The sequence below is a fragment of the Stegodyphus dumicola genome, chromosome 1, assembly GCF_044657685.1.
Source record: "Stegodyphus dumicola isolate Sdum_Otavi_A_Nest chromosome 1, ASM4465768v1".
Classification (NCBI taxonomy): Eukaryota; Metazoa; Arthropoda; class Arachnida; order Araneae; family Eresidae; genus Stegodyphus; species Stegodyphus dumicola.
The window spans coordinates 266,504,492-266,608,635 of NC_140768.1; the positions used below are offsets into that span (position 1 = coordinate 266,504,492).

Here is a 104,144-nt window from a genome sequence, read left to right on the forward strand (position 1 = left end):
TGCCAGTTGTTGTAGAAACAATCAAGCTAAATTAAAAATTAATTGCACGAAAGAATTCTCTAAGACAAAACTATAGCTTCTTTAATTTAGAAATGCCATAAACTTTATACAAAATTGGAAAAATTGGAAAAAGAAAAAAATTTTACACAAAATTGTTTTTATTCGTCATAGATAATATGAGTAAAAACAGATGTTCTTGAATTTTATAAAGCTGATGAGATAAAAATTAAAGGCTACTGATAAATATGAGTTTGTAAATATTTGTTCTAGAGATAAATATGCTTATTTCAAACTGTGAGTGTTAGACTAAAGAAAATTCTACATTAAACCAACCAGGTGAGTTTTTTAAGCTATTTCTGTTATCATAAGATTTCAGCGAAATTTATAAAATTATGTATAAATGCAATTGGATTTTGACTTCTAATATAATGTAATATTTTGTTTCATTATTAAAAGTCAAAACTACAAATTTTAAATTAATGTATGAAAAGATGTTAACTTCATCATTTAGTCAAAAATTATGAAACAATTAAAGCATATTACCATGATTCAGTTACTTCATCTCATTTGGAATTACATTTGTGTCAATAAATTTAATTTAGCAACTGTTATCACAATTCTTGGAAAGGAAGCATTTTTGCTAGCTGCTAACTAAAAGATATGGAATATGCTGTTATGTTTGTTCCCAATGAAATTCAATTCATTTTCCATGTTTCATAAATTATGCTTAGTACCTCCTTTAAAACTTCTATATTTTGTTCTTGACTTGTCATAGTTTTCCATCAGTATTTTCAAATAAAACTGTAGTCTCTCTTTAGATTATGAGAATAAGAACGTATAGTTTTGTAAAGCCACAAAATACAGCAAACAGAGTCCCATTTAGGAGGAGTCTTTATGTTTCTTGTAATAATTATCTTTGATATAGAAATAATATCCACTATAATTGAAGTTACTGTGGATAGAGAAATTAAAATCTCTTTAAAATTTTTAATCACGAACATATATTTGAGAAATTTGATTTTCAATCACGCACGAGGTATGTTAATATTTGCTCATTGTTATTAAAACATGCTATTTAATTAATTATAAAATATTTTAAAATAGGGTGCTTAAACAGTTCTGTAAGAATTTATTCTTAACTCAACGGCGTAAGGAGCAACAACATGACGCGTCGAGAAAATTCATTGGTAAAACAAAATCCAGATATATTTATTTATAATAAACAAACCAATTATATTTAAAAAAATGCGTAACTTTTATACGAATTATCCGAACCAAACCGTTTTTCCAAATCGTATAAGATCGCTTTTATACGCGTTTGAAGATAATAAAATCTTTCATGTGATTTTTATCTTTTTTCTTCTCCTCTCCCCAACCTTTTCATCAGACAAACATTATAGTCATCTTATTGCAAATTGATAGATTTTAAACAAGTTTAATTTTACTAATTCTTTTAAAAATAATTTTAGTAGTTATCTTGTATAATAGGAATACAATTGCACGCTCTGATCATTCAGTCTATTTTCATGAAAATTGTAAACAACAGATTCTGGCCACACAGAAATTGTTTTGCCTCCAATTAACATAAAACTGGATCTCCCAAAACAGTTTCTGAAGATGTTATGAAATGTGGCAACTGCTCCAAATATCTCTAGGAATTTTACTTTTCCTATCATAAACTCAACTAAAAAAAATAATAGATATTGAAAAATTAACTTTGACGGAACATTTGCCTGAAATAAAGCTAACAAGGTAACAAGGTATATGGGATGTCTTTAAAAAATGTCACTACTAAGTGTTTGATTATCGAAAAGCAAACTGGCTCTGTGTTAATAATTATACTTCAATAATTAAAATTTTCAGACTTCTCAAGGATTATGATGGCGCGCACTACTGACCTGAAAACAGAAAGGTGTAAGTAAAGGTTTTATTCAGACTACCAAGGTATTAAATATAGTGAAAAAAGTGTAATGCTGAAGTATTTATGTATTATTATTGAATGTTTCACCTCCAAATTCCAAAGGCAGCAACAGTTGTGGATAAAAATCTGATGTAGACACTGAGTGACGTCTTTGTACGACCCATTAAATTATACACATATTTTGCTGCACTTCATTTAAACTTATTTCATCAACTTACTCTAACTTAATTAGCTGATCCCTCATGGCAAGTTGAAAATGATATAGAAACTTGCAAATTTTGAAATTTACTATCCAGGTCAGTTTTACGGGAGTCAAATTTCTTACAGGAAGGCTTGGAAAAAATGGGTGTAGTTAACAGTTATCTCAAAATATAGAGTAAAAATAAAAACAACCAGTTAATCTGCTTAAATGATAGTTAAATTTAAACTTGAATTTTCTAGTTTAATCTTGCTAATAGCTTGTATAATAGAGTTTCATTTTGAAATTAAGCTAATTTTTTTTAATATGAGTGAGCTTGGTAGATGAGCGAGGAAAAAATATTTGAATGATGAAGAAATAAGAGAAATATGGGACAACGTGCCATATGGCAGTAAATATGATTTTGAACTTCTAGAAAGAGATGATGGTAGTGATCCATCTCTACAGAATGGAGCCAATCCCAAGGATTTGCTAAACCTGGCCGCCTTTCGGGTTGAGCTATCTGTTGGACTGTGCAAAATGGGTGAAAGAGTTCCTAAGCGTGGAAGATCGAGCTGTCTTTTACAAAATAATTACAATGTGAAACGACATAGTGGCCCTGTATCAAACATTCCTCCAAACATGTTTCCATATGAAACAAAATCGCACTCGTTGTAAAATGCCAAACTGCAAATTCCAAAAATGTGATGGATTGGAGGTGAAAAATGTGCTGTAGCGTTATGTCCAAAGAAAAATAGAAATTGTTTCAAAATTTTCCATACAACGTAAATTGCACAATAAATGTACATGTACAAACATTTGATATGTAATTTCTATTTAAATTTCATCACAAGGTTAAATTTTATGAAGTCTGAACATAGGATAATTAATAAGAATAAAGTTTCAATAAAATTTTAATTAAAGTCAGTATCTTCTGAAAACAATAAATAATTAAGTATTTTATGCCAATATTTATTAGTTATATTATTCTAAATAATTTTTTTCATGTGGTTTACATTCTAGTGCGAAATGCATGACGATGGATCTATTCATCAAACCTAAAAATTCAAAAATAACCAATAAAAAATTTTAAATAATTTTTCAAATATTTTTCCGTACTTATTTAAGCCACGGCAATGAAGAATAAAAATGTTAGGTAAAAGTATAAAAAGTAATGCATTGAAGGGTTAAAATACAAAATTTTACAATACTTGTGTACATTAAATTCGATTTTTAATCATACTCTCATGTATATTTTTTAAATGAAATTTAACTTCCAGTGCTGCTGACTATCTGTCATTAATCATTGAAAATCATTATGCGACTTCTTGCTGGACAATTGCTAGTCTGCTTCCTAACAACGTTATTTTCTTGTCAACATGCTGTTTTGGATAAAACATTCTTCCTTCAAAGGCCGTCTGCAGAAGATGAAGACACTTTGTTAGCGGTCGCATGGTCTGAAGAAGATGAGCCAGAACTATCAAATTGTGAAATATTTACTGAAAAGTAAGTCTTTAATTGAAATTCGCAATCAAAGTGCCGAGAAGTTTAGTAAGAAAACAATGCATATGAGATTTAAAATGTCACTGTTTTCACGTTTCGCAGAGAAATAAAATTAATGTGCTATTTTTGTGACATTCAAGTTCTAAATAACGGATATTTTGAGGAAAATGCTATCAGTATTTGAAATAATATCATCTTATCGTCTGATATTCTATTTAACTAATTAATCATTTAACATCATTTAACTAAATCGTTTAAACTAAATTATTGCACTAATTAAGCCTCAGGGAAGCAAAATAATATCATCTTATCGTCTGATATTCTATTTAACATTTATTAATTTGCAAATAATCTATCAGCAAAGTTAGAAAGATATTAATGCGAAAATGTTTCACAAACTATTTTATACGAGGGAAACATTCTCTATTAAGGAAAATTGCGTCTTCTTTTGAGTTCCTTTATTCAATATTTCATTTAATACATGCTTGAAGTTTTCTAGAAATGGTACTGCATACGAGTGGATAAAACATCATCTATAACGTAGAAGTGAATTTTAGTTAGTTTGGTAAACAAGATAGAGAAGCTTTATTAAGCTAATTAGGTTCTTAAAACAGGTCCAGAGAATTTACAGTAAATATGTGAATCGGCCAAAAATATTCTGCCTTCAGAGGAAAACATTTTTATTTCTTTTTTTAGTTTCATTGAATGTTTGGAATATAAAATATTTTAAAGTTAAAATAAGCCAGTCTTTGTTTAGAACTAATTTATGCAAATATAGTTTATCATGAAAATATTTGTGCATTTAGTTTTTGAAACTAAACATTTCTTCACAATTACTTAAAAGTAACTATATAATTGATATTAAGATAATGTTCGTTTAGCTTTGGTTTGGAAACAACTTTGACTCAAATTTATTATTATACAATCAATAGTAAATATTAAAGATGTAACATTAAAGATGTAACATGTAACAATCGATAGTAAATATTAAAGAAACATAAAATAACAAAAAAAATCAGTAAAAATACCCACGTTTTCTTACTTTAATTTTACTATTCAGTATTCAGAAGATGTATAACATTTAACCCTTTGAAGGGCACCGGTATATAATATATACCGGTTGTTTGTCAATTTTTTACAATTTTCTTACAACTTTGTGAATTTTTCAAACAAGACAAGTCAAAACTGTAAATTTTATTTATTAAGAAAATCATAACACTTGACGAGAACAGTTTTACATACATGTATTTAGAGTTACAGGTTCTTTCGTTCAGAGAAATTTAAACAAAACGTAAACAAAGGTTAGAATTTCATTGCATTTATTCTTTCCCTTAACACTCCAGAAATTTTGTAGTTCTTACAATTTGTCCTCATTTTACTTTATGTTCTGAAAACATTCGTCATGAGTTTCGTGTTCTGTAAACAAGTTAAATTTAACTATCATTTTTCATTAAGCTTTATAATTTAAAACAATTATGCGCTTGGATGATAAATGGAGAATCACTTGCTTCTTCATTCTACAGCTAAGTGAAGCAACAAAACCATGGTTAGAGTGTAACAAATGAGACGCTTCATAGAAGTAAAATTCAGAGGGGAATAAAAGTAAATTATAATAAACTAAATATTAATGCAAAAGTAATAAAAATGTATTCAAAAGACGCAAAAGCAGGATTTGCGACAGAGTTTTATATTAAAGCACATGTAGTAGTAGTAAACACTTAAAGTAGATTTTTAAGTTAAAGGCACATAGTACCTTGTCAAAGCATTAGTGGAAAACGAATGATTTTAAGACCTTCATTGTATTTCCTATAAAACTATCTGCATACAATTTTATTGTATAATAATATGAAATTAGTTAAGAAATAGTTCCAGAAAGTAAATAAATATATACTATGTATAGCTGTTTTAACACGATTGGGGACCAATTGTATTAATCAAGAGCTTACTGCCTTATGTAGTTCTTGTTGATGAAACGTTTGGTTCTTATGATTATTAGATAAACAATAGTCATGCTTTGATCATTCCATTTTAACAATTGTAATTAAATACAACTCTGGTATGAAATGTGAGATCCGAAAATTGTAATTCTTGTGAAATTTCATACATGTATGTAACAGTTCATGTTTTTACTCAGAGAACATATCCAAGAAATTCTAAAGAAGTCTAGAAACCAGGCGATTAGAAAATTAAGCTCAGAGCAAATGAAAAGCCTTATAGAAGATTGCAGAGATTTTAATATTTTAAAAATATCCAAACAAAATGAGAAATCCAGTGAAAGAAGCATCAATGCCCATGAATCTCTAGATCAAGACGATAAACGAGCCATATATGGTGATGATGATTGCGAAATCAAATCTAATATTTCACCTACCAAATTAAAAAGTTCTCAGGAAACACAATTTAAAGCAGACGAACAGGCAACACTACCTCTCATCTTTCCAGGTATGCAGCTTTTAATCACTAGTCCTTGTTATATTAAAAGTACTTAATTTCTTCAAATATTATTTTACAGGACAATTTAAAGAAACACATTATTAATAAATACACCTAAATATTTCGTGGCGAGTATTTGCCTTAAATAATAGCATCTGAAAGTGGCCATTATTTAAGGCATTCTCGGAAATGGTCATTAGAATAGCCATTTCGAAGAACATAAATAAATATTGTTTCTATATATCGGAGACGGTTACATTCTCAAATGTCGACACCCAAAGATCATAATTACATGAAACTGTGACTGGTTGGAATTAAGCAGACTTCCCTTTATCTATTGTAGGAATTTAATTAATTTTGGTATAAATTTTAGAAATTACCTAAATAAAATACGTAGTTTCACTAACCGGAAATATGTGGGGGGAAGGTTTTCTTGTTTCCCTTATCCGTAACAAAAGAAGGGTATTAGTCTGAATGCCAAAGTAGCTGTACTTTTGATATTATTCAGTACTTTATGATGGCATCAGTAGTAAAAAATTTGCCATTAATAGTAAGTAAATAATATTTTAGTTCTCATTTGCTGCCATCAAATAACTTTGAAGCACAGAAAGCTTCATCTAGTTGCAGAGCGTACTGTCTGTAAGAATGGTTTCGTTGTTTTCATATATGTAATCCTTCGAAGTCAAAAGTATTGGTTTCATTCTGAAACCCCTCTCCTTACGGAAGTATTACTTTATAAACAGAAATCGTACTTCAGAACACAAGTATAAAGACATATTTCAAAATCATAATCATAATGGTCCTTTTTCACAGATAATTAGTAGAATTATGTGAACTCTAAACATTATGTTAAAGGTAAATTACACTTATTTATAAGTCACTTAACTTCGATGTCCAACTTAAAAAAATTGCGTTCATCTATAAGGTATTTCTCCCGCCTTCGTAGTGTAGCGGCGAGGGCATTGCTCATTTATGTCTTCTGCTTCGAAATAATCTAATGTCTTTACAGTGGCACTCGAACTAAAAGGTTGTGAATGATGATTCTTCACCACCAGGATAAAGGAGTGTATGTCAGGTATTTCTCCCACCTTCTTAGCATGCCTTCATGGTGTTTGGTCAGCACGCTCGAAGCGTATTCGAGAGGTCCGTGTTTTGAGTCCCGGCGAGGGCATTGCTCATTTTTGATGTCTTCTGCTTCCAAATAACTTAATGTCTCTACACATCAACTGTTAAAAGTCATATCGACTAACAACTAGTCAAAATTAATAATTTTGTTTTGTGAGAATAGAAGTAGCATAGGTATGTTTTGTTTGTTTGTAAGGCATTTTCTTCTACCTGCCGAGTGCTTTTGGGGTGTAAATGGAAGCACGTCCGGCTAGCAGTCTTGCGATACGGAGTTCGAATCTAGACGAGGGCGGGACTGATTTTTCCTATTTCTGCTCCGATACGTATTTAATTGATTCTACATGTATAGTTTTACGAAGTAGCAAAAGTAAACAGAATTTCTCTTAAACAGCAATGACGCGGCCACTCTGAAACCGGTTACGAGTTTTTTTACGAATAACTGAATATGTATTTCATGTACTATCTACTCATATTTTGTGATGCCAAACGTTTTGAAAAACGTTAGTCGTGTTTTTCAAATTATCGCCCATAGTTCAATAAATAATACCGAAAATCATATGGATTATATTTAAGATTCGAAATTATACATTTGATTTTATGTTTCACAAAAATAAAATTAAACAACATTTTAAAATTTCTTTATATAAAATATTATCACAGCAAACTTAAGAATTTCTTAGTGACATATAACTTCAAACGTCTGCCTAGTTACAAGAGTATTGCAGAAATTTAAAAAAATCCTTGTGCTTGCAATGAAGTTACCTAACATACACTGCTGTAATACAGTGTGTATGACACAGAGGAACAGTGCATCCAAATCTTATACAAGTCTGCAGCCTTTCCTCAGCTTCCTTCACCTTAATATTTTTGCTCTGCATATCAATTTGAAAATCACCTTTCTTCCTCTTCTTTATCATTCTCCTTTCTCAGTACATGTTCGACTATTTCGTAATAATCTTGAGAGAAACTAATGCGAAAGAAATATCTAAATCCATCCATGCCTGCATTTTGTTTTTAGTCATTGCTGTTCTTCTTCTCATTCTTGTTCTCCAAGCACATAACGAAAATACGAAACAACAATTCAGAAAAAGTTTAAAACGCTTGTTTGTATTCTATGTAAAGTTATGTCTGAGATTACATATACAAAAATTTTAAAAGGATATATTCAATCTATTAAGTTTTTGTACAGAAAAATATTTTGAAAGATATCATCAAACCTGGTATTTCAAAATTAACAGCTGATATCAAATTCTCAGCAAAGTACTTCCCTTTTCTTGCATATTGAGGAGACAAGCAGATAATTTAGATACAGCTCAGGTTTAGTTAGATTTCCATTTGAAAACAAAATGTAAAATTTTTAACAGTTTCAGGAAAACCATTGTAGATAACATATTTAACTATGCTTCACAATTTTTTCTATTAAAAAAAGTAAAGGTTTAATTAACAAAAATCACAAAATTGATAAATGCTTAGAAGGTATTTCTCTCACTTCCCTAGCGTGCCTTTGTGGTGTAACGGTAGCACGCTGGGACGGTATTTAAGAGGTCCGTGGTTCGATTCCCGGCGAAGGCGGTTGCGTATTTTTCATCTTTTCTGCTTCCAAAAGAATTCTAATGACTTTACAAGTGGCGCCCGAACTAAAAGGGTTGTGGATGATGATTCTCCGCACCCAGGATTTGGCGACTAGGTCCCCTAAAACCCTAGTCGCCCTTTAAAAAGGGCAGTATATAAGGTATTTCTCCCACTTCCATAGCGCGCCTTCGTGGTGTAACGGTAGCAAGCTGGGCCGGTATTCCAGAGGTCCGTGGTTCGATTCCCGGCGAAGGCGGTTGCATATTTTTCATCTTTTCTGCTTCCAATTAACCTAATGACTCTACATGCTTTCAAATCAAAGTCACCTTTTATGTTTATTAATTTCAAGCAGTTAATTTGAAAGGCCTTCATTTAAAATGTCAGATCTTATTCTATAAAATAATTTGAAAAGATTCAGTAAAAGTTAAATGTTAAAAAGAATATGGAATTCGGAAAAAAAAATATTTTCCTTCATTATTGGATAAACCTCAAACGAGCAACGTTTCTTAATTATTTTCTAAAATCCAAATCAAGTACGGCTTATCTTTTGCATTGGTATTTGACTTATCTTTGGCATTGGTATTGATCAGAATTAGAGCTTAAAAGTCAAGATACAAGTGTGAATGAACTTTCAGAGTCCGTTACGAGTTTTAAAAAATGAAATCTTCATTTATGATGTTTCAGTAAAATTACCTTCCTTTTTCCCACATATTTAAGTAACCTATTGAACGGAAGTTACGTTTAATGAAGATTGAGTAAAAAGGGTAATGACAGACTACACAGGTGTTATTCTTTATCTATGAATATTTTATACTATTACATTATTCATATAAAAGATAATTAGGAAACTTTTACTGAGAAGTAGTAATTTGTAGCATCATATTCACAAGAATAATATTGTAAAGTAAACAATAAAACTTAAAAGACTGTGTTCCTAAAGAGCAGCAGATTATGAAAAATGAAAATTTAGAATGTAAATAAGTATTTTAAGGGTGAAAGAGCAAAATAAAAACAAAATAATAAATAAATTCTGAAAGCATTTAGATTTTACTTTACGCCCAAAAGGGCTTTTTTTAACGTTTTCTGGGTTACTTTTATTTATTAAATATCATATTCTTCGCATAAAATTCAGCAATATCGCAAAATAACAGCTATATTGCGAAATAATTCTTAAATGAGCATATGTTTAGAAGTTCCGATACATAGTCTCGCGCACTGGAGATAATTTTTTTTTTTCGTACAGTGTTGTCATTGTTCACTTTTAAATCGTTGAGTTTGTTAATCAAAAATTCGTTAAAGTTTTACAAAATATGAAATAGGCAATAAAACAAATTATAAGTTTCAAATTTGGACTTCCAGATGCCTATATTCAGATTGAAACGTACGCTATTCAAATTTGATGCCTCTAGGTACCGTTGTTTTATCACAATGCGACAAACATACGTGCATTTGTGCAGATTCTTTATTATTTAATTTCTTTAAATATAATGCAATGCTCTAATATTTGGTGGCAACAAGCTGAAAAGGGAACTGACATTTATCGTGAATCATCAAAAAATGCCAGAACGAAATTTATAGTCCTTCTGGACAAATGGCCCCTTTGGGCTAAAAATTAAAGAATGTTATAGATAATTTATTTTACGTTGCACATCTAATACATTCATTCGGTGTCTTTACTGAAACAACTACTGTTTCAAACATTTAAAATTGAAATTTTATCACTGCATTTGTTTTTTTCAACTTGATGTGCTTACATCAGCCTCTTGCTGTGAAAACATAATATCTTCTTACATATAAATGAACTTATGTTACATCTAGCAATCAATTGTATTGGATATTTAAATTTCATTTTGAAAAAGATTGGTATTTCACTAAACATTTGTTTATAAATTATTTCTAGAAATGTATTGTTTGCTTGTCATTTCAATATTTTTACTGCTTATACTGCTTTGAAGTGTTCGAATTTATGTTTGTTTTAGGTACGAAGTGGTGTGGAGCGGGAGATATAGCAAAGGATTACAATGATCTAGGCATCCATCAAGACACTGACAGATGTTGTAGGGCTCATGATCTCTGCAATGACACATTGGCACCAGGAGAGACAAGGAACGGTTTAACTAATAAATCACCTTTTACAGCGTAAGAAAAACACATTTGATTATCCCTAATCTTTCTCTTTAAGCTTAATAAACCCTTTATTAATTTTAATAAACCCTTTATTAAGCTTAAAGAGAAAAAAGAGGCAGCTTTTTTTTTCTTTCGGTACAGACGAGCGATTAAGTATGCCAACATTTATGAAATCTCCTGTCCACAATAAAGCGGGACATCTGTCATCCGGTTGCCGTGCTTTTCTACTGATCAATGTTGTCGGCTGTCTGGCTTCGATCTCCTTTTGCCTGCAGGAGAATGTATAGGTTATCAGTCAGTCGGTGTCCTTTGCCGACCTTTGTACAAATGTACCAATCCTTTGGAATGCTTTCCAAATTCGTGAAACAGCACTTTCATCAGTTCCAAATTGGACAGCAGGCTTTGCACTACACCCCTTCTTGCCAATCATTCTACCACTTGTAAAAGGCGTCCTGATGTTTTCTTGTAGCCATACTGCACATATGACCTCATATTCACTTGCAGAAGAATATCTGGAAATGCGCCTTCCTTCTTTTTAATTTGCCTTACACTGCACTCGCCGACTCCTCGCGTTTTGCGTGCCCTGACGTACCTTCTGAAGTTATATTGCTGATATCTATTCGCACACACATCTTCATTCTGATGAGTCGGCTTTTCTTTGTACTGATCGTAAAAGCCTTTTTAAATGCTTTCATGGTTGTATGTTGAAAAATAAATTTTTTGCTTTTGTACACTAGTGTAGTTATTGCAAGAAAGAAAAGTATGTCACAATTTTACTAGACACAGAGAATATTTTGAAGTGTCCAACTAGTATAATTTCGTAAGAAATTTAACAGTTTTAAATATAATAGAAAAATAATGCTTCTTTTATTCCATTCATTTAGTCAATCTTTCATTGCAATGTTGTTAGGTTTTAGATGCTACAAAAAATTAAACAACAACTCGTAGTACAATTTCTTTCATAAGCTAACTACTTTTAATGATGCTTAGAAAAGGTCTGTAATGAAGGAAAATGTTTTATAGCATTCTAATTTCCAGTGCACGAAAATATCTTAAAATACGGAACAATGAAACGCGGATTCTGAAATAAGGATCAGTTTATTTCTTTCTTTCAGACCTTCCCAATTATTATTTGTATATTTTTTGCTTATGATATTGTTATTTTTAGTAGATGTTTCTAGTACTGCTAATAGTTGAAATATCAATCGCTTCCTTTTATTTTGCTGTTGTTTTGTTGAAAAATAGTGATCGTTCTGTCGCAATCATTATATATAATATTTTTTTCTTTCTACTTTGGCAACGAAACGTGGTAAAATGTTCTCAAAAAACCACGAAAAAAATTAGGAAAGGAGCTTAAAGCGATGTTAACACAAGATATATAACAAGATATATAACGAATAAAAAAAATCAAAGGTACGTTTTTATTAATAATTGCCCCTTTTTGTGAACTCCAAGTTGGTGTCAGAATGATCGACAAGTTCAGTTTACCTCATATACATTTTGTAGCTAGCATATTCCGCAACTGCTTTCAAAATCTTGTATATGAGCCGTTGTTTCTGAAAAAATTTTGTTTGTTTCAGACAAAACTGAGTAAGGGAAATTAACTTGTCAATTTCGATACGTGAGAAATGAAATTCCTGAAGTCTGATTTTTAGACATTTAAGCGTATCGTCCACTGGACACTGGTGAATAATTTTTACATCAAAAGAAATCATAAAGAAATTTCCCAGAGAAATAATTTTTAATTTACCAATAAATTTTATTTATGTATAATGTGTGAAGGTTATTTATTTATAATTTTTACAAAGTGTATGTCATTTAATTTATTTATAAATTATACATATTTTGGTTTTCAAAATAGTTATTAAAACCAGACTGAAGAGTTAGCTAACGGATGCCCTCTTAGACTTATCCTTGCTAATATCTAAATGCATAATTAATGCATAATTATGAAGCCAAATTATTTGAAACTTTAAACTTCTCTGTATGGTTCCGCTATGTTGAAGATAGCTTTCGTCTGCTTGATGGTAGTAAAGATGTTTTAAATAAAGTTCTTTCAAAAATGAATTCTATCGATGCTGCTATTCAATTCACTTTTGAGCTTGAGACATCCAGTTCCTTTCCGTTCCTCGACATAGTGGTCACACGCTACATATCCAACTTCAGTACTACTGTATACAGCAAATCTTCATCTGTCTACCTTCTACCACATTTCAAATCATGCCATTCGCTTAAACATAAGTTAGCTTCATTTTATTCCTTCGTTTTCCGAGCACATCAAGTTTGCTCATCCAGATCGGCTCTTGATCAAGAACTAAACTACTTAAAAGTGGTTGCTGTTGACAAAGACTTCTCACTTAAAATTATTGATCAATCTGAACGCGTCAAAACTTTTTCTCATTTTAGAATATTCTAAGAATTCTTTTGTCGTTGCTTTCTATTCATCGATTAAATTCCTCGCATTTTACAGAAACTCAACTTTCAGGGAATTTTGTCTTCTATCAGTAAAATTCCCAATTCCATGCTTAAAACCACATTCCAGATATCAGCTACTGTTGTGTACACATGATCTTTCACCACTGTGGTATAATTTACGTTGGTCAAACTAAGACAGATAAAACTTTCGCGCCAAGGAACGTGAAACATATGCTAGGAAAAAAGAAACACATAAATCCATTGTTGCCAACTTTGTTGATCAAAAAATAAATTTTTTGCAGCCGAAATTATTGAAAAAGCATCTTCCGTTGGCGAATTAGGTTTTCTAGAGGCGTTTCACATTCATAAAAATCTTTCTATTCTAGTTCACGATCCTTATTCCAATCCCACTTTCTTCTCAGCTTTTAAGGTAATTATTTCATAGTTGTTTTCCGTTTTTACTATTAGATGGCGCCAGTAGCTTGAATCCCTTCCTCTCACTGTTATTGCCTAAGCACAAGCTTCTCTTTCATTATTTGCACCTCTAGCAGCTGAAGAAGCCTGTTCTATATTTAAATCTTCGAGTCTAGCCCTGTAAATTTACGAATATTACGTTGCTTCTTCTTACCTTAACGCCTCCAATAATCGTTATTCGGCGTGTTATTTTTTAACTCAGATATTAACATCTGTATGAAAATACGAAATCACGTGGTTTGCTCGGAGTTCTTTTTCTTACAAGCAAACAATTAATAAGGTTATTAAGACCTGCATTCCATGATAGTCTGGGTTATCGATTCGATTCATCGATAATCATGGCACTGTTTACAGAAAGGGGCCGTAATAATAAGAAAATACTATAAAAAAATAAAATTAAAAATTCGACATTTGAGAGCCACATATTCGAGTTGGAGGACTATATGGGTTGAAAATCTAGTGGTTCTAGTGCTGCCGTTTTTTCCACAGTACGAAGAAAACAAATAAATATACTGAGAATTTATTCATTATATAATAACAGAGAATACTTCTAAGGTAATTTCGATTTTGTTAAGTATGTATATTTTCAATTCCTATTTATTTATTATGAAATTTATATAAAATTTTCCTTTAAGCGATCTTTCACACAATGATACTATGTGACAAAATTTCCGAAATTCTAAAGGTTTGACAAAAAATCTGAAGTTAACTAGAAAGAAGTGAAATAGAAAAGCTTTCAGAAACTTAAAAACATTATTTTAATATTAAGTGGAAGAATCCTAGAAATTTTATAGGTTGTAATATGCATTGTTCAATATTTGACATTCTACAAATGTTATTAAAATCTAAATTTCTCTTTTTTTCAGGTAACTTTCTGTCTGTCTTTAGATTCTTCTTTTCTTCTAATACAGTTATTATTTCAGGTTAAGCTGCAAGTGTGATGATGATTTCTACAAGTGCCTGAAGCGTGTCAATAGCGTAATTTCCAATACAATAGGTTTAAAATACTTCAATATACTCAAGAGGCAGTGTTACGAGTATAATTATCCGTTCAGTAAAAAGTGCAAGAAATACAAGACGTAAGTATTACTGGAAACTGCAAATCAATTAAATATCCTGTAATCATGCTTATCTCTTCTTTCCATAGCATCAAATGAAATTTTCGAGATTTCAAGACTAACAAAAATGTAACTTACTAATACTAAAAAGAAAAATAACCTTGTTTTGTCTATAGTAACGAAATGAAGAGTTTGAAAGCAAAAATAATTACAAAATACGCGAAAAGGTATACAATTATCCCTGATAGCTATTTCGTTACAGTTCCAACAGAATTATAATTCAGCAACAATTTTTAAAATATCTTACCTTATAAGGTATTTCTCTCGCCTTCCTAGCGTGCCTTCGTGGTGTAGTGATTCTACACGCTGCGCCGGTATTCCAGAGAGATGTGGTTCGATTCCCGTCGGAGGCGACTGTTTATTTTTCATCTTGCCTGATCCCAAAAATTACCTAATGTCTCTACAGTGGCAGCCGAACTAAAAGGGTGTTGGATGATGATTCTCATCGCCCAGGATTTGGCGACTGATTTCCTAAAACCCCAGTCGCCCTAAAAAGGAGGAGTATATAAGGTATTTTTCCCGCCTTCCTAACGTGCCTTTGTGGTATAGTGGTTTTGCACGCTGGACCGGTATTCCAGAGGTCCGTGGTTCGATTCCAGGCGAAGGCGATTGCTCATTTTTCATCTTGCCTGCTTCCAAAAAATCCTAATGTCTTTACAGCTTGTTTGTGTAAATCATTTTGTTACATCTCTTCTTTTCTTTTTCTCCTCTTTTGATGCCTGCAAAAATTGTAAATTATTTAAAAGAAAGAAGGTATGCGTATTGTAACTTTGAATGGGAACCACTTATCCTACACGACCACCTAATAGCTCATAGAACATAAATAAATTCAGTATTTTAAAATCCTCCGTCTTGAGTCGAACCCTTGCACTGAGGATCACCTCGTCTGAAATTATCACTGGTTGCTTTTCACGGTACATATATTGTCGCATGTAAAAGTTTTATAAAGTCTCTAGAATGAATAGTTTAGCTGAAAAACAAAACGCCTTTATATACCAAGAATTTTTTTGTAAATTTGAAATAAAAGGAAATAGTTAAAAGTACTTCAGTTATAAGGAGGAAATATTCTGTTTTAATTTAGCGCACGAAATAACATTGTAGATACGATCCTAAAAATTTAGTTTTGTTGGTGGTTGTCAGTTCACAAATTCAGAGTTATAAATAAGCAAGAGAATGACAAAATCGCTCACGCAGCAAATACTAAATTCTAGAGACTGCAATTGGGCTAGACTAACTCTTCAGTTTTAAATCACAGTGGAAAATTTAAATTTCTGATCCAAGTTCAAAATGAGGATTTAAAACTTTGCCTCTTTATAACCACCTACGGAACATAGCAAAAGCGTTTCGTGTTTACTGCCCATCTTATGGCATAAAATTGTAATTATTCTTGCTTTTAAAGCTCGGCGTTTAATAAAATTAACATTTTCCACAGATTGATTCAAAACGATTTTTAGGTCTTCGCATATTGTTTTGAATACTATAGTTTCAGGCCCTACTTTCTTTATTTGACAAATAACGCCCGAATCTAAAGGCCTCTTAAAACCCCGAGCTTCGTCACTGCACACAGCAACACACCTAACCAGAGAAGGAGGTTCGAATCCCGCGAACGGGCTGGCTGCATGGGCGTTTTCCACATGTGTAACGTGTATACGAGCCAGTTTCTCTTAGAAAGTCCTCCAAGAAGGCATCCCTCCCCTTAGGCAGATAGCCCTCGAAGCTTTGCCGTAATTAAATAACCTAGCCTAATCCCGAGAATATCATTCTCAGGCAAAAAATGGTGGTTTACTTTGAAAAAATATTTGCAGTTGTTCTGTCATGAAGAGATTCACAAAAGAAATAATCTTGGGCAATTCGTTTATCTTCTTCAAAATGTATGTAAACTATTAATTGAACCAAGTTCGTAATATCAGTACTTTCATTCAATTGCAATGCGAAATACTCACTGTGTTTTATTTTGTAATAAGTGTTTCTTTTATGGAATTTGCGATTTCATGAATCTATCGCCTTACTGCATCATTTGATAACGGAATATTATTTAGTTCATTAGCCGCTTTTTCATTGAATAATCTTAAAATGATATCTTTAGCTGCTTGTAATGTAAGGTTTTTTTATCTCTAATGGTGTGATCCTGCCCAGTCTTGATAATTCTTAGCCTTATTAAGTAACTAGCTTTCAAAGCTTTTCCACTTGAAGTAACCAAACTTTTCATTACATAGTTTTCCATTTTTGAACTCCGATAATTTCCTCTTAAAATATTTTTCAGATTTATTCTTTAAATTGTCATGCTGATTGTTCAAGATGCTTTTTAAGAAACGATGATTTCCTACTTTGACTGGAAAGCAGTTCACGCAAACAACACATTGAGTTTAAAGGTCCATTTCATCTCCATTCTCAAGTAAACCCAAATGATAAATAACTTTCATTATACTTATTTTCTAGAAACAATGTTTCTTTTCTTTTCGATATTCTTAGTGCTAGTAGCTTGTTCTGGATCCATTAACCTGTGAATCATCACTTTTCCGCATAGTCAATCCTAGCCAATTTTCCATTTTGAAAAATCTAGATTTGTTTTATTATTTTTTCACAAATATTTAAATGCACAATATATTACTACTTCTTCAAAAATAAAAGACGATATTCTCAAATCATGCACGAAGATAAAGAATACAAAGCAACAAGAAGATAAAATACCTGCTGTTAGAGACAGCAAATGGGGATAACAAAATGATTCGAATTGAAAATTGTTCGGAAATGGTGGCGACATAAAATGTAGACGTGCTAATAAATAGATCAACTCTAAACGAATTAATGAGATATTATTATTTTTTATAGGAACTTACTTTTTCCTATTTAATGCAACATTCATTTCTATCAATCCTTTTAAAAACATCATTGGTGAAAAATTATATTATGTCTACGGATAAAAGAATATTTGTGAAAATAAAAAAGAATTATTTTACTAAAGTCTATGAGCGTACCACCTATTTTTCTCTTCCGTACCATCAGTGATAAGCGTACCACCGCCTAAGGATCGTTGATTTAGAAAATTCTCAGCCTAGATATATCAAATTATAAATCATATACCAGTTAAAGATACGGAAATATAAAAAACTAGTATCAGTAAACTGAAAATTTATACAACCATTCAAAGCAAATAAGTATAGAGTTATGTTAAAATAATAAATATTAATGCGTAAAAAGTAGCTAAATATACCGTAAGGTGCAAATTCAACTAAAACCACTATGCAGTAAAACGCAAAGATAAAACTAAAATATTCAAAGAAAATAAATTATAAAAGTTTTGAGAATTATAGTAATGAACTCATAATTTTATCTGCGTTGTTAATTTTCGTTTTGCTCAGCTCCCACTAGTAGGAAAATTGGTTAGCGAGTACAGTGTATAAGAAAAATACCTTGAAGTTAGAGCTTTTGGGTAGCGACGTAGACCTTCGTGGATATTTCATACTCAGCTGTTGAATTACTTAATTTGATTTTAAACTTTTGCCAACCAGGTTTTTTCCGCATTTAAAATCCTGAACTGAAGCGTAATAGAAATTTTCCTTCTGAATTTCAAGCTTTAAACTCAAATGTATGTACAATTGGCATTTAGCTGATTGAACTTTAAACAATATTGCGGGATATTACTTAATGGCGTTGGTAATTAATTAGATTTTAAGCGTACATGCTTGCCGACGAAAGGAAAAAAAAATGGTAATGAAGGTTATTCTTTCCGGTGCCATTTTCGCTGCTGTTCAGATAGTGATGTAGTCATCAGCGCTTATTCTCTCTCCTCTTAACAAATTTATGAGTATATCTGCTGCTTTTAAAAATAAGTTCAGAATATCCGCCGGTAACTTGATTTTTTTAGCCCTTCTAACAGGAAGATGATTTCTTTCATAATAATGGTAAAATTCATGATTGGCTATGTTTTAATAGCTTGTGTTACTTTTGACGTACCGTTTTCCGAACATCTAACTCAGAGGCGTAGCTAGGGTTTTTAACTGAAGATTTTGCGCCCCTTTCTTTGTGCCAAGAACGGAAAACATTTCATTAAAATTTCACAGCATCAAATTTGGTGCCCTCTGAATGCTGCTCGCGCCCGGGGACAGATGTCCCCCCTTGCCCCACCCTAGCTACGCCACTGATGTAACTATATTTCCTTCGGGTGTATCTGGTTGGAAGTTTTTCTTCAGAATTCTTGTTCAGCGGTGTCCGCCGATAACATCGCGGCAAAAACATCGTGGACGAAAACGTCGCGGAGAAAACAACGCAAGGCGAAAACGTCGTGCTACAAAACATCGTGGGAGAAAACATCGCAGTTCTAAAACATCGTGGTACAAAACATCGTCGTCGAAAATAAAGCGGTTCAAAAACTTCGCAGTTTAAAAACATCGTCATCGAAAATATCGTGGTAAAAAATAAAGTACCTACAAATCATCGCATGACTATAACTTCGCAGACATGCTTTTTTCAGGTTTTAATTATTGTAAATGGATATTCCCATGATTTGTGAGCGCAGTATGTAAAGAAGGATAATTTTTATTTTCACATATTTTATTAACCAATAAATGTTTGCTGAAAACGTAAGAAGGAAACTTAAGCATAAAAAATTAAATGCAAATTATAGATTATACTTTTCATGAAAAATTACCAGTAAAAACATTATAAAAATGATTTATTAATGGCCTTTGTTAGTTAACTATGTCGGTTTAAAATTCTATTGAGTGCTATAAGTTGCATTAATTTTCTATGCTTAAGTTTCATTCTTATTTTCTCAGCAAAAATTTATTAGTTAATAAAAAGTATGAAAGTAAAAAGTATCCTTCTTTCCATCTTGCGATCACAAATCAATATGGGAATATCCATTTACAGTTATTAAAGCCTGAAAGAAGCATGTCTGCGATGTTATCGTCATGCGATGCTTTGTAGATACTTTATTTTTTACCACGATATTTTCGACGACGATGTTTTTAAACTGCGAAGTTTTTGAACCGCTTTATTTTCGACGACGATGTTTTGTACCACGATGTTTTAGAACTGCGATGTTTTCTCGTTGCGATGTTTTCTCCCGCGATGTTTTGTAGCACGACGTTTTTGCCTTGCGTTGTTTTCTCCGCGACGTTTTCGTCCGCGATGTTTTTGCCGCGATGTTTTCGGCTGTAACCTGTTCAGCAAGGGAAAATTTTCATTTCTCATTCCAGTAAACTTTTTCTGTTTGTTTTTCCTGTTTTCGAAATTTTGGAAATTTCTTGATGTATTCTGGACGTTCTGTATATAGTGTCCTCGGTAGTAAAGACAAGTAGAATTTTTTCCCTTTCTTTAGAGGCATTAAGCACGTGGTAGCACATTTCACAAATCTGGTACCATTGAAGCGCGGATGCTGCGTGTGGCTAAGCACCATTTGCAGCATTGGATTGGTCAACGTTTTCTTCGGCTTGAATTCTTCTATCCCTGCATTAGTGCCTAGAATGTTATTCACGTTATAGATGGCTTTCCGGCTTCATTTTTCACAAATTCAAGTAAATATATCGTAGTAGTTTAGTAGAATCTCCATTTTTATTCGAAATTTGGTTTACCTGGATGATGGGGAAAAAGACTCTTTCATTACATTTATAAAGTATTTCTCCCGCCTTCTTGGCATGCCTTCGTGGTGAGGTGGTTTGCACGCTGTGCGCGTATTACAGAGGTCCGCGGCTCGATTCCCGGCGAAGGCGTTGCTTATTTTTCACTTCTCCTGCTTTCCAAAAAAATATCCTAATGTCTCTACACATCTAATTCATCATTTGCTTTCTTTCCTCTCGGCACATCACTTAGACGGAAATATTTTTCGTAGTAGAACTGAATTTCGATTATCTCTGCAGGAAGTTTTGCCACTTTCTTTGGGAATTTCCAGATTTTTTTTAACCGTTGGTCTAAATTTCTTACTTCAATTTGTTTTGAGTCTCCGGGTCAGTAATATTATTTTCTTTATTCTCTATATTTTCTATAATGTAAGCCCAGTTTGCATGGAAGTCATTTCTGCTGTCTTTCCGGATTTTCACATCTCCAAGTCTTATGCAAGCTAATGTACGTTAGTCTTAAGCTCTTCCTCTGTTCGGTTACTTGGAAAAATCTTCAATTTTTGAAATTTCCTGAGGTTTTTGATACAGCAGAATTGTCTTCAGAATCTTCAGAGAGTTCTTCATTATCTATGAGATAAGTTCACTGAAAAGGGCAATGGTTCGAAAGAGTTAAGAATTTATCACAAAAATCCAGAACCATCTCACAAACCAGATAAAAAGAAATCATACTTTAAATATTTAAATGTTAGTCTGATACTTTTATATTAGCTTAAACATTGTAAAGCATAGGAAATTGATTTTGAAACCAGGAACTGCGCAGCTGTTCAGTTTACGCTTTAATGGAAAGATTTGTTTAAGCCACCTTTTAAATATGTTTTTGAAAAGCACGATAAGACGCCTTTCAATCTCATTTGGAATTTAGTTTAGTAAGTCTTCGGTTTCCTACTAAATGAATAAAAACTGTATAAAAGTAAACATGCTAATTACAAGAAATTTTAATAGCAGAATATTTTTCATTACTATATAAATGCTTGTTTCTGAAATGACGTATATAATTCATAAACTTTTGATTTTCAGGTAATGTTGCAGTTTAATGAAATAAAAGTAAATTATTTGTATTTTAATGCATTCTTTGTAGGTTTTTGAAACTAAAATGCCTGGAATATGAAAGAGACACAAAGTCTGAAAAGGCCTATCAATGGGTTCCAGCTAAAAGATACAAAAAACTACCATTTCCAGGACCTCTGGACATAACTTTACCATTTTAGATCAAACCAGCATAAGAAAACAGATGATCTATAAATATATTTGTAACTTGTATTAAATGAACATGAATGTAATAGGTCCGAGAAAGAAGTTAAAAGGTGAATGCAAGAGTTCTGTCATATTATTCGTTCAGTTCATTGTATAATATTTATGTATTTTAGATTAAATTAAATTTCTTTAAAGGATATTCCGCAAATTAAATGCGTATCAAATTTCTTTCATTAAGTATAACTATTGATAATCATGTTCATCTGATAAAATCATGACACTAGAAAGTGTAAAGTCGTTTCAAAAATTAGAAAATATCTGATTTGATTATGCAATATAAATATTTTCTTGTAAGTGTCCTAGCCATAGTTTATTGCAACATGTACATACATTTGCAATTAAAATTTACCTGTAATTACGATTAAAAAGGATTGTCTTTTGAAATTTTTATATTGCTAAAAATGCCCGTATCACTATAAGATATGCTGTAAAACTGAGAAGTTTAGAATAAACATTTATTTTCCTCTTCTTGGTTTCGCTGTATTTGCAATTAAATATTGAAAATTCATTCGGCATTTTTAAAATCACGATTAAAACAATTCTGATTATTAAAAATCGCTTTTATTTTTTCAATGTAAAATTACCTAATTTCAGAGATTTTTAACACATATTAACACTTATTCTGCAAATGTCAGTTAAGCAAAACTAATATTCTGCTACTGAATTTGGATTTCGGCGACCTCAGTTTTCAAGCTACACAATAATGTCAAATATAATTTGCTTTACATGAAAATGTATTTTAGTTCAATATTACTGTTAAGTTCTCCATGGATCATCCATATTTTAAGTTCTTCATGAGTGGAATAATAAACGAAACGTCATGTAGGAAGGGTACTCAAATGTCATATTACAATTTTATTGAGTAGATAAACAGAGATTTACGATTATTAATAAACATTTTCTTCGCAAAATATTTTAATAGTTAGGACTGCTGTTCTATCACAAAGAATTATGAGAAAATCAAGTATGTTCGTTTAAACAGGGTTGCAATTAATTTGTACAAATCACATTTACAGTACATAATTTTAACATCGATTTAAACATCTATATTTAAAAACATTTTAATAGATTTCAATTTTAACAAGGATATTTATATCGATTTAAATTATGACAGAACATAACTTAAATCGAGCCCTTTGATCGAGCGTTTCAATTTTCATAAAAGAAATAGATCATGTAAATGCATATTTATATAGTATCTTAGTTTAACAGCTAAATGTTTACAAATAAAGAAATTTGAATTTTTATGTTTAACAGATGTCTCTAAAGTAATACTTGTCACAGAATAACATCATTCGTCGTTAATGAATCTTAGAAGAACTGTAAAATTCATACAATTTAAGCATCAACACGTTTCGAAAACCCGCAAAAGAGGGATTGTGGTTAGTGAATCGGACTACCATACCGAAGGATTCGAGTTCGAATCTCGGAGAAGGCATGGATGCTTGTAAAATCATAGTGTCTGTGCGGCATGGGGGCACGCAAAATATGCGGCGAGTCAAAAATTCTCTCGAGAGGTTGGTGGTAGGGAAATAGGGGTGGAAGTCCCGTCGGGGACTCTTCTTCAAAATCGGGGGCGGAACTGGGCTATGTCATACTGTCATCTTTGTGGTGTCCAAGGTTCTCGCTAACGACAGGCGCAATCTTGACTTTTTGCCACTATGAATTTCGTGAACATTTTTCTGATTTCAGACGAGCGAATGAGTTTGATGATTATCGGAGAACACAATAACGGTGATTTCATTATTCACATTTATTATAATTATGCATTGTCATACGATAGAAGTCGCTCATTTCAAAATAATTATTGATTATATTTTTATTCCCTGAAGGCAACGTAATTAACATACATTAGCAACTGAATTCAATAAACAAAATTTCCTTTAAGATTATCAATTTAAAAATTTATGTAATTAATTTAAGTATTGAATTCTATGATAGAAAGTAACTTATTGTTAAACATTAATAAAAACTTTCAAAATGATACGTTATAGTATCAGTCATCTGTTTCATTTACATACAATAGTTCTGTCTTTCACCAGGTTCAAATAAAATTCTCCAAATGTTGTATATGTAACTTTCTACTCTTATTGTTAAGATATGTCAAGTTGAAACCTTTTATACATTTCTTGACGTGTCAGCCATTTAAAACATCCAGATGTGAATATAAAAAGGAATTTTCTAGCATACATTGAAAATCTTAATCATTTCGGGCAGTCAACATATTAAATGCCACCTGTCTGATGTCGTGAAAGATTTTTTTGATAAGAAATTTCTTTATCGCCTTTCTAACTGAAAAAAATACAGATTCTTCATAAATCTGCATAAAGCATGGCGTCTTTTTAACATTTTATATTTTGGTCTCCAGCATTAAACGGACTCAGGATCAAAATTATCCCTGACGTTTTCAATCTGTTTGATTATACTTGTTTTATATTTTAGATATGAAAACTTCTTTTGCACGTAGAGGATTTTGCATTTTTTTTTCCCTTTCTATGAGAGTAACTAAACCTTAGCTTAATTTTCACTTGGCTGATACTTCCTTTGTTTAACAAGGATTTATTTTGCCTACGGTATAACACTCAAAAACGTTGCGAACTCCTACGAATATTTAATATCATCTCATTGCTGATGTTGCAAAATATTAGTACATTGTTGTAGGTATTTACACTTTTTACGCTATGTTGATCACGCTGTTTACATAGGTTTGATTCTCACTTAAAATGGAAAATATTAATGTGATCATTTGTAAACCAATTAAAAGTAAGTGCTCAATAAACCATATTCAGTTCTCAACTCAAAGGAAGATATCTTTCTTATAATAAATTTAATTCAGCAGGTTTTTCTTCTATTTTGGTAAAGTCGCTAAACATTGGTAGTTCGGTCCCAGGTTCGAATCTCGCGAACGGGCTGGCTGCATGGGTGTTTTCGTGGTTTTCCCCATGTGTAACGTGTATATGAGCCAGTTTCCCTTATAAAGTCCTCCACGAAGGCATCCCTCCCCTTAGGCAGATAGCCCTCGAGGCTTTGCCATAATCACACACACACTTCTATTTTGGTTTAATTTGATCTATCCTAAAATCAGCATTTTCCAGTTAAATTTAGTCGAAATGTTCTTTTATGTTACGTGCAACGTAACGAAGATAAATGTGTTTTGTATAAACACATTAAAAAAAATCTGATGTGAACACCACATGATTTCCTCGTACAATCTGTTAAATTACACACATTTTTTGCTGAATTTAATTTAAACTTATTTCCTTGAATTCCACTTGAGATATATTTCTCATTCAATTAATTCAATTCTCACTTCGCAACAAGTTAAAAATACATGAAACTCAAAACAACATCATTAAAAATAGCAGGATACAGAAAAACAAAAAAGACCAAATATAGTTAAAAACAGTTGGGAAAACAATTTTTACAATAAAAATTTATGTCTAAGCAAAAACAAGCAATCAGCCAGAGGGCAGGAAGGCTGATTTTTTGGTGCACAAAACTGAAAGTTTACTTTCGGTCCTGCTCGGCAAAAAGACATTGAAGGTGCAGAAACTGACTTAAATCACTATTATACTTAGTTTCATTTGTAAACAAATGGCTGTTTCGTTAGGCTTAGTAACACTTAAACAATTTTTAAATTGTTTATAATTCTACAGCTGTCGCATGCAGATTAACTAAAGACATAAAACCTGAACCGAAACATAAGAACAATATAATTCAACCGCTTTTAAAGAAGAAAAACGCACAATTTACTAACATACAAGAATAAAAGCGCCTGATTGCTACCAAAATCGGCTGATTTTTTTTTTCTTCTTTTTTTACCTAGCGCCGTAAATATTTATATGTATATTACAGGTCAGTTTTGTTATGTTTCATCAGAAACGGGGATTATTTGTGATAAAAGCAGGAAGAAGAGATATAATGAAAGTGATTATGTTCCTGACAGTAGCATTATTGATAACCGTGCTGAAACAAATATTACGCTTTAAAATTAAAATACTTACAAATTAATTTAAAATGTAATTTATAGACGAGAGCAAATGGCTAAAAGAAGAGAACAAATCATGTTTGCTACTGAGCGCTTTTAAATAAAATAAATGTTGCTTTTTGAAGCATGAATTAAACGACAAATTAATATTATTAATATTAATTATATTTGTTCTAGAAAATATATTATATAACCAATCCTTTAACATAAATTGTTGGACTAACTGTGGCAACAAGGCTGCCCTCTGGTGAGTAGCCAGAGAAGGACTTAGTAAAAGCCAAGTGTCTAACCTGATAGGTTGTATAAGACTTTTGCTCTGTAATTTTCTTAAAGTTAAATGTGTCCATATGTAACTTAAACCTGTTAATAAATATATGTTATACTATACAGGACTCTTCTATGACCCTATCTAAAACGATCCCTCACAAAGTGACACCCCACTTTGGGTCCAACTATAACCAAAATTACCAAAAACAAAAGGCTCACTTGGCCTTTTTAAATAGTTTCAATTAACAAAACCCAGTTAAGATAAAACATTACAATTAAGGGCGTTATAATTACACATTTAAGTTACAAAGTAAATCTCGGGGAAAAGCATCTCGGAGAAACAACATGCTTAGTTCTTGACTCCAGTATATCGACTAAACGCTATAGTCTTTTTTTGGCTGGTGTTTCTTCCGACGGCCGCTAGGTAGCGCTTGTTGCGCCGTGGAGTTACAGCTATAATTAATTCATGTATTAAAATTGTTTTGGACAAAATAATTTTAATACATGAATTAATACACGAATTTATTTACAAAACTAAAACAGACAAAGAAAAATTCTTCTTGCATTTGATGATTTTTTCTTGCAATATTTTCTCAGATATTATGTTTCAAATAAAAGCATGTAATTTATACTTATATTTTGTAAATTGAATAATAAGAGAATTTATGTTAGATATATAAGTACTGACATTCAATAATAAAAATATTTAAAGAATTTGAAATGATTTAAGGACTATTTAAAGAGTTTAAATTCTTTGAACTACTTTTCTCAGTTTTCCGATAAATCTTTTTACTTCAAGCCCTAAAGCTTACACAGAAATGGACTAAATCATTTAACATTTTTACTTTTTCTTTAGAACCTGTATGGTTTATATTACTCACTTGACAGTAACAGCTGATCAGGTCCATGAGCTCGTGAACTTCAAAACCCCGAATAACAACTCCAGAACAGAAGAGCAGTTGATTCCTCTGGCAAACAAGGCAAAAAGGATTTTGGGTAGGAGTGGCTTGGGTCATTTGCATTTGGTTTGGTCAAGTTGCATTTGGGCCATAAGAAATAGACTTTAACGCGCTACACAAAACGTAGACTGCGCAGATGCGCAGTGCGCAGCCTAGTTAGAGTCGTTTGTTCAAATCGATTGTTTGTCTCAGGTAGAGCAGCTGTAGGGCAGTTACCAATATACCACTCATATCTGGCGGCCTTCTCTAAGAGGAGTTGATTTCTAAGTTGACCCGCGACACGAATTACGGGGAAGAAAAACGGCTATTATTAGGAGAATTCTTAAGGCTGCCCTCTCTGGCCAGTCCGTCTTTGCTACTAGGGGTTTTATGAAAGCGTCTAAGTTCTATTGAGGATTAGTGAGTGATAGCTCCCTATCGAATTCAGTCCAGCTGCAACCTGAGAAAATTTTTGGCCTTGTAAACACGAGATCCAAGGCCTCACGAATCTCGTAAGTATAAGAACAATATGTTATTTGCAATAATGGCAAAATGTATAAAGCTTTGTTATCCACAAGGTTTGAAAGGTTATTGACCGTTATTGACGGAAGAGCTACCCCGCACCAAGATTATAGAGATTTCCTACAACAATGGCATCGAAGTGCCAATGAAAGGGCCACTATTGTTAGGAGGCTGGTAGGCATTAGAGATGTTTAGACTTGGTTTTCCGCCACTCAACCGGCATAATGGTTAGCACCACTGACTGCCGTGCCGAAGGGCTAGGGTTCGAATCCCGGCGAAAGCATGGATGTTTGTAAACGCATAGTGTCGGTGCAGCATGGCAGCACTCTAAATATGCGTCGAGTTGAAAGTCCTCTCGTGTGATTTGGTGAAGAGGAGAGGGTTGGGAGACCATCGGAGACGGCCTCGGTGTGCTCTCCGTCAAAATTGGGGGCGGAACTGAGCTAAATAGCACTGACATCTGAATGGTGTTCAAGGCTCTTGCCAACGGCAGCTGTATTACAGCGCTCCTTGCCACAAGGAATTTCGTGGACTTGGGCTGACTACATTACACAAGTGAGCATAAACAACAACAACAGACTTGGTTTTTCATTTAACTTCTGATGGCTTGCACTTCAAGCTCTGAGTCTCGAGAAGGATCCATAATTAGAACTAATAAGGAACATTAAACCACCACCTATTTTAATAATCCTATCTCAAGTAGATTATTATAATCACTCAATTCATAAGCAGATTTCAGTTTGTCTCCTGAATTGCTATTGTTTGCACCTGATGTTGATTAGTCAAATCCAACAGTTGGTCAAGTTAAACTCTCGAAGAAGACATACAGAATCCATTGATATTCGTTGCAAAATTCTTAAACGGTACCTGTTAGACCCACGAGAAATAAATGTAGACTGTAGCTTATTTTTGGAACGGAGTTCTCTACTAACACTCCGAAGGCTCCTCTTTTTACTCTCCTGCTTGACAGCCGTGGCTGTAACTTCAATATCTGTAAATCGAACGGGTAATGGAAATGAGTATTAAAGGGCAGCTTCAAAAGGTTAAAAACCACGAGGCACCAAACGTTTGAAATCTGACTTTGTCCCTGTCTGCAGTGCTTTAGCTGAGCACAATGGAATGGCCTTCAAGCCTTAGGTGGTCCTACCAGGAGTATAACATCCCGACGTATTCCACCCATTCCGCCCAGGAACACTCTCCGCCAAGATGAGGCAGCAGAGCAGGACTTTGGGATAGATTATATAATTAATAGGAACAAGGACGAGTATGCAAAATATTGAAAAGAAATATTTCTAGAAGTTAAAATATAAATGAAACTACAGCAGTCTTAATCTTTCAGCTAAATACACGCGAGTTAATTTGCATTCTGGCTGGAAAACGACAGAACGATTCTGGCAGGAAAGAGAGAAGCGACAGTACAGATTCGGAACATAAAGAACCTGATTAATCATGATAAATAATCCTAAATTACTTAGTTTACCTAAATCTAAAAAAAAACTACTAAATAACTTAGTTTTAACATAAACTAAGCAAATTATGAAAAAATTTAACCACATTTTCAGAATACATTTCCCCGGGGGAAGAAAACTCAGAAATAAATTAGGGCAACTTTTTCTGTTTCTTTTATGTATTAAAGTTTGAATCACACATCAATAAAAAAGTGCATATGACTGTATGTAAATAATTACACATTTCTATATTTTTAACTGCAGCTTGACACTTGATGGCGTACCGAGTTTGATAACTTTTGTAGCCTCGGAGAAAAATTGCTGGAAACGACCACCACCACGGATTACAAATGCTCATCGCTCAATCAGGTCCTTTTGAATAAAACGACAAATTAATATTTTAAAGTACCTAAAAAATTGTTCACACATATCTAATTTTCAACTACCGAAAAAAATTTTTCACACATATCTAATTTTCAACTACCGAAAGCATTGACCACACATATCTGTACTCCCAAACAAAGCGATTATTCTTATTGCAAGAATTCGTGATTGAGGATATTTAGCTTTTAAGGAGTACGAATAAAAGTTAATCAGATCTGTATCTCCAAATCTTTGAATTAGATTTACAATACACTGTAAATGAATTAAAACCCTTTAAGCGGCAAGATATATTTTGTGATATCTGTAAGAACGTATATATACGTGCATATTAAAATATGCCAAAGAAATTAAGACAATATATCAAAAGAAAACAAATTCAGGTATGAAATACCAGGAGACTTTTACATTAAAATAAAAATAATTAATTTGTTCTCATAGTAATTTTGGGAAATTTTGCTTTCTTAGCGAAACCTCTGACCGCTCAAAGGGTTTGTAGATTTTCTGGTACATTATTCACTTTCTCGTTAATAGTAATGAAAATACTTTAAAGTCGGATTTCAAATTTTTAAATTTCTTAAACCTATCTTCAAATTCTTGTCGTAATAAATTTTTCGTCCGTATTCTTGAGCTGTTTCTTTTGGAAATTACATTAGAAATTCAGAATGCGTTTTGTTTAAATAATTTGTTTTCACTCCATCCGATGGTATACACAAGCAATTCCACTGGTTTTAAGTTTGCTTCACTAAGCAAAGATACAAAAGAAAAGATAACAAACAATATCTGAAAACTTAAGTTAAAAACTATAAACCGAATCTTTTAAACCTCGTTCCGAGGTGAACCTTTCCACGAACTGGGCAATGTGTGCTCCAAATATTTATAGTACTAGACCTATTCATCTTTGCCCCATGTGACACAACATATAAAGGCACACACGCGCACATAACGTACACAAACTCTTGTTTTTATTATCATTGATGAATTAAAATTAAAAGAAAGCTTTCAGAATAGTTTCATCTCTGAGGATGCTATAAAAGCTACACATCTTGAAGGAAAAGAAGTGTTATTCTTAATGCTTCATAAAAAAAAAATAAAAAAAAAAAAAAACCTTTTGGTAAATTATCTGTAATGTTTCTATGGACGAGTCACACAAAAGTCATCCTATGACTCCTATGTACATGAAGTTACTAACAGAGGAGTTTAGAATTTCTTAATTTTATACGCTATGGATACGACGTATGAGCATAGACGGATTTTCCTATTCCCTTTCTCTCATTTTTATTTTTTTTATAAATGAACCAGATAATAAATGTTGAAGACACTGTTAAATTCTCATGAAATCATTATGTCAAAATCTTGAAATCGGAAGCAGATGTTCTTGAAATACAATAGTTGATAGAGTTGGAATTTCATAAAGTTTAAGGCCTTACATGTACGTCAGAAATGCAGGTATATAAATACAGCTGAAATTTAAGGTACTCTGCTATTACGCTGGTTACATTGATAAATTTCTTCTTTAATTTACATAACCAGGTAGGATTTAGTGATATACTCTTTCTACTTCTTAGCATGTGGTTAGATTTAGTGAAAAGATGACTTGTAGAAGAATCTGGAAATAGTTATTACATTGTTAAAGCAGAACTAAAATTTATTTTTAGCCGCTATTCTTTTACAGTGCTTATAGTATGACAGATATGAACAAATGTTAAAAATACTTTCATTCAGTTATAAATGAATTCAGAAAATCTTGATTGGTAATTCATTTATTAGATTATCAATTTTATTCCTTATGAAGGTAAAATGATTTCTTCCGCCTCATTAGCAAGCCTTCGTGGTGTAGTGGTCTGCACGCTCACCGCTTAATTGAGAGGTCCATGTTTCGATTCCCGGCGAAGGCGTTGCATATTTTTCATCTTGCCTGCTTCCAAATTATCAATGTTACTACAGTGTCGCCCGAACTAAAATGGTGGTGGATGATGATTCTCCCCACCCAGGATTTGGTGATTGTGTCCCCTAAAAACCCCAGTCGCTCTTTAAAAGGGGGAGTATATAAAGTATTTCTCCCGCCTTCTTAGCGAGCCTTCGTGGTGTATTGGTCTGCACCCTCAGTGAGTAGTTGAGAGGTCCGCGGTTTTATTCCCAGCGAAGGGTTTGCATATTATTCATCTTGCCTGCTTCCAAAAAATACCTTATATCTCTACAAAGGATTTCTTCATGATTAGTCTGTCAGTTTAATATTTTTTAAATGATATTCGTAAGTTTTTAACTAAAATTATTTTAATGCATATTTCCTTTTGAGCAGCTTGTATAAAAAAATATGAACTTCCAAATGCAAAATTAATACAACAGATCAGCTAATCTCCTTCTTTTAAATCTACTAATTATGAAGCTATTCAACAAAACCACTTTCATTTGCTTTATAGTGTCCATCTATACACGAGAATAAAATTTTATTTACTACTTTCTGATGCTTTATGATGCAAAAATAAATTTAATTCATTTCTGGAGCAATTAGACTAAAAACTGATAATCAATATCCAATTCGGTCTCATTTATACTTCGAAAATTAAAAAGTGGGCAAACACTAACATAGGTTTTACTGATAATTTAGATTTTTTTTACGAATATTATTCAACATTTTTATTCTAACTGATGTATACTGTAATCTAGATATCGATGAATGATTCTTCTGAGCTGAAAGAATCTAGAATTTTGCTTAATTTTCACTAACTTCTAACAAAGAGAAAGATTTGTGTTAGACATATCTTATATACTAGTGAGATGATAAGTGATTCTAGACATGCCAATACATATAAACTTTCTAGGAGAGCAAAGGAAATTAGCAAAACTCATTAATTAATATTGCGTAATAATGTCATTTCTTTGGAGAATATAATTTTAGTTATTTTTAGCTATCAAATGTAATCATGTAATACCATAATTAGCCGACTTTTAGAAGCAAGCTTTTGATTCTGATTTGACTGATTATATTGATGACCAGACTATGTCTTACTTTCTGATTTTTATCAGCGATGAATACGTTATATATTTTATATCTGAGAGTGCCTTTATGGTGAAATGTTTTATATATTTCTATGCATTTTAGAAATTTAATAAATGTGTAATCTTACTATAACAATGATTAATTCCACAACATCTATTCAATGATTTTATTTGATGTGGTATTGATTTTACTAAGCTCGTATTTCATTACAAAATTAATAGTAAACATGCATTAAATGTACACTTACATATTGTAAAAGACATAATTTAAATATAATACTTGCAAAAATTTTTTATAATTAAGATAACATTGAAACTAAAAATGTAATAAATACCTTTGTTTTCAATTAATTGCTAATTTATAAAGTAGTTAGTTATTAAATTATTAAAAAAATTTTAAGGATTGGAAAATTAATATTGAACAATTTATTGAACTAAGACTGTTTTCCTTGTATATAATAAACTTCTTTTGGTTGTTTTAAAATTCATTATTTATTTCATTCCTAACTCATATATTTTAATGATTTCTTTCTGAGACACAAAATAAAGCTCCTTTGAAACATTAACGAATTTGTCACAGTTTTTACAAGGATGGAAATAGTGATAAGCTTGTTGCTTATTGTTAGTTACTGAAACCTTTAGTTCTTATGCGTGCTTATATTCCAAGAGTATATTGAGAAAGCAGGGACTAAAACAAGATCATTAACAACAGCATAGCAGGCACTAAAACAAGATTTCAGATATTGGTATCTCTTGAACATGATATTATTCTTTAAAAATTTTTGGGAACCTTTTTTTTCTGTAGTTGCAGTAAAATATTCAAATTAATGCAAATTTTCGGTAAATAAGTTTTACCATAAACTGGAATGACATCGATAGTAGTTTTTAACAAATTTATTATTTACTTTGAACTAAATGTTTATGTCTTAAAACTCTTTATGAAAAGTAACAGCCAGAATAAAATGTCATATAGTATATAAGTAGATTTTGGAAAACTTAAACACCATCATGCTCTTCTAACGTTTTCTTTGGTTTTTGTTTTTTCTCATTTTATCCCACCCTTCTGATGGGAAAGGGCAACAATATTTTTTAGTACTAGACCTATTCATTCATTTAGTCAGAATTCTATTTGTACTTTTTTAATACAGGGTGGGGCAAAAACATCTGACAAATTTTAAGGTGAACTAGTAGAGTAAATGCAAAGAATTAATTTTATCCATATTGTAATTTTTCAGTTTAATATACACCATTCTGAGAAAAAATGCATAAAATTTATGCTTTTAAAAGTTCACTTACTCATTAATAGCTGACTAACATTGAATGTCGGCATTTCGTTTAGATAAGAAATGTGATTTGTCGACGTACGTTCTCAGTTTTAAATAACCCCAAAGAGAGAAAATCACAAGCTGAAAGATCTACTGATGACATCGGCCACACTCTATCTTCCCGTTCAAAAATTTAACTTTTCAGAAATATGCTCGTCAAAGTTTCTATCAAATCTTTCACCTAGTGGGCATTTGCCTCATTCTGTTGAAACCAAAAATTGGTTCCGGTGTACATCAGAGACGTTCTCAAGCATTGCAGTGCATTGATTTGCATTCACCGCTACTATCTCATCATCTCACTCAAGAATTATGGCTCAGTTACTCTAAACTTAGACACTCCATAGGGATGAAGGGAAATCTAGCTGATCAGCTTTAGCGTTTATGAACTAAAATAGATAATATTTGGAAGAGTTTTTTTTTCAGAATTTCATATTGGCGTAACTTTCATCATTATTTTTTATCATTAACGGTGTACATTAAACCGTAAAGCTTCAACATGAATAAAAATGAGTTCTTTGTATTCGATATATTATTTCATTTCAGAAACCATTATGTTTATATACCCGTACCTCTGATGTACTATTCGTTATTCGTTCAAATTATTGAACTTTTAATTCTACATTTATTTATAGCATTTTAATTTATTTTATGTCAAGATTTTATGTTTATTATTTAGCACTGCTAATTCAATGCACCTGTATAAAGGGAAAAAGCGAGAGTTGCTTCGAATTTGAATTTGAATTAAGTGATTACTTTTACAGTTGAACCTTATTTAATTATCTATGCAAAAAATAACTATAAGCAATGTAGTTTGCAACAAAAAACGCAGATAAAAATTTATCGAATTAATCATAAGATCTTCATTATTACGGATCAAAGATAAAATGTTGTTAATGACACTAATTGCTGTGCCGATGGGCACAAGTTCAAATCCCGGAGAAGACATGGGTGTTTGTACGCATATAGTCACCGTGCGGCATGGGGGCACTCAAAATGCGCGGCGGGACGAAACTCCTCTCTAGAGGTTGGTGATACGGAAAGAAGACTTGGAGACCCTCAGACCGCCTCGCTGAAGTGTTCTCCCTCAACAATGGGGCGGAAGCTTAACAGTTAGCTAAGTTTAGCTATACCTCAAGTAGCTGTGTACTACAGAGATGCTGTTCTAGCTTCTACCTGTATCTGTAGAAATGCTTAATTTTGTTAGGATATTTATAAGCAAGTGTTAAGTATTTTGGTACTGAAACTAAGTACTCTATAGATTTAATGAAGGTCTAACGCTGCATAATTTAAATGCAAATGTAAAACTTGTTTTTTGACTAACAAACTAACTAACTATATCACGGTGATTCGTCGTACCCCATAGCTAGTTTTAATTTAATGCACCGAAAATATTAATGAAATATATTTAATATGCTTATTTTCTTTGTTAACAGGAAAGTAAATTCCTAAAATAAATTCTTTACGGATTTGTTACAAATAACAGCATGCAGCTGTGATCGCTTGTTTTCGCTACATAATATACACATTCATCTGAACAACAAATAGTGAAAAAAAGAGTTATTTAAAATTGTATAGTGGGTTGGGTTTTTGAACTCACGGTGTCACTGTTATTTTACTTTTATATGAGATTAGGCTTAACCAAAATTTGGGTTTTATGCCACGTATTTAGAGATATACCCTAAAATCTTAAATTTCATCTAATATTTTGATCAAAAGTAGACTTTTCTGCAACCAAAAGGAAATTTATATTTTTTAAAAAATAAGCACATAATTGCTTTTTTTATTTTATGAAAATATTGCGCAAATAATTCACGAAACATTTCTTCAAGGATGATGAAAAGGTGTGCAGTATTACAATGCGAAAAATTTATTACAATGTTTGCAATTTAATTTTTAAAGTAAAACATGCTTCTTATTCTATAATATGTAATCTATCAATCAAAAAATTATTCTTTAATATAACATAAATTGTTTTTAATGATCCTCCCTCTATCTCGATATGTTTTTGCTTATAATTAAATTGAGTTGCTTCCTTTTAATAGCTTATCTGAACAATGATGCGTTTTCTCATTCTGCTATGCTCAGTGGTAGCGTTCATATACGCTCAGGATCTTGAGACCAAGATGCTTTTCCTTCAGAAACCATCTGATGATGCCGACGAAGTTCTTTTGATAGTCACATGGACTAAAGATCCTCAAAAGGAGATGCCGCAAGTAACAAACTGTGAAATATATTCAGATGAGTATGTATTCCTTTTCTAACGCACAATTTACGTTATTAATAGCAGATTTTTACACCGTAATTCAAACATAGTAATGTTTATAATTATCGAGGTGTAAGAAATTAATAATATGATAATGTCTCTATACAGAAAAACACTGCTTTCCTTTATTTTGTTTTATTTATAAGGCTTACAATACATAAAGGATTTTTAAGGAAATTTTACTCAGAATTGGTGGTTTTCAGATCATTATATTGATAATTGATCAGAAACACGTCTCTCCTCAGCATAGTTGTAACCAAAGTCAGCTTTTTCATCACTTGGTCTGTGTATTTATGATTACTGTGTAGAGTAACTAGGTTATATTGATGCTTGGACGTGAAAAATGTATACTGCCCTCACCAAGAAGACATCTGGAAAAGAGGAAGAAAATATCTTATATACTACCTTTTAAAGAGCAAATGAGATTTGGGAACCTCGTCAAATCCTATTGGTGACGAACTATCATTCACCACCTTTTAATTCGGGCCCCAATAAAACCTCAAAACAGCTCTGCTGCAGGAGAGATCCGGTGGCATCAGGGACTCATAAACAGGACAAACAGCCTTACAAACTGCCTGATTTCCAGTATGAAGTCACATTTAGGAGACTATGTCTGAAAATCGTCTCATTTGGCTCAGGTCTATGGAAAATAAGTACTAGGCGACTGTAACCAAATGTTTGCTCAAAAGTTTCAATTCATTTTCGGAATATTTTGAAATAAAATGGACCTACGGTACTGTCTAAAGAGACAGTCATAAGGCTATAACGAAAAGTACATGTTTCTATCTCGCATAAAATTTCGCGCTCTTTTTTAAAGAATAATAAGCGCAAATAATAATAAGGTCAGTTCGTCAATTAATTTCTAATTTCATTGGAAACTGCATAACTATATATCACTATTATTAGAGTTTAAAATGATTCCTATGTAAATGGACAGTTCCTAGGGTTTCATTTGATCTGTAATGCTATTTAAGTCTTATAACGCAAACAGAGGTGAAGCGAGTTATTGTCTGCAAACAACGGCTTGGGAAACCAGTATTTTAATAGCATTTACTAGCTAAATTTATATAATTACTTAATTTAGTTTTGTTTTTATAAACTTTCATTCATTAAGATGATATTTGCATCATTAAAGAAAAAAATGCATATGTATACACATATATTAATTAAATATATGCCAAGTGACCAAAAAAATTCTCATGACCAGATAAAAGCGTTCATACCACTCAGAGTGTTAAGACTGTTGTAATAACCGTTTTTAAAACAGAACTTGGATCACAAATGCAGGTTCTTGTGCTACAACAACCACATATCGGGGCAATTCAAATAAATGGATCAAAGACTGGGAAAAGAGGACGGAGCACCAGAACTTCACTTATGAATGTCAAGGTAAAAAATAAATAGAACAGTCAAATTTAAATTATACTTTGAACAGTAATAGAAGGCTACTCACTTAAATACTAAACCAGAAGCTGGCTAAGTAAGTCTACTAGAGAGTCAGAATTAAATTGTACGCCCGTAATAGCTAATCAGGCAAGCTTGAAGATATGCTCCAAGGAAGAGCCTAGTCTGTCTTCTGATGATCATTAACGGGGTCAGCTCGCATTCCAGTTATACACTGCAGTAGGCACAAACGCATTTACAGATTTACGATAGACAGATACCCCGCGTATTTGCGCGGAAAGAAATGCTTAGTCTCGCAACCGATGAATTGTTAAATGCAAAGTTATGCATGGTCATCTCAGACAGATCGTAGTTCAACTGATTATTTTCTGATAAATGTATTTGATTTCTAAAGAATGGAGCTTTGCTACAAGTAGCAAGTCTGAAGTTCCAACCTCAGGTAGATTCAATAAAATAGCTTTTTTTTAATATTCAGGGAAATTTTACGTTGCTCGCAATTCGAATTTTATACGTTTAACCACACTGGACGAGAACCTACTGTTCTACTTTAAGTTATGCATTTCTTTATATCTAGAAATTAATTACATTTTCTTCTTTTGCGCTGTATATTTCTTACGAAGTATATTTTTTTATTTTTAAGTATACCTTTTACGAAGCACATAAAAGCAGGCAGAATTCACCGACGGCATATTATGTTCCCAACAGTCCAGTCAAAGACAGCGCAGCGCCCAAATTTCAGCACTGCAAATTTCTTTTTGGCTTCCCCAGAAATATTTAATACACCAATTCCTGTTACTGATTGTGAAGGTATTGATTAATTCAATTTTGTGATCCTCTACAATTACTGCGTATCCTCATTAAGTACCTTCGATTCTACCGACTTCACTCATTTAAAACTCAAAAATTCTGATTTTAGTGAGAATCCAATTCCTGCCCTAATGATGAGGGGGATGATTTGTGACATGAGTGGCCATAATTTAACTTCTACCTTTGATTATGCTATATACGTAGATGAAGTTTAATTTCTATAAAAATATAGAATATTGTTACAGATTGTAATGATCATTCAAGTACGAACATGCATACAAGACAGAACATAAATCTAATAATGTATTTTTTGAAAACTCAGCTTTTTTATTTTACTGTAACACCGTTTTAACATTTATAATTTATTAGTTTCATTTTAGGAAAACTTTGATTCATTTAAAGATAAATCGGATAATTTTAATAATTTAAATATAAATAGTGAAAGGTTTCATCATGGCCTTTGATCAGCTGCCTTCTGGTTTAATAAACAAAGAAGTAGGTGCTTCTAAAAAGGCTCTTCGAAATTTCTTGGCATTATATTTAAAAAATATGGCTTGATTTGAAATTCTCCGATGATATCAGTTTTAAATTAATTTCTCTATGAAGCCGCTGTATATTAATTGTTCTGTTAAATTTGTGACAATTATTTCTAAGTTTTCTAACAGGTAGATTCAGAATTAAACTTTTTCCTAATATTTCGTGGTTCTTGCCGGAATACTTCAGACCAGAATGTTTATGTAAATTTAATGGATAGCAGCATAATTTAAAACTAGGAGGTAAATATTAACCATAATCTTATTAAACTTTCATTACGTCGCTGAAGGTTAAATGTTGGGTTTGAGTAAAATGGTATGCTATTTTGCATGCTATTAAAGTTAATCTTGACCAGTGGCTTAGTCCTTAGTATTCGAATTTAGATATGTATTCCGTTAGTTTCAAGAATGGGAGATTGTAGATCAAATGAAACTCATCAAATACGTAAGTTACTAATCTATAACCAGAAGAAATCGTTTAAGTTTGCATTACCAGTTTAAGTTTGTAAAAATCACCAGGGCCTTATATGATCAACAACATTATTCAGTGTCTCTTTGATTGTTAATTGGGAATTGTGTGTTGCATTAGCAGTTAAATATCAGTGCTCGGTGATAATTTTCCACACCATTTGGGTGAACTCAATGGTAAACGGCTAGATTGAAAGATCACTTTTTAAATTAAGCCATACCACATAAATGACAATTATACAGTTTTCAAACAGCTTACGTTTTCTTGATTATAATAAAAGGAATCTTTTGCTCTAGTATTTATATTCTTTAATCAATACGTTACCAGTATTTCAATGTCATTGTGTACTTCATTTTCATGACAAGTCTTCTTAACTGCAGCTTAAATTAATCCTGAAAATTGCTTTCTTTATGCAAATAATTTTGTTTGCTCTAGTTACTGATACTTAATAAATATTATTTGAAAACGATATGGAAACAAAAAAACTGCAGAACTTTTATAATTTCCTCTTGTATCTTAAGATAATGTTTTTCAAATAGGGAGATTGTCAAACGCATTGTGAAGGAGGCAGGGGAAAATACAGTCAGCAAACCGAATATGCAGGAAATGTTAGATCTCATAGAAGACTGCACCGAACTTCTGCGTCGTAAAGGAAAAGGAACTGCTCGAACTGAATTTTATGGACTTGAGTATTTTAGTGAGAGTAGTAGAAGGAGACGTTCTAATGAGGAGGGTAGAGTATCTGAAGAGACTTTGGAACGATGGAAATCCGAGCCCCATGATTCCAATTTAGTTTTTCCAGGTATTTAACTATAAATATATGAACTATTTTGCGATATCCGTCATGTTTTGAAAAATGTTTTATTATTTCTAATATTCATAACAATGGAATATCAATCAGTGTAATACAATACTTCAGTAAAGAGACAAACAGTGTTATAAACGTTTATAGCAATTCAGTTTAACTTTTATTCAGTTTATTTATGTAATTATTTAAATGGAGATGCTGGTCCTAATAGTGCTTCAAGGTAAAACCTCGCTGATTGATTTAGCAGCTTTTATAATGAACAATCATTTATTTGAATTTGAAGCATTGTTAATCTTGAATAAATAATTTGTTGTTTTAGTCGAATTATGCTTTCGTTATTATTTATTGAGTCTGGACTCTTAAATATGTTTGGTTAGGCTGTTGAATGCACATTTATACGCTTGAACTATGCAGCAAATGTTTTTAAGAATTAGGTGATTTTGAATTCATAATTGTTTACTATTATTGTTATTTTTATATTGGCTTCTATCATATGAATGAACGTGTTTCGAAAGGGAGTAAAATAACATAGATAATGACATGTGATTAAAATACAAGAAATCAATGCACTTACGACATTTCTTTACTATAAATACACAGGTACAATAAGTTGTAATAAAAATTTATACACAGATGCTTAATGCTATGAGACAGGCAATAGTAACATAGGCAAACAGAGAGGTAAATATTTTGTGATATGCAAATGACGCAAAAAAACAACAGAAACCCTATTCATCATATTACCAGAATGGTCTTGCTAATAAAGATTATGGTCGTCCATCACAGCTTTACAAGCCTCATAAAGGGTGCTCATACTGTAAAGTTTTGAGGTTATTTTGAAACAAAAGGCATGAAAAATGAGCAATGCCCTCGAACCTGGACCTCTTGAATACGCCCCGAGTGTGCTACCGTTGCACCCCGAAGGCATGCAGAAAGGAATGAGAAAATACCTTATAATACTTTAAATTATATTTTTGATCATAACTAGCACCAACAAATCGAATTGTTTTCAAAAACACCTGAATTTCATTCTCTAGAATGTCCTAGGAAAGTTTGCACACCGTACAAAAACCTAAGATTTACTTCCGTGGTCTTTATCCACACCATACAAAGAATATCCTGCTCCTCTGGAAAATCATCGATCAGTTGAGCTCTGTATGTCCTTGTAATATTATATATAAAATTGTCCTTGGCAACAGCTTACCAAAAAAACAAAAAAAAAAAAAAAAAAAAAAAAAAAAGCCTCATATAAGGTTTAAGGAATTCTCCTTATGAAGATGTGTGGTCACAGTGCTCGCACCGAACACATGCAGTGGAGTGTAGCAGTCCAGCATGATACCCTAACCCACAAGGACGCCAGTTCCAGCAAAATTATCTAAAATTTCTCCACGTGAAGGCTTGTTGAGAAGCACACGATAGACTGAATCTCGACTATGTACTCATTGACCCAGTCTTTCTGTACCCAAGAAGGGTGTGCCTGGTTCCTCAAAAGACGGGCTGCTATCCATAATCTGTCGGGTTGCCGTATGTCATTGGCATAAACGATCAACAGTTGTGCCCTGGAATTTGTTGGAAATGCAGCAATATCATCATGAATATAATTGCAAACGTGCGTTTCATGCCAACTTCTTCCCTGCACGAATTTCGCAGCTTTTAGATGATCTCGGCTGAGCTTCCTAATGAAGTTAACTTTATTTTGAAATTGGTGTATAACCCATTTTAAGTTCTCCCCCCCCCCAGCATTTGAGACACATGAACCTTAAAGCAACCTCTGCTTGAGAATGGCACGTATTAATCCTACCAATAGCTTTATGTGAGCCATTCGAATCAAAATACTTCTGTAACGCTATTTTCACATTTTCAACAACATCAGATGTTGGAAGAGCCAAAGATGCTTTAACAATCGTCCAACAATCTTTAACAATTGTAGTCCGAAAATCAAAAACTAGGTCACAAGCTGGTTAGTGTAAACTTTCGTAAGAAAGGCGATTGGATGTGGGACACTGGATATGGCTTAACCCAGGATCTTCTCCAAAACCACTGAGGAACGTCCGCGTAACATGTTAGGTCGGCAATAACCCGAGAAACCTCATACAGCGAACAATGTATGATATGCTCTTCAGTGTTACAGATCTTGCAATTTTTCGCAAATTTCCTACTTTTGACTAACTTTTGATGGTAAATTTTATTTCTATGCGATTTTGAAAATTTACTGCTGCTCCATCATTCCTTTATGCTATTTTTTGCTGCTTTGAACTTTAAATATCCTACAATGCACATGCGTAAAAATAATGAACCTATTAAATTAATTTTATTATAAAACGTAATATTATACTTAGGCTTGAGTGAAGTTTAGCGTTTCTGAGAATTTTTTATCCGATGGCAGGCACTTACTTATTCAGCATTGGCCATTGCTAAGGCAATAAGTGTTGGCTATTTTATTGGGGAGGCACTTAATAGACGGCCACCGTTACCTGCTATGAAGGGACGGATAATTACAAGCATGCCTTCTCCAGGATTCAGTTCCTTCATTCTAAACACAAGTTTTAATTTTTCGTACACTCTCTGCAAAATAAAACAACCAGTTATTGAATCCTCATGTGTCTTTCAACGCAAACATTTCCTTATTTTTACGATCCAAATTTTCTGAGATATTAGCTTCACAAAGTCTGCTATGAAGCTAATAACAGAGCTGTTTATAAATATAGAAAAGGCACCTGCAAAAGGAAAAAATATTTCTTTCCTAGTGTCTCCCTAAATCTGATAAAAAATATTAAAAATATATTAGTAATAGCCGTTGCAAATGTCTGGGTTAATATATTTATGTTCGAAACTGCGAATTTTGAGAGTAGAATAAAAAAGTGCACGGAAGAAGACCCTCCAAAATGCAGCCTAGTGAAGACAAAAGATTTTAAATCCGTATTCAATGAACAAATAATGCAGACTATGAGGGTGAAATTCTTAAAGTTACAGCCCTTTTCCACTTGCAGAACATATAGTTGCAATGGTTGGCAGTAACTTCTACGACACATCTCAGCACTGAAAGAAAGAGGCTTTGAATACGTGCATGGAATATTTCAGTCTGTATTATTTTCACATGTTGCCAAAGTATACCTGACGTACCTTTCAGGACTTGTATACTGGCCCCTCATCTCCCAATCATCGACAAATCATCATGATGGGCACACATAGAGTGAAAGTGTTAGGAAAGGCAGTAGTATGACATGGTGGGAAAAGAAGAATGTTTCAACATTCTCTGCAACCTGCGCTTGTTTTCATGCGTGCCGTATTTTCAGGAAGGCAAACTGAAGCGGAATCGAACCTCAAGAAAACACAGAATTCTAGTATTCAAAACAACATGATTTTCTAGCTGGTATACACAGGATTTGCATATGAGTTTCAATGCTCATCCTTTGCATGTCCTCTCGAGATTAAAATTTAGACCCAAAGTAATTGTAGGCTTCTTTCAAGGTGTCTCATTTTGGATATTCAGCAGGGTAATACGTATTTAATTATTAAACGCAACTACGAAGGCAAATCGTTCTTTTCTCAACTCTATAATAGGCGATATAAATATCTCGAAAACTTGAGACATTAAGGATTCAATGAATGTTTTTGACCGACACTTGCCAGCCTCACCCGATTTTGCAAAGGCGGATCTCGTCAAATTCCTAAGGCTAAAATGAGGAATGGTCGAACCTCGGTCCTATGTGGCGCTGATTTTTCCCCTAAAAGCCGAAGCTTCCTGAACGCAATATCATCGATCACAACAAATGGTTCTTGGAAAAAATAAAAATATGAAATATTTTATAATTCATTTATTATATCATAATGACCATTTCACTAACTAGATGTTTTTATATCTAGAGGTACAAAAATACTATTTCCCTCCTTTCGGCATGCCTTCATGGTGTAACAGGAAGCGCCATCAAGACTTATTCGAATTTTCTATGTTCGAATCCTGGTCACGGCAATGTGGATTCTTCAGTTTCCTGACATCGATATAATCCAATTACTGCACTGTGGAACTGCATAAAAATTCGGTTTTATAATTAAAGCATTCTCCTATCTCTCAATATTAAATCCTCTGTCGCAAAATGTATAATTATATTTTTAAATTGTTTCTAAAAATTGTTTTATTGAAAGTACAGGAGCAGGAGCTAGTTGTTATAATTTGATGGAAGTTGTTTATATTTCTAAATGTATTTACGATTCCTTGATTATAACTGCTGTTTTGTAGCATAATTATTCATTCTTAATATGCGCAAAAGAAGTATTCGGCCCTTTTGTTGATTTTGGCACAAGCAGTTATTTTATCAAAACCTATTGTCTGTTGCAATTTGCGCGGATATGGGGCAAACTTTAACATAACTGGGGCAAATAATGACAGCAAAAACTATAATATTGAAAAAATTTTCGTGGTTGTTATTGCTTGGTATAGTGACAATGAATGATATAAATGGGTTTATAGTAAAACAAACATAAAACGTTTGAACCAATCAACACAAAAGGCAGTCTTAAAGCAAACAAATGATAGATTGTTTCAACTCACAAATTTAAAATGTGCCCATATTTTACTAATTAAGCGCCCATTTTTTTCATCCGAATCGCTTTAGTCCTCGACGCAAGTTAAGCAAAAACATTTTTCTTTTTTAGTATCTGTACTGGAGTTAAAAACCCTCTTCTATGCTTATTATCTCTTTATTTTCTTTTCGGTTTTTTTTATCCTAGCTCTTTCCTTTACCCTTCTTTTCTTTTTTTCTTCATTTTTTCTTAATTATCTTTTTATATTCTTTTTTCAATGCTTCCTTTGCGTATGTGTCAATTAGAATAGCAAATTTCCTTATGCCGCTGGCTTTTTAGACTATTTTCGAGGTGAAAGGTTAAGGAGCGGTCTAATCTTGAAGAATGAAAAATCGTCTATTTTGTAAAATATAACTAGACAGAGAAAAGTAGTTTGAATACTAAGATTTTAAAGAAGAAAGTCTAACTACATGAATCAAAGTCTTAGGCAAGTTACATGCTACATCTTGCCCCGAAATTTTGTTACAACCTGCGCCAATGCATGATTTCAGACACTTTTGCTGATTTATAAAAAATATTGCTATTAATAACAAAGTTAGCAGCACTTTAAAACTTAATATATAAATAAAATAAATAGACAAAACCATTAAAAACATAAATCAAAATTTACGAAATATCCCCCTTCCCCCATTCCTAGAAAAGACGGAGAGCAGCACACAATCTTTCATTCGCCGTTTCGACTGTGCTTATGCCATAGGACCCGTAGTTTTAGAATCACTAGGATATTTTGAAGCAGGAGATAGGAAAAATGAGCAATGCCTTTACCGGGACTCGAACCTGGACTCTCGAACATGCGGCGGGATTGTGCTACCGTTACAACACAAAGAGGGAGAAAATACCTTATAAGAATCATGTTTAGTATATGTATAAAATCAATGATTAAAGATATAATGTTTGTAGCTATGTTTGTTGTTTTTGAACAACTTGATATTTTTAACACAACTATTCGCTACTCCGTTTTTTATGCTTCTTTTTCATATAAATGAGCGATCTTTCTTTCACAACCACTCTTATACATTTTTATCGTCTGTTTCCTTATTGTACATCCAGTCTGAAAACAAACCGTAATCATCTAAACACTGCAATTTAGAATTGAAATGAAATTAATAAATACGGATGAACAACTGACAGCCAAATGTATGTATTAGTGTGCTGCCAGATCTATAGTCCCAAAGAAGCATAAACGTTATTCGCTTCAGTTCTTCTCCTACCCCAAAACAAAATGCATGCGAGACATAGAACGTAATCAACACATGATTAATGTAGTAAACTGATAGTTTGGTATCCTTACAGGAATAAACAATAATATTTACGTAGTATTTAACTCGATCTCAAAAATGATGAAAGACACATGCCTGAAAACAATGTGGATACAAAGGATAGATCACGATTCTACTACATACTATAAATATAGATATGTTATATACCCAGAAGTTTTGATTTGATTTCCCTTTATATTAATTATGTTTGTTGTTTTGTAAGGTATACTGGTGTACAGTGCTACAGTTTATTCTGCTCTTACCAATCCCACATGATATCCATACAGGCTCTCATGCTTGAAAGTTCTTTTAAGCGTTTACGGGGATGAGAGTGAGTGGAGAAAAAAAATTCGAAGCACCTAAATATTCCATTGGGGCAGGTGAGAGTATGACGAATTTTAAATATATTTTCTCTAAAGAAGATTTATATATATATTTTTTTCGTTTAAGGAACAAAGTGGTGTGGAGCGGGAGATAAAGCACAAAGCTACGATGATCTCGGTGAAGAAGAAGGAGTTGATAAATGTTGCAGAGCTCATGACCTTTGCGATGATATGCTGAGAGCAGGAGAGAAGAAAGACGATCTAATCAATGATTCATCCTTCACCAAGTAAGACTTAACTAATTTTTACTACATTTATCATGTTGATGCTTTTTCTACATTAAATATTTTTTGGCACTGCAGTAAGTTTTATTAAAATTAACTTTAAAGTTTAGTAGGTTTATATAGGCTATACTGTATAGAAAATTTTAAGCTTTTTAATGCTGTATATCAAAACTAGAGAAGGATAAGTCCTAAGTGGCAGACTTTAAAGAAATCTCAATAATGAAAAATTTCAGATTAAGGTTTGAAATTCTCTATTACGTTCATAATAAATGTTTTGGTGTCAAGTTTATGATAAATGTTTTGGTCTACAATAGTATGATCAATAAAGAGATGAAATCTATTTACCATTTGCTCAGTTTGTAACTGTTTGCGTCACTTTCATGTTCTCACCCTTTACGATTTTATTTCTAATACTGATTTTAAATATTGCAATAAAGCAAGATTCTTGCTTATTATCAGTGCAAAAGAGATACCGCAAGAGTTATTTAAAAATAATCCGATCGCAAATTCCTTCTTTAAATAGCGAAATCATAGTGAAGTTGTGAGGTTTACCACTGTGTAATTGCAGTCAAATGTAAGTCCCTTTAAGGACTAGTTAGCGAATAATCGTTTAAGCTCGTGTAACAAGAAACAACAAGATGGAAGGGTAATTAACCCTTTATTATTACAATAAGATTTAACAAAACTCCATCTTAGAGTGTACAATAAAAGCCGACACTTGGGCTTGAACTTAAAAGACTAAGAAATAAACTAAAACTAAGATTAACTAAAAGAGATATAGTCGAAGCTATCAAGATTCTAATCAAGTTGGTCTCTTAACTCTATCTGACTACGAAGCTTATCAAGGGCCTAAGCACGGCCGAGCGTAATAACAGCTTTGAGAGAGAGTAGCCAAAAGGCAGACGCGCGCAGATCAGAAACTCTGATTCTCTCTAACTTAGCAAGTAGAACTTAGGGGTTTAAATACCTCTCCTCCTCATTAAGTATTCAGAGTGATTCCTAAACTACGTTCTGGCCGGAAGTAGCAAGTTGAAGTTGACAGGAAGTTGACAGAAGAATTTGACAGGAAAGTAACTTAAAATTTAACTGTTAATAAAATTAACATAATCTTTACAAAGTAAATGATTATATTTTCCTCCTATGCATGAGCATTTGCTTAACCTTTATATCACATTTCTTTGATTTCATTTTACTGACAACCACTTAAGTCAAAAATGCTTGAGGCAGTCTTATTTCGACTTGAAATACCTAACTTTATCCTGCCCAACATATTACATGTCAACGAATTACAAGCCCTTGTTCTCATATTTTGTTCATAATTGTAGAATTATAGAACTCGTCAATAAAAAAATGTAAGGATTATGTTAATTTTATTAACAGTTAAAGTTTGAGTTAAAGTTCCTTTCCTATCAATTCTTAACTTCAACTTACTACTTCCGGCCAGAGCGTAGTTTTAGAATCCTGTCTGAATGCATAATGAGGAAGAACGGTATTTAGAGAACCGAACTTCTTCGGTCTTAGAAAGAGAGATACCAGGTATTCAGTCTGCACGCGTCCGCCGTTTTTAGGCTACTCGTAAGCTATTGTCACGCTCGGCCGTACTTTAAGCCCTTGATAGCTTCGAAGTCTATTAACGTTAAGGGGGCAACTCTGTTAGAATTTTTGATAGCTTTCTCACTCGCAAATTTCATCAAAAGATACCTAATATCATAAAGAGTGTAACCACAATGTAAAGTTAGGGCGTTTAGAAAAATTGCTAGCGCTCACGATTAATTCATTCTGCGGCTGTTAAAGGAGTATTTTTACTTTGACATTTTTTCAGTACCTCATTATCCCCTTCCTCGTGATTCAAAACTTATATATATATGCTTTCATATTTTCGTTTGCATTTAGTGAGTGATAACCGAGATGAGGGTTAATCTGATATCTCGAATATTACACCACCGAAAATGAGAAAAGCATTCTAAGCTTTTCTCCAATTTAATAAATTAATACTGAGTTTCCCGTTTAAAAAAATCGTAGCTAAATCGAAAATTTTCTAAATTTTTATTACTGGCAAATATTCTTACGTATCATTGACGGATTCTATACTCTCAAAAGCAGCAAATAAAGACTTTTTTAATAGGTCTGCTCTCGTTTTCAGTGACTGTTTGGACTTTCATGCAGTAGACTATCTGCATTTCTGATTACAAGATTGAACCTCTTCTTTCTCTAACTCAAGATGTATAAATACGTGATTATTTTATGGTTGTGATTGTTTCAAAGACGATAGTTGTTAATGCACATTTCAAAACAATTCACTGCGCTCTTCAAATTCTTTTTTCTAAGTGAGTCTTAACACTTTAGAATATAACATTTTTTTTTAAATAAATTTTCCAACCGTTCATTTTGATAATAAATTTAATTTAAAATTCTGCTAAAACATAGCCTAATGCCCCTCAGACAAGAAGGTTATTACTACTGCGCCATCGAGGGTATGTCTTTTAAGGCCATAAATAATTAATAACATCAGTCATTTAAGTACATAAATGAGTATCGAACAGATGAATTCATAAGTCTTCTTTCAGAGATTAACCAAAATCCCTGGAACCTTTGACAATTTTACATCGTATGCCCTATTTAAAAGTTTTTACTACACAAAACGTGAAGGAAAGTAACAATTTAATCCAAAAACTAAAAGGAAAATTCCCATTGTCTTCTTCGGAATCATGTTAGTCTTGTTACAGTTTTCACTTTACCCTGCGATATTTATCTAGACGAACAAACGGTCTCCAGTATCTATGAAAAAAATCTCTTCGTTATATTCAACAATCAGAACGTGCTGAATCGAAGAGAGTTTCAGCCTCTCTTGATGTTCCATGGAAAAGAAGCGACTCCATAAGAAAACGTTAAGGGACTGACGAGCATGATAGTCTGTTACTTTAACCTTTTGATGGTCTTCAAAGAGCTTAGCTAGTATTTCAGTTATTTCAAAGGTTTATTGAATTCAGTAGGACCGTGATTCTGAGAAAAATTCGTAGTAAATTTGTATTGATTCCAATGTCAGGTTAAAAAAAAGGGCGAGTCACCTTTTCCAAGAATTTGTTTCACTAACTTTTATTTTATTTTAAAACATCGATGTCCTCTCTTATTTTCCATTTCCTGCCAGAGCGCGAGTACGATTTATATTTTAATTAATGAGTTTGCAAACTTCGTAGGTATTTAAGAAGTGGTTTCTAGCCAAGAGAAGAGCCTTCTTGCTGCCCTGCCACGTGCGCGCTTTTTCAGTCAGTTCCTGTCTGCCTTTAAGGCCAGAACTTAGCTCCTGCTGATATACGAGACTTATTGTAATATTTGCATTTCGCTGATTGCATACGTAGAACCAAAAAGTCAATCTTCGCGTTAAGAGTTTCTGTACATAATTTAAGTTTCATTCTTATTCAGTAAAGTTAGTTTTAAGTGCCTATTTTTTATTTTCTACGTTTTAAACCAAAAGTGCTGATCTCTTTATCCCAAAGTGAGGGAGCGGCTGTACGCTGTGAGAAATAAAGGTTAAAGTTAACCCTTCTTACTTGTGTTGTCTGTTTCACGCACACACGAACATAGCTTGAGTAAGCTCCCTGTTCCCATTCAGGATTATTAGATGTTTATCAAGGCAATTAGAAGTAATAGCAGTTCTGACAACCCGAAGAACTGCTATGCGCGTGATTGGCGGAGTATGGGGAATTCTGAAAATTTGATGATTGCTGTTATGGTAGTTCAGATAATCTGTAAAAAGCTTTTGTAAATATTTTAGGGAAATTTATCTTAACAACGTTAGATTATGTAATCAGGTACAGAAAAGTATCTGTACCTGAAATTACGACCTATCCCAGATCAGATACACTTACAATTTTACATCCAAGATCAGAAAAGGATGGCAGTAATTGGATATTGCACAAAAATGTCAAATTGGTCACTCATGAGCAAACATAATTTAAAAGAAACTAAATTAACATTACCACACAAATAGTTGTAAAAATATTAAAAAATGCCGAAATCTATAATAATTCGAATTATAATGAAGTTTTAAAAAATTACCCAATTTTAGAAGCATATACACTAAATGTAGGAAAATTGCCAAAATGATTATCTAGAAAAAATGCATAATGATAGGATAGAATACTAAAATTATCGAAGAAAACGTATATAGCCACACATTTACGGAGAGCATAAAAATATCAGTAGGAGGGTCTTCATATTAAAAAAAAAAAGAAAAAAAAAAAACTCGTGCTATATTATGTGGCCATTGTCTAAGTGATCCTCGGATATGAAACCCTGTTATTTTAATACCTTCCGAGAATACGCTTACCCAACCCATGTGTCCTATACATAATCAACAAAAATGCTTTAATGTTACATTCTCAAACATTTAAACGGCATTTAAGAATAAATATTAGCTGACTAAAAGCATAAGGTAAAACAAACTTTTGCCTACAAGGAGGTTATGCCTTTCATTATATGTCACTACCGAAATTTACAATTCCCTTCACAACTTTTCATTGTGTGAATAACTATATGAATAAGAACATGGTAATTTTAGTGTCCCATGTTATTGCTTTTAGAAAATTGTCATTTTTATGTATTATATGGGAAGGTTTTATTAAGTCATCGGAAAGCATATGTTTTGGAGTGACACATGTTGTCCGTTTTGGATATTGCTGTCGCAGATTTCTGTTCAGAATGTATTAAGGCATTTTATGTTCAGTAAGCAATTATTACGGTTTAAGTCTTAACTATAATTTTGCTTTCCGTTATTCTCAACAGAATCCAAATTATGTTTTTTATTATTTTACAAATTATGTTTAGACTATGAGGGTTTTGAATGTTGATTATAGAACCTGTGGTAGCCGCGTCTTGCTGTTACTTATTATTGCCAGCTCAGTCTTTTCCGCCGTTAGCCAAAATTTAAAATAGGAGTCGTTAAATATCTTGAGCCAGCTTAAGCAGCCCATTTTATGTGTAACCTCAGACTACGTTACCTACATTTAACTTTATTAATTAACTTAAGTTAGTTAAAATATCCTCAAGTAGCGGAAGTTCGTCTGTCGTACATGTAGTGCCTTTCTGTTCCTTTAAGTTAAGAGTTAAATTAAAAACGGTCATTTCAGCCTTTTCAGAGCTTTATGGTTTGTTTCAGTCTAAGCACTAACTAGCCGCCAGTCTATTAGGGTCTGAACAAATCAGCAAAAGCTTCTAGATACAGTAGAATCTCACAGTGTGCTATTTTGAGACCATAGTACATTATTCAAGTGTTTGTTTAAAGAGCGTTCTTTCTTTTATAAAATATACTGTCCTTCCATTCTCCTGCATGATACAATTTATATCTTCTACTTTTATTTATAAAAGCTTATCACGCATGATTCGTATTAGAAAGAAATATTAAGCTTTTGTATTTTTTGAGGTATAATTTAAGAATCATTCAAATCAATAAATTTTCTTTTCATATTTAAGTTATAGCTTGCGGAATATTATTATAAAAAGGAGCACACCATAAAGAATTGTAATTAAGATGAAGTAACTGGTGCATGCCAAATTTGTGAACTTCTTTATTAGATAATGATTTTCATGAGAAAATCTTCATGAAAGGTACTCAAAACCAAGGCCAATGCCGAGATTGTCTACATAGGGAGAGCAACAGTAATATATCATATATTATAATTTATATAATGGTTAATGCATCATAAATACCCCTATTTAATAATTAAACTTTGTACATTAAATTGTGTCTTCTTTTGATATATTGATAATGTATACCAATATGGAATAGTTTGGCGATAAAGTTTAGAAAAACATCAAAACCGCCAACATGCGACTAACGGGAAGAATTTATATATACATATATTTATATAGAGAAGGCAGCATTGCCACAGGTCTGTTTCTTTAATAGTTCTTTAAAAAAAATTTTTTCTTGGTCTTAGCAAGGACTCACGCTGTTGGTTGTTTTATTTTTTCCTTATTCCTTTAAATTTGATTTCAGATTCCTTTATAAAGTTTAATTCTCTAAGCTTGCAGGTCCAGCCCGTACGTTATTGCATATTTTGACTAATAGCATACCGTTCTTTATTTTTATTTTTATTTTTATTATTGCTGTACATCGGAATTGCATTTCCATGTTTTACACCTTAATGTGTCAATTTATGCGGATGCGTCGGGAAATTGGAACAGAGAATATAGACTAAAAAAATTTTTTTACTAGATGGTATTAGGCATAGGACAGTTTATTTAATTAATTAAAAAATTTTGTAACGCAAAACTTCAATTGTCTGTTTCGGCGAAACGCGTAATGGAGTTAGCTTGGTTCGATGTTCACTCAGAAAATTTCCCTTGAAAAGCCAGAGTGGACCTCGAATTAAGCTAATTTACCCCTTTCCGCTTTTTAATTTTTAATTTTTAATATATTTTTTACTTGTTCCATCGATTAGTATTTTACTGTGTTTTATAATTTACATTTTATTTCACCTGTACCCTAATATGTCACTTCATTCAATTTAATTAGTTTTTAAAACTCTGTTAAAATTACCTAAAATATTTCACATGTAGTTTTTATTCGAACTTGTAAAAACTACTGAATATGCATATGTTGGATTTTTCTTGGAGCCACAGCTTTTGGTAACTTTTTGGCGAGCTAACTACAATTTCTCTTCTCATTTCCTTAATTTTGCAGTTTGTTCTTTTTTTTGTACTGTTCTTACAACTTTGCTTATAATTATATATATTTAATTTATATATACTGTATATTTCGCAGGTTTTTTTTTTTATTTCATATGTTAAAGAATTAGGAGTCAACTCCAACATATGAAAAATACTAATTAAACTGCCCGTCTATCTATCCCTTATCTGATAATTACAAAGTAGAAATCGTTTTGATTTTTGGCAGATGGCGCTAGCTTTGCGCGCTAAACACGATGTGCGTTTTTCCGTTTCCCACACTCCCCATCGAATTTCCTCTTTTTTTTTTTTTTTTTTCTCTACAATTAGATCTGACTTTGGATTATAGTTGAAGAGGAACAATAGAGTTCCTTTTTATTGATTTAATGCTTTGATTGCCATGATGTTTCGATTTTGTTAAATTAGTTTTTAGGTTAAAAGAACCGCCGATTAATGTAATTAAGATATTTGTAAAAATTTGTAAATATTAAGCTTCTTTAAACTGTTCGATGTCGATCTTCATAATTTTGAATTTTGAATGATAATTATTTCAGGTTGAACTGCACCTGTGATAACGAATTTTACGACTGTTTGTTGAAGGATGATTCTAAAACTGCTATAACAATTGGCAACACATATTTCAATATTCTCCGCAGAGAGTGTTACATGCTAAACTACCCACTCACTGGCAAATGTCTGAAATATAAAACGTAAGTAATTCATCAATATTATATTAAATTAATTTCACAAATGTTACATAATTCTGATATTTGTTCCCTTCAGTTACATTTATAGTTACTTTTAGATTAGTTTACTTAACATAATTATCATCTATAGTGGAACAGCTTTCAGAAATCAACACTGTGCAAAGTGCTTCAAAACTAATGGATTAATCTTTGATCAATGATAGAATATATGAATCCAAATAATAAAAAAAAGTTTCGTAACACCAAGGAAAATCATAACTGCAGACATTAAATAAATGAATAATAATTTTATTATGTTTAGGCTCATTACGTTTTATAAATGCATGAATGTAAAAAACAGGAAGTGCCCTCGAAGGGGTTCTAACTCCGGAAGTTCCGTCGTCGAGCGGGCTTTCAGTTACACCACAAAGATATGCTGAAAGAAAAGAGAAAATATCTTACATACTACCCCTTTTAAAGGGAGAGTGGAGATTAGTTGACCCAATCACTAAATCCTGGTGGTGACGAATTATCGTCCACCACCTTTTAGTTCTCGCGCCACTTGTGGAGTCATTAGAATTTTTCTATGCCGGAAAACTGAAGAAATCCACAATGCTTTCGGCGGGAGTTGGGCTCCGGATATCCCAGATGTGCGTCGAAGATACTTTCACAGCTACACAACGAAAGTATTCGAAACTTAGAGAGAGAATAACTTATAAAATAATCAGGAGCATCACTTAGAGGAGAAACAGGAAGCGAGAAAGATCCATATGAAATTTCGCTGAGTTACCAGAAGAGACGAACCACTTCCTAAGCCAACAGAAGTGGATAATATCATACATTTTCTGGCATCCCAAAAAAGCTCCAGCTCCAGATAGTATTGACAAAATTATTATTAGAGAGATTCACTGGTAATTAAAAGAGTTAATCTTCGCGTTCATTTCAGCTTGCTAGAAACATGAGCACTTTCCTAAAGAGAAAGTTGGGAGAGGTGGCGTTATTTCTCAAATCTAGCAAAACTCCATCAGTTCCTTTATCTTAAAGCCGGTTGTGAGATTAGGTGACGGAATCACAGTTCCAGAATCCCGGGCATCGTCCTACCCTGTGTGTAGCTGTAATAGAATAGCTTTGTGCATATCTTTTGCTTGCTAGCACAATTAATGAGAAAAATTGAATGCGAAGCATTCCTGAACATCGTGGAAGAAATCAAGGCAATTATATATAGATGAAGATGTTGTGAGTAGAAATTATAGGAAAAGGCATATCTTACTGTCGGGTTGTCTACTGCCAGAGTTCGGTAAGTTACTGGAAAGTGTAATTCTATCAAGAGACAACTTCTTTCTGCAAATGATCAAGGACCTGTATCCCAAACTCGATTTGCACCTTAAGCACGATAATAGCGTGCTCCCCTACAATATACGTTTCAACCGAATAATAAAAAAAACCCACAAAATAAAAATTAATGCTCATTTTTTAAAAGAAGAACGGCACTAGCTACTAAAATATTCTATATACGTAAGCTGATGAAAACAAACTTTCAAATTAAAAAAATTGCAATTTTATTTGGAATTCAAAGTATTAAACTGAATAAAGTCAATTCACATCTAAATAAAATGATAAGAAATAATTACAATTGGAAGTAATATATTATCAAAAATATAATTTTTTGAACAAAGGGGGGGGGAACGCCCATTAGATACCAGAAACCTCATAAAGGGTAAAGAGGAATATTCAGGCGGTTTGCTAACAGCGAATTTGCATCTTGTCGTACAGTACAAACTTGATTAAAAAACCGTATCTTTAAATGGCAACAAATTATTACTTTCGGGCTAAAGTATAGGAAATGAAAAAAGTAAGAATTTATTAATAAAGGAAACAATCTTTACTCTAAATCGGTTGACGAGAGCGACTTTAGAAATAAATGGCCCACCTGTTCGGCAAAGAAAGAACTAGAAATATTAACACAAATTTACAGAAACAATTACAAAGCTTACATTTATACAGCATGAACTTTTTCACGCCTTCGTCTCCTTCTTTCCATTAGATTTAAGAATGAACTTCAATACTGTTAGAAAATCTTCATAGGACATAGACTACTCCAGATTTTAACACAAATTAGCGAAAGTTAATAAAATTTATTATCTTTTAAAGTTTGTATAATTATTATTACTTGTTTGAAGAGGTTAGTAATCTAGTTAGTAAGTTAAATAATAATAAAGTTGAAATATCTTCTTTTGTCATGAAGTCTTAATGCCTTGAGATAGACAAAACTTAGATGAAGCTAATTCACAGTTAATTGATCTTGCTTAACTGTAGACATTCAGCGAGACTTTTGTTCGGTGGGAATAAAACTGTGAACTATTATATCATCAATATAGCTCAAGATCAAGGCAATGTTTTGCAAATAATTAAATAGAAGCGAAGGAAGATATTCGTATTCTTTAGAAAATAAATACAGATCACGAAGCTGAGTGGAGTAATTTACTCCCATTGGAATACGTTTAATTTGTAAATTCGGTAAATTTGTACATTTCGAAAGATTAAGGGATTAAATGTCATAATATTCTAGCGTTCGTCAAATTTATCATGTGCTTTTATCGAATATGTTATTTTGAGAAATATTTTATTGATTTTAAATTCTTTTCAGGTTTCTTAACATAATATGTGAGGAATGGGAAAGGGACATGAATGCTCCGATGGTTTACGAATGGGTAAATGCTAGATGGTTCCCATTGTTTGGAAATTAATGAACACATTACGGTTAAATACTTTTAATATTGCAATTCTGTATGTTTAATAATATTATGCTTATATAAGAAATATGTATTATATTGCGTAAGTTGCATACGAGATGTGATGCTAATGTATTATTAAACATAAATTCAAATATGATTCCCTTGTTCAGTATAGCCACTGACACACCTTTATCCATACATTTTTCAAACACTTTCAGAAAATGTTCATGACAGAAGGCAAATTCTTTATTAACACACAGCATGAATCCCGTAACTTTTAGGATTCTACAATTACTTTTCACAATTTCACATTCCATCCCTACAATGCTATTAAAAATAAGACATTCCAAGCTGGCAAAACTGAAATATTGAAAAACTCTCTATTAATTGTAAAAGAAATTTTTTCTCCATTAGAAAATATCTGCTTAGCTGTTGAATACCTTGTTGAACCCCTATCGCAGATATCGAAATTATAATAGTGAAATCGAACTACATGCAAGAGAATTTCAGTAAGTTTAATAAATCATTAATCATTTTTACTAACTTGTCTTGCTTCTTATGACATTTCCTCTCTCAGGCTGGATGATTTCGCCATTTATTAATATTTTCAGTGATAGGTGAATATCGTATTTACTATGGTAAAGAAAATGTTTTTATAAACACAAATAGAATTGGAAAGTACTTAGAATGGCCTTTACAATTTAATTTCATAACTGTATTACCATATCTACAATTGACATATGCACTAATTACTACAAACTACGAAAAAGTCACGAAGCATATCTACAATTGACATATGCACTAATTACTACAAACTAAGAAAAAGTCACGAAGCTTTAATCATTCAATTTTAATTTCATTTGGGACAAAATTCAGTGAAAACTTTAATTATCATAAATTAAACGAAATTTCCAAATTTGTAAGCTTAATTATTTTAATTAGCTGTATTTTGTTTAACCTCCCTGCGATTCAGATAGATCCTTATCTTCGCACTTACCTAGGAATCTAAATTTCAAGAACGCAAAAAAAAAAAAAAAAAAAAAAAAAAAAAGCTAAAGATTAAATAAAAGATTTATTAAAACTTGGGCTTTTAATTCTTATTTATTCTTTGTTTGATACAGTGTATCCACCGCTATATGATAAAAATATAACTACTTAAATATGTATAACAACACAAACAGTTTCAAAGTCTAAATAACTTGGCTCCAGTACCCTGTTACATATGGACTCAAGAATCAATGCCAAACACCGTTCGGTAAGTAAGTGGATGACCAACGGATCCACTAACTTCGCTACTTCTAAGCTCATGCATCAGCAAATCTACCACGAGGTTCGGCAAGCAAGTGAATGGCCAGTACCCTATGTCTCTATGTCTAGCCTCGAACATCAATCAGCCAGTATACGAAATAGCTCACCAAACCCAGTTCATTAAGCACATAGATGGCAAACGAAAAGAACGGCTTTCTCGTGTGTTATCAAAGCTGTCCTCTTAAGTGACACATTCGCTCTTCGTTATTCAAATTTAATCTTATTTGCGTTCTATTTTGGCTGACGGGAGGCATACATTTCTTGGAAAAATTGCCATAAAAATAACGTATTATCTAAAATACTTACAAACTTCAATCTCAAATTTCTAATTGCTGTAGATATTAAATCTCATCATAAATTTGAATGAATTGTCAAATTTGAATGAAATTCCTGGTACAACCTACCTTTTTTAAGCCTTAACAGGTAGAATGGAAAGTCTGAAATAAATTATAGTGCATTCAGTCAAGTAGATAATCCAAGATTTTGCTAGTCGCTGTAATTATAATTAAAATATTTTATTTTCTGTGAGTATTTCGGAGAATTGACAATTTTAGAAATTAGATCTAACGTTCTCAGAGATCTCTTTCTTGTAAACTCTTTACTTTCTGTTTGCATCATTAGATGTTGCTCCGACTAACGTACTTTTTTCTATGTTTATCAATTACAAGATTTTGTTCCCTTAAAATTATTGTCCTGCAATCCAGATACGAAATAAGAGCACAATTTTGTAAGATAATGTTAATGTTTTGATAATAACATTTCCTTTTACATTTATTATAATGTACAGTATAATGTTTACATACCGATAATGGCGAAAAGAGCATTTAGTAACAAAATGGCGTCGCTGAAAGAAATATTCAGCTTGTTTTGTGGTATCATGAAACAAAATCACCTATTAAAGACGGTTTAGAAGTTTGTAAGAATGCAGTTATCCATATATTAAAAGCTTCAGGATTTAGTATATAAAGATTTAGAGAAACTAATAGCGTTGGTGAACTTTCAAGAGATAGCAGATCTATCCTGAGTGATGATACTGTTGAGTGTTGTTGAATCGGACAGAAGAAATATCTAGGATCACGTTCTTGCCACATCAGCTCATAATATTGAACTCTGGAGCCAAAATAGTAGACGCTGTACCAATTGTTAAAGAGCAAGTGTTAAAGAACATGTGAAAAGAAATGGAATACCGACCTGACATTTTCCAAGCTACAAAGGCCACGTCTTACTAACTTAATACAGCACATAAAAAACTTAATTACTGCAATTACTTATTCATATACGTCTAATAATAAAAGTTTTCACGCAATACATTTTTTTCTTTTGTATGCATGGAAAGATTTTATGTTCAACCTTTATTTCACAATTAAAAATGCTCTTCTTAGAGCGATGAATACAAAATAATATCTAAACGGTCTCATGATCATTTGGAATTTCTACTGAACTACACGATTGCTCTTTTTTTTAACTGAGAAAATTTTTTTAAAATTAATTGTTAGTGTCGTATTGTCCAAAGCTTAGTGCCAAAAGTTCAGATAAGCCCTAAGCGATGTCGAAGATCCTGGAAGAATATAGGAACTGGCACTCTGAGGGGAAAAATCAATCCTGAAGAACCTGGTCAGTATGAGAGGACAGTCAAAGATGTGTACCAGCATAGTGAGGGCAGAAATTATAATTTCGCCGAACATCAGTGGATTATTTTCCTCTTTTTAAAGTGTTTTTTTTTTCTCAAACTTGCAACGGCAGATGAAATAATTCGGTTGCAGTTGAGCTCAAGAATAGAATTTTTTTAAGGTTTTGGGAGGTGAGTCTTCGGATGGCTATTGCATCTGCATCGGAAAGGGTTAAACTGTTGGAAATTTGAGTATCAAAATTAATTTTACCTGGCGAATAAACAACAGAATTTGTTAACATAGGAGTTTGTGCATTTTAGGGTAAAACCCTTTGCGAAACATTGATGAGAATTGATGAGAAAACAAAAATGAGAATTGATTTTGATCAGCAATTAAAATCAACATCCTTCTTTAGAATGGAGGTTGTGCTGATCATGTATGCTCAAACTTTCTCTAGACGTTATACCTTACTCTAACGACTCTTAATGCTGCTCAATATTTAATTTTATGTAAGAAAAAAATAGAATCGGTGAGTGTACATCTATGAAAATTCACGAGAATGTATTTGGGACAACAATTGAAATGAATCAAGCAGTTCTATAAATCGCAATGAACATTTTAGAGACATGTTGTCCATCGATCTATTCTTTAAAAAAAAGGACTATTTTTACATAACTAAAAATAACTTTGTAGTGTCATTAGGTTTTATCGACGCAGGAAAGTCAAATATGAGCAATATCCTCACCGGAATTCGAATACGAAACCTACCGAATATTATTACTATCGTCCAATTACACTACGAAGGCATGGAAAAGGAGGGAGAAAATACCTTATTAGTTTGTGAGAGTTCACAAGCAAAAAGTAAATAATTTTAATCTTGTAAACAAATTTCAATTGCTATTATTGAAAAGTGTTTTAAAAGAAACTAACTATGAGATCAAAAATATCACCCAAATTTAAGTTACTTAATATTATTACAGAATAATTTTGTAATTTAAATGTAAGTTGCAATAGAAATATAATAATTACTAAGAAATAATTAGTTTCTTAATGGGACGCCCGAGAGAATTAGCTACAGGTTTACTTCCTTAAACACTGCACTTTGATGCATTGTTGACCATTTAAAATGATTATTTTTAATTAAATTAATTTTTTATGCCATTATGTTAAATCTTGTGTAAGTAAATTAACTTATATCAGTCAGTCTGTAGAGACATTAGGTTTTTTTGTGCTGAGAGACGTGAAAAATAAGCAGTGCCCTCGCCGGGACTCAAACCACGGTGCTCTCGAATGCGCCTTGAGTGTTCTGACCACTACACCACGAAGGCATGCTAAAAAGGCGGGAGAAAATCTTATAAGTCTTCTAATTCTATTGTGGGAAAATCTTAGCACACCGGAACTGTGGATTATCGTACCGCTCGGCTGCTGCGAGATTAAATGACTGTTATGAGACTTTGCATTCGATGGTTTAGAAAGCCACACAGAGCGATGCTAGCCGCTTACCAATGCTCGTGACGATAGACATCTTATCCGCATCGCTGGTAAGGAATGCGAAGCTACATCGTATGCGCTAGGTCAAAAAAATAGATATATTGCTCAACACTAAATATATACCCTGCATTTGAACATGACACGACTACCGTGACACGGATTGTCAGAAAGGCGACCAACTCTTTGGCTTCTTTTGATGCTAGTGCGCAAGAACAGCGTCTACGAAGATGCGTTGAATGAAGTAGTATCTAGATACATCAATTGCATGGTGTCATTTTATGACGAATCAGGCTTTGTTTTTAGAGTAATAATGGTCTTCTCCTTGAGTAAAGGTTTATGCCTGAGAACTGCAATAACAATTAAAATATATTAGCTTAAATATACAAACAATTTATGCTCTGTTTTCACACTAATCGATTATTTATTTTCTTCGGAAATATTTAACTTGAATGAAAAGGGACGCTATTTTAGTTGTAGCGTTATTTACTTACAGGATGGTCGTCCTAAAACTTGACAAAAATTAATTATCTTTGGACATCTGCCAAGAACTGAACAATTTTAGTAATCTTATACATTTTCTCGTCAGTATTCAGAATGCTTCAATTTAGCATACTACAAACAGCCTAGTAATTAGAATAAATATTAAACTGTGAATAATAAAAAACTAAACAGTTTTTTGTAGCTGCATATATATTTCTTAACATTGTAAAAATACACGCACTTGCTATATCTAGAAGCATCCCAGCGATTAATATAAATATCGAATGGTAAATGAACAAACTGCACAACCCCTGCATGTTTGTCTATGTCGCAAGCAAAAATGGAACAGGTAACTATATAACTGAATGAACACACTTCTCATCTCATGAAAAGATTTCCTCCCCTATCGCGGGAATGGGACTAGTATTTAATTGGTAATAAAATATTCTAATAATAATAATAGTAATAATAATAATGATAATAATAATAGTAATAAATAGAATGCAATAACATAAATGAACAATGTAGTAATAAATATACTGCAATAATAACATAAATGAACAATGTAGTAATAAATAAATAATGTAAAAATAAATATCCACCACTGGTAATAAAATGCTTCTCAAAAATTGGTTTCAATTCTTTATGAACATGAGATATGAACGAACTACTTATTAACGTGTACAGGAATGAATACAGATCTGATAAGACAACACATAAGTAAGAAACTTGTAAGTAAACACATAAGTAATAAATGGTACTTCACTGCATTTCCTTATCAAAGTATCTATCCAATGAAATCTGCCAATTTGAAATTTCTTTCTTTTTTTTTTTTTTTTTTTTTTTTGGTGAATCCTTTTTTTTAAAGAATTTGAACTCTAAAGAAACAAATTAATTATCTCAGTGCTATTAGACATTTATTGTCTTTGCTCAACTCTCTTCGAGAGAGTTAGACCATCAGCAAAATTTTAATAAATTGTAATCACATTCTAAAATGCAGCATTTGTTCCTCTCCTGAGCACAAAATTTAAGATACTTGTTATCTCCAAAACTTATAACTACAACACAATGTTACCACTTAAGAATTATTTCAATATCCCGCAATATTCAAATTAGCATATTCCGGAAGTATATTTGAATCTGAGTTGCTAAAAATCGCCGCGGCAATATGCAAATTTTGTATGTTTCAGCCATTCACAATTGAATGCCCGAATATATGCTAATTAGGCAGTCGTTGAACGCCTTTTGAAGGGTTCGAGAAGATTCATTTAAATGGTGATATGAAGTATTTATAAACTTCGTATGCTAAGTTTTGATGATATTCGCATTTATATGTCTGAAAGAAGAAGAATAGCAGATAGTGAAAGCTGGCTTGCTTTCTCACAGATGAGAGGATTTTGCATTGAAGCAGAAAAGTCAGTCAAAGATGTCGTTCTTTTCTCGGCGTTGACCATTCGGTAATTTTACGAGTATGGAAACAGTTCGACAAATGTCAAACAGTTGCCCGGAGACTGGGCTCTTTCTACCGAGGATTACCACTCCTTTTGATTATCGGTATGTTACTAAAAAAGTCAAACTTTATCGATGTGCGAATGTTTACAATTATTACATCCATATCATTTGAAGAGACTGTACGCCAGAGTACCAAATGTTTATATTTCATTAACCGCACAGTCCAGAAGGGCAATATTAAAATGGTACCGTCAGCATTTCATTTCAACAGTATCAGATTGGTGCAGCTTCCTGTTCATAGAAGGGTCCAGGTTTTCTCTAGAATAAGATGATAAACCTGTAGAGAACGAAACACGTAATATCAGTCATAGAACATCATGAATTCATATGGCAGCATAAAGGTTTTGGGCTGGAATTTCAATGGGATAACGCAACCTTAGTTCTGTGAATAATGAATAGTATTGAGATATAGTCTTGTACCCCATGGGGATGCTTTGCACTGCAGCATTTGGTCCTGTTTTTTTTAATTTTTTTATTGTGGATGATAATGCCCGTCCTCATCGAGTTAACATTGTTAACAAACGGCTGAAGAATGAGGGCGTGTTTTTGTGTGAAGTTCTCTTTACTTTCTCCAGATCTTAATACCATTGCAAAACGGTGAGATATACACAGGCGAAGTGTCTCTGTGAATTTACTTCTTCCCATAGTCTCAGATAGTTAAAATAGCCTTAATAGAGGAGCGGCCATTACTAATATCTGTGATGTTCGATCACCTCACTGAATGCATGGGCAGTCGCTGTAAAGATTATATGAAAGCCCATATTTGTTAATGAAGCACTGTGACATCATTATATAAATTACGAAAATTAAATATTGTTTTCAACGCTCTACATATTTTTTCTCTCATATGTGAACACCTTTGTTACCATGATATACAATTGAGTGTTAATCAGACTGTTACTTTTCCATTTCTGATTTTATTGTCGTGTGCTAACTTTTGGAAACCACTCTAGAAATTAGAATAATGTTTTGAGAAACAAAAAGCTATTTTCCACCAAATAGGTGTTTCTGTTCAAAGTTTTTTTTATTTGTGTGGTACTTGAAGTACTGAAACATGATAATCTAATTAGGTATTTTAAAATTGCCTTAGTGAATTTATTTGACTGTCTATTGTGATGACGATGACGATTATCGTATTAGAAGAGATTGTGAACAAAAGTATCACTACTGATATTCATGTTTTCAAGTAATGCTGGTCGGCTTTAGAAATAATCTTTCACAGAGTGAGATTCCATTGTATTTAACATAGTCCCATCTACGTCAACTATATATTTACGGAAAGAAAAAAAGAATGGAAAAATAATGTATGTAATACTTCAAATCCTTCTACAAAATTTTATTTTTATAAATAAGCTTACTGAAAATTACTTTCAAATCCTAAAATAATGTTTGAAAATATATCCTAAAAGGAATAAAATGTAACAGAACACGAAACTGATTATGAAGCTGTACAATGAAAAGCAATGTAATATTAAATTAACAATGTAAATTACAGTCCTTGAAAAAGTCAAACTTTCAAGTGGAGTTATCATTTAACAGTATTGTGGATTCTCAAGCATTGCATTAGAGACACTAAATCATGAAACTTATAAATAAAGCTTCCTTAATCAAAGGTGTAATTATCTCTCAATACAGCGTTCATCACGCAAGAAATATAAAATAGCATGCTCATGCATTTTATTTATTTCTTGGCGTGAAATGGTCAATAAACTAAAATTCCATTGTATTATGTACTCGCTCGTTGGCAGTGGTTGAGTAAGAGGCTTTGTAGAATGCTTATTATAAATGCCACAATGTTGTGGTATTGAACGGACATCTCTTTTACCAAAATTCATTTCTCATTTGCAAAAGAATTCGTTAGTATGTATGATATTCTTATATATCCATATTTCTTTCGCTTTTTCATAATTAAAGTGTAAGGTTTATCTTAATTTTTAACAGTTAATTTTGAGTTATTTTCCTGTCTTGCCTTAATTTCAGCTTTCAACTTCCGGCCAAAACGTATTTTCAGAATCGCGTTTGAATGCAAATGAGGAAAAGAAGTATTTAACTGTGAAGTTCTACTGACTTCGTTAGAGAGCCTAAGATTCTGATCAGTGAACCCTTTGGCGAAACCTCTCATAAGCTATTATTATGTTCGGCCGTACTTTAGACCCTTGATAGCTTCGCCGTTAGTTAGCTTTAAGGGGCCAACTCTGTTAGAATCTTGATAGCTTTGGCTATATCTTTTTAGTTAAGTTTAGTTAAGTTTTATTGATTATTATTCCTGAGTTCAAGCCCAAGTGGAGTCTTCATTGTAACTCCAAGAAGGAGTCGTCTGTTAAATTATTTTGAATAATAAAGGGTAATTAACCCTTCGTACGTTTACGTTTCTATCCCTCTGAACTAAGCGATTATTCGCTTATCAGTTCTCAACGTTTCAGACACATTGCAGTACATTCAAAGTTTGGAACCTTACAATTTTTTTTTTTAATTTGGGCTTTCATGCAGTAATATTACAAGGTTCACATTTTCAAATAGATTTAGTTCATAAATGTTCATTAAATTTGGAAACTCTTAATATTATAGTTCGAAATGATTCCAGTTGTATTAATTGAACTAGAGTATTTTCTGCAAAATGAAATTCATAGCTCTAACATTTTATTCTATTTATTTTTGAACAACACACATTACTGTCTTCCTTAAGTGTAAAATCGAATTCCAACCAAATCATTTTCCAACCATTTCGAAACCAAACATTTTAGTAAGTATTAAAGACAAAACATTTTCACTTTCCTTTTCATTAGTTACTTCTAATTTAGGTATAATAAACTCTATATTAAGTCTTTCAGATTTCTCTGAAAGGCAACTAAGAGTATATCGTATTATCTTAATTTGGAGAGTTGCCGTACTAAGGATTCTTTTCTAGGAACGTCAGCACATTCTAAATAATTAAAAATATATGTCCAGTACTCCTTAGATATCATAACCTTTCTTCCCTACACTGGATTTTATACATATGTCTTCTTTAATTCTTCTCGTCTTGTTGAGCTTACTGTATAAAACCAACAATCGTGTCACTTCTGAGGTGTTGAACTAACTGGCATCTGCTTATTCTCAACCAAAAAGCTGATCTTAAGCCATGCCTAATGGTTGGTGAATATGGCTTCTGTTAACCCTGAATGTACAAAATAGAACTTAAAGTAAAATATAATACACAGGTTTATTAGCCATTACATGTAGCAATACATTGAAAGTAAAAATGATGCGAGTTTCTGTTGACTATCATCTATAATGCTGATACGCTGAAGTTACGATGCAATTAACCTCTTCGTCGTCCGTAACGCGTCTAGCGCGTTCAGTGAAACTTCTTGCAGGGTGAACGTAACACGCTTCAAGCGTTCTTCTACATTTTAAAATTTTTAAACGTTTAAAACGCTTTCTAAATTATTTGTTTGAGTTTATATTTTTGTTTGTTCAAATACCTCCTAGAGGGCAGTACTAATCAGGCATTCTATTTCTAATTGAATTTCCCGTCCGGGTTTTATGAATATTAGCGCTATTTTACATAAGATACAAGACAGTGAGAGATCTTCAACGTCTACTCAGCAGAAAAAGAGAAAAAATGAGATTGTGAATTGGAAAGACAAGAAGGATATACGTTTGATGAGTACAGTCCATAATAACTCTATGATTGATGTTGAAACACGGACAAGAACTGTAAAAAAACAATAATTGTAAAAGATTACAACAACAAAATGGGAGGAGTGGACAGCCTGGATCAGATGTTATCAAATTAATCCTGCTATTAGAAATAAGCAGAGATATTATTATTTTCCATTATGCTTTATTTCCTTATAATTTTACTTACTATTCATTTATATTCATCCACTACGAAAGTTATGTATCTACAGAGGAAACAGCATTACACGCTGCGAAAAACAAAGGGCCGCTGGGAAGAAATTTTTGCGGACAGGAGAGGACGACGAAAGGGTTAAATTAACAAAAATCTATTCGGATTTACAAGACCCTTTTTTTTGGTCGGCCGGAAAACAAGCTAACATTCTAACTCTTAGTGAACTCCGTCAATCTTGTGATTTTCTGCTCCTGTAAGCGGAGAGCAAGAGCACACCAGAGTGAATTCCATTAAAATCTCGGCTGAAGTAATATTGTAATTTAAAATTTTCTTGTAATTTGTAGTTTTGATAGTAATTTGTCTGCAGTACAATTTATATAATCCTCTGATATGAAAGTGTAACATGTCGAGCCGAGGCGTATAGGAAAGAAATTAATGTAAAGTTAAGGGTTAGCAAAACTTACCTATAAAATATTTTTCCAATTTTAAATAGTTTCGTAATTTCGTAACAAGATAAAAAATTAACTTTAGTCGTTTCTACTTTACCAAAAAAAGAATTCTAAATGTTACTTAATAAAACGGCAAACTCTTTCTCCACTTTAAAGAAATGGCATATGGTATATTATTCAGATTTAGAGAGTGTTAGGTTTACTATAAGTTCTTTCATGTTTTCTCTGCTGTTATAATTTTAACTCCCGAAGAAGAGATTAGAAAACAGGCATACAGGGAGCCTGTTCGTTGTAACAGGTAATAACAGAATCAACTATTGTTGTGCTTTTCTTCTTCAGGGCCACTGATACCAGTTTAAGCTAAGATTTCATATGAGAAATGATCGTATCTCAACTCATATAGTTTTATTTCAGTCAGATGTAGAATAGGTCCGGTTGATTATTTATTTACAATAATTTCATGTGTGACGTTGATTAGTTATGTTAGAACTTGGTTTAATTAACACGTTTGATCAACTAGAAACAACTTCTGTTACTGCCCCTTCAAGTTACATTTTAAAGAACTAGAAATATGGACCTTTGTTTTACTTTTGTCAATTCGAATTTCCCATATATGTTACGACCAGCATACTTTGTGCATCATAGTCTGATAAAACTTTTCTTGGATGCTCCTGGAAAGCCTTGCTTGCCCACTTCCTCCTTCCTCAACTTCCCAGATCCCTCAGGGGGCTCACTTTTGTGAGTACGGGTGTGGCAATCCCGAGGTACCCTAGCCCTTCAGGGGATCATCTTCTTGATGAGACGGGTGTCACGATCCTGGAGCCCCAGTGATCTATCCTCTTTTCCGTTTTCCTCTCCTCTTCTCTGCTACCTCTTCCCTTTCCTTCTCCCTTGTGGTTTTTCTCTTCGGAGTTTGGGGCTCGTCATGAGAAACTGGAACACCCCTTGTCTCTAGTTTTCAATTGCCGAGAAAACTGCCCACGTGTTTGCCGTGCGTGGAGACCCATGTCGCTGGAAAGGAGGGTCCTGGTAGTTGAGGGGCGAGGTACTGTCCCCAACACACTGCTTTGGCCTCTGCTTCAGCTAAACGGGAGGCACCTTAGTCGTCCTCACGGGTGTCAATCGGCTGGTCACTAGTCCTTGTGTCAGTGGCTTGGGGTCAAGCTCTCGGGAGTACCTGCTTTCGGGAAAGCCGACTGTGGGGCTTCAGTTTGCGTATAGGTCCGGCTAGCCCTAACACAGGAATCTGTGTTCCCTTGTTGGGCTCCGTGGTGGGCGGGGCCGTCGGACCCGAATCTTTTTTCTTTCAAATATGGCGAATTCTCAAATATTTTTAATTAAAGACTTTGAAGTCAGTCAAGTAGCTCCAAAGACTAATTCTTCTGAACAGTCAACTGCTAAAAAAATACGTACTGATCCCGATGTCAACAATCCTAAAAATAGTCCACGTTTCCTTGTAGTATCAAGCCCTTCTGGCGAAATGCAAAAGTTATCTCCATTCGTAATTAGCAAGCATATTCAATCTTCTATAGGAGAACCAAGAAATATAAAACGTCTTCGGTCTGGAGATTTGCTGAGTGACACAGCTACGGCCATACAGTCTGCCTCCCTCCTTCGACTAACCAAGCTCGGGGAAGTAAATGTCACTGTATCTGAACATAAAACACTAAACTATTGTAGAGGTGTAATTTCGGAATTTGACCTTTTGTCTGTTTCCGAAGAAGAGTTAGTTTCCGAGCTTGCCAATCAGAAGGTGTGTGCTGCCAGGTGGATCAAGATGCGTAAGGAAGGTCAGTTGATAGACACAAAACACGTGATCCTGACCTTCAAGTCGCCTGATCTGCCTAAGAATATTAAGGCTGGCTATCTCGATTGTCCTGTACGCCCGTATATCCCAAACCCGATGCGATGCTTTCAGTGCCAGCGTTTTGGCCACACTAAGATCTCCTGATGTGGCAAACTCACGTGTGCACGTTGCTCCGTGGCTGGCCACAACAGTGACGCGTGTACTGCTGCCCCACTGTGCATAAACTGTAAGGGTGAACATGCAGCTTTCTCACGCTCATGTCCCAAATGGAAAGCAGAGAGGGAAATCCAGGCTGTTAAACATAAGAGAAATATATCATATGCAGAAGCCAGAAGGATAGTCGAAGGCACTCAACCACGAACAGGGATGTCTTTCGCTAGTGCTGCAAAATGAAAGCGATCTGTTGGTACCCAAACTTCAGTAAGCACACAAAGACCAGCACCAAAAATCCAACCCGCAATAAGCAAGCCAAAAATAGAAAAACCAACACTGGAAATGCAGAAAACCGAAACAGTAAGCCCAAACAAATTAAAAAACCTCACTCAAGAAGCAGCAAAGAAAGAAACAAGTGCAAGTAATAGTTCATTTGATGAAATGATTTCTGACTCCTTTGATTCAGATAACATGGAAGTAGAGCCAGGGTTAGAAATTCCCAAACATCTACTTCCACGCAAAACCAAAACGCAGCACAGAAAGACTAAACATCATTCATAAATGGCCAATCTCATATCATGGAACTGTCGTGGTTTCCACCAAAATCTCGTTCATATCAAACATCTGATTGATGTCTATCATCCTGTGTGCTTGGCAGTTCAGGAAACTCTTTTGAAACCAGAACATCAGGTTAAGCTACGGAGGTACAATTCAAACAGGAGAGATAATCCTGATGGCAATCGTGTCTGTGGAGGCGTAGGAATTCTAGCGTCACTAGACTACCCTTCCAGCTCCATCTCATTACATACAGGCCTCCAAGCTGTAGCTATTGCAGTCAATATCCAAAATTTAGTTTCGATTTGCTGCCTCTACTTGCCTCCAAGCCAAAACATCGATCAACGAGATTTAGATAATTTAATAGAACAGCTGCCTGAACCTTTTATTATAATAGGTGACTTTAATGCCCATAGCCCGCTCTGGGGAAGTAAGGATTTAAATTCTCGAGGTAGACAGATTGAGCAAATGATTGAAGATCACTGCCTCTGTCTTCTCAACAATGGACAAAATACCTATTTCCACGAGCCTACTAGAACCTTTCATGCTATTGATCTTGCCATCTGCTCGCCATCTCTTTTACCTTTTGCTTCGTTCAATGTAGGGAATGAACCATATAATAGTGACCACTTTCCCATTTTTGTTACCCTCTCACGAGAAGGAGTAAATCCCATGTTTAGAACCCCTCGCTTCATATATGACAGGGCTGACTGGGAACTTTTCTCATTTATTGCAGAGCTGACGGAAGAGATGGTTACAGATGTGCCTATCGATGAAGCAGTGAAATCGGCTACTGATATTATTATACAGGCAGCTAATGTTTCTATACCTATGACATCAGGAAAAGTAAGGAAATATCCAAAGCCATGGTGGAACCGTGAGTGCCAGGAAACTCTGAAACAGCAAAGAAAAGCTTGGCGTAATCTCCGTAGGCACCCAACGCTGTCAAACTTAATAGCATTCAAAAGAGCCAAAGCTAATGCAAGGAAAGTAAGACGCAAGAGCCAAAGAGATTCATGGATATCCTATGTGTCTGGGATAACATCATCAACACCATCTAAACGAGTCTAGGGAAGAGTTAGAAAAGCATGTGGAATATATAATGACCACTCACTTTCCATTCTGGAAAAAGATGGCAGAGTGATAAGTTCCACAGAAGAAATTGCAAACACTATCGGTGAAACTTTTGCTGCGGTTTCTTCCAGCGATAATTATTCACCAGCATTTCTTTCTGTTAAGCTACATTCTGAAAAAATTCCCATTGCTTTTAACTCTTCCAACTCCGAGCCTTATAATAGCGTGTTTACAATGCACGAACTGAAAAGAGTTTTATCCCAGACACGTAGGTCTAGTCCCGGTCTGGATGCTATTACTTATGAAATGCTGAAACATCTCTCCTATAAGTCATTGACTGCCCTTCTCGTGCTTTATAACCGCGTGTGGAAGGAGCATAGTTTCCCCAATGATTGGAAGAGAGCTGTTGTTATTCCTATACCTAAACCGGGAAAAGACCCAAAGGACCCCTCCAACTACCGGCCCATTGCACTTACCAGTTGCATGTGTAAGGTGTTTGAAAAAATGGTAAATAGCCGCCTAGTCTATTTCTTGGAAAAGAACCATATCATTTCGCCTTATCAGAGTGGTTTTCGAAAAGGAAGAACGACCATGGATAACATGCTCCTTTTGGAAACATCCATTCGTAAAGCCTTTGTGAGAAGAAACCATCTTGTCTCTGTCTTTTTTGACATTGAGAAAGCTTATGATAAGGCATGGAAATATGGTATACTGCGTGATCTTCACGACTTTGGCTTGCGTGGCAACCTGCCTATTTTCATTAAACACTTTTTAAGGGCAAGGACTTTTCAAGTCAAGATTGGTTCTGTCGTATCAAACGTCTTTGTACAAGAAGAGGGTGTGCCTCAAGGCTGTGTGCTCAGCGTTACCTTATTCACATTAAAAATCAACTCTGTCTTAAAGGAACTTGCTCCCACTGTTTCAGGATCGTTATATGTTGATGATCTGCAGATCAGCTGTCATGGAGCAGATATGAGGCATGTAGAACGACAACTGCAAATTACTTTAAACCGGATTCAGGAATGGTCAGACAAACAAGGTTTCTTGTTTTCGAAGCATAAGACTGTTTGTGTGCACTTCTGTAGGAAGCGAGGTCTCCATCCTGAACCTGAGTTGCAGCTTAATGGATCTGTGATTCCAGTAGAACATGAGGTGAAGGTTTTGGGAGTGATTTTCGATCGAAAGCTTACCTTTCTCCCTCATGTGTTACATCTGAGGAAGAAGTGTACCAGAATACTGAATCTTCTAAAGGTCTTGGCGAACACTTCTTGTGGCGCAGAGTGTTGTGCTTTACTTCGCGTTTACAGAGCACTTATCCGCTCTAGACTAGATTACGGCTCAGTTGTTTATGGATCTGCACGGCCATCAGTTTTGCTGAAGCTAGACCATGTTCATCATCAGGCACTGCGGATCTGTTCTGGGGCGTACAGGACATCTCCAGTCCAGAGCCTGTATGTAAATTGTTATGAACCAGCCCTCCATTTGCGGCGTGAGCAGCTGTCTCTTCTACAATATTTTAATATATTGTCTCAGCCTGACCAACCTAATAAGCTCTGTTTGCTAAATGACATCTGTGACCTTCTGTTTCAAGCACGACCATCTTGTGTTCCTTCCTTTTCCTTAAGAGCTCGTTCGTTGATTGAGGAATATTTCATATCTGGTATGTCCACTCAAGTAGTACATCATCTTGAAATCCCACCGTGGGAGGATACGGGAATCAAGGTCCTCGATGTTTTCCAGCGCTATAATAAGCAGAACACTTGCGAGATCATATATCAACAACTCTTCTTAAACCACAGATATGAATATAGCAGTCATGTGGCAGTATATACAGATGGATCAAAAACAGCTTGCCATGTTGGAGCAGGATTTGTTACGGATGACTACATGAAGAGCAGACGCTTGCACTACGCTTGCTCAGTTTTGACATCTGAAGTTACTGCCATATATTATGCGCTTATTTACATATCAAAGCTACGCCAGAAAAAGTTCATAATTTATACAGACTCACACAGCGCATTGAAAGCCTTAGAAACCTTTTCGAATACTCAAAATCCAGTCATAGTGGATATTCTGAAATTACATATAAACTTAACGAGTCGTGGATATGATATCCTGTACTGCTGGGTTCCCGGCCATGTGGGAATAAAAGGGAATGAGCTGGCAGATATCACAGCGAAATGTGCTGTTGATCTGTCCAGTCGCCTCATCCCTTTTGGAGACATCTGTTGTGTAGTCAAAGAGAAGATCCGAAACAAATGGCAGCATCTTTGGGATGGTCAGCTTCAAAACAAGTTAAGACATGTAAAGCCTAGAATTGAGCATTGGGAATTAACTAGAAATCGTAAGGAGGAAGTTCTTTTGACTCGCCTCAGAATTGGTCACACTAGAGTGACACATAACTACCTTTTAAAAGCTGAGAAAGAACCTGTTTGTTCATATTGTAATGTTTGTCTATCTGTTCGTCATATTTTAATTGAGTGTCCCTGTTTTAACAGTCTTCGTCAGAAATATTTTAATAGCTGTGACTTACCTCTCGACCTTTTATCGGAAGAGAGGTCAATTGTAATTTATTTTATTATTTAAAAGAGACTGGCTTTTATTACCAAATGTAATTTGTTTTGAAAACTGTGTCTTGAATTTTAATGTGTGCTTTTAACTTTTGTTTATATGACTTCATCCTCTGGATCTGGTACATTTGTCTACTTGTTTTTATTTATTGAATTTTAATGTCATCAATTGTAATCATCCCATCTTGTGTTTGGCGCGTTATAATCATCTTTGGTTTTGCGCCATAATCACTCACTCACTCACTCAACTTCCCAGAATTTGGCAACGCAAAATCACTTAATAATTCTGAATCACTTAATTGAAGATATGAATGATTAACATGAAACTTGCACTAAACTCAGAGAAAGTAAAAAAGAACTACATTTCATATTAAGTTTAACTGGCTTTTGTTCCCAATAAATTATATTAGGAAGTAACCGTTTTTAGGGGTATGAAAAATACTTAATTGTTTAAGTCTACGTACACGTTACCATTTCATTATAGTAGTTTTAAAATAAATTAATAATTATTCTAGCAATTTGGATCTTCGGCTTATAACATCCCAAGGCTTACTTCTCCTATGGAAATTACTAATATTATTAGATATCTCAACATCAAAAAAGCTCCTGGAAGTGATCAGATTACTAATAAAATGCTTCGTAACTTACCTAGAAATCTTATAAGTAAATTTGCTAGTATTCTCAATGCTTGTCTTACTCTTAACTATTTCCCTGATCCTTGGAAGCCGGCCAAGATCTTTCTTCTTCCCAAACCGGGTAAAGATGTGACCAAGCCTGATGGCTATCATCCAATCAGTTTGTTATCCAGCCTTGGTAAAATTTATGAAAGACTCATTCTCACAAGATTGGAACCTTTTCTTCACCTGCTACCTAATGATCAGTACGGATTCAGAAAAAAACCTCAGTACTACTCGATAACTAGTAAGAATTGTAGAATTTGTGGGATCTGCATTCCATAACAAGCAAAGTATTACGCTCCTTATGCGGGACGTCGCAAAAGTCTTTGACCGCGTCTAGCATGAGGGGCTCGTCTTCAAGCTTATCAACTTGGGACTTCCCAGAGAACTCATTCTTCCGATCTTCTCCTTTCTGCAGAACCGCACTTTCTTCGTCGCTCAAGGAAATGAAAAATCCAGTTCAAGACCTATAAGATCCAGCGTCCCAGAAGGAAGTATTCTCGGTCCAGTGCTATATCTTTTCTACATATCAGATTTTCCTTACCCTGGTTTGGACAATTACTCTTTGTTAGCATGTTATGCCGACGATACGGCGATTGCAATTAAATCCATCCAAGCTAATCATGCAATAGACAAAATGCAAAATTACCTCTATGCCGTAGACGACTGGTGCAGAAATTGGCGCGTAAAAATCAATGCTAGCAAGTCACAACTTTTAGTTCTTAGCAAAACTAAGAAAAACATTGCTTTTAAAGCTCTCTACCTTTTCCAGGAAGCTGTTCCTCTGGTCACAAAGGCCAAATACTTAGGAATTATTTTGAACCAAAAGCTCACATGGTCTAACCACATTAATAGTGTCAAGAGCAAAGCCATGGGCATAATATGCAGATTTCTCCCGGTCATTGGAAAATATTCAAATCTTAGCTTGTGTACCAAAAAACATATATGTACCACTTGCATTTGACCGATACTTTGTTATGCTGCTCTTGCTTGGAACACGGTCACTCAAACTCAACTGCATCAATTACAAGCAGTGCAAAACAAATTTCTGCGCATTATTACTCATTCACACTATCTTATCCGCAATAAACTTTTACACAGAGACTTAAAACTTGAGACGATTCCACATTACATCAGAAGATCTAATGAAAAATTCTTCAACAAAGCTGTGCAGTGTGACTTTGTTAATTACTCTTAAGTCTTTAATTATGAAATTCTCTTCGAAGATAGAAGCGTCAGACCACTTGCAGCTCACACCTTCATGGGAGGAGGCGACAACTTTTTCACTTAGCTCCTCAATTGGTAGCTGTTTATAGTACTTCCAATGCATCTGATTTTGATTGATGTTCTTCTGTAGCTTGAATATTATTCTTGGAGATTGATAAAACTAATGCTGTGAGATTTTTCTCATTGTGATGATATAGTAGTGTTGTAAATAGGTTGCTTAGGTTGTTGTTGAGTTGCTGTAGTGTATAGCGTTGAATAGTTGTATTGAAATTGTGTTGTATACTTGTATTGTATTGTGTTGTATTTAGCGCTATTGATTGAGGTTGCTTAGTTGTATTTGAATTTTTCATTGGAACCATTGCTGTAGTGTACTTTCTCATATTGTTGTCATTGATTTGCATTGTCTTGGGTCCTCCTTGAAAGCTATGATCGCTCATCACGTTTTGCGAACTTGTCCGATTGGATTGTCTTATCCCTTTTGGTACTTCTGTTCTTCCCCTTTTCTCCGTTTTCTCATCTGAGATTTTCTCCACGTTCGGATTTCTTTATGTCAAGTGCCCTTGGGCTTTAATTCTGGAACCGGCAACATTGCACTTCGCAATAGCTCGGTCAATTATAGAATTATAGAATTATTAGTCAAATTTGGAGTTAATAAAGACAGATAATTTTAAATTATATTGTTTCAGTTATTTACTTGATTTTTTAAATGACGGTATTAAGATAAATTCTTAATCTAACTCATTGGAATAATTTTATATTTATTTCTGAAAATTGCATTTTTTTAAAATTCCTGAAAACTTTACAAAATGTAATTTTGTAAAAAAAATAAACGCTTTATAAGCCCTTTTCTCCCTCCTTTCTGCATGCCTTTGTGGTGTAAAGGTAGCACACTCGGCGCGTATTCCAGATGTCCAGGGTTCGAGTCCCACTGAGAGTTCTGATCATTTTTCTTGTCTCCTGCTTCAAAATAACCTAATGAATCTGAAATGGCCCCCGAACTAAAAACAGGAGGTGGATGATGATTCTTCACCACCAAGATTTTGGCACCTGGGTCCCCTAATCCCCAGTCGCCATTTCAAAGGAGGATTGTATAAATTATTTTCCCCTCCTTTCTGCATGCTTTCGTGGTGTAACGGTAGTACACCACGAAAGCATGCAGAACCGCTCGGATACGCTCAGGTTCGAGTCCCGGCGAGGGCATCACAGATTTTTCTCGTCTCCTGCTATCAAAAAAATTAATGACTATACAATTTGTTGATTGATAAAAAAAGCATTAATGATCCAATTTTCTCTCTTTCATACACAACTATACATTAAATGAATTGTTTATTGAACATTTCTTCCCAAAACAGCTCGAATTTTGCGAACAGCTTCCTATAAGTTCTATTTCCAAAGTGAAAAGTATAACACTCAGGTGCGTTTCCGAAAGCATTTGCCACCTAATTATTTTTATATAACTTCTGAGATTTATTTTAGCTTTATATATGTTTAAAGCCTTATTTTACCTTTACATAAAGTTTTATGGTTTCTGGTAAGAAAAATATCACTATTGTTTAAAAAAGTTCTTCAGTTTATCCTTTAATATGACATAAGTTTAAAGCAATGCTTATAAGAAGATTATTTTCATGGAGGAATATTGTTTTTCAATTTTGAACACGACAGATGCAGGCCAATACAGATGTTCTTTAGGTAAAATAAATGGCAGAGATTGAAGGAATAAACAAATTATTAGTCAGCCCTTGTCATCAAGTAAACAGATGTTCCTGAAGATAAAGGACTTGGAATTGCGACAACAAATGCTAATAAACGTATATATATGTACCAAGATGCTGTGAGGCTGAACTTTAAGATCTTTTGATCTTACGCTGGTTAAAGCGTGAAAGGTATTGTTGGACGCATGCTTGTAACTAGGTAGGTTAATGCAAGTTTTTTCTTCATATTTATCTGCACTGTTTTATTTTTATCCATAACTAGTGTAAAATGCCAACAAAAAATTCAGCATTTACTTACTTAATGATGAAAAATAAAAATATATTTCATGTGCTCATCTTCCAGAAACTTATTGGTGGAAGAGTTCTGATATTAAATGCTTGCAAACTTTTATAATCCTTAAAAATGTTGTCGCACAGAGATGTTATCGAATTTTAATTAACTTGTGGTCATACCTTAACAAATAAACCATACTGACTAGCTATCTATACCATGTAATTACTTTTATACTTGTAGAAATTATTTTCAGTACCACTGTACTTCTTCTGGAAGAACAGACAGTGACATTTACGTAAGTGATTTGAGTAATATTAATATGTTTTCTTGACATCATTTCTGAGCTGTTTATTGCAAAGCTTATAATTAAATTATGCCACTATCTTGGGAATGGCGTGTAATATGGTGACTGTTTTACTCTTTGGGTGTCTTCCTATTTTAAATTTGAGGCTCACCTTGTGCAGGGTGACTCTTGTAACTGGAAACTGAATTTGAGCCCTGCAAGATTGCAAGTTATCGCTACGTCTTAAAAGTATAAAATAAGGTACAAAAATAACATTTTCATTTTAATCTAAATTAAATATAAAGGTACATCTACAGATAAACTACCAATTAAAATTAAGCAATAGCAGACAGCAGTTTAGGACTACACATATCGTAGCATAAGAAGTAGGCTTAAAGTAACACGCAAGTTTACAGCAATGACTATCGAGAATGTCAAAGGCGGAATACTTAAACTGAGCTGGCGAAAATTACTAACAACAGACGCGAATGCCAGAAGATATATATCTCTTTCTCTCTCAACTAGATATACAAAACTCTCAGTTTAAACACACTCGAAACTAATTTTCATTCTGATGAGGAACACGGAAAGGAAAAGTTATAATAAAGATCAAAACTATATTAACTGCATGCACTCGTGGTGTCACGGTAGCACACTCGGCGCATATTCGAGAGGTTCAGGTTCGAGTCCCGGAGAAGGCACTGCTCCTTTTTCACATCTCCTGCTTCAAAAAACTCAATGTCTCTGCAACTTTACAAATGTTTTCCGTTTGCCAAAATGTCCTGTCCACAACAATTTGAAATGTGAGCACTACAGTTTAAAATTATATGTAAACTTAATTCTTAAGCTTTTATCAGATAAATAAAAAAATGCAAAACTTACATACGTATTAAAATGGAGTTTTTAGTAGTTCTTGCAGATTATTCACTCTCATATTAATCATCTTATATCATTACCATGAATATACATTTTCCCTAAGGCGGGCACTAGCTATTTTAGGTTTTAGCTACTACTAAAAGCCAGAAGAAGTAGCCATTTTATTATGGAGACACTTTATAGGCTGCCACCGCTAACTGCTATGAAGGGACAGATAATTTACATCCATGTCTTCTCTGGGATTCAAACCCCTGTCCTTCGGGACTCATGAATATTTTAAGGTGACATTACCTGAAAAGTATTAATTTGTAAGCTTTTTCTTCCTTCATACTGTCTGCCTGAGTGGTATAAGCGGAAAGCTTATTCGGCTAGGAATTGGAAGATCTAGAGTTCAAGTTCAGACAAAGGGACTGGACATATTCATGTCCCCTAACTCGAAATAAATGCCTAATAGTCTCTGTAACTTACCTCTTAATAACCATGTGTCACAGTTAAACGTAGATGCCTTTAGCTTTATTTTATGTAAAACGCTTAACCGTAAAGGAAAATGCTCGGTGAATCACAGTCCTTTTCCAGTTAGTAGTAGGCAGGATCATTCTTTCATACTGTGAAGTTTATTGTCTAGAAAGATATTCAAATAACACTTTTATATCCACCAAGCAGCCATCAAAGCTCACTAGCAGCGGAGCTGTAAAATCGCTGAACTCTGGCAGTTCAGACCTGGCTTCGATTCCAGGCGAGCGGGCGGTTTCGTGTTTTCTCCATGTGTAACGTGTATGCGAGCCAGTTCCCTCGCAAAGACATCCACGAAGGCATTCCTTGCTTTATAAAATAGTTCCTAGCGTGCTTTGCCATTATCAACTAAACCAAATCAGTTTCCGCTAAGCTTTGGCATTGGTCCATTGTTTCCTTAACATTTGACACCACTTCATAGCAACTCAGACGTCTATTTCTATAGGAAAACACCATTTATATTTCTTCTTTATTTAAGAAAAAGTCAATCCGATCTCCACACTTTTCTTTCTCTCATTTTACGTCTTTTACATTCTCTCATCCTTTCCCTCCCTCTTTTTTTTTAAATTTGAACTTATTTATACAGATTTCATTAATGAAAATTTAATATATATACGCTATATTCAATTTAAAATATATGAGTTTTCCTATTTAAATTTTTACTCAAATGTACTTTTCTAATAAAATTTTGCGTTCAAATTGACGTAAGGAAACAAGTGGAGCTTTAAAAACTTAAAATAATTAAGTTTAAAATATGATTTTATTCAACAGTATGCCCATGAATTAGCAGCAGTAGATAGTACTTCTTTTTAAAACACGTGACGAAATACTTGATTGTATTTCTTTTGGTAAATTTTAAAAACTATCACAGTATATAGTTTCTAACAAGATTCCAGGAATTTACAGTAATTAAATTTAATATTGGTGGATGCAGGTGCTTACAGTTCAAAGTTTGTTTACATATTTTTAGAAGAATTTCTGAGCTTTTAATTCATGTTTAAAATAAAAAGAGTACTTTTTAAATATTCCATCTAATCGACTTTTTCTAGACTATAAGTCTGCATCATAATTTCCGTGATAGAATGGCTTTCCGTAAAATTTCCACTTCATTTCTACTACTTTCCAGAGTTCATCAATTGAACTCTGGAAACAAGAAAGAAGATTGACTAAGGGTTTGCGCTTAGAAAGAACTTTTTTCAAGAGACCAGAGGCAAAATAGTCCATTAGGGGAGTGCCAGGGTACTTAAAAGGGATACGTTGAATAGGTACATACAATACCTGCATAAATATTCATTCTTTTAAGGAATGCAATTGTACTTTCCAAGTATAACCTGTTGCTTTAGCTTGATGAAATGGTACTCTTTTAAAATCATTGGGATAAAAAATGGAATTTTTTCTGTAAATGTCGGCTTAAAACTTCCTTTAAATAGTATGGTGAGCTGATCTCAGCACGTTTCTTTTCTTTTCTTATTTTTAATTCCATGCTGTAAGAGAATCCTGCGACAATCATAAACCCATTGCTGAAACTTTTTTAATGGAACAGTGAATGGACCTTTTCTTCCTCTTCGTTTTTGATAATAAACTGAATTTTTTTTTGCAATTATTTAAGTAAACCGATGCTTCATTAAGGGTCAAAATATATTTCCATTTATCCCCTGAAAAACAGTTTTCATACAGGGTTCTAAACATTTCGCTGCGTTGAGCCACATGCCTCTGCAAAAGCTGGTGAATATTTAAAACTTTTTAAGTTATAAATCTTAGTTTATCATTTTATTTACTGTTGAATGATGTAGTTAAAGACTTTGCAATCAATCGATTTTTGCAAGGAAGAAAATTTTGTTGATATCAAACTATTCAACTTAAGAAACATTAAAAACAATTCGTACCTTTCCGTGTAAACGTTCAAGTATACACGAAATATTCATACGTTTGAAGTCTTCTTTCCTCATAGAAATAACGAATAAGGGAGCTTCCATATCCGATTAATAATATTACTTATTTTGCACTTAAAACTTTTAATAATACCGTACGTTTCACAGCTTTTCTAAATTATGGAACAAGAACATTTCTCTTCGAAAAGCGCAAAAATATATACTTCAATTCACAGTTTGTTTGCATACAATGTTTTGGAAGAAGAATCGATATAAAAGTTGGCCTCACATTTTACCCTAAGACACAGATTTTCAATTAATCTGCATTAAAGAGCAATTTTTTAAGAACTGCACATCTCTTGCAAAACTTTGTTCAGCCTAAGCAGATTTAACAGTTGCATCGCTAGGGCTGTTTTTCTCACTTACGTAATCAGAAAAGCTAACCTATGTTGAGCAGTTATCTTGAGATTTGGGAAGAAAAATATCGTCCTTTAAAAGTAACGGTGATAACAAAAGAAGAATAAAACAGTTATCTTAAATCAAAAATACAATAATTCTCAGTTTTTGAATTTTGAGTTAAAATGAAGTGGTTCCTGTCAGGCATGTGTTTACGCATCACCTTTTAAAAATTAAGCATTATTTATTTTGTAAAATAATGCAATATTACCTCGAAATTTGTTTCACAGATTTTCAACTGGAAAGTAATATTCGAAAAAATTGCACGATTCGAAAAAAATATACGATTCTCAGATAAACAACTTTAAATATTAATTTTATGAGATGAATTTAAAATGTTACAGGTTTTTTGTTATTTTGTCGAAGACAAGCAACAACAGCAAAATAATACTTTTTCATATTTTAAATTTGTGTTTTGTTTTCAAATTGGTGGTATGTTATTTTAATAATAAAACTTTATTTTTCAGCAATTCATCAAAATAAATATGCGATTTCTGATCCTACTATGTTTTGTGGCAGCACTGATACATTCTCAGAAAATTCATACCAAGAAATTTTTCCTTCAAAAGACTTCTGACAATACCAACGAAATTCTCTTAATAGTCACATGGTCTCAAAATCATTTAAAGGAAATCCCGAAAATAATAAGTTGTGAAGTTTACTCTGATGAGTAAGTATTCCTTCTTAAACTTGAATTTACATTATTATTCATAAGCAACACAATATATAACTGAGACTAATTATAAAATATTAAAATTCTTATGATTGTAACAATTTGGGAATTATCAACATATTATTGTCATATTTGGTTAGAATATTTCTTTCATTCACCATTTCATAAGAGTTTTAAGGTTTTTCTGAATGGGAATAAAAAAATCGAAACTTCGTTCTAGTAACTGAAGATTAGGCATTTCACAGAAGGTTAAAACTTACATTGTTTACAGAATGATTTTTTTTGCCATATGGTTTTATGTTGGTTACAGGTGGAAAGACCGAAACGACTGGCTGGGTTGGAATCGAGAATAGGTTACATATTTTTGACCATCATACCATGGAAGAACTGTATGTATGATATGATTTGATACCCTTCCGGGAATGCTCTGGATCAGAATTGAAATAGTTACTCGACAAAGTTATTCTGTGATCATAGGAGACTGTAGTGCTCTTGTAAAAGGTAAATACATTCATTGTTCAATTAGAGTTTCATTAGCTATCCAAGCAGAGAAAACGAAATCGGAAAAAGAGTTCACGATATGTTTTCATCGGCAATTGAAAAATTATTTATTCGACCGGCCATAAATGCGACTAAGCTGACATCGAAATTATATCCATTAAAGTAATAGTTTGCAAATCAACAAGTTGCAACTAATATTGATAAATATGTAAGTTAATCTTCAAAAATTCAAGAGTATCCGAAACAAATTTGATTGCAGTTTTCAGAAAAACTTGATTTATGTTAATATTCTTCAATGAATAATTCTCCTCTATTGAAAACCCATCACTCAACATATATTTTGGTAGATATATTGACCTTTCAGATGCCTTTTTACTGAGAATCTACCAATATTTCCTTCACTTGCCTTACCGTAATATAAGATTGAAATTATACGAAACATGTTGAAATCTTTTAAGTTTAGAGAAAGTACTTCAAAAATATATCTTTTGTGTTGCCATAGGGGCAGAATAGTTGCTGATTTTAAAAGAATGAAAAGAAACAAAATTAAAACAGTGCTCAAATTGCTCTTGAGTGGGTCTGGAGTTTGAATCTACAACGATATTACAATTACTGCCTGTAGGATGTTTCATAGAGTTAATATTCCTCTATCCAGTAGCTACAGCAAAGCCAATGATAGCCAGCGACCACGCTAAATGCTGGTTTCATTGGTATTAGGCAGCATAAAAGGAGGTAAGTGCAAACTATGTGTTATTCAATGTTGAATCTACTTTTCCCTATTTTTGCTACGTTTGAGAGTATTCATATAAAGAGAAGCGTAGGATCGCGTATGTCTTGTACCGGAGTGAAGCATATTATTGCACGTGAGATAATTTGGGCAGCAGTATTGGGAGATATTGTTTGTTTCAAATGGTTACTTCACTGTAAATGATGGTTACTTCACTGTAAATGATGGTTACTTCACTGTAAATGATGGTTACTTCACTGTAAATGATGTTAAGATGGTTACTTCACTGTACACCTGTATTCTCCACCGTCAAGGACTGTGTGTTAATTAAACCTACCATCTGCTAAAACTTGAGAAGGTTGCATCTTATGCTGAAAATGCAGCAATTTACGCCAGAAAACAAATACAGAGTTGCTTGACTAATATGAAAGAAATTTTGAGCATTGTCTATGTCTGCTCTGATAGCAACACCAATGGTCCTTTTTGTGGTATCGGAGGATGTACTGAAAATCATGTTTCTCTTCATCTACCACTGTGATTTTAAAGAGTTGCGTTTTGAAAAAAAAAAAAAAAAAAAAAGCAAGTTCTATATTGGTCTTTTCCAAAAAGAATAGCTAAAGTGTTAGTATATAAAGGATGATTTAAAAATTCTTAAATAAAGATATATCATTCAGGTGTTTTCGTTACTTTGTCCAATATCAATAGTTATTACAATAGAAATTTTGTAATTTGGATAAAATACATTTCAGATAATGTTCTATAAATATGCGTTAAATAAATTTTTTATTTTTTATTATGACTGACTGTATCTAAACCGTATGATTAAGTTAGATCTACAATATACCACAGAGTGGTAGCTAAAATGATAACTACAGAGTACTGTTTCAAGAACAACTGAAGAATTTATACTGTCCTAAATTTGGTCGTAGTGAGATTATGTGTATTTTAAGCATGTAACTCTGGCGGCGGTGTTATTCAGTGATCAAACAGTAGCTAGGTAAGTATTTATCGGGACTGGGCAAACCCATTGCTCGTTTAGTTTTCTGTTCACGAAGAAAATTCTCAAAATGCAGAAAAGAGAGCCTTCGATATTCCACCCGCGTGAATGGGACAAGTGTAAAGATCCATAGCTTTTCTGGAATTCGAATCTGGGTCCAAGGACATGGTACCGGTTGCTTTAACTATCATGCCAACGAAGGCTGATTTTGTGGAAGATTAACTTCCACGATTGAGGATAATTTTTTGTCATCAAATCGACACGAATGTTATCATTTCATTATCATGTCTATGCTAGGCTTCATTCGATATGAAAATAAGGAATAATGTTACAGATTTGTGTGTTCTTTTGAGGAAGATACAGCAAGATTTTGACAACTATTTTCATTTTGGATAAAAGATACTAATTACCTGGTCATTGTGGCTTTATCGTGATAGGAACTTCAACTGAAATTTATACTTTAATCTTCTGCCGAGCTGAATTCTATCAAATGCAAATTAATTATAAAAATGCTGAAAAATTTTCATTATATTTGGAACTTCTAGAAGATAATGAGATGCATTTTCTTTGTCTTACAAAGAGACACGCGAATAGATTTAGCATCTCATATTACCTTGATTGAATTTGAAGGTGAAAATTAAGATTACATCTCATAAAAGTTTCCAAATATCCCTAGTAGAAATTACTATAACTGTGCATTGCGGTGAGAGAATATTTAAAATCTCGTTTCAGAATGTAACCATCAGGTAATGTAAACTGCATTTAAAATAGAAAAGATTACGTGAAGATGTACTATTCTCAATTTATCGGAACTCCGTTGGGAAGCTCAGGGTTTTCAATTTTCTTTTTTTTATTTATATGTGTTTTCTAAACAATTTCTTGAAGTTTTGAACAACGCTGACGTGGAGCGAAATGTTTTATTTAAGATGACTATAAAAGAATAATTATATAGATGCCATAATCTGATTTTTCACAAAACTATTTAAACGTCTAAAAGCGCTCCAGGAAAAGCGTTTTTTTTTCTGAAAGGGCAATTTTTCAGATTCGTAGTTTCAGTGCCAAATTGCTGCCATCAAAAATGCACGTAACAGATTAGCAAAATATCTCCAAAACTGCTTAAATACCTCCATTATCGCTTCACATAAAATAAGTGCACTACAAAAAGAGCTATGTAGTTATTATTACCTGTTGGTAGAATAATTATTTTTAATATTGAGTGACAAAAGCGATTTCAAAATTATTTTCCAGAATTACTAGGTATTAAGTCAAGGAATTGCAGTTTAACTCAAAACTGTAAAGAAAACGCTTCACGTATTTTACTGTAAAACTACTGCAGATTAATAATTATTAATTATCAGTGTATCATTCCAAATTATTACGAAATCTTATTTACATAAGAAATATGAATATACCAAATTCTTTGTATTGCAGATTACTAAAATTTCCATGTCACTGTATGCTTCGTCAGTGAACATGTTTATTATTTACACTTAAAATTAGATTAAAAGATTTCTTTTCTTATATGCCTAATCATACAGCTGAATAATAACTGTTGTGTTTATACAATAAGACAGCAGAAAACTGCAGGAAATTTTATTTTTACCTTATTCTAAGAATACGAACTGTTATTTAGGGAGATTATTCTAAAGGAGATTGGAAATAATATAGTCAGTAAACCAAGCTTAGAAGAAATGACAGACATCCGTGAAGATTGCGCGAAGCTTTTACGCCACAATTCACAGATGGAGACATTTCGCAGCGTTTTTCAAAGATTTGAGGATTTTAATTACAGCAGAAGAAGAGGAATTCCATTTACAAATGATGCAGAGATGAGGATTTCTGAGGAAGCTATAGAGAAATGGAAATCAGGATCACATGGCTCATGGTTCGTTTTTCCAGGTAATTAAATACACATTTAATCCTATTTGTCTTTTAGTATTGCTCATAATTTTATAAATGTATTTTATAAAATAATACTTGCAGGTATAAATTATGTGATGATGCATCATTATGGTTGATGGGAAAAAGGTGTCATTCGTTGCAAAGTGATTTTCCAATGAAAACGAAACAATGCTAAAAATCTAAATTAGGAGTTTAACTTTTGTCACTTTGTTTATGCAAATCATTCAATTATATTAAAATTTTGGTTTCCAAGATAAAATTTTAATGACTTATTTATAAGATTTTCTAATGATTAGAAAAAGTATTAATGACCTGAAAACGAAAGTTATAATTGAGTATAGCTAAAGTATAAGCGAAATTTCTGCGTAGGTTTATCTTTTGCGGAGAGGGGGGTAAATACTGACATCGCAGTCCCAAGAAATCTGAAGATCTTATAATGTCTCGTATGCTTGGCTATCATAAAACTGAGCTCGAGACCTCATCGAGAACCATAAATTGAAAGTCAGGGAAAGCTTTGTCAGGTTAGATCTTCGAGTCTAAACAAGCTTAGTTATTTCAACGACGAACTGCAATATGATTCTGTGTTACAGGATTAGATTAGAGTATTTGAATGTAGAAAGCACACGAGGGCTGTATGTCTAAGGAGAGGAATACTTTCATGGAGGGTTTTGTAAGGGAAATTGCCTCGTATTCCCACTGCACACGGCGAATACCACGAAATACAACTATGAAGCCAGCCCGTTTGCCTCAGATCAACCCAGATCGAACTCCCAGTGTTCAACGGTTTTAACAACTCGGCCAGTAAGTCCTCTGGTTCAAGGAGTATTGCGTCGTCGGGAAAGAGGTACAGATATACATTGCGATTCCCTAATCGTTCTACTTTTGTTATTATCATCATCGTTATTTGCCAGCTAAGAAGAAGCAAGGAGTATTGAGAGTCGTTCCCTTTTGAGGTAGACAGATACTTGCAGGTATGCATATGTAGCCAGTGGTTTTTTTAGAGTGACACCAGTAGTTATCTTTGTTTTAAACATAACATCGTAGTAATATAAACAAGATAAATTGCTGTAAACGCCAAGATGGGATATTCGCTGTTGAACAATTTCAGGTATAAAATTCATATACTGGCAGATAAACCGTTTGCAAAATGGCAAACTAGGGATTACACGGAAGGAGAAGAAAGGCAGTCAACCGAGTATTAGCTATTTAAACGCAAGTTTAAGAAAAGTAAAGTTTATGGATTGCTACTGCTTTAAAAAAAATTCCATTTTATTATAATTCATTTATTTTTTCACATACTTTCCCCAGTTAAGTTATACGCAAGAAAAGTTACTTCTTCTAGCAACTATCGTACCTAAAACTATCGTTTCCCATTATGAGTCGCTTGTGAGTTATGTTAGCAGCGCACCAAATTTCCCCATTGAAAATCTGAAGCCCCGTTTGCGTGAATTATTTGCTTTACTTTCTCTTTGTAATGTAAATTTCGCAGCATACTAAGGCAGCACATCAGTTTCATAATTGCAAAACGTACAAACATTCTTGACTATAGCTGTGCAATGTGCACTTAGGACTCTTTATGTTTCTCCCTTCGTTATAAAGTATACCCATTTCAATACAGTTCTTTAACATGTCTCTTTTTTCAGATACAAAATGGTGCGGACCGGGAGATAATGCAGAAAGTTATAATGATTTTGGTTATGATGAAGCTGCCGATAAATGTTGCAGAGCTCACGACTTCTGTGATGATGCATTGTTAGCAGGAGAGACGAAAGGCAATCTAACGAACAAATCGTCGTACACATCGTAAGAAATCTACATCGGATTTTATGTTTGTATTAATATTCTTCATGTTTTACTTATCTAAAAGTAAATACTAGTCACCGTTTGACGAGCGGAATGATCTGATGGTGAAAAGACCGTTTAAAGCACTAATTATATTTGTACACTACAACAAAAAAATTGGACCGTTCTGTATCTTCCGCTCTACCAGGTTGCTTGATGAATTCAATTTCCGTTTTTTCATGTCTCAAAAGCGCGGCTTAGGATATATATTAGATTTATATAGCATTGTTCTAACATAGGTAATTTGACACAAAATTTGACTTTTTCTGAAATAATATATTATTTTTTTCCATATTTCGATTCTATGACTCAAATTTTGCCTAGATATTAAATTTTGTAATTCTTGGTGAGAAGTTTATGGAGAAGTTTAAGCATTTATCTTGGCACAATTTTTTCAGTTTGTGCCAAAAAATAATTCACGCGAACTTCTTAATTTATAACAACCTATTTTCCTTTCCTTTTTTCATTGTACACGCGCTGAAAAATGGTCATCGTTCATACTTTCAAATAATTTTAACAAAGTGAGTAAATCAGATTTAGTGTTATTATTGGTCATTAAAAGTATGCCAAATTTTAAAATGCGGGCATAGGTAAATTCACGTAAATCTTAAGAAATTTTGAATGAAAAACTCTAATTTTTTTGCAGATATGCTTAGAAATATATCTACTTGAAGATGATGGTAAGCATTTCATAGGTTATAATTCAAAATTTATTTCAAAAAATTTATAAAAGCATTTAAAAATACAAATTTTAAGAATAAATCATAAAAAAGGGGCGAATTATATTTGGATTAGCCTAAATTTCGAATTCTGGAAAAAGGCATCAAGTAAGTTTAATAATAATAAAAAAAGAAATTAATAAATATATGCCAAATTCAATTTACACTGACGAGCTAAATTTTCGAGAGCTAATTGCTTAAAAACTCGTGCGAGTTTTACAAAACTTGGTAGTTTGGCGTAATTTGAGCTGTAGAATCGAAATATGGAAAAAATGGGCATGTCAATTCAGAAAAAGTTCGATTTTGCGTCAAAATATCTACATTAAAACAATGTTATATATAAATCTAATACATATCCTAAGTCGAGGCTTTCGAGACATGAAGAGCTATTCATTCGGCACAATAGGACGGATGATATAGAACTGCCCCCTTTTCTAGCCCCCTTTCTTTTTTAGCTCAGAAGGGCTATTAATCCTGAAAGAATCCTTAGGCCTTACGTAGAATCCTTACGTAGGCTCGTAAGATACAGCATAACGAAATGTTTAATGAACAGGAAAGGCAATATGCCCCACAAGTACACGACCCCGCTTTGTTCGACTTGGTCTCGATCCCAGGCGAACACGCTTGCGGCATAGTTAGTTTTTGTGGTTTTCACCATATGTAACATAAGTTGTTTCGAATCAGGTTTCCTTATAAAGTCCTTCATAAAGTTATCCCTGCCTTTAGGCAGATAGCCCTTCAGTATATTGCATTATTTGAATAACCTAACATAACCTACCCGATGTTTTATCTCTGCGCTCTACATGCAAAATTCTTTTTTGCAGAGTTTTTGGCAATTATGATTAAAACGGTATTGAAATTTAGAGATTAGTTATACTTCAAGTTAATACAATTTTAAATCTCCAAAACAAACCAAATGAATTGATCTTACAAGATATAAGTTATCTTGCAGATTGATCCACATAGTCTGACAAGACCCGTCAGATTCTTGCCAGATTGGTTGAACACTTACCTCTTCGTCTAATTAATATTTTGACAATTGCTAAAAGTTACTTTTAGTTAAACAGTCAAAAAAGATATAGGAAAGTAATATATAATTATATTGCTTACAAAAATTTAAAGTCTTTTGCCACCTGAGATTAAGAACGCTTTCACTGATCATGAGAATTAAGTAGATTTCCAGCAATTTATCAAAACCTTAATTAATAAACCTTTTTAACTTCCATAATTGTGTTAGCTAATAAAAATTAGTGCAAGTAGTTTTAGTCCAAAGGAGTAATTTGCCCTGAAAGACTATTAATTTCGTTTTGGCATTTTGCGTTGGTTCACTATGAATGACGGGTAATTTTTCAAATTGTTGACACCAAATACTACAGCCTTGTGTAATATTTAAAGAAATTAAATAATGAAGAATCTGCATAAAGGTATGTATGTTCCTCGCATTGTGATAAAACAACAGTACCTAGAGCCATCAAATTTTGAATAACGTAATTTTCCACTGTACTATTTACTGTACCGGTATTCGTCGTTTTTTCTCTTCATGGAACTGAAAAACGCAAGCTCGAGATTTCATTGTGGTATCCAATTAAATCGATGAACGAACTCAGTTGAAACCCTCCAACATCTTTAGAGCTCCTTATTGATATATCTAATCTAGAATTAGTAGAGATATATAAGAACATTGTTATTACATGTATATTTTACATTCTTGTCATTACATGTACATTTTACAATTTCATTTGATATGCACTTTTTTAATTTTTCATGCTACTTAATTTGTTAATTGGTTTTTCAGGTTGAGTTGCGAATGCGATGCCGAGTTTTATTCCTGCTTGAAAAGCGTTCATTCTGTAGTTTCTGATGCGGTTGGGGCTTGGTACTTTAACAATTTTCAAAGACCATGTTACGAATTAAACTATCCATTTTCTGACAAATGTTTGAGAACTACGTAAGCTGTTCTTTAATATTGAATTTAGCAAATTTTAAATAATTTTGCATATTTTCTCTTTTAAATTTTATCAATAATCATTTAATTATGTCATCAGCTATAAAGTATTCTTATTTAATATAAAATACATAGGATGTTCGCATATTTTTTGAATAATTTTGATACAGCGAAAAGATTACTTCTTATACAAAACTTATTTTGAACATTATTTGACTTTCTATAATTTGCATGACGAAAATAAATTTGTAAGGAACGAATATACCATTCGTACTTGAAAGGATTTATTATTAGTCTTCATTTCCAATTTATTACTATTACTTTTTTATTTATTTGTTATTATTATTATTTATTTATTTGAAACTTTAGTGTATATGTTAACATGGGACTCTTGGGTTTGCCAAGCGATAAAATCGCTACCACCGGTAACATCATCCCATTTTCAAAGAAGAATTCTCCAAGGGGACGGATCCTAGGGTCTCCTACCTTTCTTTCCCTACCATAACCTCTCGGTAGAATTTTTGTGACCTCACTAAAGACATTACACTCTGCCACAGCACCATGCCTTTTCTGAGATTTGGACACGAGTCCAAAAATATAGCAGCCGACCCGTCTACCATTATGCCAACAGAGCAGTTTTATTCTAACAGCTTTTGGTAATTGCTTCTTTGAATTTCATCAAGTAAAATTAATTTTCTTGATACTTTACAACAAACATTGTGAGATGTATAAATCCTTTAAGATGGGCAATACGTTCTTCATATTTGGTTTCCACAAACTTTGTCTAATAGTGCCACTTAAATCAGTATTTCCCAAAGTTTTTGACTATGCGACAAACCTATATGCAGTTTAATGACTTACCTGCCTATATTTACTGTAAAAAATAGTGAAAGAATAAGGCTAGAAGGTAACATTGAAGGAATCATGATAATAGATAAATATATTTGCTTATTGACTAATAAGGAATAATTATGACTTTAGTAATTATTTACAAGTAAATATGCATTTTAATGCAGTGAACCTTTATTCCTGTTTACGAACTTAATTTGTTCCTAAAGAGAGTTTGTCATCTGAAATATTCGTAAATCGAAATAAATTTCCTATAGGAATTTATGTAAAAAGAGTAGATCCTTTCCCGGATGCCAAATGATTGCTTGGAAAAGGGTACTTTGTGTGTCAGTTCATAACACAAAACCAATGGGATCCGTTAAATATAACACATACACAGTATTACCAAACACCCAATATTTAGCACATTGCGAAGTATATAAAAAAGTAGGAAAATTTGAATTAAATTTTACCGTATCTGTACAAAACAAAGTTGAAGGCGTTAAAAAGAAAATGGCGAAAAAGGAAAATATTATTGTTTGACACAGAAATCCTATTCCATAAAAAAAATCATGTAGCTGCTGCCTCTTTGTGGTTTTTTTTCCTGAATCTCTTAACAGTGCTCGGTACTACTTCAGAATTGCTAAGCTTTTACCGAAGTATAAATTTCCCCGCTGTGATTTCCTTCTATCTGTGTTTTAAAATTGTCTTTAAAGCAAGAATGGCATTTGATTACAAACATTTATACTACTACGCTATTACATTAGCACAGCTATAATGTTCTATAAACTTTCGTACCTCATCCTGTTATACACATATTTTGCAATCAGATATCTAAGAACATCTTTCTTTTTGTTTTCTTGTTCTAAATATATTTTCTTCACTGCATTAACTGCATTTTAGAGTATAATTTATTGTCAACCTTCTTTTTCGTATTTCGAAACATCGCTCCATTTAGATATATTCCATTTGAAAAAATTCTCGTGAACCGACTTGTACTTCCTCCAAAACATTCGTGAACCAAGACTCCAATTTATAACAAGTGGCATATAATTCCACCATGTTTTTCGAGCCATTAAAAATTGTTTCCTTACGCTTAACTAGCTTGTGACTCGCAGTTTGGGAATCACTGAAGTACACTCATCTCCATAAATTAAAGGTAATGCAAAATCATGCAAAGGAAGAGTTGGAAGCAAAACAAATTTGACTTATTTGTAAAGCTTATTTATTAAACAAAAGGTAAAGAGCAAAAAAAGATGCTGTATGTTTGATATTATTAAAAAAAATTAGCGATTTTTTCTCCCTGGAGTAAATTACAAAAAACCCTATTTACAAAAAACCAATATTACATGGTTGGTATGATTGTTAATACATTGTATGTCTCCCAGATGATGCAATACAGTCCGTACAACGCCTAGGCATGCTGAGTATCAAATTATCGATCTGATCTTGGGGGATATTACACCACTCAAAAAGTAATGCTCTCCGAAGTTCCGGTAGACATGTAGGAGGAGGTTCACGGGCTGCAACTCGTCGGCCAAGCATGTCCAACACGTGCTCTACTGGATTCAAGTCCGGTGAGAATGCTGGCCAGTCCATACGGGTGATATCCTCCTATTGAAGGCATTCGCTTACGATGTTTGCACGGTGAGGACGGGCGTTGTCATCCATAAACACAAATTGTGCGCCCATCCATAAACACCAATTGTGCCACCCGAAACAAACATACATGTTGTTCCAGAGTGACGTCCCGATAGATTTGGCTTGTCATGGTTCCAATTTGAACATGCAGGTCAGTTCTGGAACCCAGAATAATTCCACCTCAAACGAGCACTCCTGCACCACCATATCGGTGTCGTTCAATGATGTTTTCATGGTGGTAACGGGTACCTGGAGCTCTCCATATGAAAGTCCGGCGAGAATCAGACTGCAAGCTAAACCTGGACTCGTCGGAAAACATCACACAAGCCCACTGTTGCGGTATCCACAATGCATGCTCTCTACTCCAGGCTAACAGCAGGCGACAGTAAGTTGCAGTAAGTGGAACGCATCTGACAGGTCTATGAGCATATAGACCAATCTGCCCTAAGCGTCTGTACACGGTCTGCCTTGAAATTGTTGTACCAGTGGCTGAAGACAGTTGACAAGACAGGTCTGAGGTTGTGCTCCGCCTGTTTCTTTTGGCAGCAACTGCCAAATACCGGTCCTCATTCGGCGTTGTAACTCTGGGGCGACCTGTGCTGTAACGTCTACTCACATCATCTTGGAATCCTTGCCAGAGCCTAGAGATGACACTCTGGGAATTCCAAGTTCGTCTGATACTTCTAGTTGGGTACGCCCACATTCCAGACGGCAGATATTTCTACCACGTAAAAAATCATCCAAATGCATCCTTTGTGCCATAACTATTCGGTTACTACACTGAAATGCTTATAAAGCGCCTGCGAACAATTTTACTTCTTTGCCTATATTCCTTATATATCACTCTCGTCATTGTGTTATCCTTACACTCTCGTCATTGAGACGTACCATCGGTGTTATCTGGTTACTTCCTGAAATTTGCATATGATTCTTGAAGATGTGTGTAGTGATTTTACAGGTGATATATTTATTTTAGAGTTCGATTTCCGCGTGACTCCGAATTATCCTTAATTTATGGACATGAGTGTAAAAGACTGGTTTACATGATTCACGCAGCACGCGTGCGTGTCTAGGAAACGGAATCAATATTTTAGTATTGTAACTTAAGTCAAGGAAGCTCTTTATCGCGTATTCAAAATCAGATTGCAAATTACAGTGAATATAATCTATTTAGCCATCTCACTGCGCACGTATTTTTATCAAAATAGATTCAAAAATTGCGTATTTTTATTACATATTTCAAATCTACATATATTTTAGAGTTAAAATATAGAGTTAAAATATACAACATTTTTTTTAAAAGAGTTTTTTTTTTTTTTTTTTTTTTTTTTTTTTTTTTTTTTTTTTAAATATAGAATTAGATCATAGAAAAAGGTTGTCAGAATACTGAAATTGAAGAATAATGATATAAAAGGAAAATTCTGAAAATTAATATTGGTTAAATTATGATTTATTTTATAGAATACAAAGGTAAAACATATATACTAATGAAAGTATTTGCATAATGTAATATTTTGTATATACATTTTGCACCACTGTCCAACATTTTCAATAGAAACTGAATTTTCAGTTTCATCATTATCTGCAGAGGAATCCGAGAAATTCTCATCAGTTTCGCTATAACTATCTCCAATATACTTCTGGAATGTGGGCGTACCCAACTAGAGGTATCAGACGAACTTGGAATTCCCAGAGTGTCATCTCCAGGCTCTGGCAAGGATTCCAAGATGATGTGAGTAGACGTTACAGCACAGGTCGCCCCAGAGTTACAACGCCGAATGAGGACCGGTATTTGGCAGTTACTGCCAAAAGAAACAGGCGGAGCACAACCTCAGACCTCTCTTGTCAGCTGTCTTCAGCCACTGGTACGACAATTTCAAGGCAGACCGTGTACAGACGCTTAGGGCAGATTGGTCTATATGCTCGTAGACCTGTCAGATGCGTTCCACTTACTGCAACTTACTGTCGCCTGCGGTTAGCCTGGAGTAGAGAGCATGTATTGTGGATACCGCAACAGTGGGCTTGTGTGATGTTTTCCGACGAGTTGAAATCAGAGTCTACTGTCAGTGTCAGAAATATCGTCAGGAATATAGGTTATATCATTCGCGAAACGCTTCCTGCCAGACATCTTTGAGCTCTGAAAAGCGCGCGCAAAATGCTACATTACGTATTCTTATATATTTGGCAGAAATGTGGACAACTAGCGCCATCTGTTAGTCCACATCTAAAATAAACAATCAAACATCACAGAAAAGCCGAAAGGAAACCTTGAACTAAGAAAGAGCGGGTTCCACAGTTAAATAGACGGCAAAAATTCATCCCCGCGGAAATCGCGCAAATTTTGCTACTTCTACGTTGCCCGTGGAAATCGCGGGAGCGCAGCGAGTGGGTTAATATTTAATAATTTTCCAGAATAAATGAGACACTGAATTTTTCATTCATATCCTTTTTTCCTTGAGTAGTTAAGGTGTGTAATTGTGCGTATTTACGTTATAAACAGTTTATAAGGACAAGTTAACAATGAACAGGTTATACAACTCTTTTCGTTATTCAAAATTTTTTTGTCTCCCCTAGCTTCAAAAATAGGATTTCTAATTGGTTACGAATGTTACCAGAGAAGCACTAAAATTCTGAGCTAAAAGCGCACATTTGTTTCCTTCGCAAATGCTCCTACTGCAGTTCTAGAACATTTGAACTGAAAGTTTAAGCGATGAGTAATGCTTATGGGTGTGCTTTATATTCTCTTTTTAACTGTAACTATGAACTGTATATAACTATAACTGTATTTTTTCTATCTGTTAATGTTTACTGCTCTTTAAATACGATAAATTACAAGGAAAAGTTTATTAAATGGAAAAACATTTTCTTTATAGGGAATCCGGCGTCTGCGAAGAATATGAAAGAAACATGACAGCTCCAATGATCTACCAGTGGGTATTGGCCAAGCCATACGAAAAAAGTACCAATACAAAATATAGATAAAATATATTTCTGCCTTCTGATTCTGTATGTTCAACACGAAAGATACACTTATAATAACAGATGAGATATATGTATAAAATATAACACAGGGCCTTAATGTGTTATTAAATATTATCATTTAATTCCAAAATTAGCATGCAGTTTTTATTAATATCTTTTAAATGATTGTCTTGCATTACACAATCGTTAATCTATTATTCAAGTTTTTAGACAATGATTTTTCAGAAAATGGACATAGACCTTAATAAATTATTTGCCGATACAGCAACTTAATGTGAAATATGGTTGACCTCTAACAACTCAAATTTCTAGATGATACAATACAAACAGTCAGCTAGCACGAATCATTGCCTATTTTAAACAAACATACTGTCTTAACCATTAAAGTAGGCAACAGTTCACGTAAAGCATTTTGTTGGTCATCTTATATATGAACTTCTTCAAGAACGCTTTATACGCACGAATGATGAAGTCACTTCTATTAATAGTTGCAGGACATTTTCTGTGGTTCACTATCCTTTTATTCAGCAGATAGTCAAAAGTAATACTGGTCCATTGCACTCGTAGCCAAGTGCCAACTCGTAGCCACTATCACTATATAAATTTATCAGACTTATTGAAGCAGGAAACAAGAAAACTCTGCAGTGTTCTCACCCAGACTCGAAATCAGGATCTACTAGGCAGACATGTTTTCCGATTACACCAAGAAAGCAAGAGGTAAAGAGGAGTAGAAACCTTAAAATTGTATTCCTGATGCAATTTAAATTTCTGAAATTAATCTTAAAATATTTAAACCACATTCTGGCTATTTTTTCTTTATCATTCCATTCGCCTGATTCACGACGATCTGTCATTTGTGATTATATTTCCATCCACATACATATTTATTAATCACAAAAAATTACATCATCATCCAGCATCACAACTGTAACAGACAAATCTATTGCAGGTAATACATAATTTCTCACGAGAATATCATGATTTATATAAACAGTTAGTTCATCGATGAAACGAAATGGCCTTAAGTATAAAACAACAATATTAAACACAGTGTTAACAAATACGATAGACGAAAGCCTAATTTAATTTTACTGCCCGTAGTACAGTGTTTACAATTTTATTTTATTTTTAGTACACTGTACAGTGTTTACAATTTAATTTAATTTAATTATATTTACAATACAATTTAATTTTACTGCCCGTAGGGTGGTCAATATGGGTAGAAAATAATAAGGAATATATTATTGTTCATATGCAAAATTCCGTTCTATAATTAAAACAGCATAGAGGGGATTTTCGTTTGCTTTTCTTTATCTTCAAGTACAACTCAAATCTCCCAAGATTTGCTGCGCCTCTTTGATTCAAAAGTTATCCAATATGATTTGTTGTTGTCTACATTCTAAAAAGTGTCTAAAGAGAGACTACAAATTGCCAATTAAAATGCTTATGTTGTATATTAATGTTATTTTATCAGGGTTCTACTGTTACTAGAAATCATTTTGCACACATTTCGGGGATAAAAAAATTAGCATCATTTTTCTTCCTTCTTAATCTTCTAATTCCATAATCACCCTTCTGTTTCTGTTTGTGAATTTCTTTAGATTTTTCTTGTTAAATTTATTTTTATGGTCATCCAGAAACTTTTTTTCGTCTTCATTGTTTTCTCCCTAGCCCTCTGAAGTGGCATGGCATTTTGGACCTGTTCATAAAGACCTGTATTTAACAGCATTTGTTGGCTAAATTTTTATAATTATTTATTTTAGTCTGTGTTTCACAAATTTTCATTCATTAAGATGATATTGACATTATTAAAGAAAGTAAACTATTTTAAATTATAATGTAATATATATTAAATAAAAAATCATGACAGATTAAAGATCAAAGATAATTTGAACAGTACTCTCGTCTATGTCATGAAAGTGGAGGATGCATATAAGGCCAGCAGAATTTGGATCTTTAACCCTCTCAGTGTTATGGCCGGAAAATTCCGCATAGAAGGCTGCCTTCTATATTCATTATATATGAAAATTTCTGCTAGTTTTTAATGTATCTGATTTCAGTTTGGATGTATATTCGAAGAAAAGGAATCAAGGTACAAAATGAGAGAGTCATTTCTTAATTAAAATCAAGAAAATACCACTTATCCATGATATTTTGTGGAACTTTGAAATTTCAGGGCTAAACCCGCAAAGTGCTGAAACCGGTGACGGTACTGACGTTTAATGTGGGAAAACTAAAATTACATTTTCAAGTTCATCTAGTCACGTTGGTTACACGATTATGATACCATACCCGACTGATACTAGAAGACATCTATCTATCAGATAACATTTTCGGCATCTTGCTTTCGCAGAACAGTATTAAGTTAGAAAACGTATAAATTAGATTCAAGGCAATAACATTATTGGTTCTTTGTCTAATCCTGGGGTATCCCCTATCATTTAAATTAGGAAAAAAAGGCAGCTTTTCACGATTTTATGTCAGCTACAGATGTATAAATCACATTAGAAAAGAAGACAGGTATAGTTAACTTAGAATCGATGACACATTAAATATGCTGGCAGGAAAAATATTTTTTCTTTCTGGATTTGAAGAGCGGTTATTGGTAAGTGGAAATAGATCCTAGCGATCGAGAGAACACTGCATTTATTATCGGTCAAAGTCAGTTTAAAATAATGCCTTTTAGATTACGCATCACCCCTTTGACATTTGAAGATCAAAGGAAGATAGATTTCAAAGGAATGTCACATGAAGTTGCTTCATATATCTCAACGGCATTATTATAATTGGTTGCACTTTCGAAGAACATCTGGAAAATATTAAAAACGATCTACAGGATATCAGAGAAGCTAATTTAAATCTCAGTTTTTCCAAATGTAATAAACTATTTCGAGACGTTAGGTACCTTCTTCGTCATAGGTTTCAGCGCAGATCTTTAAAACATCAGAGCTCTTAATAACTGATGTCGCCCTACATACTTTCATCATTTTAGAAGTTTGGACGGCCTTTGCACTTACTTTCGAAGATCTGTTAAAAGACTGTTTTTTAAATAGGCAATTCTTTACATTGTCTAAGAATAAAGGTATTCATTATTTGATGATTTTCAAAAATAATTTAGAACACTAAAGCTTTGACTTTCTATTCTGGACTAGAGTATCCCTAACCTGAGTATGACTTTATTCTGGATACAAAGACAGCAGTGCAAGGCTTAGAGGCATTATTTCGCAAGAAACTGGTAGTCAAGAGCACGCCATTGCTCTTTTCAGTAAAAACCACTGGAAGCCAGCAAGAAATTACTGTTTCGTGAAAAAAAGTGTTAACCATCGTAAAGACAGCATTTTATTCATCATCTGTGCACTAAATTCCTGTTCATTTCTAATCCTGCTTCATTAGGTTCCTTTCTTAAATTAAAAAATCCAGAGGTCCAAGTAGCCAGGTGGAAACATTTGTTACAGAGCAACAAAATGGAAATTTGACATCGTACAGGACTTTCTCATGGGAATGCTGATGAACGTTTCAAGAAGACCTTCTGCAGGCAGATTGCAAACGCAAAAACCAAGAAAAATATGACTTTGAAATTTTAGTGACACAAACTGATTGGAAAAAATACATTTAATAGGAAAACACTGTATTACAAAACTTGTGATAAAAAGGAAAACAAGGAGAAAATATAGCAGTATATGGAGCTTGATAATAAAGTAGCAACAAAGCTTTGCAGTTGTAAAACAATAGCTTACAGTGCTTTGGGATACAAACGAAAGTAATTGTAAAATGTCGCAGGCAGTTAACATTGCTTTCTGATTATGAAATTACAAATATATGTTCGCTATTACAACACATAATGATCTGTGGAGAAGAGAAGAAATCAAAAGAATTTTTAGTTATAATATTTCAAATCTCTTAAAGAGACTAATTACTTTTACCCAAAATTTAAAAACGGAACAAAAGAATCCAAAAACTGAAAATGGTAGACATATTACTCTATATAGCAACAGATAGTGTAATTTCAAATTTATCCAGTTAGTTATTAAGAAACCTTTTTTTAATTTTATCCTTTTTATAAAGAGGTATTCGTTGCTTTTAAAGAAAAACATATGACGTTCATAGCCACATATAAGTGTTTTCATGACAAGACTTTATTTCCATATATTTTTATAAAATCAGACGTATAAAGAGAAGGGAAAAAACGCACTGTGAACCAGACACTGTGAAATACCTACGTTCACACAATATAATAACATTTACAGTTATTTGTTGCCATACAAACAAGTTTTAACCCATTTTTCGTAAAATTCGTCTTTATTTGATTTTTAAAGTAAAATTTATTTTCGGGTTCTATCCTAATATAAAATTTATATTGCATTCGTTTTAAAACGTAGGCCTTTTACTTACTTTACAAGTTTGTAAATCACGCTCGGCGATCTCTTTTATTCGCCGGATTTGAACTACAACGTTTCACACCTTTATATAATTTTTTATATTATTTCATATCTCAATTTATCTTAAAACTCTATGAACTTGAAGAAGAGGTAGAGGATATCGATATGAACCTTATTCATGTAGGAAAGTCGTCGTAAGTAGTAGTAAAGTAATAGTAACGATATTCGGCGCCAGACGTCAGCGCTCCAGGTCGTCAAATGGGGCTTTCTCATTAAAGCTTGTGAAGATATTGCGGAGAATATGCATCATTTTACGAATACTATGATTGCAGTTACACATTTTACGCATGGTTCAGCTGATGATAACAGACAAACAACTGCTAATATCTGCAAAGCTAAATATATCTCTGTAAATGTTCTAACATCTATGCGACTTCAGTGTGTACAGTCTGACCTTCTAAAAATGGAAAAATGGGGGAAAATGTTAAAATAAACTCAATACACTATCTGTCAAGAGAAAGCTTTACGTCCAATACTTCCAAAAAAATTTGCATTTCTTTATATCTGTGACTTCCAAAGAATGAAATTTCATCAAGACAAAGCAATAAGTCATACTTCGAAAAGTGACACTCCATTCCTTGAAGAAATGAAGACTGAAACAGGAATCGTATGTATACTTTTCACTGAATACCTGCAAAGATCTTGACGCTTCTCATTTGGACTAGTGTGCCTTTGATGTCCTAAAAAAAGCTCTTTTCATGCGCAAAACCACCAAAAATAATAGCCTCTGGAAAATAGTAAAAGAGGAAGAGAAACCAATACTCTTGGAAATTGTACGAAAAGTCCTTCTATCATGGAAATCACAATACATATATTTAGCCCAGAAAATCAGGTAGAAAATTTAAAGAGTTTTTAACATTTTAAACACTAATTAAACGGCTTCGAAATTGTTCTAAAAGTGTGTAATACCCTCTGCGTTTATCTATCTTCCAATGAAATGATGATTATTGAAACAAAAGAAAACGTTTTTTGAAACAATTACAGATAGTGTTGGATGTTGTTTTGACTAGAATGGAATCTATGATATAAACTTGAAATTTCCTTTTTGCTTCCCAGTACAAAATAAAGAAAGTAACGTAACAGCGAAAACTTTCGGGTAGTATGTTTTAAAGTAAATATCAATTTTAATAGCTCTCGAATTCATTTAGACAACTTTTTTTCGCGTTATGTCTGTACATACGGACAGAATAAAGAAGTCCTTTTTCCAAAATGGTTTATAAAATGGATTTAAAATGAATTCAAAAGGGAGGTTTTCGTCATGTCTGTACGTACCTGCGCATGCATGACTATATGTGTATTACGCATAAGTCAAAAACTATTAGCCGTACTAGTTGTACACCTTCCTTATTTATTGCAATCGACAATACTAAGCCCACACGCAGGACAGGACAGGAACAAGTACAGGGGGCACCATATCATCGCTATGAGTAAAAATGGTATTCCCCCCCGGTGTACTACCTTCCCGTATTTATTGAGTATTAAACAAGGTGACATGTAATGATACATATGTTATACACTTGGATATACAGCGCTGCATATTGTTACATTTAGTGGTGGTAATGTTCACAGGTAGGTGAGATACAATAGAGTTCGTAATAATAAATAGATACAATACAGATACAATAAACAGATACAGCAAAGTTCGTAATGTCAGTCTTTCCATATAGTACGAGTCAGTACAGTCTAGTGCACATGGTTGTTAGGGCACACAGTTCAATATGATACACTTGGTAATTGAACCATACGTCCAGATAGTTCATGTCAGTTCAGTGCATCGCATTCGAATGGAATCAGCTCTGTTACATGGTATGGAGGTAAGACAAAGATATGAATAATGACTGGAGGCACGTTAGAGGTGTGTGTTTGGTGGAGCTAACAATGACACTCTGAAATTATTGAAGAATAAGAGGATTGAAAATTATGGGTGGCAGATATTGAATCCTTGTCTGTAGAGGTATTCGATGATGTTCTTTATCTGATTGAATATTTTTCGGCGCTTGATTAGAAATTGCCTGAATTCTAAACCTGGGTGGCTTGGATGGCGTATATGGTGAACGGACGTCATTGGGCAGTTGAAGATGTAGTGCTCTGGATCCCGCAGCTTCGGCAAATACATCTGTCAGAGGAGGCTTTGTGTCTGTTGTAGAAGTAGAGTGGAAATAGGCCGTGGCCCGAGATGTATTGGGAAAGGAAGTAGGATGAAAATGTGACGTTTCATCTACTTTAGGGTGGAATTCATACGTTCGTCTTCCTTGCTGTCCGTAGTCCCATTGATGTTGCCATTGTGCGGTTGCAAGTTGTTTCAGCTTGCACTTCAATGCTAACTTGGGCCACGGGATAGAGATTGAAGTGTATATTTGGTGGATAGCAGCGTCTTTTGCTAAGAGATCAGCGCGTTCATTTCCTGCACAAGCGCTGTGACCTTTAGTCCATGATTTTATAAAGGTGTTATTGCTGTTGAGTATTAAATCCTGGATTATATATGCAATTGGTGAGTTTGGGAACTGTTGTTTGATAGCACAGATAGATGACTGGCTATCAGTAAATGGTGTCCGTATGTGTTTGGTAGAAGTAGCTTGATAACATTCAGAATGGCTGTAAGCTCAGCTTGGAATACGCGATTTTCGTGTCTGAAGACACCTTGCTATTCAGTAGATGGTGGACACACACGCATATACATAATATATATATATATATATTTAAACAAATTAAATTTAAATATATATATATATATATATGTAAGAAAATAAAGAATTTGTAAAAGATAAAATTTAAATTAACAGCGAAAATTTATTTCCCTTCTCTATTCTAAAAATAGTCTCTATTTTCACTGCGTCATTTTGAGACAAATCCATACCATATGGCTCTTATATAATTATGTTTATTTAAGGGGAATTAAAAAAGCTAATATTAATTTTACAGCAGTATTAATTATCCAATCAAAATGTATTGAGAACCAAAACTATCTCACTCTGAATTAAAATTTCATCGTGAACAAAATACACTTGCTCTCTACTCTTGGGCCTAGCCGAACTGCTGTCTGCTGCTTCCTCCTTACTGCTGAACTGCTGTCCGAAAAATCCTTACTGCAAAGTTTTTATTAAATGACTTGTAATAGAAACGCTTAGAAATAATTAACAGCAGGAATTTTGAAGGTGTAGAAATGTTGATTCATCATGAATTGGAGACTGACAGCGGAGACCCATTATACCTTCCTTTTAGCTTCAGTAAAAATATTGCGGCCACAAACAACTTGGCACATTATTTGTGCCTATTTTCAGAAGTTTATACTTTTAATAACTTTGCAGTAAGGAGGATGCACCAAACAGCAGTCTAGCTAGCCCCAAGATTAGCGAGCAGGTCAGCGAGTAATGTTCACGATGAAATTTTAATTCTTAGTTAGTTCGTTTTGGTTCTCAATGCATTTTGATTGTACAATTAATACTGCTGTTCGAGTTTTAGTTCCATTTACATCATAGGAATTATGTAAGAGTCATATGACACGGATTAGTCTCGAAATGACACAGTGCAAATAGAGATTACTATTTTCAGAATAGAGAAGGAAAATAAATTTACGCTGCTAATTTAAATTTTATCTTTTAGATAGTCTTTATTTTTCTTACATATATATACATAATATATACATATGTAGGATCGGTATTTACTATTTAAAGGCTTGAAATAACTAATCCGATTTATAAAAAACTCGAAAATTTAATGGAAACACGAATAGTTGCTACAAATTACAAAGTAATTACATGTGTAGATGGGTAAATAT

General features: G+C 33.4%; 3 protein-coding genes across 3 annotated transcripts; all 3 read left to right on the forward strand.

The window, feature by feature from the left end:
• Positions 1-252: 252 nt before the first annotated feature.
• LOC118195047 (uncharacterized) lies at positions 253-22,209 on the forward strand. The gene is made up of 6 exons (XM_035366279.2): positions 253-336; positions 3,380-3,605; positions 5,737-6,044; positions 10,712-10,871; positions 14,672-14,827; positions 21,566-22,209. The coding sequence occupies exons 2-6, from the start codon at positions 3,418-3,420 to the stop codon at positions 21,693-21,695; spliced, it is 942 nt and encodes a 313-aa protein (XP_035222170.2). The 5' UTR covers positions 253-336; positions 3,380-3,417; the 3' UTR covers positions 21,696-22,209.
• An 8,454-nt stretch (positions 22,210-30,663) lies between these two features.
• LOC118195048 (uncharacterized) lies at positions 30,664-56,594 on the forward strand. Its single transcript, XM_085806574.1, has 6 exons — positions 30,664-30,818; positions 35,656-35,855; positions 39,629-39,891; positions 46,191-46,350; positions 53,571-53,726; positions 56,350-56,594. Exons 2-6 carry the CDS (start codon positions 35,668-35,670, stop codon positions 56,447-56,449), a joined length of 867 nt encoding a protein of 288 aa, XP_085662700.1. The 5' UTR covers positions 30,664-30,818; positions 35,656-35,667; the 3' UTR covers positions 56,450-56,594.
• Positions 56,595-76,981: 20,387 nt separating this feature from the next.
• LOC118195055 (phospholipase A2 heteromtoxin-like) lies at positions 76,982-96,057 on the forward strand. Its single transcript, XM_035366288.2, has 6 exons — positions 76,982-77,096; positions 81,638-81,840; positions 85,702-85,967; positions 87,614-87,773; positions 90,327-90,479; positions 95,819-96,057. The coding sequence occupies exons 2-6, from the start codon at positions 81,656-81,658 to the stop codon at positions 95,925-95,927; spliced, it is 873 nt and encodes a 290-aa protein (XP_035222179.1). The 5' UTR covers positions 76,982-77,096; positions 81,638-81,655; the 3' UTR covers positions 95,928-96,057.
• Positions 96,058-104,144: the final 8,087 nt, after the last annotated feature.

What these genes read in the sequence shown, in the direction of transcription:
- LOC118195047 (XM_035366279.2), top strand. Translation starts at nt 3,418, where the DNA reads ATGCGACTTCTTGCTGGACAATTGCTAGTCTGCTTCCTAACAACGTTA. An exon ending in TGTGAAATATTTACTGAAAA is followed by an intron (nt 3,606 to 5,736) that starts GTAAGTCTTTAA and finishes GTTTTTACTCAG; the next exon opens with AGAACATATCCAAGAAATTC. An exon ending in AAGTGCAAGAAATACAAGAC is followed by an intron (nt 14,828 to 21,565) that starts GTAAGTATTACT and finishes CATTCTTTGTAG; the next exon opens with GTTTTTGAAACTAAAATGCC.
- LOC118195048 (XM_085806574.1), top strand. Translation starts at nt 35,668, where the DNA reads ATGATGCGTTTTCTCATTCTGCTATGCTCAGTGGTAGCGTTCATATAC. An exon ending in TTCCAATTTAGTTTTTCCAG is followed by an intron (nt 39,892 to 46,190) that starts GTATTTAACTAT and finishes TTTTCGTTTAAG; the next exon opens with GAACAAAGTGGTGTGGAGCG. An exon ending in AAATGTCTGAAATATAAAAC is followed by an intron (nt 53,727 to 56,349) that starts GTAAGTAATTCA and finishes AATTCTTTTCAG; the next exon opens with GTTTCTTAACATAATATGTG.
- LOC118195055 (XM_035366288.2), top strand. Translation starts at nt 81,656, where the DNA reads ATGCGATTTCTGATCCTACTATGTTTTGTGGCAGCACTGATACATTCT. An exon ending in TGTGAAGTTTACTCTGATGA is followed by an intron (nt 81,841 to 85,701) that starts GTAAGTATTCCT and finishes ACTGTTATTTAG; the next exon opens with GGAGATTATTCTAAAGGAGA. An exon ending in GACAAATGTTTGAGAACTAC is followed by an intron (nt 90,480 to 95,818) that starts GTAAGCTGTTCT and finishes TTTTCTTTATAG; the next exon opens with GGAATCCGGCGTCTGCGAAG.